The 130727-nt window shown below is 36.1% G+C and overlaps 16 protein-coding genes, 1 long non-coding RNA gene and 6 pseudogenes across 22 annotated transcripts; 9 read left to right on the top strand and 14 right to left on the bottom strand.

Annotated features, from left to right (window-relative positions):
* Positions 1–10521: 10521 nt before the first annotated feature.
* On the bottom strand, positions 10522–11054 carry LOC148927226 (agamous-like MADS-box protein AGL80 pseudogene; annotated as a pseudogene).
* Positions 11055–14633: 3579 nt separating this feature from the next.
* Positions 14634–18004, bottom strand: LOC125194638 (LOB domain-containing protein 18-like). Its single transcript, XM_048092885.2, has 2 exons — positions 17687–18004; positions 14634–15176 (listed from the first exon to the last, which is right to left on the bottom strand). The coding sequence occupies exons 1-2, from the start codon at positions 18002–18004 to the stop codon at positions 14805–14807; spliced, it is 690 nt and encodes a 229-aa protein (XP_047948842.1). The 3' UTR covers positions 14634–14804.
* Positions 18005–22220: 4216 nt separating this feature from the next.
* Positions 22221–27560, bottom strand: LOC125194636 (adenylate isopentenyltransferase 7, mitochondrial-like; annotated as a pseudogene).
* Positions 27561–29158: 1598 nt separating this feature from the next.
* LOC125196816 (putative protein S-acyltransferase 14) lies at positions 29159–32437 on the top strand. 2 transcript variants are annotated; one of them, XM_048095449.2, is made up of 7 exons: positions 29163–29576; positions 30330–30540; positions 30637–30728; positions 31041–31164; positions 31238–31323; positions 31637–31702; positions 31939–32437. In XM_048095449.2, the coding sequence occupies exons 1-7, from the start codon at positions 29367–29369 to the stop codon at positions 32062–32064; spliced, it is 915 nt and encodes a 304-aa protein (XP_047951406.1). In that variant the 5' UTR covers positions 29163–29366; the 3' UTR covers positions 32065–32437. The 2 variants fall into 2 exon arrangements, with proteins under 2 accessions (XP_088925917.1, XP_047951406.1); XM_089069791.1 differs by lacking the exons at positions 31637–31702; positions 31939–32437 and adding an exon at positions 31427–31630 and having other exon boundaries at positions 29159–29576.
* Positions 32438–32984: 547 nt separating this feature from the next.
* On the bottom strand, positions 32985–34821 carry LOC125196818 (small ribosomal subunit protein uS15). Its single transcript, XM_048095451.2, has 5 exons — positions 34680–34821; positions 34521–34593; positions 33611–33749; positions 33343–33529; positions 32985–33186 (listed from the first exon to the last, which is right to left on the bottom strand). Exons 1-5 carry the CDS (start codon positions 34700–34702, stop codon positions 33153–33155), a joined length of 456 nt encoding a protein of 151 aa, XP_047951408.1. The 5' UTR covers positions 34703–34821; the 3' UTR covers positions 32985–33152.
* A 93-nt stretch (positions 34822–34914) lies between these two features.
* Positions 34915–39426, top strand: LOC125196814 (uncharacterized). Of its 4 annotated transcripts, XM_089057091.1 has the most exons (9): positions 34915–35060; positions 35415–35580; positions 35658–35780; positions 36131–36342; positions 37310–37453; positions 38198–38415; positions 38572–38830; positions 38939–39074; positions 39167–39426. In XM_089057091.1, exons 2-8 carry the CDS (start codon positions 35493–35495, stop codon positions 39065–39067), a joined length of 1173 nt encoding a protein of 390 aa, XP_088913217.1. In that variant the 5' UTR covers positions 34915–35060; positions 35415–35492; the 3' UTR covers positions 39068–39074; positions 39167–39426. The 4 variants fall into 4 exon arrangements, with proteins under 4 accessions (XP_088913217.1, XP_088913214.1, XP_088913216.1 ...); XM_089057088.1 differs by having other exon boundaries at positions 38939–39426; XM_089057090.1 differs by having other exon boundaries at positions 34919–35060; positions 35429–35580; positions 38939–39426.
* A 227-nt stretch (positions 39427–39653) lies between these two features.
* Positions 39654–40532, bottom strand: LOC148927225 (UDP-glucuronate 4-epimerase 2 pseudogene; annotated as a pseudogene).
* A 3187-nt stretch (positions 40533–43719) lies between these two features.
* On the bottom strand, positions 43720–48691 carry LOC125196811 (3-phosphoshikimate 1-carboxyvinyltransferase 2-like). Its single transcript, XM_048095442.2, has 8 exons — positions 48205–48691; positions 46182–46426; positions 45805–45958; positions 45142–45356; positions 44946–45063; positions 44658–44868; positions 44267–44328; positions 43720–44168 (listed from the first exon to the last, which is right to left on the bottom strand). Exons 1-8 carry the CDS (start codon positions 48520–48522, stop codon positions 43950–43952), a joined length of 1542 nt encoding a protein of 513 aa, XP_047951399.2. The 5' UTR covers positions 48523–48691; the 3' UTR covers positions 43720–43949.
* A 2394-nt stretch (positions 48692–51085) lies between these two features.
* On the bottom strand, positions 51086–53412 carry LOC125194635 (serine carboxypeptidase-like 40; annotated as a pseudogene).
* Positions 53413–54290: 878 nt separating this feature from the next.
* On the bottom strand, positions 54291–58607 carry GCP1 (glycoprotease 1). The gene is made up of 13 exons (XM_048095443.2): positions 58285–58607; positions 58123–58167; positions 57405–57479; positions 56855–56951; positions 56475–56565; positions 55901–55950; positions 55577–55767; positions 55405–55490; positions 55257–55332; positions 55050–55133; positions 54858–54972; positions 54672–54760; positions 54291–54594 (listed from the first exon to the last, which is right to left on the bottom strand). Exons 1-13 carry the CDS (start codon positions 58549–58551, stop codon positions 54457–54459), a joined length of 1404 nt encoding a protein of 467 aa, XP_047951400.1. The 5' UTR covers positions 58552–58607; the 3' UTR covers positions 54291–54456.
* Positions 58608–60770: 2163 nt separating this feature from the next.
* Positions 60771–62153, bottom strand: LOC125196815 (arginase 1, mitochondrial-like). Its single transcript, XM_048095448.2, has 4 exons — positions 61827–62153; positions 61616–61749; positions 61217–61537; positions 60771–61110 (listed from the first exon to the last, which is right to left on the bottom strand). Exons 1-4 carry the CDS (start codon positions 62125–62127, stop codon positions 60850–60852), a joined length of 1017 nt encoding a protein of 338 aa, XP_047951405.1. The 5' UTR covers positions 62128–62153; the 3' UTR covers positions 60771–60849.
* Positions 62154–64062: 1909 nt separating this feature from the next.
* On the bottom strand, positions 64063–64779 carry LOC125194633 (agamous-like MADS-box protein AGL80). The gene has a single exon (XM_048092882.1). It carries the CDS (start codon positions 64777–64779, stop codon positions 64063–64065), a length of 717 nt encoding a protein of 238 aa, XP_047948839.1.
* A 3077-nt stretch (positions 64780–67856) lies between these two features.
* LOC148927224 (uncharacterized) lies at positions 67857–70680 on the top strand. The gene is made up of 6 exons (XM_089056527.1): positions 67857–68322; positions 68693–68923; positions 69116–69374; positions 69619–69709; positions 69809–70225; positions 70651–70680. Exons 1-6 carry the CDS (start codon positions 67857–67859, stop codon positions 70678–70680), a joined length of 1494 nt encoding a protein of 497 aa, XP_088912653.1.
* A 1669-nt stretch (positions 70681–72349) lies between these two features.
* LOC125194632 (agamous-like MADS-box protein AGL80) lies at positions 72350–73087 on the bottom strand. The gene has a single exon (XM_048092881.1). The coding sequence runs from the start codon at positions 73085–73087 to the stop codon at positions 72350–72352; it is 738 nt and encodes a 245-aa protein (XP_047948838.1).
* A 3104-nt stretch (positions 73088–76191) lies between these two features.
* LOC125196817 (pectinesterase inhibitor 9 pseudogene) lies at positions 76192–77006 on the top strand (annotated as a pseudogene).
* A 109-nt stretch (positions 77007–77115) lies between these two features.
* LOC125196813 (methionine aminopeptidase 1A-like) lies at positions 77116–81755 on the bottom strand. Its single transcript, XM_048095444.2, has 17 exons — positions 81611–81755; positions 81433–81517; positions 81110–81160; positions 80566–80748; positions 80383–80458; positions 80139–80186; positions 79987–80031; positions 79591–79690; positions 79419–79470; positions 79293–79334; positions 78694–78755; positions 78501–78599; positions 78188–78261; positions 78021–78090; positions 77720–77785; positions 77558–77646; positions 77116–77414 (listed from the first exon to the last, which is right to left on the bottom strand). The coding sequence occupies exons 2-17, from the start codon at positions 81504–81506 to the stop codon at positions 77337–77339; spliced, it is 1209 nt and encodes a 402-aa protein (XP_047951401.1). The 5' UTR covers positions 81507–81517; positions 81611–81755; the 3' UTR covers positions 77116–77336.
* A 10825-nt stretch (positions 81756–92580) lies between these two features.
* On the top strand, positions 92581–96477 carry CKI1 (Signal transduction histidine kinase). The gene is made up of 7 exons (XM_048095957.2): positions 92581–92634; positions 92824–93060; positions 93135–93809; positions 93887–94274; positions 94362–94900; positions 94967–95806; positions 95924–96477. Exons 1-7 carry the CDS (start codon positions 92581–92583, stop codon positions 96152–96154), a joined length of 2964 nt encoding a protein of 987 aa, XP_047951914.2. The 3' UTR covers positions 96155–96477.
* A 534-nt stretch (positions 96478–97011) lies between these two features.
* On the bottom strand, positions 97012–100881 carry LOC125192209 (methionine aminopeptidase 1A-like). 2 transcript variants are annotated; one of them, XM_089056131.1, is made up of 17 exons: positions 100777–100881; positions 100613–100685; positions 100444–100494; positions 100102–100257; positions 99940–100015; positions 99792–99839; positions 99649–99693; positions 99449–99548; positions 99289–99340; positions 99159–99200; positions 98542–98603; positions 98357–98455; positions 98020–98093; positions 97875–97944; positions 97566–97631; positions 97389–97477; positions 97012–97315 (listed from the first exon to the last, which is right to left on the bottom strand). In XM_089056131.1, the coding sequence occupies exons 2-17, from the start codon at positions 100681–100683 to the stop codon at positions 97238–97240; spliced, it is 1179 nt and encodes a 392-aa protein (XP_088912257.1). In that variant the 5' UTR covers positions 100684–100685; positions 100777–100881; the 3' UTR covers positions 97012–97237. The 2 variants fall into 2 exon arrangements, 1 of the variants encoding a protein (XP_088912257.1); XR_016128695.1 differs by lacking the exon at positions 97012–97315 and having other exon boundaries at positions 97395–97477; positions 97566–97648; positions 100777–100876.
* Positions 100882–102639: 1758 nt separating this feature from the next.
* Positions 102640–103062, top strand: LOC125194630 (uncharacterized). The gene has a single exon (XM_048092879.2). The coding sequence runs from the start codon at positions 102640–102642 to the stop codon at positions 103060–103062; it is 423 nt and encodes a 140-aa protein (XP_047948836.1).
* Positions 103063–105762: 2700 nt separating this feature from the next.
* LOC148927223 (uncharacterized) lies at positions 105763–107875 on the top strand. The gene is made up of 2 exons (XR_016128696.1): positions 105763–106280; positions 107495–107875. It is a non-coding gene; the product is annotated as an uncharacterized LOC148927223 (long non-coding RNA).
* A 2255-nt stretch (positions 107876–110130) lies between these two features.
* LOC148927222 (protein FAR1-RELATED SEQUENCE 5-like) lies at positions 110131–113208 on the top strand. The gene is made up of 4 exons (XM_089056526.1): positions 110131–110926; positions 111547–111859; positions 112451–112562; positions 112659–113208. The coding sequence occupies exons 1-4, from the start codon at positions 110166–110168 to the stop codon at positions 113045–113047; spliced, it is 1575 nt and encodes a 524-aa protein (XP_088912652.1). The 5' UTR covers positions 110131–110165; the 3' UTR covers positions 113048–113208.
* A 6707-nt stretch (positions 113209–119915) lies between these two features.
* Positions 119916–122471, top strand: LOC148927221 (pectinesterase 2-like). Its single transcript, XM_089056130.1, has 2 exons — positions 119916–120826; positions 121674–122471. The coding sequence occupies exons 1-2, from the start codon at positions 119962–119964 to the stop codon at positions 122360–122362; spliced, it is 1554 nt and encodes a 517-aa protein (XP_088912256.1). The 5' UTR covers positions 119916–119961; the 3' UTR covers positions 122363–122471.
* A 3151-nt stretch (positions 122472–125622) lies between these two features.
* LOC148927220 (pectinesterase 2-like) lies at positions 125623–127296 on the bottom strand (annotated as a pseudogene).
* Between the last annotated feature and the right edge of the window lie 3431 nt (positions 127297–130727).

The following is a 130727-nucleotide window of genomic DNA, read 5'->3' as shown; positions in this document are numbered from 1 at the left end:
TGAGCTCCTTAAAATTATACATACAGATATTTGCGGACCTTTTGATGTCTTGACTTTTGGTGGAGAAAAATATTTTATTACCTTTATTGACGATTTTTTCGCATTATGGATTTATTTATTGCAAATCTCAGGCACAATTGAACATTTTATTACTGAGGTTGAAAGACAATTAAATCGAAAAGTGAAAATTATTCGATCTGATAGAGGTGGCGAATTTTATGATCGTACCACTAATAAGTCAGTTACTTGGAACTTTTGTCAAATACTTAGAAAAGCATGACATTTATGATTAATATACTATGCCAAGTACGCCTCAGCAGAAAGATGTTGCTGAGAGACGAAACTGAATTCTCATGGAAATGGTTAGAAGTATGTTAATTCTACCTTACCTACATCGTTGTGAATTTATGCTCTTAAAACCGCTATTTATGTATTAAACCGGGTTTCTAGTAAGGTTGTACCAAAGACTCTCTTATGAACTTTGGACAGGTAGAAAACCCAGTTTGCAGCACCTTCATGTTAGGGGTTTTCCATCGGAAACTAGAGAATAATCTTCGCAGGAAAAGAAATTGGATTTTAGACAGTTAGTGGTTACTTTGTGGGTTACCAGAAAAATCCAAAGGGTATAGGTTTTATTGTCCTAATGATAGCATGAGAATTGTGGAAACTGGAAATATATGATTCTTTGAAAATGGTGAGATCAGTGGGAGTTCTAAGACTCGTAATGCGGTCATTAATGAGATAAGGGTATAATATTCTTCCCTAATTTCCTCAAGAATTAAGTGTACTAAATATTGTTGAACATCCTAACAATATTTGAATGACCAACCACTTAATGATGATGCCAAAGTCATTGAACATGGGTGTGGAAGAAGCATCTACATAAGTGTCATTAAGGCGTTCTCAACGAGAACGAAGGCCGGCCATTTTTTATGACCTCATGGTATATCTCTAAGAATCTGAATGTGGCATAGAAACACATAACAGACCAGATTCATATTCACTAGCCATTAAGCGTAATAATTCTAATAAATGGATTGATGCCATGATAGAAGAGTTAAAGTCTATGGATTAAAGTCTGGGACCTTGTCGAATTACCCGATAAACAAAAGTGTATTGAGTGTAATTGGGTCTTCAAGACCAAATTCGACATAAATGGTTTAATCTAACGATTTAAAGCCAGACTTGTTGCCAAAGGTTATACTCAGAAAAGATAGCATTGATTGTAAACAGACTTTCTCTCAAGTATCAAAGAAGGGCTCACTTAGAATCATTTTGACACTTGTAGCCCATTTTGACTTGGAACTACATTAAATGGATGTGAAAATTATTTTTCTAAATGATGATTTGGAAGAAGAAATCTACATGAAACAACTTGAAGACTTCATTAAGAAAGAAAATTTAGTCTGCAAACTTAAGACATCAATTTATGGACTGAAACATGCTTCTCGACAATGGTATTTTAAATACCATGACACTATTACTGCTTTTGGTTTTAAAGAGAACACCGTTGATCGGTGCACATACCTCAAGGTTAGTGGGAGCAAGTTCATATTTTTGATTTTGTATGTTGATGATATATTGCTTGCTAGTAGTGACATTGGATTACTACATGACACTAAAATTATCTCTCTAAAAATTTCATCATAAAAGATATGTGTGAGACATCCTACGTCATGGGGATAGAAATATCTCATGATCAATCATGTAGACTTTTGGATTGTCTCAGAAAAACTACATAGATCAAATTAAGAGAGATATAGGATGAGTGCATGTTCTCCAAATGTTGTTCCAATTCATAAAGGTGACAATTTCAGTTTTGAATCAATGTCCAAAAACTGAATTGGAACGTAAAGAGATGGAAAATATTCCTTATGCATCTATTGTGGGAAGTTTGATGTATGCTCAAGTCTGTACTAGACCAGACATAAACTTTGCAGTTGGAATGCTAGGCTGTTACCAAAGTAACCCTGGTGTTGAACATTGGAGAGCTGCAAAGATAATAATGAGATACTTAAAGGGAACAAAAGATTTTATGCTCATATTAAGGAAATCTGATCAACTAGAAATGATTGGATTTCCATTAAAGCTAAATTTATGGCTTGCTTTGAAACATTAATAATTGCAAAATTTTATTTCAGGCCTTGGTATTGTCTCCTTAATATCCAAGCCCTTGAAATGTATTGTGATAATAGTGCAATCGTATCTTTCTCTAAGAATGCCAAGTATTCAAAGGAGCTAAACACATGGAATTAAAGTTTCTTGTCATGAAAGATGAAGTTCGGGAACAAATAATATCTATAGAATGTATAAGCACACAGCTTATAGTTGCTGACCCATTGACTAAGGCGTTACTGCCTAAGACATTTATGGAATAGGTTAACATAATGGGTCTTGGGTATGGAAACGTCTAATCTTTATGTTTCCATGTTGGTTCAGACACTTAAGTTATGGATATTTTGAATTCAATAAATGTAACGACCCGCCCATCTAGGGTATAATAAATGCGGCGAGTCGTCAACTAGGCGGACTTAAATGCATCAAAGATCATAGGCTAAGGTTCCATTTAAAAAGGGATTTATCCAAAGCATTAAATGAACAATTAACTAGAAGAAGAAATAATGCCTTAGCAATGAAATCCAACAAAGGCTATCACTAAATATGCTCAAGAATAGCAAAAGTTCCAAAGTAATCTCATCTGTTTTGTATCTAATATAATCCCACGAAATAAAAGAATTCATCCCAACCAAAAGATCACAAGTTTTCATAATATAGCGGAAGTGATCAAGAGAGAAGTGTAGCTATGTATGGAGACACAACGACACTTAGAGTTTCAACAGATCATCTTATTATTCCTTACTCAACACCGCCGCCCGCTCGCCACCGCTCAACTTGCACATAGGGAAAACACATGCAGGGCTGAGTATTTATAATCATACTCAGTGGACTCATTGCCGAAAACAGTTTTATCAACAGTAGTAATTATCATGCCATTCTCAAGTGTCCATCGGGGTTTTAACTTTAGAAAGACCCGAGGCACCAAAATATTTTCTTTATCAAATATCACGGTCGCGCAACCATTTTTCTCATCGACGTTTACCATATCCTCATTCTACATGACAAGGAATGCGGCCGCAATCCAGGTCACTAGACCGGCCGACCCGTACGCCAGCACTCGGTCTAACATTGGTGTACACTAACCCAAGTAGAGTTTGCGGCTCTACAAGGATCCGAATTTGATTAAATCAATAGTGGCATAGCCACGAGGGATAGGCACGACAAAACAAATCAAGACATGATAACACATATCTCATTCTCATCAATATTAGTTTAGGACAATGTCCTTATTTTAAAAGAAAGCCCACCTCGTCGGCTTAGCTTGATAGTATTCTCTTCTCCTCGTTTATCACGCTGAGAGCGCAAAGTATCACCTTTAAATTAGGCGTATCACAAATCAGTTTCAATCATTGATTTCAAATCATGCATGTCTCCCATATTTTCCTTTTTCCCATCGATTATTTTCAAACTCATCAATCAAAATCAAGGTATGATTAGCATGTCATTCTTATTCAATGAACAACTCCAAATTCACCATTAAATCGTGTCACGCATGAGTGTTCCACACACACAACACACGTATACGATCACCACACATGTGCACGCACACCGAGGCGTGCGCACACACACACACACACGGTCACATACACACACACATCCATGCATCCCAAAATTCATCAATTTATTTCCCCTTCACTCAATCTAAATGCATGTGGACTCAAGAACACCGATTAATCGGTAGAAGAAGAGGAGATCAAAAATTAAAGTACCTTTTTCCAAAAGAACAATCGGTAGAAACAAATTATAGTCTTGATTCTTCAATAAACTCTTAGATTTCAACTTGAATTCTTCTCAATTGATGAAGAAATCTTGGAGAAAAGATGAAGAAAACTTGGAGAGAGTGGGGAGAAGTGGGGAACGGTTTTCAAGAGTGGGGGGCGATTTTTTTTGTAGCTAGTGTTTTGATTTTCTCTCCTCTTATTTATAGAGGTTATGATATACTCCAATAATTAAATAAATCAAGATTTGGAGAAGATTTGGTGGAATAATGGCGTTGAAACCGTTGAGAATTAGGAGGATTTCGAAAATTTAGGCTATTTTAATTAGCCTATACTTAAATTCAAATATTTTATGGAGTAGAATAATATATCACGGAGCAAGAATAAATAATTAAATCCTCTCCCAACAAAAGGAAATAGGCGTGTATTTCAAATCTTCCAAGGGATTTGAATTTCAAATCCTAATTTAATTAGGATATGCAATATCTTCTTAGATTTGGCAAGATATGGTAAGATATTCTAGCATATTTATTTTATTCATGGAAGAGAATAAATAAGGGATCAAATAAATAAATAATCCATTCTCCCACAATACATGAGATTTTCGAAAATCTCATAGAAGATCAAAGGTGGAGTTCGAAAATTCCATGTAGGAATTATAGAGTATTTGGACTTTGGATTTAATTTGGATAATTCTCCCAAACAAATAATTAAATCCAAGAAAAATAGGATTTCTTCTCCAAATAATAATAATGGCCGAAAATTCCACACATTTAAATAGTGCTCCTATTTAATCCTCACTCATCCCTTAGGAAAATAATCCACCACAATTATATTTCTCCGCATCAAATATTCACACCCAATCAATCATTTCTTCACTTTCTCTTCTTTTTCTCAACGCATTGACCTTTCAACGGCCACGTCATATTTTTTCCCATCTTTGACTATTCAATAGCCAAGTCAACATTTCAACAAGTTGACTATTCAACTCAATCTCAATTCTCATACGCAATTAGGTCTCAAAGACACTATGCAATTAATTACTCATCAAATAATCCACATATCATAGCATTTAAGGCATTTAATGCAAAAAATTTTATAACCCAAAAATTAGGGTTTGAAAAAGTGGGGCGTTACAATAAAATTGTTTCTACTTTTCCTGCATATACTTATTATTTGATATGCATATATACGTTTTTAGTATTAATGCAGGAGGTCTTGAAATAAGACAATTACGGATGCGGTGTCACTTATAGATTATATTAGAGTGGATATTGGTGATGTGGTACATGGAAGGAACTATGTCGACTGAATGATGTACGCCCCCCATGACCCGCATTAGTAGTCTCTCTAATATAATACTTATGTTTGCCAATGATGAAAGTATTTATAAAGTTCAATATTGTAACACCCCATACCCGATCGTCCGCCAGCCGAGTAGGTGATGTCACAATTCCGGTACCATAAAGTATGAAAATTTAAAATTTTCATTTTCTTAACTCAAAACTAAATATTTAAATCAATCAATTCACATATTCACCTTCTTATCACAAACAATATCACCTCTTTTTGACCAATTCTAACCTTGTTATTCTTAAAGCTTTTTAATTTTATTTTTTTTACCCAAAATGATGCTACCGAGATTTGAGCTATATGGGGTGGCCAGTCCCATATAACTAATTTCTCGGTCACACAGGAATTCATATCCTGTACTTTGGCAACCTTTGAACTACATAATATGTCAAATCCCCGTTAGACAAACTTCTTTATCAATACAGTAGCAACAACATCAAGTCACTGATATCGAAAAAAATAACTCGACATCCTATGTGGCATGTGTCTAAACCAACTTTAATCCAACCAGAAGTCTAATTTATAAACTATATTAATCATAACATAATTACTTGTATTCATTTTCATTCTTTATAATTCATGTACTATTTCAAAACCTTCTCTCATGACATTTTAATCATATTTTTAATTACCACTATTTTCAATATCGAATTATTCGACAAGGGTCCTGATTCTCCGGTTTTCTCATCGAAAAAATCAATTTCCCACTAAGGTCATTTCTTTGGGGTGTTACAAATATTATGCGCGCCTTATGTTTATTATATCTATTTTGTTGTGGCTCTGTCACGTGTGACAAGTGACAGAATTGGATTTTGATATAATACATTAACTTGATATAAGACACATTTTACCCTAATTAATTAGCTATCAATTAGCTATTAATATATAATTGGAATGTGATGTTTCCCTAAATTATCATAATTAAATTAGCCATAATATTATCTCTAAATTAGTCATAAAGATTGACTACATATATGTTCCTATACAAGTAAGGAAAAAGAGAATATATAATTATAAGTATATATGTGCGTCCTTGATTGTAGTCATTAAGTGGAAGGAATATTTCATTCCTTTGATTATTAAGGAAGGAAAATAGATGCATATATATATTTATGGCTTAATTGGTTTTGATATATTATTGACTAAGAAATCAAATTATTGTGATCAATTATTTCATTTGATTTTGGTATTACTTGGTAAAAAGAAACGTCCTAATTAAATAGTCACTTTGATGGAAAGTGCTTTAATGTTTTATAATTAGGGTTTGTCCTCTCTCTGCTTATAAATACAAGTGTGGTGATCCCATCAAATCACACACATTACAGAGAACACATAAACGAGGGAAAGAGAGAGAAACAAATCCTAGGAGTTGAGCTGCACTACTAAGCCAAAGAAAGTCCGAGGAAGTTCTCTTCGTCTTCCCCAATCGCTTCCGCTATGGATCATAAAGGTAAGTTTTCGATCCCTTATGTTTATGGTTTACGTGAAATACATGTTGTTCAAAGATCTTGCTTTATTTATATTCAATTATGTAATCTTGAATATATGATGATAAATAATTTCCAACATTTTTAACTATATGCTCGATCCCATGAATTTTGTTTTTAGATAAAGAGCACGTGCTTTTGGAGTTTTTCATGCTTATAAGGTCTGAAGGAAATTCTGTAGCTCTTTTGTTTAACATATTTTATCTGAAGGAAATTCTGTATAGCTCTAATTAGTTCAACAAATTTTATCTTTTTAATTATCTGAAGATGAACTATTTATTAATAAAATTTTCCAACATGAGTCCAGGATAACAAATAATATTATTGTATTCGATCGTCCCAAAAAGTTAGTCTATTTTTACTATTCCATTTATAAGCTATTATTTCTAAGGGTGGGTCAGTACATATAGTAATATGTTTGTGTAGGGATTTTAAAGCACATTTTAGAAGGTTAACTATATTATCCTCGCCCATATAAATATTTGAGTTAATTATAGTTTAAAATGTGAGCTTTCAAATTAACTATGTTAAGTGAAAAAAAAAATTTAAATATATCAATGTGATAAAGAAATTATGATTGAAATAATTAATACACCAAATTAAAGGTAGTAGAATGTATTAATAATAATCTACTATTTCCGAAAATGGAAATGTGACAATGGAGGGAGTATAAACTTTGAGATTTTGTTTAATTTAGTGTGTTGAGTGAAGAAAAAAAATATATTTGAATATATTAATGTGATAAAGAAAAGGTAATTGAAGTAATTAATATAACAAAAAATAGTTGAATATATTAATGATAATTTACTATTTCCGAAAATGGAAATGTGACAATCGAGTGAAAATGTGACAATGTATAGTCTTAAATTTAATTTGTAATCTGTATACCATCAAATTTCACATGTTTTCGCTTTATATTTTTGTTTCTGTTTTGTATAGCTTGAAGTTTTTGTATAGCTAAGAAGATAAATACAATGAGAAAGATTTTCAATTATTTTCATAAATAAAAATGAGGTTGTTTATGTTCAAAATATAAAATAAAAAGTATTGTTGATACATTGTATGATCGTTTGGACATTAATAAGAGTGGCACTTTTAGAATATTTCAATCCCTAATGGTTTTAGTAATTTTGATATTAAGAATGAATTACCCTCGTTTAGTTGAATGGATAGGAAACATTAACGGCATCATTTTTGTGAAAATGACAAAATAATATTTTTTACTTATTTTTATCATTAAAAAATCAAAATTGAAAATATAAACTAAAAAATAATTAAAATCAAGGCTAAAAACTACAGTTAACCCCTAATATATCTACTAATAACTCTTTCACAAACAATGGAACATTAAATCCGTTGGAATCATATGCCCGGTCAAAGGACTTTGACCAAGAATAATTTCAACGAGACATTTAATTTTGTAAATTTAAACGATATGGCGTCGATCACGTTTTGAGTAGATGACCGTGGTGTATTCATTTTCTCAAAACCGAATCCCGGTGAGTGAGAAATAATTGATTAAAGCTGTGCAAAATTGCGAGCTATTTAAATGAGTTACGAGAGAAGTCATGAGATTAATTAAGTGAGTTAATTATCCCACATTAAAAGTAACAACCACTTTTGCGCACTCATTTTATAAAAATGATAATAAATAGTTAAAGTGGAGCTCTTACATTACCATTTCTCCAGTTTAACTATTTCTTATCATTTTTATAAAACGAGTGCGCAAAAGTGAACGGGACTCCTAATGGTGGACGGATGGAGTACTATTTAATAAGAAGGATTATTGCATGTAATAATTATAGTGGACTAAGATGGGCTATAGAACCCACACGCGCGCACACGTGCGCGCCGCCGTGGCGAGCCGTGAGCTTCGAGCCTGAGCCCATGCTCGTGTCCTTGGACTTGGATCTTGGCAATTGGTCTTTGGGCCTAATCGTGGGGCTCGGTGCTTGGGTTCGACCCGAGGCTGGTCTAGTTCTTTTTAGACTACCACCGTTTCCACGTCAGCAAGCCAGGTGGAATGACACATCGTCAGTATGACGCGGTAAAGCCAACGTAGCTGACACGTGATGAAGTCCACATCGTGAAAGAACCTTGACGCACAGCGTGTCCCAATATGTCCGTCCAGGATCAGCCTCTCCAGCACTCGTAACGGCTTGTAACGCTCGACGGTTACAGCCTCGCAATGACGCCAGCCATCATGGTTGGTTGACCTCTGCAGTGGACTGAGCCTAAAAATAGGCTAGCCATTTCATGCATTCGAACACACGAATTCACAAGCATTCTGCATCATAAGTTCTCTCCCTCTCCTATATTGTCTTTCTATCGAAGCTCTGCCCTCTCCTTCATCCAGTTCGTCGGAGCTCTGCTGTTAGCGATGCTGCTTCATCAGAGACGTAGCCGTTTTTGTCTTGCGGAAAGAGGCCTCCTCGACTCGGCTTTTTCCTACTTTACGATTTACTGTTTCGAATCTGTCATTGTAATTTCGTTTATGTTTTTCTTTATATATTTCTTCTTTTGGTTTGTATTACACCCAGTTTTATCTCTCGTAATTCATAAACTAACAAAATCATGGTATTATAATGTTTCACAATTGTCCAATCTATGAAATTTTCGATGTTTACATGTATAATTTTAATGATTTAACACTTAGCGAATCTTATTAGGTTATGTATGTGACACGTACATGTATTTAATCATCTCTAGAGTGCCAAAATGGCGTCGTACGACAAACGACGACAAATGACACAATTGAAGGGCGATGTCAATTTGTATTCATAGAAGAATTTGAATTTCTCATTTTCATTGTTTCTGTTTCCTCTAACTTTACAATTCTCAAAAGCTCCCGATTCTCTCTCTAACCCTATTGTTTGTTGGAGAACATTCTATTTGATTTCTTTGCGTCTTGTTATTCAATAAGGCCATCTACTTATTATTTTATTAAGTATTAAAATATCATAGACTGTCACATTATAGTTACGCTTTATTCTTAATTTAAATGTCTGTTATAACTAACCATAATATACTTGCTAACTTGCATACTATTGTTCATTTCAAAACCATCAACCAAACACCTTGTTTTCCAGGGACAGAGGGTGGCAAAAATATATATAAAGAAGGGGCAAAATTAAGGATATTTAAAAAAAAAATTAAAATTAACTATAAAAATTAGTATACATGAATTTGTTTTAGGTAGGGCATTTGCCCTTTGTGGAGGCCATATAGATCCGTCCTTGTTGTTCCCTGAATATTCCCACACGAACATTTATGACAGTTACATTTGTAAAACTATTTTACTCCTAATATGTTGTGCGGATTGAGAGAAAATTATCTCATCTTAATTATACGAGAATCTATGCAAGTGCAACAATAAGTTTATTAATTTTTCATGTGCATTGAATATCTCTGGGTAAACAGTTGGACATGAGATAATATAATTAGGTTCATGAGCATTTTTCATGTGCATTGAATATCTGATCTGGATAAACATTTTTAATTTGTTATGGAGTTATTTAGATTTACGCTAAAAAATGTGAAGTTTTGGGTATGCTCGGAGGTGTACCATGGCACGTGCGTGACCGTAAACAGGATGCACGAGACTTGCACGTCTCCTACTTTACATGTAATAGATTTGCATTCATTCGCTATGTAAAATTTGTTATTATTATTATTATTATTATTATTATTATTATTATTATTATTATTTTTGTTTCTTACTATGTCTACAGAAGCTCATTACACACTTCGATCTCTTATGATTTACAATAAAGGATCTTGTGTAAAACTTATATTTATAAAATTCTATTTCTTTTTAACAATTAATATATGAAAATTTTCTTACGTCATTTTCCTATATCTATATGTGAAGTTAACGTAACATGCAAAAATTTTCTTACGTCGTGCTCCGCCGCCATGGCATCCATCCTGCCCTTGACCTCCCTGAGTGTCTGGTTGATGACCCATCCATCTCCGAGACGCCAGTGAGATTATATTGATGTCGTTGATGGAAGCCTCGCTGGTGATGTAGCGGAACATGAACGCCTTGAGCTCAAGACAGTTCTACTTCTGGAAGCGGCAGAGTTGCTCCACTTCCTTCTTGATCCGCTGCCGCGAGAAGCTCTTCTGGCTCACCATTTTTCTGCTCTGGTCCTTGTTGGAGAGTTTGTGGAAGAGGGCGAGGATGAACTGCGCCCCAAACGACGACAACCACACCTCCGGCACGGTGTCGTAAGGGTTGTATATGATGGCGCAGGATTCAGCAGTGCAGAGGGTGCTCAGCTCACCTTTTTAATCAAACCCTTCTTTCACTTCTTGTAAGAACCTTTCTCTCAAAGTCATTGGTAATGTAGACAAGTGTTACTTTCTTTCTCGTCATTGTTTTCAGGTTAACAATGATTTCTTGTTGAGTTTAGGGCTATGTTTGTGTGTGTATATGTATAGCTGTGGAAGACTTGAGATTGAATTGAATCTGAATTTTCATTGACTCCATTAGGTATCATGGATTGTGTTTGTAAAATTGGAGATGTAGCTTTAGATTCCAAAATCCAATGTTTGGTACCAAACATAAAATTTGAAATTAGAATTGGAATTTCAATTCCATATTTTCCCAATTCCAAAATTCTGAATTCCGCATCAAAAGGAGATAATTGGAATTCCAAATAATTAGTATAAAATTGAGCACATTCACACAAAAACATACACTACACACACTCTACACACAATGCACACACACACGTTGCACAAACTATACACACACAATGCACATACATTGCACACACATACATACACTACACACACTCTACACACACTACACATACATTTCGTACACACTATACACACACAATGCACATACACTACACACATGTACACACACTGCACACACACTTCATATTAATTCCTTCAAATTTAATTTCATAGAATTCTAATTCCAATTCTGTGTACCAAATGGGCTAATGGATCCTTAGCGTTGTCTTAGTTGTTCCAATTACTATTTTCTTAACAGTTTTTCTCGTGATGGTTATTTCCTAGTTATATTGTATCTCTATAGGCTATAGTCTTGATTTCTTGTGAAATTGCTGTCCGTATGAGGAAATAAGCATTTATTATGATTATATTGGCAAGATGCATTTATAAAATCTTGGGCCTTTATTTCATTTTCAGACAATTTGTACGTACAATTTTATAGTATACCCTTTTTATAAAGTGCTTTTGTCTTCACCAAGTGCCCCCCCTCCCCCCACTGTTTAAGACCTATTGAAAGTATGTTTTTTGCCTTGTCAATTTCGTATGTGGTTTGCATTTTTTTTGGCAGCCTTGTCGATTGTCGTATATAACTTATGCTTACTACTTTCGATAGTTTGATCCTTTTCTATACTTTAACAAAAAATAATGATAAAGTGGAACATCAATGTACATTTATATAGATACTAATTGATTAGTACTTATGAAGAGTATAAAATAAATACAGGTTGATGATACCTTAATTTCTTGTACGAAATCGAGAACACATCCTTTTTGAATATCAACTTTTTGAATTTTGCATTAAAAGATTATAACTTGCACCCATTATTTGAAAATTGGAAATATCAATTTTTCAAATTTTGTATTAAAATATTATTACTTACAATCACTATTTAAAAATTGGATCGGTAAGCTAAGTAAGCAAGTTAGCTAGCTTAAAAGCCCCCTCCCCCCAACACACACACACATAGGGGTGCGTTATAACGATAATTTTTCTTAAATTGCTATCTTGCTAACTCATCAACATAGTATATTGCTAGCTTGCTAACTTTAAAAATATTATTTATATTTTATAATTTAAAAAATATATTGAATATATTTTATTCATAATTATAGTTATATTTGAGAATCGACACAGTATTTTATGTAGTGTTGTTTTGTGTGTTAGTGAAGAGAGAGTAGAGATATATAATTATATTTATATTTTACGGTATATACCTTAATTTATAATATATATTGAATTTCGGTATGCAGTGGTATATAAAAACTCATACCGTTACCTTACCGAAATGTTTCGATATTTTCGGTAAGGTATCATACCGTACTAAAAATTCGATCTTTTCGGTATGATAAGGCTTGTATTTCGGTATTTTTCTCCAGCCCTAGCATTGATCACACCTCTCTCTATATATATATTTATATAGAGTCCGGTTTGTGTTAAAATGACAACATCTCTTTAAGTAACACCGTGACACCACACATCCAGCAATATTATAAACGCTACACAACAATCTATAAATTGCTGTATAGCGTGTTGGATATTTCTGGCCGAGATTTTTGCACTTGAGCTTTTTTTTTATTGCCACATGGTAGTTGATTATTCGTCCACATATACAAATGATTAGCTAGGAATGGTGGTATGGTGTTATTTTAAGAGGTGTTGTCATTTTAACGCACTCATATAGGGTCCGGTTAGGTTGTTAGCTATCTTAAATTGCTAACTGCTAACTATGTCAACAACCTATGTTATACTTTCTCTATATATCATTAGAAATGAAACGTTTTTTCTTTTTGGTTATCCCATTAAAAATGAAATGTTTCTTAAAATAAAAAAAAACAACATCTCTACTTTTTCATCTCTCTTACTTTATTATCTCTTTATTAACTCACAAAACAGAACTACAGAAAATCTCGTGCCGTAAAACAAATGTTTCATTTATAATGGGACGGGGGGAGTAGATGTCAACACGAAGACATTTGTAACACATACAAATGTCTTCGTGTTGACATCTATAACATAGTATGTTAACATACTTCGCAATTAGCAAAGTACTAACTCCGTCCCAACTAAGTTGAGTTGTGTTCCTTTGTGGGATGCCCAACTAAGTTGAGTCAAACAAAACATTTAATCACCCTTACTTTATTCTATCACATACTTTATTTTCTCCTTATCTTTCCTATTTTATTCACCTCTCCTACTTTTCAATATATTTTTTCTTAATATCGTGCCCAAAATTTGTTGGCTCAACTTAGTTGGGAAACATGAAGTAATAAGCAACTAATCACGTCCCTATATAATACTCCCTCTGTCGCATTGAAAATGAAACATTTTACTTTTTGGGTTGTCCTATTAAAAAAAGAAATGTTTCATAAAATGGAAATAAAATCGTCTCTAATTTTTCTTCTCTCTTACTTTATTCTCTCTTCTTTAACTTACAAAAAAAACACAATATAAAATCTCATGCCGAAAATCAAATATTTTATATTTAATGGGGCGAAGGAAAAGTATTATACATCTCCTTTAAAAAGCTAGTGCTCAGAAATATCAACATAACCAAATGAAACATAAATATACCATCTAGACAAGCAAAACAAATTGAAAAACCATTTTCAAAATTAGTACCCACAAATATTAACAAAATGAGATGGAACATAAATATATCATCTAGACAAGCAAAACACCATTTTAAAAACTAGTACTCACAAATATAAACAAAACGAAATGAAACATAAATATATCATCTAGACAAGCAAAACAAATTGAAAAATCATTTTAAAAACTAGTAATCACAAATATCAACAAAACGTATGTAACATAAACATATCACCTAAATAAGCAAAACAAATTGAAAACACCAATTTAAAACTAGTACTCACAAATATCAACGAAACGAAATGCAATATAAATATATCACCTAGACAAGCAAAACAAATTGAAAACCCATTTAAAAACTAGTACTCACAAATACCAACAAAATGAAATGCAACATAAATATATCACCTAGACAAGCAAAACATATTAAAAACAAGTATTTCAAAACTAGTACTCACAAATATCAACAAAATGAAATGCAACATTAATATATCACCTAGACAAGCAAAACATATTAGAAAACTATTTCAAAACTAGTAATCACAAGTATCAACAAAACGAAATGCAACATAAATATATCACCTAAATAAGCAAAACAAATTGAAAACACCATTTATAAAAGTTGTGGTCAATTAATTGAACATGAAGACTTACTTTCCCACTTGCAAGTACCCAACAGAAAAACAAAATAGAATGGGATGGAATAAATGCCATCGAGTTAGTTGAGATAAATCATGGCACTTTATTAGCTACGAATGAGTTTGAATTATTAGTTTTTGCCATTTTCCTTGTCTAACAAGATTTGGGCGGCAAAGACGAAGTCTGATTGCTGCATCCCACCATAGGTGGAGCATGCCGGTTCAGAAGCTCACGCGCCATTTCTTGGAGATCGCAGCCTCCTCCAACTCCAACGGCCGCCTGCGAGGCGGTGTTGGAAAACTGGCGCTGCGGCTCGATTTGTTGCCGCGGATAGAGGCTCCAAGAAGACTGAGGCGCCACCACTGTCGATAAGTCGTACGCCACCGGGATGGGAGAAAAATCCAGTATTGCCGGCGACACCGGAACCAGAAGCTGCTGTTGCTGCTGCAGCGGTGGCGGAGCTGGAAGATGCATAGCCGCGATGTGAGCTTGTAGGTAGGACAGTTCTTGCTGCAGATTCACCACCTATATATGTAACACACACAAGTTCAAAACTATGTCACATAACATTATTGTTTAATCATAAACCATATTGTTTCTTCTCCAAATAAGTTTGTCAATGCTGGAAAAATATTTTCAACACATAGGAAAAATAGGTAACAAACAAATAAGACCACTTCCCTTCTGCTAAAAGCAACTGGATAGAATAGAGAGATTCAAACATATGCAGATTACTTAGGTGGTGTTCGATTCAAGACAAGATAATAATGATAAACACTATGAGATAACACATAATGGGTTTCTTTAAAATTCTATTAATCCATACAATATAATCTTGGTATGGAGACAGACCGGTTCGAGCTTTCAAGAAAAAAAACAACTAAACAAGAGGTTAAATATGATCCTTAATCACAAATAATTATGAAAATCAAACAGTTCATAATACGAGATAATAGTTATATAAAAAATGAGATAAGTAATAATGGAGCTTGTCTAGGATTAAATTAATCATAGGAGTGAATATGAGAAGGATATACATGAAATATGGTTATGTGGAAAAGACCAAGATACATTATCACATTTCGAGCTTTTGAAAGAAAGGCAATCGAATAGATATGACCATTAATCAAAAGTAATTATGTCAATCGAACGATTCATTAGACAAGGTAATAGTGATATAAAATACTCTCATAGGGGTTAATGTGAGATAATTCAGCATGAAATACAATGTAATCTCCATTTTGCGGAGACAGACCAAGAAACAATGTCATAGGTCGAGCTTTTGATAAAAAGGCAACCAAACAAGGATACGACTAGATATGAACTCTAATCATAAGTAATCATAACAATCCCACGATTCATTAGACAAGATAATAGTACTCCCTTCGTCCTATAAAAGATGTCACACTTGTGGGATGACACGGAAATTTAAGAGCTTGTTTTGTTTTGTTTGATAAATATAATTTTTATATTAATATGAAAGAGTACTTTTTAAAAAAATGGAAATGACATCTTTAGTGGGACAAACTAAAAGAGAAATTGAGACATCTTTTATGAGACAGAGTTAGTAATATAAATATCAGATAAGTCCTAATAGGGTTTGTCTATAATTAAATCATAGAAGTGAATGTGAGATGGTTAAACATGAAATACAATGTAATCTTGATTCTTGATTTTGTGGAGACAGAACAAGATACATTGTCACGGGTCCAGGTTTTGAGAAAAAAAAAAAAAACAACCGGACAAGAGATAAGATTATAAATGACCTTTAATCACTAGTAATCATAATAATTGAGCAGCCCTTATAATACTATCTTTACGCATCTACTTCATACTCCCTCCGTCCACGAAAAATAGACCCATAGATAGACGACACATGTTTTAATGAGAAATTGGTAAAGTAAGGGAGAGCATGAGAAAAAATAGGTAGAGTGCGAGAGAGAAGAGAAAAAAATGGGTAAACTATGAGAGATAAACTTTCTATTTTTCGTGGGCATTCAAAAATGAAAAATGAGACTATTTTTCTTTAAAGGATGAGATATATGATGGTATAACCTTTAAAAATAGCCAAATTTTGGAAAACAACAAATAAACAAGACCATTTCTCTTCTGCTGAAAGCAACCGGATCGAGAGATTCAAACACATACACTCATATGATTGGTTGCTATGATTACTTGTGATTAAAGGTCATGTCTAATCTTATTTCTAGTTTGGTTGCCTTTTTATCAAAAAACTCAGCTCCATAATGTCATTATACATTGTATCTCATGATTGTCTATCTCTCATTTTACCCATATGACTAATTTAATCCTTGATAAACCCTGTTTTAATTTATCCCATATTTTTCTAGCTATTATCTTCTATAACGAACAATTCCATATTTTAATTTACACTTATCTTCATATATAATGCTACAACCTCTAAAAATGTACATACACAGAAAATAATAGCCAGCTTCCGGAAACAGCCCTAATTTGATGGGTACGATCCCAAATTAAGAGTGATGAAGATCGAACGTTAACAATTGGAGATGTTTATTAAGATGGAGTGTTGAAGTAATAAATCCATGCATTAGAAAACAAAGATGTGTGGATTGATATGGACATATGGTATACCCAAAACCGACCGACCAAAACCTTAATAACAGCAAAAAAAGAAGATAATTACTTTGCAAGAAAGGAATGCAGGCGTATGTTTACTAAATTTTATTTGGAGATGACTATGACTAAGACTATTACTGACTACATCATCATAAATCAGGTTTCTTGATTTCAGCGAATTAAACATGGTAACTGTTTCCCTCATTCAACACATCATGGTCCACAACACCTCATTCTTCCCCATTGCATTTGCTGTGTGTTAATTTCTAAATTAAAAATTACTATAATCTAGTTCAAGGAGCAAATGAATTAGTAGTATTTTTCGATTTTAGTCATGCATACTGATTTTGTCTAAATTAAAATAGGATATAAAAATGGAAGGTTTGTGAATGAGGGGAGTCAATAGTTGACCAAGTCAGATGAAATATTTTTACCTGTTGTTGAAGATTGAAGATGTGAGCGACGCAGCCGTGGATGGGATCCCGGAGGCGCGACTGAGCCTCGTAGCACACGGTGATGACGGTGTCGAGGCGCCTGCTCTCCGGAATGTGGAGGAGGAGCTTCGACACGTTGCTCGCCCCGAACACCTTGTGCACCGCCGCAAAGTGCGCCGCGCCCTGCTCCGAGTCGAAATACGGCGCGAATACGCACTCAGGTACGCACTTCCGCCGCAGGAACTTGCATGCCCCACACGGCCCCCCGCCCCCCGCCGCCGCCGCGCTGCCGCTCCCGGCCACGTTTCCACTACTCATCATACCTGTCAAAATTAAATCGACAATTAATTAATAGGGTTTTCATCTCTTTAGATTTAGGGTTTTTAAACACAAGAATGAAGCCACGCGATGAAGCAAACCCCCCATTAGCTGCTTGCGTGAAGCAAACATGCCTTTTTTATTTATCTCGTGAATTCGCCTTAATACAGTTCATTTGCATCTCTTTTATTCAACTAATAAATAAATCGATCTATCATCTAGATCTACACTACATACACTTATAAATCAAAATGCTACATCAAATTTCAGACATAACATTTTTAAAATCTGATTTGTGATGGATTGAATCGAGCAACCTAAAGGCTAAAAAACGGCGACTAATTAAAGTTTTGTATACCTTTTTTTGATGATGAAAAGGACCTTCTACACCTCTATGGCTCTATATCATCATTCCTTTCTTTATATACTGATACCACTCCCCTCTCTCTCTCTCATTACATTCTCATCTCCGAATTAATTTTTATTTTGTGAACAGTGATTATAGAATAGTTTAGCTTGTACGCTAGTGTGACTTAATTTCGATGTATAAAACTATTGGTGCCTCGTGTGAAATGATAAATCGAATGTGAGATACATAAGAACTCATTATTTACAGTATTAAAGACCACTGACCGGTATGTGCTCACTTGTGTCATAACCAAGATTCCTGCTTGAGGCGGCCTAATCATAAAGTAAATACAGTTGTAACTGAAAGACGAAGAAATAGACACTCGTTTTATGTCAATTATCTACAGTGCGAAAAATGTAGTATCGTTAATCATTACTCTCAATCTATTTTTATAATAAAATTATTTATTCTACAATAAATACTTCATCTCTCCGCCATTAATTATTATATTTGAGATAGACAAATATAAAAAATGTGAAGAAATATTAATGAAAAGTTATAGAAATGTGAGTTTCACTTTTATATACAACTATTAGTTTAATAATGAATAACTAATAATGAAATGAGACTTAAATAAGTGAATGAAATGTGATACATTCTTATTAAATACTATATTAAACATGTATGATGGATTTCAAAATGGTAAAATAAAATAATAAATGAAGGAGAGAGTATTAAAATAAAAAAATCAATGGAAACTTTACATGAACTGTATATTCTGATTATACCACGATTGATGCGGGCTAACAAGTTTTTATTCCATTTTCAAGTTCTGGCTTAACAAATCTATATAGCTAAAGATAGAAATTATTTATATAAAAGAATATATTTTTCAAATAATTCAACACTGCATAAAAATTGTAGACCCCGAAACGTCTAGAACTACTTTATTGTAAAAATAAAAAGGAAAAAATAACGCGTGACAGGTATGAAGGCATGAACAAATTAAAGGAAAACTTAGTATCAAACTCTTGTAACAAATATAAGAGATGGTTTTCTGTGCCAACCACCAACCATTCTGTCTTTAGATGAATTTTAGTGTAGAAAACAATAAATTTATAACTACTCAATACGTGTATTACCTGAATATATGTAGTGAAATGATGACAATTCTACAAATACAGAGTAATTTTATTAACAAAAAAGACTATATATATTCTTCTATATATTATAGTAGTACTATATATTTATATATATAAAAGAGAACGATAGGGCCGGGTTGGCAACCAAAGTCGTGAGGGAACCACTTATTAAATCTCTATATAAACTTTTTAAGGCTGGATTCGTGCATAAATTGAAAATGCAGATAAAACTATATGTTTTTAATAATTAATTAGATTTGTGGAATAGATGTAAATCCTTCAAATTTTTCCGTGTATATAAGAGTGTAATTTGCAGAATCTCATAGCCAGTCTCATGTATTAAGTATATATTTAATTCTTAGTGCTCACATTAATCTTCCTAATTGAAGACGACATGCCAGTATAATGCATTAAAAAAAAACAAAACAAAAATATTGTTTATTAATCTGTAAAACTCAAAGGTTCGAGTAGAAGCAAAAGACAAAAAAGTTGAGTGTGTCATTGTACTCAAGATATAATGTTTCTCTATTCGAGAATTTTATGATGCAGATACAACATTTTTAGTGCAAATTTCTTGCATATATAAACCACGTGAATTATATACATAAATGTATAAATAACGTGTTTTCCCATTAAATTTAAATGATTTCCAGTTGATCATGTAGTATTTAATTTATGCAACACCAGAGAATTTTAGAGTAATATCCGCCTCAAAAAATGTATTTCAAGAGTAATATATATGTATATTCGTGTAATACAAAAATAAATGCTATTAACACTTATATCGCATATGGAATCATACATATACCTTGTTACTTATTACTATTACTATTTTCTTATTTTACTCCTTCAGTGCACATTATTATTTTATTATGAATCATGCATACTATTTGCATTTTGAATCTTTTCCATTTATGACAAAAGTCAACACATTTAATTACCTACATTATACTATTTCTATATTGTCCAATTTTATTATCCCCTATTCATCTCTCTCTATTTGATTTATTTAAAATTCAATTTTCATCATTCTGTGTCTATAATAATTTCTGAAAGAAGATGGGACTAGAATTTTTAGTACTGCCGATTGTTCTTTCATTTCAGTGATTGAGTCAGTAGTAATATGGAATCCATGAAAGTCAATAAGTTAGTCTAAACCGAATGGGAACATTGTAGATATCAGCGTTTTGTGTTTTAGTACAGTTGTCTACAGTTATATGCATGTTTCTAATAATTTTACATTACAAATACAGTTACAAGATTTAGGATTTTTGAAACTTAGGAAGCAAGTTTCATCGTTGGCAAATAAATATATTGAGTGGAAAATCCTTCATGACATAGTATAATTTGTGAAGAGGAATAGGGAGTAGAGACAGACTTAACAAGGTGATTTTTTTAGTACAATATGTCAATATTACAATGGAGAAGTTTTCACTTCAAATTGAAGTATAACAAAAGAGCATCTACAACCATATCACTAAACTCATTCTTTCCCTCCAAGTTTCGCCTCACATTTTACTTCATTCATTACATAAGAAAAACAATCATAATCCATCATTCATGTTCTTAACTATTTATGGGTTCCATTTATTTTATATTTTCTATTTCTTTTATTTCTTATATTATTCCATTCAACTTAATTCAAATTCAAAATTCTTTAAACCCTAAAATTACATTATATTATAAATATGAAATACATAATTGAAATTCTAAAATTATATTTTATTATAAGCGATAAAATACATTATCTAAATTTGAATCACTAGTTGTCATGGCAAATTTTTCACCAAATACGTTCAATAAATCTCGCTGGAGTTGATCATGGGTGACAAAGTCACAAGACGACTCCGGACGATGTATGTATTTATGGAAAGTTGACAGGCGAACGTTGGTGTTGTGGGGTTGGTTGTATTGGCGAAGCTTTATGAACCGGGGGTATCTTCATATCACCGGATAAATTAATCGTGTTTGGCCATTCGTCTTCAATGATCATTTGTGCATTAAAATTTACAATGCACGCATACATAATGTTGACAAGCGTCTCCCAAAATCAGTTTCGACCAGACCTTTTGACGATGTGAAACAAGTAAAACTTTGAATGCTCTTTCGACATCTTTTCGACCAGCCTCTTGCTTCTGCACAAAAAGAGCACACTTAGGGTCTTGTGAGCAAGTAAGTGCCTTCACAAAGGTCAGCCACCTTGGATAGTTACCATCGAATATAGTAACCCATGTTGTAGCGTCGATTGTTGGCCTCAAATGTTATTGACGTCAATGCTCTATCGTTTAAAAATGTCGATGAAAACGCTGGAGTGGTTGAGCACGTTGCTATCATTGTTCGATCTGGGGACACCAAAAAATGGATGTCAAATCTAGAGAAGATAGTCTACAACTGCTTCTAGCACCATCGTCGGGCAGGTATACACCCCTCTCCATGTCGGACTAGAGACGATAGTGGATGTAAATAATGCATTTAAAAAATAAAAAACACAGCATCTATCATATGCTTTTATTCATTTATTTATGAGTATACTATAGTTTTTATTCTTGTATATCAAATTTTTTTTTTCTTTGCTTAGAAAAGTTGGAGACTGTAGGTTAATTTTGTACATCAAGAAGATTTTCAGCATATGATATTTTTCGAACGGAAACGACTTAAAGCCCTGGTGCAAGGCCCAAGCACCACTTTCTCCCATTCCCCTGCCGCCTCAAACACTGCGGTTGCATCATGACGGAGCAGCTCCACCCCCAACCCCCAAATCCTCCGGCAGCCTCACAATCTTCTCAATTTGACGACACGCCAACTTGTGAGTATTCGCTTTGATCTCATCAATCGCCACCTTAAGAACTTTCGCCCTCCTCTCGTGGACGAGCTCGAGCATTCCTTCCTCCCTAAAAACTCATGCATCTCCGGCACTCCCACCGCCCGTCTTATCCCGCGGCTGTAGTCACCGCTGGGATCGTAGAACCCACGCGCTTCCTCCACCATCTCGTCCACCCTCCACGTCAGCGCCGCGTGCAGAACACGCATCGCCACGTCGACCCAAACAAACCGTAAGTCGTACACGTCAGCACAGTCCGCGGCGAGAGCCTTGACGAACGAGACCGACCCGCCGGAGACGATCGGGAGGCGTGGCGGACGAAGTCAAGGAGGTGGTGTGGGACTCCGCGGCGGTCAACGATGGCGACTTTGTTGGTGGTGACGTGGAGGCCCTTGTACACCTGGATTTTGTCCGAGTTGATTACCTCGCCGCCGAAGTGGGTGGCTAGGTTGATGGAGAGCCGTGATTTTCCGGTGCCGGTGGCGCCAACCACCACCACCACATTTTTCTTGAGGTGACGTGGCAGCTTCACCGCCGCGCACAGGCGCATGATACTCATCTGCAAATTGCAACCATCGGAATTTACATGAATGCCTAGAGTAAATAAAACACTGCCTCCGTCCCCAATTGATTGTCACCCATTGACTGAGTACGTGTTTTAAGAAATATAAAGAAAAATTGGTTGAAAAAGTTAGTGGTCACGTGGGACTCACTTTTTTATAATGGTTTTATAATACAATGTGAGTGAAGTAAGTTAGTGGAATGTGAGACCTACTTACCATTTATTGTAAAAATGAAGTGTGACCATTATTAAGGGACGGATGGAGTATTTGCTTATTGGAGTACTACAATTTACACGTAATCGAGATATTCTTATTTTTCATGTCATTTAATTTCTTAATAAATGCGAACATATTTTAATGCAAAATTATTTAATTATTACCTTGTTTATTAATAAATTAATTAATACTATTTTTATCCAGTAATTTACATTTACAATGTACAGCAAATTATTAATTATGAGAAAAAACAAATATGAAGATATATAGAATAACAAGAAAAATAAATAAAGGAGAAAAAGAGAATTTTTAGAACATAGATAGGCGGTATTCGCTTTCCTAGATAAATATTATCAAGATATAATCTAGGATTGAATTGTGAGGAGGAAGAAGAAGAAGAAGAAGAAGAAGAAGAAGAAGAAGAAGAAGAAGAAGAAGAAGAAGAAGAAGAAGAAGAAGAAGAAGACTTAGGGTTAGTAATTTTTTTGTAAAAGACATAAATCTGGAGTGGAACGACGTCGTATAATAATTTATACCACATGATATATTCCCATCGTTCATGTCACGCTCAACTTTCCCCATATTCAAATTCATGAGATAATTTAGAAAATTGTCAAAATTATAATATAATCAGCCATTTTTATTCTAGTTATAAGTTAATTAAATAGAAGAGGTCATGTGATATTTTAATTGTCATTTAAATAAAATAATTTAGAAATTAGAATAAAATTTAGATGAAATAGTAAAATTTAAATATTAATTACTACTCCATTCGTCTCATCGCAATCAATTTTCCATTTTTGGGTTGTCCTATTGCAAGTGATTGATTTCCTTTGTTTAGCAAAAATCAAGTTGTTTTCTCTCTCTTACTTATTCTCTTCTCATTGTATTCTCTCTTTATTTCTCCGGCTTTGTTTCTATTAACTTAATTCAATAAATGTCATTTTCTTAAATTTCATACTCACTTCTAGTGGAACGAACAGAATATTCATTTTCTCTCTTATTCTTTCCATTGTAACTATTTTACACTCATTTCGCCCCACTTTAACTAGTCTGTTTAAACCAAACCTCTAACTTGGGATAAAACCGAGACAGTGGCTGATCTTCTTCATCTTCAGCTCGATCCTTTCTCTCTACATTCTTTTTTCTGACAAGACATGAATTAGTCACATTCGGGCATCAATATACACCCTTGTTGCATGCTTTAAGGTTAAGTCTATCTTTAAAATAAATAATTACCATTGCTTAATCAAAATTAAGCAAGAAAGTAACCCAGCATGTCTTTCAAGAATCAGTTACCTCAGTTAATTTCATATTTTGACACTTTGCATATCTCCTGTCAAGAAATATCATCAGAAATTTCAATATTATATATAAACTCATAAGAAAGGAGGAAATTACAACTGAGGTTAAGAGGGCTCGAACTCGGCACCTCATACATTGATGTCTAAGCTCCTTGCCGCTAGAACAAAGACTCTGGAAGAAATATACCTACTACTTTACGCTATTATGACTATATTTTTCCACATATCTCTATATTTTATTTTTATGCATAGCAAAAAAATTATTAAAAAAAGGGTTTATTTTATGTTGCTCTGTTATGCTAATCCAAAAAAATAGGGTTTATAGTATTTAATTTAATTTTGGTTTTATTGATTATTTCAGATAGACTGATCGGTTCGCGGTTATAACCGATAATCGAAAATATGTGAATTGGAGAACCAGAATTGGACTGTTTCTATATATTTTCAAAAAATCGGTTTGGTTAGTCAATTAACCGACGACAAACCGTTTGCCCAGCCCTAAATTCCTTTTCTCTAAACACAAAACTGAATTTTGATTTTTAATACCTAAAAATGGTTTTTGAGGATAATGACTTTTAAACTTGGAAAGGGAAAAATATTCACCCACAAGTTAAAAGAGCACGGCCACACGTTACCTCACTTATTTATTACAAATAGTTTTAAAATTTGAAACCTCAATTTACCTAATCTTTTGTATGTAATTGTTAGTAGTAAACATTAACAAAGTCAATATTATTTGAAAGAATTGTTTTGTTCCAAGTTTCCAATAAGTACGGTTATCTCATACTGGATTGAGAATCTTATGGTCTCGTTTAATGAATTATGATTTTCTGGTAATTTATTGGAAAACTAATATTTGAGATGGAGGGAGTATTTACTAATTTCCAACTCTTTTTTTGGTTCTCATTAAAAATCATGTATTTCACACTTGTTTTATAATTTGTATTTTTAACTATTCATTGAGTATAAATTAACTTTAACTCGGTAGGAAAATCTCATTCAAAAAGTTCAAAAAAAAAAATACGAAAATCACTGGACAGTTTGAAGATGCAAATGATTCTATATATATTTTTAAAAATATTTATTTTTGGTAAAAGATATTGTCAAAAAATATTTTGTTTGAAGCAACAAATGTTTATAGAAACGTTCTAGATGTTCATCGTCAAACCTTAACTGCCAACACAACGTTTTCAAAGTTGTTACAGTTTAAAAGTTTTCTAAATTTGACCAAGACTTATCAATTAAATTTAACGATTGAGAATGGAGAAACAAATCTAATGTTTATGGAAGTTTTCAACTTACCAAAGTTTAATGTATTCCATTGGATAAGATCTAGATCATTTAGGCCATCCACTATAATGCGGACTATACACCCGTTCTATCTTCATTTTTCGTCCGTCACGTCAGCATTTTATCATCCATTTCATACACTTGTAAAATAAAGTTGCAAAATAAAATAAAAATTTAAAACCACAATATGAAAATCATCATGATACTAAAAAGATGAAAATGTACAATGCTAAAATAACTGGAAAAAGCTACAAGCAAGTTTCTATGATTATTATGTGACCAATTTTCTTTAGTCATTTTACTAGAGTGAGAGAGAAGTGAAATAGGAAAAGAGATTGGAAGACGTGAGAAATAATGATGAAAATGGGAGTGACAATGGGAGAAAAATAATTCATAAAATCATCGTCTGGGCGATCTTCCGGCCTAGGGTTACGGACTATGTGAAGGGCGGGCGGCTGGGGCGAGGGCTTGGGGCAGGCATCCACTATAGTAGACAATGGCCCGGACGATGAATGCTATATTGTCCACTACAGTGAGTGCCGTAAAGCATTTTAATTAATTGGATTATCTACATTCGTATGCATCACGGATGTATTTCGACTTTTATACAAATTTTTAAAAAAGTGAAAAATATATGAATTTAATTATTAACAACTTTTCTATATATATTCACGTATCAGTCTAATTAAATACTCTACTTACTTACATGGCAAATATAAATATGAACTTCTAAATCCATCATCTTATTAAAACTTACACAAATGAAATCCTAAAGAATGAGTTCTTATTTTAATTTTTAAATTTGATATAAACAACACTTTCGATACGTATTAGATATATAGACGGAAATTTAACATGTAAAATGTCTTTGATGACAATTCTGCCCTCGAAGCAATGAAAGGTGTAGAAGGTCATTCACATACCTATTTCTTATTCATCTCTTAATTATCCCATCCCTTAATTATTCATGGGTTCCATTGCACTTTTCACTCCATCTCTTAACTAATAAAAACACCTACACCCCTCCATCTCTTAACCATCTCATCCCTTAACTATTCATCTCAATTTCATTTTTTATTTTTCTTTCCAAAACAAATTCAATTAATAAAAACACACTTCATTAAATAAAATAAAATTACAATTTAAAATCCTAAAAAATAAAAAAAAATACATAATTAAAATCCTAAAAAAATACATAATTTAAAATCCTAAAAAAATAAAAAATACATAATTTAAAATACTCTAAATTAAATTATAAAAACTACTCCGCCGGCGAATCATCCCCCGAAGTAGATGGCGATGCACCCAAGTTAGATCGAGACCGAATACCAAGTTGTTGCCTGAGATGCTCAATGTCGTCCAGATGGGCATCTATATCGGGGAGGCGTCATTTTTGAAGTGTCAACCATCGTGGCGAGTAGCTACATAGACATTAGGGTGTTTGAGCCCAAGCCCGAGCCCACCTGGCTTGATTCGCCTCGGCCCCTCCCCTTCCCCCTCCCTTTGGCCGCCTTCGCTGCCTTGGTCCCTTGCGGCTGACGTCGTGAACCGGAGGGGCCCTCTGCATCGGGAGTCCTGCCCTCAACCTCTTGTGAGGCGTTGCCTGACCCGCCCTCACTAGACGAGTATTGGCCACCCGCCGTGTGTTTCGTGCATTTCGAGTTCGACCCCGTGCAAGACGGGACACCACCAGCCCACCTTTCAAGGTGGTGGACTTGCGACCAAACATCGACATGTTTGAAATCTTTATAGGTGTCGTCTTTAAAGACCCGCAACGCCGCTCTCAGAATGTCCGCTCCACTAGCTCTGCTTTGGTAATTCGTCGCTTCTTCCCTGTATATCACGCAATTTTTTTTGACATCTTGTCGCATCGGTCCCAATGACCGCGTAACATCTTCACGTTGCGGCGGTGGTCCCCTTCGGCTTTTTTGAGTTGTAAAGTTCGGTGACTTTTTCCCAGAAACACAAGCGGGTTTGTTGATTCCCGACGACAGGATCGTACGAGACGGTGACCCAAGCGTCGTACAGAGCCAACGTCTCCTTGTGGCCGTATGGATGACGGCCTAGATGATCCCCCAGAACCTCGTCGTCGCCCTCTTCCTCCTCTTCACCTCCTCGGCATTGACGCCGAACCTGGCGGAGCCTCCATCCAGAAAATTCTCCGTAATTTGGGATAATCTCGGTGTTTGCCCATACCTCTGGGTGGAGGGACGATAGTATGCATCCACATCAAAATGTGGTGTTTGGTACGCGGCCGGCGTCGTCGAGCCTTGGGTGCCCGACGACGAACCGGAACTGGTAGCACCCAAAACATTGTACAATCCCCCCCAATCGATAGGATGACTGTTTGTGTGTAGAATGGAGAATGAAAGAGGACTAGAAGTAATAAGGGAGTATTCATAGAATAAAAAAAGAAAAAAAAAAGAGATATATTTTTTTTTACCGTTGGACGGTCATATTACCGTTTACAATTTTTTTTAAAATTTCGAAAAATCGAATTTAAAAAAAATAATTAATTATGACATCATAAAAACGACGCCCACTCGTGGGCCGACGAGTGGGCGTCACCCCTAGCACCAGCGCGCGCCATGTGGCGCTAGCGCGTGGCGAGATAGCTCGTCCCGATGCCCTTCCGCGCGCGACGCGCAACGAGCCACCTCGTCTCGACGGGATGAGATGCAGTTTGCAACGCGGTCTCATCGCTGTCTCATCTCGGCGGGACGAGATCGCGACGGCGACGAGCCGTGCTGTGGATGCTCTAAGTATTTTTTATTCTCCATCGTACTTAAGATGCAATTATTATTCTTATAAATAATAATATGGAGACATATTTCTTTACGATTGTTTTGATTTTTTTTTTTAAATATTTTCCTCTTAAAATACACTGTCACTTTAGTATCATAATAAATAAATTTCTTTTATAATATATTTTGAAAAAATAAATCATATTATTGCATAACACTATCCGCTTCATTAAATATAAAATATTTACTTTCCAGCATGATATTTTCCCTACTTCAAAACGGGATTAGATCCTTAAAACTACGACAAATTTTGTTATTTTCTGTGAAATTTAAAATTTGTGCAAAATATAACAAACTTTGTATTATGTTAGTTATTTCTGAATCTATTTTCAAATAAGATATCTTCGATAAAAAACTTATTCTACATAAATTTACCGTGAAATATTTATAATACTATACAGATTACTTTTTAATTCCGTAGCAAGTAGAATAAAAAATAACATAAATTATTACATTGATTTAGTAGTATCAAATAAGATAAAGAAAAAGACATCTAAATTGCCAGATACAATTATTGATCGGCTCTGAAAAATAATAAACAAAATGTAAAATTAATACTGATATTTTAGGCCAATTTTCAAATGCATGGAAAATATTAAAATTTAGCCAGTTTTTAAAATCAATATCCTTTTAACATTAGCTTTTATTTTTGAAATAGTCTTACTCTATATTTTTGGTATGCAAATGCAGTTGATATAACTTGTCTGATTGTCTCTATATTTCACGATTGGATTCCATGTCCACCGTACCTGGACTCATACTCGTCAGGCGGAATCGGAATCCATAAACCCTAACCACAATTCAAATCACCTAATTCTAATCCCGGCTTCTCTTTCCTGTAGCTAATTTTGATTGTGTAATCGAACAATTATCATGTATAGATCTGGTGCCGTTATGGCCTGGAACGTCTTCAAGTTCTGTACGGCGCTGCGGGGGCTCGGCTCGATCATGATCTTACTGGTTCTCGGCGTCGTCGGCGTCAGCTATTACGCGGTCGTCATCACCAATTACGGCCCTGGACTCGCTGCCGGCGGCCTCGATTCACTCATCGCTTTCTTCGTCCTCGCGCTATTCCATTCTCTGGTATTCAAATACGATTTTCATTTTTATTTGTTTCAAAAATATGATGCTATTCTGTTTGTGGAATTTTTAATTCAATGATTTGTGGAGTTTGATCCGTCCGTTTCTTCGATTTGACTCCATTGGGAAATTTAGGGGATTTTCTATGAATCTTTCTTTGGACTTGATAAGTGAAATAGAATGTTCGAGAATGACCATTTTGTTTTTGATTTAATGTGATCATCGTGGAAAAAATGATTTTTTATTTTTTTTTATTTCATGTGGTTAAGATCTTTTTAATCAGGAAGAACAGTGTGATGTGTGTTAAAACTTGTATTCTCGAAGCTTGATCAGCAAGTTTAGGAATACAGGAATGTCTACTACATTGATGATTATTGGATATTGAACTAGTCATTCTGTAAGTTGAAGTTAGTGTTCTGTCTGTCTCATCAAAAGCTATCGAGGTGTGTTCATATATATTTTCTTTTTTCTTCATTTGCATCGGGCATAGTAAAATGTGGGATCATTGTGAGATTGTTCATTCACTGTTTTGAATCAGGTGGTCTAGAATCATATGAACTAGAAAAAGGACTATGAATTATTTTGGTTTAGCTGTTTGCTGTCCAATTTGAAGTACCGATTTATATTTTGTAACTGTGGAATTACTGTCTTCTGTTTGGCTATCATCTTTGAGTTTTCTTATAGAATGGGAGAGTAACATGTTGCTGCGACACATGCTATGAAACAAAATTACTAATAAAATTACTTGTTCTGCAGTTGGTGATGCTATTATGGAGTTACTTTTCAGTTGTCTTTACAGACCCAGGCACTGTGCCTCCGAATTGGCGGCCAGCTGCAGATGAAGAAAGGGGAGATAATGACCCATTAACTGCTTCAGAATTTCCATCTGACACAGAGAATAGTAGAGTTCGCTTTTGTAGAAAGTGCAACCAGTTGAAGCCACCTCGCTGCCATCACTGCTCTGTTTGTTAGTGCTTCTTGCATAAATAGGGAGTAGGAGATTGTCAGATTTCAATATTGGTTTTTCTATGATTGATGAGTTTGTGTTGAATTACCATCTTAGGTGGGAGGTGTGTACTGAAGATGGACCATCATTGTGTTTGGGTTGTCAATTGTGTGGGGGCTTTAAACTACAAAAATTTCCTTCTCTTCCTGGTATGATATTTTAACTTGCTGAATGTGATACTGGCTGGCATTCACCAATCTAGATGATGATGTGAATCTTTAATTGATTATTATGGTTTACGAATGCTGTTTGCCATAAGATATATTTGGCACAGCAATTTTTGTTCATTGCATTTCTCTTATTATAATTAGTATTGTCTCCCAAGGATTTTTTTTCATTTCTGGCATGGAAATGAATTTGATCTGGCATTTAGTGGTTTTGTGAAGGCATTGATTAGTGATTGCATCTATACTTCATTAGATTAATGACATTGATTACATTATTTTCTTTTTTCGGTGCAGTTCTACACGTTCCTTGAGACCAGCGTTGTGACTTTATCATTACTGCCACACTTCATTCAATTCTTTAGTGATGGAGAGATCCCTGGAACTCCTGGAACTCTTGCAACCACTTTTCTTGCATTTGGTATGGTGACCTCTCCCTTTTTCCCCTTTCCTGAGTTTTATATATTATGCTGTGATATATGTAATGTTTGCAGTCCTGAATTTGGCATTTGCGCTGAGTGTGATGGGATTCCTGATTCTGCACATATCATTGGTGTGTGCCAACACAACAACTATTGAGGTATTTCACTTACACTTTGTTCTCATAATCAAGATTAAGAATGAGCAAGGTCTCAACCTTATGGGACAGCGCTGATAAACCAAGTTTTTTATATAACTTTCAGGATATGTTGAATGTCTATCTTTACTCCAGTGCTATATTTTCCAGAGCTACTTCCTAGAACTCCTTTTTTAGTCCTTCCATCTTGGCCCTTTGGTTATATTCCTCCGAAGCATGCAATTGTTACTGTCATCTGATAATATTTTTTTCTGAAATCACCTAACTTGAATTTTATTTTCTTTCTTTATTCATAATTGGGGTTTATGTATCCTAGGCTTATGAGAAAAAGTCTTCTCCAAAATGGCATTATGATCTTGGGAGAAAAAGGAACTTTGAGCAGGTAAGGCTCTAAAATTTCCAACTTCAGTGTCCTCTGGAGTAATAATTCCAACTGTATTTTGATGTCTCTTCGATACATGCAGACCACTAAAAGTAGTTGATTTCATTTCTTCAACATCCTTCATTTGTTTGTTTGGTATTAATCCAATAACATGTATCGATAGAGTATAATACACATCTTCTTAAACATTGCCTTTGGTTTGCACATGTCTTATAAGAGTGCATGTTCTACTATAGGTATTTGGGATGGATAGGAAGTTCTGGTTTATACCTGGCTATTCAGAAGAAGATCTGAGACGTATGCCTGCTCTCCACGGCTTTGAATATCCTACGAAACCCGACCTAGGTGCCCAAGAATTATGAGATTGATGATAGCGACAAACACTTGATAGATTATCACATCTTGTTTAAAAATGCTGGTGCTGTGAGCTAGGAATTCTGTTTTTTTTTCCATATAGAATTTTTGTGGCGGCTGCCTTGTTCAGAGATATCAGCTGAGAATGGTGCGGAAGGAAAGTTAATGGGTGGGAGCTGTGAAAATTATATGGTGCATGTGTGTTAGAGAAGAAAGAGCTGTCTATTCTATGATAGAAGATGCTGACTATTGTGATGTGGCAGGCCAACCCAAATTTGTTGTAACCCTTAAGCCTTGTTCTTTCCAAATGTAGATTAGTCTTACGATTATCTCTGTATTAACATCTAATCCCTGTATTATAGTGAAATTCCACTCTTTCAATCTTGCTCTTTTTTCTTATATTAAAATATATATTGAAATAAATAAATCTTATTTTCCTTTTCCCCTTTGAAAGTTGAGTTAAACAAACTTGTATATGTACAAAGAAAAAATGCTGATGCGACAGAAAAAATTAATTGTGATAAATCTTAGAGCTATTTTTTAGCCCTTATTGTGGATGCACCAATGGGTTGAGTGAATTAAGATGGGGCAGATCAGATTTTAGGATGTACCTAATGGATTTTTTAATTTTTTCATAACAGAATTTTATACGTACATTTTTAATGAAATGAGAAAGGTGTTGTATAATTCCTTATATATTAAATTCTGAATAGCACATGTGTTGGACACATAGATGGAGACGTGAAGAGTAACTGGCCCGCAGTATTTATCTTATCGTATACTCCGTTCGTCCAGCAAAAAGAGACTTATTTAGTTACGACATGTGTCCTTAAAAATATAAAGAAAAGTAAGTTGAAAAAATTAGTAAAATATGAATCCCACCTATATAAGACAAACGCCCAAAGATCAGTATGACACGAAGACCATATAAATTTAAGTCATCTTTCACAAATCAAAGAAAATGTCGTCCAATATCAAAATATGCCTCAACAACAAATAAGGAAAAGTGTCTTGGATACAGAGAATCTATTATAGGACTTCTATAATGAGATATGACTTGATTAACAAATCCTCAGTCCCCGTTAAATTCTTTCTTCTAGGCAACGAGAGTGCTGGCGGTGGTAGATTCACTGCAGAGAAACAGAGCCAAGTGACAAAATACCCCACTTAACATGGTAAGGACAAAATCATGAGCTTGTTTTTGAAGTCAGCAAACAAAGATGGCAGTTTATGAATACTACAGAAAGTCAGAAACGGCTTAGTTATCAAAGTCAATATGAACTTACTACTTCCAGACAGGTGGAAGCTTCTTGGTCTTTTTATAGTAGCGAGCAAGTCTGTGGATTCTGCTCTCAACAAGAATGAGCCTGAACTTGGAATCTTTGTCCTTCCTGTTCCTCTCTAGATGCTTTCTGATGGCAACAGCTTTCTTAATGAGGTGGTACAAATCCTCAGGAATCTCAGGAGCAAGCCCTGTGTACAGGTAAAATTTAGAAACTTGCAGCAGTCATGGATTATGATCAGAACAAAGGATGGCTAGCTGAACAGAAATACCATGTCCCTTGAGAATCCTCAAGATCTTGCTGCCAGTGACACTCTTCACCTGGGCAATGCCATGAGAATCACGAAGAATAACACCAATTTGAGATGGTGTCAAACCCTTTTTGGCAAACTTACAAATGTTTTCTTCAACCTAAATTAGGAGATGAACATTTATTGTTCATGAAATGTCAGAAATTTTATAACAAGAATAGCAAGTAAGCAAGTAAAGAGAGTTTATAACTGTAATTTTTAACTACACCAATGTATGGGGTATTCTAGAAACAAAGTTACTTCAGTGAGTTCTTTCTTAGTGGGCTGGAGGCTAACAAACAATAACATATGAAATGCCATGTATCCAAATTCCAAAGCATTACTCGAAGTGCGCATAAACCATGATTAAATAACAATCCTATGTAACTACCGACTACTCTAACAATCACTGGTGTATAAGAATTGTGAACTTTTATTGAAATGAGAATTATTACTTAGATATATACTTTAAATCCTATAAATTCATAACATAAAATTCTAGAACTGAAAATCAAGATAATTAAGTTTTTCAAGCCTCAATCTTATCTTCAGTTTTTCACTATGAGCACTAAACTGAATGTTTGAACATAAGACAAAACCAATCATGTATGAGTAGAGGAAACACATCCAAATAAAGGACATTAGTATACCAAAAAGCCCTGTATAAATCAACAAACGGTACAGAATGACCAGATTGTGCAGTTCACCCATTGAGAAAGCGAGGAAACCTCAGCGCCTATAGTGATTACTCAGAAAAAAAAAAACGATAACAAAGCACAAAACAATAAAGCATCACATTGCTCAACTAAACACAAGAGACACCATGAATAACTACTAACAAGAAAATCCGCCGAAGACAAAAAACAGGATAAAAGGAAGTGTAATCACGTACATCCTGGGAAGAGATTTTGAGCCAGCTCGGGGGCGTCCTCTTGTACGGAAGTGCCGACGCTGAAATACCCTTACTGTAATCATTGATAAAATGCAATTTCAATAATTAGAAATAGAGACATAGATAAACGAGCGAAAGCAAAGACCAAAGAAAGCTCACCCTCTGCTGTGCATACGTCCCATGGTGGCGGCTAGCTGATAAGCTGGTGTGCGGAGACGCTGTACTAAACCCTAGAGTGAAGATCGAAAAATCGGCAGTAAAAGGGTTTTTATATGTCACAAACATATTTGCAGTTCAGTCCTCCACATTTTCTTACTTTGCATTGTGCCCCTGGAATTGAATATTAGGCTTTCAGCCCAGATAGAAGGCCCGATCCTACTGAAATGGGCTAAATTATGAGAGACCCGACCCGAATGATGCGCGATTATCTCGTTAGAAGCAGCAGTAAGAAATTAGGAATAGAAGATATCTGATCAGAGAAGCGTTGCTGCTAATGAGATTTCTTTGATCCTCTGCTTCTGCTAAAAGCTGTTAACTAACGTAAGTTGATCTGATCTCATTATCTGGGCAAGTTTATAGAATCAAGGAAATCATCCTTTAATTCTTATTCCATGCTTAGAATTGTGTGTTTCACTAAGTCGCAAGTGTGGAACTGATTAATGCCTAATACTCAATGTTAAATATCCTCTGAAATATAGGGCTATGCTATGGGATAAGCTAATTTGTATTGTATGTCACTTTTCATGTGGAATGCGTGTGTGTGTGGAGGGCAAGTTCGTTTGCTGATTTGTGCGTACAACTAGAAAGCTGCATACATTTCTATTGTTATTGTTATTGTTATTGTTATTGTTATTGTTATTGTTATTGTTATTCCTGTTCTCATTGTTATTGCAGTTCAAATCGTGCAGAAAGAGCTGGAATTCAGAAACTGCAGTTGAATGTAGTGGTAAGCTGTTTGAGGGAGTATACAGTATGGTGCTGGGAAAGAGAATATGTGTTGGATGGAATCGGTTGCTTTTACTTCTTCCCGCTGTTATTTTAATCCCCCACTTTCTATCAGGTAGATCATTTCATCTTTCCTTTAGGATTTTATGCTGTTTTTATGTTTAAGAAATGGGATTAAGATGTTTCTTCCAGTCAAGGAGCTTCATCAACAAATGGATTCTCGGGATGTACCTAAGGAGAAGCCAAAGAAGCCCGATCATCTTATTCAAGGACCTGCAGCTGGGGAGGGACTTCACAATCGTTTGCAATGCCAAGGTTGGACAAATTCAGTCCCTCTGGGAAAAAATTTTAGCTTCTCTTTCACGGTTCCCCAATTTCTTTAGAGATAAATATTTGTCCACTGGTTTTATTGTCTCATCAATTTCTTAAAGATAAAAGGGTTTCCATTCTTGCTGGATCTAGAACTGCATATTACGTTCCTCGCTATCTAATTCAGGCTACAGGCATGAGCACTTTGATGATTCCATACCAGTTTTATCCATGCACAGTTTTAAACCTATATTTTCCTACTATTTGTTCTTGTATATTTAAATGTCCAGTAAGAATTCATGACTATAATAAGCATATCATTCATTATCTGAGTGCTGGACCTGCAATATTTTCAGGAACAAGGGCTCTTAATCGAACACAAATTCTGAAGTTTCGTAACAACTCTCTCCCAACGGACCATGTAGCTTTAGTCACTGTGTTCACTACTTACAACTCCACTGCTGACAGTGACAGTAGACGAAATGACTTGGTTAGTGTTGGGAACGTGTCATACAACAAGGTGGAGAGGTCGATGGCTATTTTGAATGTTTTCTTAAATTTTGTTCAGGTATTTCTTTATCACACTTTCAAAGCTACAATTATTGAAATGAGTTTGACTCACATGACCAGTCGTAAGCTGAAATATTAGTATGCATAGGATTTTTACAGGTATAAGTTTTATGAATAATCAGTTGTTGAAAATTATAATTCAAATTAATCTTATATACAAGTAATGATATCTGGAAATTCTATTCCTATCCACATGCGTAGTTATTTGTCATCTAACAAAGATAAATGGGAAGTAGCATTCTTGTCTCCTCCTTCCTCTTTATATGGTGAATATGAAAATGACTCTTCATGCATTTTCACATAACTTAAGAGCTGTTTAGATATCATGATTATCTTGGATATCTATGCTAATTTTTCTTCATGCTTCCATAAGATTAAGCTGAATTGCGTATTATAGCTTAAGCAACATGTTGACAATCTGGTTTGTGAAATAGATTTGCCTTGCTTTGCAGAAACTGTCTACTTTACAATATGAGCTACTGTTATCTCTGTTTAAAAATTGGATGTGGATCATCTGCGAATACTATTAGAAAAAATATCATGGAAAACATTTCTGAAGTCAGCGGGCCAGATATCCATAGTCAATAGTTTTAAGTCTGTCTTAATTTTTGATTCTTTACACCTTTCATTTATCATAAGGCTTAGTCCCTAGGAAGGGGGTTGGAATTCTTGTAGTCTCTGTGTATGAGCAACCATTGGTAGGCATTTGCTGTTTTCTAGAAGCTTCCTGAAAAACAATTTTAATACCATAACTGCCAGCAGTTTATGAAGAACTATACATCCATAATGAACTTTAGTAATATGGACTTGAATTATATATATGACACCATCTTTCCCATTATATTTCCACTTGTCCCGACTGGGTCATATTAATCACACTATCTGGATGCTGTATGTGCAATGTCTGAATGTCATTAAATTTTCTCAGTTGAGTCTACTAATTTGATGGTCTATTATGATTCTAGGTAACCATGCCTGAAAGTCATGTTATCATTCTTACTGATCCTGCCGTTGATCTCCCGCTGCATAGAGATATCGTCACCATTCAACCAATACAAGGTGAATATTCGAGAGACAAGTTGATGCTTCAAAGAATCAGGTCTTACATTGTAAGAGCGCAGGGCATTTTGGGAATTAGGACATTCTTTTTCCTAACTAAGTTTGATGACTCTTATATGTACTAGATACTTTATATGAAGGATATAAAGGTGATAATCAACTACCACATGTTACAAGAGCTGATTAAACTAGCCTTATTTCTGTCTTTACATGCTCATCTTATATTAAATGCAAGCATCTTGAGATGACTTTCTTAACGAACCTTTAAACTTTCTAGTTTGCCCATGGACTAGAATAGTGGTATTTTACCTATAGTTAGCATCTACTACCTCCGTCCACGAAAATTCGTCCCGGTTTGACCGGGCACGGGTTTTAAAAAATGTAATGGAAAGTGAGTTGAAAAAGTTAGTGGATTGTGGGTCCTACTTTTATATATTAGTTTTATAATAAAATGTGAGTAGGAATGAGTTAGTGGAATATGGGGTCCACTACCAAAAATGGTAAAAGTGAAATGGGACAAATTTTGGGGGACGGACGGAAATGGAAAAATGGGACAAATTTTCGTGGACGGAGGTAGTAATAAATATAAGCAAATTATGTATGTTAAATTTCTTCTGTGTAAATTCTCTTCATATTGCACTTCACTTCTACTAATGGACATCTTTATTTATTTAAGTTAGAGCTTATGTTTTATCATGTATGTAAGAACTTTTGGCAGATTTTCTTTATAAATTGATTTACAGTTCAGTAGCAAGACTTTCCCACACTCAATTGCAATACTGTTGTTTCTGCAGATGTTTCTGCAAACAAGACTTGAGAAGCTGAAACAAAAGCAGGAACAAGTGACTCATTTCATTTTCACGGATTCTGACATAGCAGTAATAGGGGACCTTGGAGAAATATTTTCCGACTATCCTAATTTTGATCTGGCTCTTACATTTCGGAACAACAAAGATCAACCTCTAAATTCAGGATTCATTGCTGTAAGGGGTACTGCTGATGGAATTCAGAGGTACATTTTTTCCCTCTTTGCTCTATATTTATGATTCGATTGCAAGTTGCAAGAAACTTTGAGTTTCTGAGCAAATTTTTCTAGTCCATATGATGAACTTTTGTGCTTGATATGAGTGAATAAAATGAATAAATAATACTCTCTTTTTGTCTACAGGGGTGTGGCATTCTTACAAGAAGTACTAGCAGTTTACAGTTCAAAATTTATGCAAGCTTCTCGAATGCTTGGAGACCAATTAGCTCTTGCATGGGTTGTTAAATCTAAACCTAACTTTAACATAAAAAGGTTCTCCAGAGGAGAAGCTTTCCAAGACATGATTGGCGGTGCTTCAGTGCTTTTCCTACCATGCTCTCTTTATAACTGGACACCACCCGAAGGTGCAGGCCAATTTCATGGAATGCCTTTGGATGTGAAGGTAAAATATATGCTTATGGACTGCTGAAAATTGATTTGTTATTCATTTTCTGGCTCAGGTTTTTGAACAACATTTTTCTTTCAAATTCTGCCTAATTTCTGGACATAGGTAGTTCATTTCAAAGGATCAAGAAAGCGACTGATGCTCGAGGCCTGGAACTTCCTGTCGTCTTCTTCAAACCTCCCTGATATGCTCTGCCTTATCTTGAGAAGTGGAAGAACAAAATATGACTTCTGATCTCGGTGTAGGCTTCTTTTGCCGTTGCAACCATCATCACCATCGTCAGGTTGCATGATTTGATTCTTCATTTTGAGCTGACATTGTTTCTACTTCCAGCCAAGACGCCAACAATCTTTCAGATGGATGTGTGTGTGTTTTGCCACCCAAGACCGCCACGTCTTGCACCAAGTGTAATCGTCTCTCTTTCTCAGTCTTCAGATGGGTGTGTGTGTTTTGGAGCCATGGGTCCGAAAATAGTTTGATCAGATGCAACAGATTACCTATAAACAAGTTTTCACTTTTCAGGTGACTAGGAATTCGTTATTGCTAGTATTTTTTTTTCTTGAAGAGGAAAAGAAATGGTCCGTTAGCTACTATATCCTCGACGCAGTGTTTGCAGTAATGTCATTGACTTAAAATAATATCACTTCCTTTAAACTGCTGAAACAAATTTGGTTTTCACCAAATTGAATTGCAACAGCTACCGCTGAAACCAATTAGAACTAGATTTTTATCAAAAGCCCTTTATTAACTACAGAGGATAAATACGAAGAACTGTTGAGTACTATACTACTAGTATCCAATGCAGCCAAACAACCCTTCACTATATCATCAATGTAGGTGAATCTCTAGCCACACTCCCATGATCAGCAGCCTCGAAGATGGGAATCGCCTTCCCTTTCAACACATCCCTAGTGAAGAAGAAATATGCCATGTCTGGCCTCCCCCATGCCCCATAAACCGTGAAGAATCTCAATCTGGTGAGGGAAAGCCCGTGGATGTGATTGTAAGTATGTGCAATCTCCTCACCAGCCTTCTTAGTTGCAACATACAAAGTAGCAGGCTGATCAGTTCTATCCCTCTCCGAAAACAGCACTTTGGTGTTCAATCCATACACCGAGCTACCCGAAGCCCACGCAATGGAAGGCTGAGGTTTGCAAGCAAACCTTCCAAACCTCAAGCAAGCTGACTAATCCAGCGATGTTGCTATGCACAAAGAGTCATTAGTAAATAGTAACAATATCTATGAGAGTTTAACTGCAATTAAGAGTTTATAGGGTTTATCTTCCAACAGTTTCTTTAGAGCATCCACAATAGAAATAGGTCAGCTATAGGTCATCGACTCTCTCTCCCTGCCACGTTATCAGCACTAAAAATCCACCTGCCACATCAGCATAGGCTAGCCATAGGCAGCCGAAATAAAAATAATTCAAAAACATTACGGAATAAAATTTACGATTAAATTATGGAATTAAATTTACGAGACATATACGGGAAAATTCATTCATTTCATTAAAAAAAAGGTACATAGATAAAAAAAATACATTATTTTTTTTCAAAAAAAAAGGGCTTCCACACACGAGCCCCGCCACTCTCTACTCCTCGTCGTCGCCGCCGCCGTCCTCGCCGGCGCCACCCGAGGTATTTGAGCCCGCGCTGAACCCCCCACCAGTGCGCTCGAGGCATCCAAATCCACCCGCATGTTCTCAAGCATCGAGTAGTGGGACCTCTTCTCCGTGGGGTCGGTTGCGGCCTTCCACTCTTGGAAGACCGCGAACATCCGTTCCTCCGTTTTTGCACGCGAGAATAAGGTGTACGCACGTGGGGAGGCAGGTGCCGAGATGACCTCCTGGGGCGATAGGGGGGATCCTCCCCTCGCTGCCCGTTGCGCCCGCTTTTGGCCAACCGGGCGAGGGCGACGAGAAGAGGATGGAGGGGACGGAAACTCCTCAGCATCTGGGGGGAGGTCGTGGGATCCGCCGCCGCTGCCGTTGTAGTCGCCGGAATAGTTCAACCTCTGCTTCTTCGGCCACCCAGCGTCGCACCCCGCCCGAAACTTCTCGGAGTCCTTCAGCAACACATAGCATTCTCAGAAGAGGAACTCCTTATACTTCCCCGACAAGGGGAACTGACTCTCCGCTATCCTCTGGGCGTCCTCCTCATTCTGCCCACTAGTCATCTGGCGGAGGGCATTGACGTACAACCCCGAAAATCGGCCGACCGCGGCCCTGATCCGTTCTCACCCCTTCCGGCACTCCTCCCCGCTGTAGTCCTTCCCATGCGGGCAGTTCCTCCTGTAGGCTGCTCTAATCTTCGCCCACATGTTGACGACCCGCTGGTTGTTCGCAACCAGCGGATTGTCGCAAACCGACAACCACCCCTTGGCCACGCCGGCGTACTCATCCTCCGTCCACTTCCTCCGCGTGGGGGTGTCGTCAACACCAGGCTGCGAGGACTCGCCGACCACCTTGCCCTCCTTGGCCTTCTTCTTCTTCGGCGCGGCCCGACCCGCTGGAACGGGAGTGTCCGGCTCCCCGAAATCAATCTCCATCTCATGCAATGACAAAATGTCATCGCCAGTAAACTGCGTCTCCACTGGGTTCGACGTGTGAGACGAAGCCGTAAAAAAATCAAGAGAGGGACGATAGACCGGGTTCCCCCCCCACTCCGGTGGCCCCTGCATCCCGGGATGCATACCGTGCTGCATCCGTCCCTGCCACATCATCCCCATCATCTGCTGCTGCATCTGGGGCATACCTCTCCACCCCGGCGCTGACTGTCCGCCGCTCGCCTGCACCCCGCCCGGCATCCCCCCAGGTTCCTCCCTGCATCCCCCCCTGCATCCCCCCTGGATCTCCAGCCATCATCCCCATCAACTGTTGCCAAGGGACGTTAAACCCTGGGCCCATCTACCCGCCCATCTGGTCCCATCTAGATCCCACGGGTACCATGGGAGTATGAGAGCCGCTCATCGTCGGACTGGACTCGTTGTTGTTGTCCATCGTTCGATGTTGCTCTTGTACAGAAATTTAGAGAGAGAGAAAACTCGTTAAAACAAGTGGTGCAAATGAATATGAAACTAAAATCGCGTATATATAGGTTTTCAAAAAATTTAAATAAAAAACGAAAATTGGCGCTGGCCGATCGGAACGCCACAATGGCGGCCAGCGCACCCGAATCGGCTAGCCCACGCCGATTTTCTCGTCGATTCTCGGCTAGCCGATTGCAATGGTTCGGCTAGCTGATCAGCTAGCGACGCGAATCGGCTAGCCGCTATTGTGGATGCTCTTACACTAGAAAGATTTTGTGACTTTTTCTATAATAAAAAAGGGACATTCCTAATTTATAAACATAGAGAGATACCAAGTTAATTACTACTCCCTCCGTCCTATAAAAAATGTCGCACTTTCATTTTTAGTTTGTCCCACAAAAGATGTCACATTTCCTTTTTTGGAAAAAGTTCCTTCTCACATCAATTATAAAATTATATTTTCTTTCACCACTTAACATACAAAATAACATCTCTTAAAATCACGTGTCATTTCCCAAATGTGACATCTTCTTTAGGACGGAGGGAGTACATAACAGTGGAATACCCATAAAATGCCTAATTCAAAATTCCAAAATGTTGGTATTATACATCAAACTCAACCATTTAAAATGTTATAAGGTGACACAGCTCTCTCTCTCTCTCCATGTTCAACTGCTTTTACAGTTATTGCAGTAAGAAATTATATAGACACACATGTATTTATAATAAGGGTTTTTGGCTTAAAAAACCATAAACTTTGCCCGAATTCTGGTTTTTCCCACCAACTTTAAAATTTGTTTATAAAACCACAAATTTTTGATTCGTTTGCTTCTTCCCACGGCGGGTCACCGGTGAAACCCGACTGGTCTATGTGTCATTTTTAATCCTATTTGGCGATAAAAGCACATGTGGGATCCTATTTGGCATGCCACTTGTCTTATTCAATTTTGCCATATTCACTTTTTCCACCCTTCATCTTTATTGAATTCTCATTTCTAACCCTTCATCTTTACCATATTCCCTCTTCACACCCTTGCCTCCCCAAATTTCAGCGCCGCCACCCCCTTCCTCCCCGCCTCAGCCGCTCGTCAGTAGCGCTGTCTACGAAACCAACAACCAGATGCAAGGCTGTGGAGACAGACGGAGATGGTTTCAAGAAGGAGAAGAGCGATGGAGATGGGAGATCGGCTCGCACGCTGGCGACAGGGTAGACCTCGGTGGAGGCGACAGAAGGGAAGCAACAGTAATGTCGGTAGCAGATCTTCGCGAAATGAAATTGAACAGGAGACAACGTGAATTGAACCGGAGCTAGACGAGAATTGAGGCTGGACGTAAGATCCCCGGTGAAGATGGGAACGAAGGTGGCTGCATCTGATCGCTCAAGCTACATTCAATTCGACGGAGGCAGCAAAGCTGCGCGCGGCTGTGAGAGAGAATTGAGGCAGAGCTGAGAAAGAGATTTGGCCGTATGAATTGCAGATTGAAGAGATATCGATGAAGGAGTATCTCGAGATTTGCAGATTGCATCTTGAGAAATTCATTGAAGATTATTTCTTAAATTTTTTGCAGATTGAAGAGCTTCAGAATTGCAGAGTGCATCTCCAGAAATTTTTGAAGATTACTTATTTAATTTTAAGTTTTAATTCAAAAAATAGCGTGATTTCACTGTCAAAAAATCAGTTTCCAAGTCATGTTTCCGATTATCCACGTTGGACAATTTTGCACCGGAGTTTTGGTATTCGGGTCGGGTTGGTAAATAGCAAACGAATCAAAAGTTCGTGGTTTTAAAAACAAATTTTAAAGTTGGTGAGAAAAACCGGAATTCGAGAAAAGTTTATGGTTTTTAAGGCAAAAACCCTTATAATAATCTAGGATATATTATTGCTCTTCACATGGCATTGCATGGCATGGCTGGCCAAGTTGACAAGAATACATCACACGAAACACTAATTATTTTTCAAGAAATGCTCACAACAATTCAATCTATGTCTACAACAAAAATTATTTCCAGCATTAAATATGTTTTTTCACTGTTAAAACAATTCTCACTGTAATCTGCGATTCATTGTTCATTCGCTTCCTCGTCTTTCAGTGCTTGGAAAACGTAGCAAGCACGTCAAAATAGTTGGGGAAGGTCTTACGGGTGCATCCGGGGTCCTTGATGGTCACTGGAACCTCAGCACATGCAGCGAGAGAGAAGGCCATCGCCATCCTATGATCATCATACGTGTCAATGGCCGTCACATTCAATTTCTCGGGTGGTGTGATCACACAATAATCTGCCCCTTCCTCAACCGTTGCTCCCAACTGAAACATAGATACGAGTAGAGCAATGATATAAGATCACAACAACACAATAGATATCCATCTATCTATCGAGGAGGCACGCCTAAAAAGCAACAAACCTTTCTAAGTTCTGTGCATATGGCAATCATCCTTTCGGTTTCTTTAACCCTCCAGCTAGCCACTGCAAACAAATGAGGGAAAAGAAGTCAGCTTAATTAGTATCGAAAGTAGAAGAATCTGAGGAAAAGGAAACAAAGTGAGCAAAAGTTAATCAAAGAAATTGAGAATAGATGTTCCTAGTTCAGGTCCATTGTTTCAAGATAGGATTAAGGATTAAAGGTAAGGTATCATTTATGTTGCTTTCGTTTTCATTTTTAACTATATCGAAACCCCTTGTGTCCAACTATTTCACCCATTACTATTCACTAATTAAACAAAATTACAGAAGACAAACATATGATAAGAGGTTGCCAAAAACTTGTTATACTACTTGAATTAAGGCGGTCATACCATCTCTTATAGCAGTGGGTCCATCTGCGAAAAGTGCCACAACAGCGAGAGTCATGGCCACATCGGGCATTTTGTTCATGTTTATGTCAACAGGTCGCAAATGTTTCCTCCCAAATGCATCACGAGGAGGTCCTTTAACAGTCACACTGTTCTCGGTCCAGGTAACTTCAGCACCCATTTTTTCAAGAACCTCGGCAAATTTAACATCACCCTTCAAAACACAGGAGAAGAAGATATTAGAAATTGAAAACCTCAGGAAGATCACAACATCGTATGGGGTCCAAATACCTGCAAACTGCTTGTTCCACACCCTTCAACAGTAACGGTTCCACCAGTAACAGCAGCGCCTGCCAAGAAGTAACTGGCGCTCGAGGCATCGCCTTCCACATAGGCTTTCCCAGGAGACCTGATGAATGCATCAAGTTAAAGCTTCGACAAAATCGAGTTACTCTTAGCTGCTTACAGATTAGTGGAGAGAACTTACTTGTACTTTTGACCTCCTCGGACCAAGAACCGGTCCCAGCTGTCACTGTGCTCTACTGAGACGCCAAAGCGTTCCATCAATTTAAGTGTCATCTCCACATAAGGCACAGAAATGAGTTTGTCAATGATTTCAATCTCAACATCTCCTAAAGCCAGGGGTGCGGCCATGAGCAGAGCAGTCAGGTATTGGCTGCTTATGGATCCAGATAGTTTCACCTGCAAACATAAGGAAAGAACATAGAGAAGATAAATCATAAATTCTCGGTCTTCTAACGGAAAGTGTTGTTTCCCTTCCCAAATGAGGAAGTAAAGCTCAGAGGGAGGGAGAAGTTCTTTCAGTACTCTTATCCAGATCAAGTACATTTCAAATATCTTTGGCACCGAAAACAACACTCACAATAGCACATTCGGTACTTTGAATGAATCAATCTATCCAGTTCCAATATGTAAGAAAAGTAATAAGGCAAAAAATTCAACATTTATTAGCTTCTCCCAAGTCTCATTTATAAGCAGAAAGTTGTATCGTTTCGTCTTAGAGAGAATTGACAAGATAGGTATCACTTTGAAGCTTGCATATGACATTACTGTACGTGACATAGTCATGCAAGCATGCCTGAATAATTACCACAAACGCAACTAAATTCCATATGAAACGAAGACCCACCTTCCCACCAGGAAGACCTCCTTTTCCAATAACACGAACAGGGGGACAATCAGTGCCCAGGAAACAATCAACTTCAGCACCAAGCTGCTGAAGTCCAGTGACTAAATCACCAATAGGTCTCTCTCTCATGCGAGGAACTCCATCCAGCACATAGCTGAAAGTAATAGCAGAGTGTATATGCCAGACAGTAAGAAACCCGATCACACTAAGGATTTAGTAGCAGCTTAGCATGCAAACAAATCAATTGAAATATTTTATTGTATTAAGTGCCCCTTGCAGATACAGCATTTGTCTAAAAACTCAAACAGAATCACAAGAAACGCTCTCAAGGATCAGGCATAAATATAATACAAGTGGAAAGTGTGTAAATAATATACCTTGCATTCCCGCCAGCAGCAACAACTGCAGCAGTCAATGGGCGCATTGCTGTTCCTGCATTTCCCAAGAAAAGTTGAATTTCTTCCTTAGCTTCTTTAGAAGCTGGAAATAAACCACCCGAGCCTCCCACAACCGCACGTTGATTAGCTTTGTCTTCTTCCACATCTAGCCCAAGAGTCCTTAAGGCACCAAGCATATAATGAATATCATCACTGCTTAGTAAGTTGTCCACAACAGTCGTTCCCTGGAAAACATGTAACGTTATTTCAGGAACATTCTTAAAAGAAGACATAAATTCAAAAATTAATAGATAACTGTGGAGCGCGTAGTTCAAGATCCACCAGAAGTTTGTTGCATCTTATGACTGACTAACTTATAAATTTACAGATAAAAAAATAAAATATACTTGAAATTGACCTGTGATAAGAGCCTAGGGACTCCTAAAGTATTGCTAACATTAATCAAATGAAAATTTGAGGTTGATGTGAAAGGTTCAAAATGTGATAATATATACTTCCTCCGTCCCAAGTTACTGGAGGCGTTTATTTTCGGCATGGGATTTAAGAAAGTTGTGTTTAGTGAGTTAGAGCATCCACAATAGCGGCTAGCCCACCGGCTAGCCGATTCGCGTCGCTAGTCGAACTATTGGAAACGACCAGCGCAAAATCGGCGAAGAAATCGGCGTGGGCTAGCCGATTTGAGGGCGCTGGCCGCCATTGTGGCGTACCGATCGGCCAGCGCTATTTTTTAATTTTTTTAAAAATAATTTTTGAAAAACTATATAAACGCGATTAAAGTTTCATTTTATCCGGTTGCATTTTTTTTAAATAGGCACACAGACGACGGGTTAGGCCCAATACAAAATTAAGACCTAAAATAGAAACATGTCTCAGCGAGACCCCCGTTCGGCTAGCGGCAAACTATAACGGATTCAAGGCATACTAACATTTTTTAATGAATTTTTTTAATAAATTAGTGAGGAGTAGAGTGGGGCGGTGGCTCGTGTGTGGAAGTCCGGATTTTTTTTATTATGTAATTTTTTTTATTTTTAGTTAATGTACTTTTTTATTTAAATAAAATTAACGAATTTTTCCCGTATATGTATCGTAAATTTAATTCCGTAATTTAATCGTAAATTTTTTTCCGTAAATGTAGTTGTTTTTGAATTATTTTTATTGCGCCTGGCCTATGGCTGGCCTAAATCTAATGTGGCAGGTGGATTTTTAGTGTTGCTGACGTGGCAGGGAGAGAAAGTGGCTGGCCTATGGCTGGCTTAGTTCTATTGTGGATGCTCTTAAATAAAGTAGAGGAGGGAATAAAGTAAGAGAAAGAAGAGAGAGTAAGTAAAAGAAAGAATAAAGTAGGTGTGATTACATGTTTTGTTTTTAGCCAAAAAGAGAAATGACTAACTTGAGACAACCCAAAAAGGTATACAACTCAAGTAACTTGGGACGGAGGGAGTATAAAAGAACAGAAAATTTATGTGATACTTTTCTTCTCACACTCTCATCTTCAGCTACAGACGAACAAGTGCTTCAAACAAGTAATCCTAAAGAAATATATTCCAGCATAAGTATTGGAGATAGATTCACCAATTACTAAACTATTTCTCCCTCCGTCCCATAGAAATTCATCATCTCTATGCCAACCACATAACCAAAGGGGGAGATTTCTTGGCAGCTCAATAATGGAAATATAACTACTAGTATGTGAGGCCTTAACATCCAGGTTGCATTGAAATAGATCTAGTCTTGTCTCAAACTCATCAAGAGTAACATAATGCTTACACAAATGATACTACGATTACTAAAATCAATTTTTTTATGATCTCACTCACATTCAGTATTAGAACAAGTGTGCAGAACACATAAATAAACATTGCGTTTATAACAATAGATAAAAAAAATGTGCCACCTTCAAGACCAATAGCCATAAAAATAAACCCTTTAATATAACATGCATTGTGGCAATTTAAGAAAAAGGATAAAAAAAAATGGACAATCAAGTGTGTAAGTAATATACCTCAGACAGAGCAGCAAGAAGCAAAATTCGGTTGGAGAGTGATTTCGAGCCCGGCAACTTAACAGTGCCGGAGATTTCTTTGATGGGTTGTAGCACGATCTCCGGCACCGTCGACGGCTTCTCCGCCGTTGCGACCGAAGCCACAACTCTCAATTGGTTTGTCCTTTTAACCGTCAAGACGGAACCTTTACCCGAACCCCACGATCCTTTCGACGAATTGTTGAGAGTCTTGGGGGCGAAAAACAAGGAAGAGGATGTTGAAACCGGAGATTTAGCATTAGGAATTGAGAATTTGGGCGGGGCGAGATTGTGCGCCATTAATTATGAAGAGGTGTTTTTGAGCAAGTGAGAGGAGAATGTGATGATTCTTGATCCCTTTCCCAGAATCTGAGATATGAATTGGTGTAGATGTGAAGATGTGAAGATGTGAGGGGTTAGGTTGAAGTTCAACTAGGCAGGGTCTGTGTCGCGAACGACTCTTGTGCCTTCACCAACCACTTTTGTCTGCTCAACTTTCGAAACGTGTTGAATATGTTGATAAATAAATTTGTTTGCTCTCTCTTCTTCCTCCGTGATAAAGTTATTTTGTTATTTTGGTATGTATTCCAGTAGAGTCATTTTCTAAGTACTTTCTCTGTCCCGCTTAAGATGACATATTTTCCTTTTTAGTTTGTCCCAACTAAGATGACACATTTCCTTTTTCAGAAATTTTCTCTCTCCAATTAATACACTCAACAACTTTTTCTCACTCCTATTAAAATATCCATCTTTCTTTATCTCTCTACTTTAATACTTACACCCACCGTTTCTCTCTCTAATTAAACACTTTAACCAATAATTCCTAAAACCCCGTGTCGGCTAAGCAATGTGTCATCTTAGCCGGGACGGAGGGAGTAACATATTTTTTCTCACTTACTTTATCCTCTCTTAATTTATTCTATCTCCATCTCTCTATCTTTTTCATTTTCTATTTACTCTTTCTTTACTTAATTCACTTAATAGTACAATTTTTCTTAATCTTTATACCGGAAAGAAATGCATCTACTACTATGGAACGGATGAAATACTTTTTAGCTAATATATTCATTTTTAAACCTTTCATAAAAATAAGTCACTTTTATTTTAGATATTTTTTTTACAATAAGATATATTTAATTTTTTACTAGTAATAATTTAATTATTTTTTTCTTTTTATCTCCATTTTACTTAAAATTTGTGCCGCGCTAAAAGTGTTAATCAGTGTGTATGAAACACTCCCTCCGTCCCAATAATTATGAAACATTTAGATTTCGGCATGAGATTTATGCAGTGTTGTTTTGTGAGTTAACGTAGAAATAGTAAAATAAAATAGATGAAAAAAAGTAGAGATGATGTTGTTTTTATTTTAGGAAACATTTGAATTTTAATGGAACAACCTAAAAAGTACAACGTTTCATTTTTAATTGGACAGATGGAGTATATATATAGAATGTGGATATTTAAAGGCCGTATGGTGGACGATCTTGAACATCTATGTTCTGAAGATTAACGTTTTTTTCTTACTGTTGAATATTATGTGGACCAATTTATGTGTTGGACCAGTATATTAATTATATTGGGCTTGCCTGATATAACTAATATGTGTGGCCCAATTTATTAATAAGTTTGGCCCGTTTGTGCAAACCTGTTACTTATTTGATGGTGCTGATGCTTGCCACGTAGCAGTTCCACAAGGATCATGCTTCTGGGCCGTTGGATTGATATGTGTGTTTGTTATGAGTCTCTAGACTCTTCGGCTACACTTATTCGAATCCAGACGCTCTCTCTCTCTCTTGCGTTTTGCTCCGCCTTCTCTCTAACCTCTCTCTAGATTCCGGCCTTGTTCGCCGGCGATCTTCTCCAATCTCTTGTTTCCACCGATGATTCTCGGTTCTATAGAGGTTCATATGTTTAGATCTTGAGTGAAGCGAGTCCTTGAGTGTTCCTTCTCAGATCTAGGGTTTAGTCCAACTTCCGTGTTGGACTTAGTTGTGATTGGAGGTTTCTTTGAGGGTTCTTGTGTTGCGAAGCAGTGTTCCAAGAGATTAGTGTTGATCCTTGTGTTGAGGAGGCTACGTTGGCTCATAATAGGTGAAACTGAGGTTTCTGGTCACTGTGTTCATTAGTACTCACCTTGTGACGGTTGGTTGAAGCTGTGGGGAGGTTCTTGGCCCAGTGTAGTCGCCTGTTGTGACCTGAGCCATATTCCAGTGCTTTGTGACCTTGTCTTGTTGAGTTCTAATATCTGGTTTAGATCATTAGGGATCTTGTCTCTATAACTAACACTTCTATTAAGTGTGCAGGTGCTTAATTGGATCAAGCTTGGGAGTTTAGTCTGGTAGAAGACTGACTTGTAGCTAGGGCATCTGATTTGTAACCATTTGTACTTAGAGTGTTTGTAATCTTGGTTATACCTTTGTAATTGGCTTGTACTTCTGAGATTAGCCATCTTAGACCACAATCAATAAAAAGAGGCCCCGGTAATTAGTGAATCCCGAGTGATCTGATACCTATACTTACGGTTGATCGAACCGGTTTGACTGATTAAACTATAAACCAATAATGTTGCCAATTCACTTGTTCGTCCAATTTTATTTTCTAAACATTGATGCAACAAGTCCGAATACATCCACTCACTTCTTCTTGTTTGATGTTTCTACTCCTTGCAATTTGCAATACAACTCAACATAAATGACAAAGGGTAAATTTTATTAAATTGCTTGTAGAATGCGAGACTAATTAAGTAGAAGAAGCTAATTAAATATCAAGTGTGTGCTCAATTGATATTTGATTTATTCATTTGCTTTGAGCCTGTGCAAAAGATACTTATTACAACCAATGAGTTGAAGAATAAAGACAAGAGCTAAAGTCTTGAAGAATTAGGGAGTTCTGTCCCATCAACAAAGTGCAGAACAAGGGAAAGAGCTCGAGCCGGTTGATAACTAGGCACTTGATGCCCTGCCCCTCTTACTGTAGCAAATGTTATATCTCCTTTATACACTTGTGTATACCCACCAACCTGCATTATTTAAAAAAATTGTAATTTATTTCATGCTTATCATAAAAAAATAGTAGATCAAAGTTGTTGAAATCAATTTTAAGATTTGCACATACCTCTCCTTCAAGGAACCAAGGGTGCCACAGAGTTTTCATAGGAAGTTTCAATTTGTTAAGGGAAATCTTTGTTGAAGTAACTGGAACTCTTCCATCTGTGTCTCCACTGCAATATACAACAAAAACTTGTTATGATTTCAAATAATATCAATCAATCATAAACTCAATAACATTGCCTGAATTAACACATAAATGTGAGGGAGAAGTTGTTAGATTTACCTAAATACCCAAACTCGAAGCCCGTTAGCCATAAACTCTTGCAGAAGTGGAAGACTACTCGGTGCACTATCCGTCCATTTTTCGAGCACATTGCTACAAATATTGAACAAAACTGGTCTCAGCATAAATTTAAACTATAAATAACAACCATTAAATGCATAAATTTTGATGGAAAATTAGATATTAGTACTACTATAATTCAATCAAATATATACATATTAGTAAAATTATGTAATGATAAAAAAATAATTACCTGCATGGTTCCCAGTCATAAGGGATTTTGGTAACATTGGCATGAAGTGCTTTCTGAACATCTTTTCTGTTCAAATATGCATACACATAATAATCACTGCAAGGATCCGTGTGCAACACCTGCATTATTCAATATATATGAGTATTATTATTATGATTGTATAAAATAAAATATAAATAAGTGATGAGAAAGGAGAAAGTATATGTTACCGAAGCCTTGGTTGGTTTTGGAGTGAGATCAGAGTTGTGGCAGAGGGGAGAGTAAATGCTGTAGATATCAATATTATTAGTGTTTTTATCAACTTGTTGCTGAGCTTCGTTGCATTTATCCGATTGCTCCGTCGCCTTAGGGGAGAAATCGCAATATCTCAATACTTGTTTCGTGATTTCATCTGATACGAGAGCATGGCTTGCATAGTACTCGTACATCCCTATTGCGTCCGTCTCGTCGTTTATCACAGCATTTCCGATCTGCATTCATAACCACGCCATATATATGCGTGTCATTTTTCAATTTCAGATTTTATTTTGTGAATAAATAGCCATACTAAGATAAATGTTACTAGGGTTTATAATTGTGGAATTGCTCATTAAATGGACATAACTAAATTATAGTATAGTTTCTCCATGCTCATCTAAAATTGAAAAGCACTCATAAACAATGCACAAATTAATTTTTTTTAAAAAAGACTTACAAGAATTCCCTTGAGATTTATAATTGTCTTGCCAGCCTTTTTATTATGATGAAGAATTGTGTGTGCCAACTGAGGCACATAATGGCCTGCATAACTCTCTCCAGAGATGAAAAATTCTCTCCCTTTGTACTCAGGAAACCTCTCCAACCAGTTCACCAAGAATGCATAGTTGTCGATGGCCGTCTTTGCGTCGCCTCCACGTTTGAAATCCGACGTCGTGTTTGAGTACGAGAAGCCGACCCCGGCAGGAGACTCCAAAAACAACAGATTTGCAGCTTAAAAAAAACAACAAATTATTTTCAAAAAGTAATTAAATATACATTCGAACGTATGGTTACATACCATGATGCCATGACCATGGATTTTTGTAGAGAGTTTTGCCATCGCTGTGGACACGGAACGGCCCAAGCTCTTGCATTGCTCCATAAGAAGAGATGAGCAGCCAGGCCCTGCTCAAATTTCAATAATATTTAAACTTCAAACTTCATATACCAAAGCAATGAGAAAGAAAGTAAAAGTGAAGAAATTGATGATCACCTCCATTGAGCCATAGAAGAAGAGGCATTTCTTTATGATGATCTCGTCGAGGTTGAGCCTCAACAAAGTAGTAGTAGAATGCTCGACCAGCGGCCTGGTTCACGGTCACGTACCCACCGTACTGTTTGACCGGGATATGGGGCTGGCCGGGTAGTTTCTCGATTAGGTCATTCTCTTTCAACCCTTTTTGAGAGAGAATTTCGACGTTGTGTGAGTGATGGCTTGCATTGAAATAGCTTCTATCAATGCTGTTTGTATGAAACTTCTCCTTGTAAAGGCGAGAGAGAAAATCGATTTGATTGGTAGCTTTGATTTGAGGCCATTGAAGTAGTGCAATGCCAAGAAGAAGGAGAAATGTTGTGAGAGAATACATTTTTCGGTGTATGAGTGATGATGAAATTGTTGGATTTAAATAGAGTCAAACATGAGGTTTGAGAAGGAAAGTAATCATTTCCATATTATTGTATTGATTTTGTATTTATCGTAATTGATCATTGTATTTATACCATTGTAATTTACCTTTGATAGAATCTGTGATTGTATAATTTGTATTTGTATAGCGTATCATGCATATATAGTGAGCTGACCAATATATTTAGTTCATATTTACATTAATAGTAAGTTATTGTATTGCACACATTTCCTTTCGTGTATTATTCAGTTTTGTTAATATATGCGCTTTAGTTTTTAGTTATGTGACTAACTTTTTTTAGTTTTTTAGTAAATTTGCGCTCCTGATTTGTTTTGCAGTTATTAGGTGATTTACTATTTCTTAATTATTTTGATTTTTAATATTATATTATTTTTGGTGGTTTACTGAATTTAATTGATTTTAATACTATGCTCTAAAATTTGATTGTTTTATGTGATATCCTCAATTAAAAAGTCCTTGCTATTTTGAATTGTTCTGATTTTAAATATTATTGTAATTTTAATTTATTGTTTTATGCAATTATTTGTTGTACAATTTGCACCTTCATATAAAAAATTATAAATACAGTGGTGGACATGAATAAGCTTCAGATCAGTGGTGGATACTGCAAAGAGTAGTGAAGGGTTTTTTCTAAAGATTTTCAAAATTTCTCTATCCCTTACCAAGATTTTGCTGTAGAAAAGTAAATCGTCGAGTGTTAGTGAAGATCAAAGTGAAATATATCTACAAAATTTTCTGTTTATTCAAACAAACATAACACCTTTAGTCCTTTTGGGGCAAGAATGCCAATTTCAATTTTTAGCCAGATACACCATGAGTTGCGAAGAATCAATCTCAAAACTCATGAAAACTACACTTTTAAGCAATTCACTTTTGCAACTTACACAAAAATCAAACTGCACTAGAATACAAGGGAATATACAAAAATAATTTAAGGTAATATACAAAAATATAAATATCCAACCCATACAAATATTCTTGAGCTCAAGGCTGCTGCTGCTGCATAGATGCTTTAATCAGAGAGGTGAGAGAGGGATGAATCCGAGCTGTTTTCATCGACCGTGCTTCACTTCTTCCCTGAGCCAATTCCTCGCCCAACGGCCACCTTGGCCGGAGATCAAGCTGATATACATACACACAAAGCAAGAAAATCAGTTTATGAAATAATACAAATTCTTAACAAAGTAAAGGAGACGAACCACAGCATCCTCCGGTTCACATGCAGGTGGCGGAGGATCGTATCTTCCCATGCGGAAATGCTCGATGCCGGCCCAAGCAATCATTGTGCCTATCACAAACAAAAGGGAACACAAACTGCGTGTCAGCTATTTTCAGATCTATGTAAGCCAAAAACGAGACGACATGGGGGAGAGTTAGACTACTACCATTGTCAGTACAAAGACTGGGAGGAGGGCATACAAGTTGCAGGCCTTTCTTCTCGACAATCTTATTGAGGCGAGACCTGACATATTGGTTGGATGCAACGCCTCCTGAGACCACCTGTACAAGGAACGATACAGCACACATGTCATGGGTGACAATATTCAGGATACAAGAAATTACTGTATTTTTCTAACCAGATGCTTCACAGAAGGCTCGATCTCCATTGCCCATTCAATCGCTCTTTCACATTTTTCTTCCAAATGCAGCACCGCAACCCGCTGCAATCACATGTATTTGTGAAGTTCAAGAGCAAAGATTAGATAGCATTGGTGCAGGTTTAACAGCAGAATACACCAGAAAGAAGGAAGGAAACGGAGGAGAGAAGTCTCAGAGTAGATCACCTGAAAAGAGGCTGCAATATCAGCCCGAGCCTTTCTGTCTTCCTCACTAGCTTCAGCAACATGTATTGCAGCATCACTGCACCAACAAATAAATGTTTAGCTATTGGGAAGACCAACGTAGAAGAAACTAATGGTTAAAAGAAATTACATATTTTTGGATTCAATTGCCAATCTGACTTGAGTCTTCAGACCTGCATATGAGAAATTGCAGTCTTTGTGCTGTTTCATGGGAACCTGCAGAAAATCAAAACATTAATATCGCAATCAGAAAGGTTTGAATCAGGGTAAGAATCTGGTTGAGGTTTTGGAGGACAGCTAGCCTTGAATATAATAGATTTTTCATCACCCTCTCGAGCCAGCTCCTCTACAGCAGGGCCTCCACTCTTCCTCATATCAAGACCAAGCCATTTGGCTGTCTTATCATATGCCTCTCCAATCGCATCATCTATCGTGGTCCCAAGTTGTATGTAATGGCCAAGATCACGCGCAAGAACAAGAAGATTATGACCGCCTAAGTGAACACATAGATCCCAGTAATGATCAGTTATCTTGTCGGAAATCATTGTATGTCTCTTACTTGAGATTATGCATGCTTAGTATATTGTGCAAAATTGAAGTGAAAAAGTACTTAGTTATGATCATACCTGAGATGAGGAAGGCAATGAAAGGGAACTGTAAATCCCTTTGAACTAACCTAGACGAAAACAAAATGTCATGTCTTCAATATGTCATAAGCATCAAGCACGTGACCTGTAAGGCTGTAACATGATATAACTTACAGATTTTACTAACCATTTCTAAATTCTCATTCCATATTGAGACGAACTACAATGTTTACTATATCCAAATAAAGATATAGGGTTATCATTTTCCAGCAAAGGAGATAGGTAATACTCCCTCCGTCCCCAAAGAGTATGAACATTTGGTTCGGCACAGGTTTTAATGCATAATTGGAATAGTAAGAGAGAGAGAAAGAAAAAGTTTTTAAAGTATTGTTAGTGGAAAATGGATCCCACCTCATTAGACATAAATGATTTTCCAAAATTAGAAAGTTCATACTTTTCAGGGACAGACTAAAAAGGAAATAGTTCATACTTTTTAGGGACGGAGGGAGTAATGAATTGTGACAAATGACATAAAAAGTTTATATCAAGAAATAGGTTATATATCCAGCATGTTTTTTTAAATGACAAATCTTTCGTAGAATCTCGTAATTACCTTGCAACCAAGGCATGGGCTTCCATGTGATGAACGCCAATAATGGGTAGAGTATATGCCCCAGCAAGTTTCCGAGCTTTCCTAACACCAACTGTCAAAATGTAATAACAGATTGTAAGAACCTCTCAACAAAAGTTCTTTATGTCTATCCAATTATACTACCAAAATCTTGTGATCTGAGATTCTGATTACCAAATCAAGATTAGAATTGAAACAAGAAATCACAAATGAAAATAATAAATTTTGTCTCCACTTCCAACTTGAAGGAAAAGGAAGAAAGAGACAATCCAGGAATCAGACTAAGTCTACTAAGATGAGAGAGAGTGGGACAGTATAAAAGAAGAAAGAAAGACAACAGTGACAGAAATGTAGCAAATTACCACGCAGGCAAAGGCTTAAACCAGGACCAATTGTGACAGCAACTGCAGAAAGGTCTTCCTCGGCTAATTTTGCTTTATCAAGAGCTTCCTGCACTACCTGCGCAGAAATAGCACCAAATATGTCAGAGAGGATGCTATATAACTACTATATAAACATATAGATTTGGAAGTTGGAACTAAGACAAGTAGGACTTCCTATCCCCACAAAGAAAGGGAGAGAGAGAGCATAGGAAGAAAAAGGAGAAGAGCCTCCTCCTCGAAATATCTTAAAGTGTGTACTTGATTTTTCCAAGTTATTAATATATGAATGCTCTGATGTCACTTTCACCTGAAGAAGGTTCATGACTAGACTCGCATAATCAGAAACTAACCATTAATTTTAAAATATACAAGCAAAAGTAATAGTAGTAGATTAATAACCATGACCAAATCATGAGAAAGGTGCATTTTATTAAAGAGACATCACATATTAAGAAGAGAAAGAAAACAATGCTGAAAATAATTTCAAATAGAACAGTTAATACTTAATACCAAGATAGCAGGACAGTACCTGATCAATAACCAATGAATGTGCTTCTTCTGCCATCTTAGGAGCAACTCCCCCATAACGAACAAGCAGATCAGCCTTGATGTAGGTGAAGAAAAATTAAGTAAATTACATGAAAAAAATTGTGTATTGTTCTATGTGTATAGTAAAAAACAAGAGAAAAAAAATTCAAAAGGAAGTATAACACAATTGTTGCATCAATCTCATAACTATGTCAATATGCTGCATATAATCCTTCCTTGATTTTCCCCCAACCTAACCATATGTCCCTCAAATTTTCCAAGCACTTCTTCTACTTTCAGGCCAATAGTGATGACATGAGTTCATTATTATGATAATGTTGGATAGCTGAGTAGCAACAAACATGTTACATCAGTAAATAGATGAACTGGACTGAGGAGCACTGAAGGACAAGGACTACATCTCCCAATACCAACATGACATGAATATGCTTGATCATATGTGCCACTTCAAAAAAAGCTTCACATCGAATATCATTATCAACAGAGTACTCAAGCTCCAAAATATCATGAATGAGAAAGAAAATCAGCAAATATTTCAGTGCCTCACACAAAAGACAGCCCAGACAAGAATGAAGGGATCATAATCATGGTCATCACGCACAAATCAAATAGCAACCCAAACAAAGTCAGGAAAAAGGAAAGAATTGGATTAAATAGCTCAAGGAACCACACAAGCAAAGACACTAATTTATACATACCTGTGAAGACACGACTTGGCTAAGGATTTCCCCATTGCTCCGAACCTACCATCACGCCGTCATATAAAAAGAAACGATTTTTATAATTCATTTTAAGAGATAACAAAAGTTTTTGTTGTTTACTTCACAAAAAAACAATTTCGAGATAGACGCAGCACTTACTACTGCAGCCGCAGTGTCGTCGCAACTAGTTTCAATACCAAGAACAACCAATTCCTCTTCTTGGCTTGACGCATGAATGGCTCGCGCCTTCCGGCAAGACGAATAATGGACCGAAACAAAATCAGTTGTCTGGTGAAGAAAAGGCGTTAGGGGTTTGCTCAATTTGGGTATGAATCGCAATTTTTGGAGAGCTTTAGTGGAAAAGCGGATTGAGGGCTTGCGGAGAAGGGTTAGGCGGGAAGTTAAGGGGGTTAAATTGGACGCCATTTGAGATGCACTCACTCACTGATTTCGATTTCTCTCTTTTTTGGTTGTGAACATAGCCAACGAATTTCGCGATTATTTTTATAAAAATTGGTTGCTAATAGATTTTTTACAAAATTAAATTTTAATCGTACAAAATAAAAATCATAAATTTGTCTTGGACTATATAATTAAGTAATGCATTGTGAATTAAAATACAATGAGATAGGGGGAGTATACATTAATAATAGTACTATTTTTTAGTTTGTTTATCGACTGTAGTCATGATGATCGCTATAATATTGAGACAGTTTTTTGGTCGACCGTAGTCATTAAGCAGCCATACACAATTCATAACATTGACATATGGTCTATGAAAAAAATATGGAAAATCGTTTAATTTGTTTGTGGTTGGATGAGGGTGAGATATAGGTATGGGAATTTTAATCCATTTCATTGTTTGGATTTATTACCATTTTAGAATTGATTTTACCCCCATTTCCTTTACATGCACTATGTCTGCCCTTATTTTTGCTCGACATTTTTAGTTACATACTTTATATCGAAGATCGCTTTTAGCTTAGTAAGTGGACGCAATTGTGTTGATAGGAATCACCTAATACAATTTCTAATACATTTAATTGCCTTCCTCAACAGAATTACAAGCAACTCACCCCTTCTAATGTAAAAGGATATCACATACACAGTAGATGGAGAACAAATATAAACACATTAATTTCAAATTTAGGGTGGGAAAACATAACATAATACTATAAGATTATATCTAAATCAATGATAGAAATTGGTAGGCCACACTCTTCCAAACTCATCACCCTGATTCCAGTCAGTGAAGGATCTTGCAACTTCAGTTGATCCTAGCTCTATTCCTCTTGACATGCCAAAACTGCTCTGGATGCCAGGGCCGAACCATTTGTCTTCTGTCGCCACAATCGAAGTAGTTGCAAAATCGCCACTTCTATGTTCTGCCGTTGCTGGTGTCGTCTGGCTATGGTGTAGGTTGTCAGTGCACATAAGCTGGCCTTGTACCCCTGCAAGTTCATTGTACCTGTTTTCGAGCTTCTTCAGCTTTTCTTCCACAAACTGATCCAAACCATTTAGCTGCCTCACATCAAGCTCAGTGAAGATTCCACCTTCAAAGAGCCGAGTCATGAGGAACCTCATCTCTGTTTCGTCGTTCTTCTTTTGAAGTTTGAGCAACCTATCGGTCATGCTTTTCAGTTTGTCACTCAAGAATTCATCATGCAGGACCATTTTCTTGGGTCCGGGCTCTTTCGAGCGAGCCATGAACTTCATGACTCCATTCATGACCTGATCATGAGAGGGCCACAGGGTCGAATGTGACTCTTTCGGATCATGAACGATGATAACTACCTCTACGCCACACAACACTGATAGCTCATGTGCTTTCTTGATCAAGCTATCAAGCCTTCTTTTGAAAGTGGATTTTCTGACTCTCTCACTTACAATTTGCGTATGCTTTGTTTTCTGGCGAGGCATGTTTAGTGATGGACTGATTTTTTTCTATGTTTTTAATTCTGTTGAAATATATATAGGTAAAAAGGGGGTTTAATTCTTCTACATAATGTTGTATTATGTATGAATAAGTTTGAATGGGCAGATATATATGGTATGTCTCTGAATTGGCTGTTGAATTATGGAATTGTATATGTAAAGCATATGTAATACGAGTCTTTATTATGTAATTTAGGATGATCCAGGAATAGTAAATCTGTAATATATTGAAAACGACATTGAATGCCAGGTAATAGGACTCACTAATAACAATAATTTCGTTATGGATTATATTAATTTGCTATGTTTAATTTACAGTTGATAAGAATCATTATTGGTAAATCTTTAACATATAGACGCCTTTATCAGTCGAATCCTTCATAGGAAATATTTAAATGTCACATGACCCTTTTTCATGTGGTATTTTATCATATTTCTTTATGTGAATTTCGACTAGCCTCATATAGTCTCTCTTGTTAAACAAATTGACCCCATTAAACCTCTAATTAATTGTGAGAAAGTTACCATAAATAGACAATGGACTAATTTTGGTAGACCAAACAAAATGAAAAAAATGAGAGTATCTGTCATGAAGTATGAGAATATGTGGTTGTGGTAGTATTGCAATTTGGTATTTATAGTTGTCTGCATTGAGATCCTTGAGTTCATCATGTTTTCTTTCTGACGAGATTTTCAGGTTGCAAAGCTCATTATTTTAGAGTAATCACTTTATTAAGTAGATAAGTCATTGCAAGACTTGGTACACCTTATTTAATAAGTACAATTGTATTATTTTGATATCCTTGCAGTGAGTTCTCTGACTAGCTTTGCAGCAACCATTGCCGTGACGGCATCGGCAGTGTCTCGCTGCGGATTGTACTCAACCACATCTGCAGCAACAATATCGCCTTTGAGGTTATGAAGAATGTTGAGAACATCGCGGAAGGAGAGGCCTCCCGGCTCAAAGTGAGACACTCCCGGCGCAAATGCTGGATCCAAGCAGTCCACATCTATTGAGATATACACCCCTTTCACACCTTCACCAAGTTTCTACAAAAATACAAGTAGTAGTATACTAGTATTAGTTAATAAGAGGACAAGGACAATATGTCAATACATTCATGCATAAATATTTTGTTTTGGGAGAAAGAGAGACCAGATTCTCGAGTTGGTTGCGATCCTTTGAAAACGTGCGCATTTCATATTGCTCCACGCCAAAACGCTTCCCTTGCTCCCGGCCTTCCCAGTTGATAGACCTTATTCCAACCTGCAGCAAACGACGAGCATAACCGCCCTCCATGATTCTAGCGAAAGAGGACGCGTGAGAGTATTTATTCCCCTCAAAGGCATCATAAATATCCGGATGAGCATCCAGGTGAAGAACATCAACAGGCCCTCCCAGCTTCTCCGACACGGCTCTCACAACTGGATACGAGATAGAGTGGTCGCCTCCTAGCACCACAGGCCTCAATGGCTCCTATAAAATGGACCACTACTATTAATAAATATTCACATCCCTAAATCAAAACAACATTTGAAAACAGAACCATCTTACTTCTTCCATCACTATCTTAACAGAATCACTAACGATATTCATCAATCTATCATCATCAATGCAAGAATCGCGCAAGTCCTGCACTGGAACGTCGCCTACATCTACCATCACCCTCGGATCACTAATATCTTTACCTGCATATATATATTAATGTTGAGTTAAATCAAGCACACACATAAGTTATAACAGTATTTATCAATTATCAACCTACCTTCTTCAGTGGTGGAGTTTGTACTACCACACCAAATGGCTTCTCTGATAAATGGAGGTGCAAAGGCAGGCCCCTGGAGATAGGAAGAGTTGTGTCCCAAGGGAACTCCAAGGAGAGCGGCTGATGCCCCCACGCCTCCCAGAGACCGTAGAAGCTCCCCCTTGAGCTTGGCTCGCTCGCGGATGAGTGTGAGGGATGCCTCGATAACACGATCCTGGCCTTTCTCTAACACGTGCTTGGGAATGTGTTCGGCATTCAGCTTATGCAGATAATGGATTCCTCTCCTTGCCACACTCTTCATCTTTTCCTCTACTGGATTATATTTCATAAGTAAAATCACATCTCTATTTATACACATCTAACATTTTACATTCTTATCTAAATAAAATTTTACCAACCAATAGGGTATAATCTCAAGATAAGACCGTGGTCCTTCTGCAGTACTAATACTTAAAACAATTAAAACATGCATGTTATATGCTGAGAAAGGAAAGAGAAATCTAGAATGTGTCCAAATATGGCAAGATCTATCTCTATTTATTGAAAAATATCTATGAATTTTATATTTTTAAAATATGTTAAATAGAAAATATGATAAATTTGAAATTGTATAAAGTAATAGATAAAGAATTAAAACATGTTATATGCAACGAAAAGAAAAGAAAAATCTAGGATGTGTCCAAATATAGCAAGATCTATCTCTATTCATAGAAAAATATCTATGAAATTTATATTTTTAAATATGTAAAACTAGAAAATATGATACTCCCTCCGTCCCAATTTAAGAGTAAGATTTAGTTATGACACGGATTTTAAGAAATTGGGAGTGTATAATAATTGAAGTGTGATAGTGGAAAGTGAGACCCTTTTGACTTTTTGTATGTTTAAGATTTTGTTTTGTTTTATTTTTATAAAAGTAATGGCATTTGAGTGTAAATTTGATGAATAATGAGGTTAAATTTTATGTCCAAATATGGTAGATTCTAAATGTGACTTTTAAACTGAGACGAACTTAAATGACAAAATGTGACTCTTATACTGGAACTGAGGGAGTTGTATTTATTATTGTATAAAGTTTAATTTAAATAACCAATAAGAATGATACACGTGTCTATATCCATTGGTCAAATCTAAAAGAGACCATCATTGGCATCAAGTTAGAGCATGAGCTGCATAGGCCAAGCCACTAGCCATGCCACATTGCCAAGGCATCGAGCCTGGCTTATGGACCTAGCTCACCTGCACCAGTTACACCACTCGCGCCTCTCGGTCAGTGAGAGGACAGGTGTGTGGAACGCGCTCATCATGCAACTTGGCAAAAGTTTCTGGGTAAAAATATTTACCATTATCATTTTAATTTGTTTGCGAAAATTAGCTCATTTGCTATTTTTCTGGCGCACTTTAAAATGACAAAACGAGACTAGTAGTATAATATAATGAAAAATCTTGGATGAATATTGTCATCAATTACTTTGCTACTCAAATCTCGAAATCTCCTAATGTATATTCTTCATGATTATATTTATTGGTTGATTCCTTGAACTAAGATTTCCTCATTCCAACAATCTCCATGATCTACGTGGTCACCCTGCATAGGAAATCTGCATCCAACCGAGGCTTACGTCATTCCTCCAGATGTAAACTTCCTCCTTCCTCGCCCAAGAACAAGAAGCACGCGCTCAGGAATTCTGGTTGTTGTTTTTTGGCGGGAAGGATGGCATTAAGAGATTGATGGTTTTCCCCAAATTCAGCTTTACAATCGAGTGTTGCTGGTTTTTCACAGTGATTTAGGAGAATTCGAGCTTGATTGCAGGAAGCTGAGATGGAAAGGGAAGCAGAGTGTGCTTAGTAATGAGCTCAAACTGTCTCAATGCGCCTTTGCTGCTATCAGCTATGCTTATTTAACATGCAGTATCAATTTGGCTTGGAATATTTACATACGTACTTGATATCGAAGATCACTTGTAGTTTAAAGATATTAATCTAAAAGACAATAATTGCGTCTACTTAGAAAGTAGACACAGTTGTATGTGTTTGCCTTCCTGAACAGAAATACAAGAAACTCATCCCTTGTTATGAATGCAACATGGTGTAGCATACAAAGAAAACATAGATGGAGTAACACATATAAACACATTAATTTTAAAATTTAAATCCTTTTAAGTTATTTCCAAGGCTTTCCTTGTATTGTGTGGGTGGGTGGTAAAACGTAACATAACATAACATTGTATCTCAATCAAGGGTAGAAATTGGCGAGCCACATTCTTCCAATCTCATCAGGAACTCCACTCGGATTCCCGTCCGCCAAGGATCTTGCAACTTCAGTTGATCCTAAGTTGATTCCTCTTGACATGCCAAAAGTGTTCTGGCTGAGCCATCTGTCTTCTTCTGTGATCCAAGTAGTTGCAAACTCGCCACTTCTATTTTCTGTCGTCATCTGGATATGGTGCGGATTGTTAGTCCACAAAAGCTGGCCCTGTGCCCCTGCAAGTTCGTTGTACCTGTTTTCGAGCTTCTTCAGCTTTTCTTCCACAAACTGATCCAAACCATTTAGCTGCCTCACATCAAGCTCATGGAAGATTCCACCTTCAAAGAGTCGAGTCATGAGGAACCCCATTTCTGTTTCGTCATTCTTCTTTTGAAGTTTGAGCAACCTATCGGTCATGCTTTTCAGTTTGTCACTCAAGAACTTATCATGCAGGACCATTTTCTTGGGTCCGGGCTCTTTGGAACGAGCCATGAACTTCATGAGTCCATTCATAACCTGATCATGAGAGGGCCACAGGGTTGAATGTGACTCTTTCGGATCATTAACGATGATAACTATCTCTACGCCACACAACACTGATAGCTCATGTGCTTTCTTGAATAAGCTATCAAGCCTTCTTTTGAAAGTAGATTTTCTGACTCTCTCACTCAAAATTTGTGTATGCTTTGTCTTCTGGCGAGGCATGTTTAGTGGATTGACTGATTTTTTTCCAGTATATTTCATTGGTATATATAGGTAAAAAAAAGGGTTCAATTCTACACTTGATATATAATTAATAGTACCTCGTATTATGTATAAATAAGTTTGAATATGCTGATATGGTATGTCTCTGAATTAGCCATTGAATTCTGAATTATATATATAAAGCATATGTAATACTATTGAAATTTGACTCTTTGTTATGTAAATTAGATGATCCAGGAATAGTATATCTGTAAATTATTGAAAACGACTTTGAATGTCAGGTACTAGTAACAAGAGTTTTGTTATGAAATGATATAAATTTGCTTTGTTTAATTACAGTTGATAAGAACCTATAATGGTAAATCTTTAACATATAATCTTACTTTGACAGTCAAATCCTCATATTGGAATTATTTCAATGTCACATGACCTTTTGCATACTAGTATTTTATCATTTTTCTTTATATGAATTACGACTAGCTTCATGTTACCACTCTGGTCAAACAAATCGACCCCATCAAACCTCTATTAATGCCCCATTAAACCTCTAATCAATGTCTAATTACTTGTTAGACCTTGGGATGGTAATTGTGATCAAGTATGACTCTGAGGCCATATCCTAAAACCACGGCTTCTACTTGATGTCGCCACATCAACAAACTCCTCATTAGCTAGTTTCACGGAGATTGGTGTGTTTTGTGATAGATAACGAACGAAAGCACTTGTGCCGAGAGAGGTTGCATTTGACTTGAGCATTTTAGAAAAAACAAGAGGACTAAAATGAAAAAGTAAAAGTGCCAGATCAAGATCCTGCTCCGATATCATAAAAAAGATTAACTTCTTCAATGAGATAGAGAGTTTAATATAATTTGGTATTAGGTCCTCAAATGGATAGAAAATGTAAAATCAGATGATCTTGATTATAGAAAGAAAGCATGTTTATATGCTACACCAAATAACAATCTTGAAGATAACTTTCAGTTAAACCTAAAGTAACCGACTACTAATAATATTGAGAAAAGAATATATGCTATAACAATAAGATCCTCTATCTAGATGCTCACATCACACCAGCTGAGTGTGTGGCCCTTCTCAGTGTTAGTTACTTTCTCCAAACTGTTGTCTACTTTTCTTTACATTAACTTGTCATTCATATCTATGACCATCCAACCATGTATAAATTATTTGTATGAAAACCAACCTATCATAATTGATATTTTCTTATTTGGACATTGGTGCTTAAGCCTTGGTATGGTGGCTCATCTTGAGCCAACTTTGCCGGTGAGCAGTGCATGGATGCATCCAGTCATCCACGCCTTTTTACGGAAACTGGAGTGCTTGGCCAAGTTTTCTATTCCGATTCAAGATCTCTGCTTCTGGAAGTAGTTGTTTTTTAGATGATCCTGGTACGCCACCATTCATTTCGTAATTTTATAATGATAGGGAAAATAGAGTTGACCATTTTGTGAAGAATGTATAGAAAAAGGGTCGAAAATGAGCTTAAATGGCGAAAGGTGGAAAAAGGACGAAATTGCAGCACGAGGCTGGCGAACCGCCAGCTTCGCATCAGTACCAACATGGCGACTCGCCAGGTCCTTTGCCCAGAATTGCCGAGAGCAGCTGGCGACTCGCCAGCTTCACCGTACAACGAACCTGGCGACCCGCCAGGTTCGGCCGACAGATCCAAACAAGGAAATTTCGAGCCCTATTTAACCTAATGTGCATGGGACGCCTCCTACAACATTCTACACGCCTTCAACCCCAAAAATACTACTTTTTCACCTAGGAAGAAGAGAAGAACGAGCAGAGGACGAGTATTCATCGCAAGATTGAAGACAAGACCTCCAATCCGCCCAATCCAATTCTAGGAGTTTCTACTTTTAGTTTTATTCTTGTTCAAACAATGTTTTTGAATATTTCTTTGAATATTTCTTTGACTTTTGTGTTGAACATGAGTAGCTAAATCCTTCGTAGAGCTCTACGGGAGAGATACAATGATTCTTATGTTTAATTGATTTCCTTTTTCTATGGATTGGCTCATGTGGTTATTTTGATTTCTTCTGTGCTTATACATTTATTTGACTGATCACCTTATAAATGCATGTGAATTTTACTACAAGAACTGAGAAGTGAGTAGTTTAATTTGAAAGAGAAGAAATTGACGTCTTTGCCAATATAATCGAGAGATTTGAGCCTTTGAATGAAGCTAAGTATCTTAGGAGCTATTAGGAGTTGTTTCCTTAGTTCTAGGAAGGAGACTTCGGTTCTAGGTAGCAATCTACAAATTATATGCTTTGAGAAAAGATATAGTTTTACCTTAGTGATAGCTTAATAACCCTTGAGACCCTTTGTTGGCATAATTAGGAAGTTAGTTGAGCATAGAATAGTTGTTATCGATCCCGTAGGATTATACCTTCTCATCCTTGATCTACATCCGTTTTCTTATTTGCTTTTAGTTCTTTAGTTGTTTTTAATTGTTTTTATCTTGTTTTTAAGTAGATTTAGAAAACCAAAATTCCGATTCATCTAGATAGTAGTTGAGGTTGGTTCGTGGTAATTAGGTTGACACTCATTGTCTCTGTGGATACGATACTCTTAGCTTACTATTTGCTACATTAGCCCCGTACACTTGCGGGTATACTTGTGTTAAAAATAAGTTGAGTCAAGTTTTTGGCGTCGTTGCCGGGGACAATATTGTGTTACTATAGCCTAATATCGTGATAAAAATTAAGATTACTAATTTTGATTTCACTTGCTTTATTTTTCTTTTCTTTTTGAGTTATTCTCACTTTCGTGTTTTTCTTTTCAGGTTGTATGCTCACTTGCTCTAAGGGGCAACCATTAGAGTTATTCGATCCTGAGATCGAAGCATCCAATCGAAGGAGAAACACTCAGAGAAGGCTCAACCAAAGGCGATCACTTTCACCTCATAAGAGAGAACCGCTTATTCTTGTTGCAATAACAATGGCGGACAATGGAGAGAACAATGCACCACATCCAGATCCGGTAGTCCAACAGCTCCAACTACAACTTGCAGATTTGGTGAAATAGGTTAAGAAAAAAATGAACAACAAGCCATGGTGCCAGTGCAAAACATGTACGCTTACAGAGGGGTAGAGGACCCACCAATTGGCAACGATGGGATCGATGCCAATCATTTTGAGCTCAAGCCAGGATTGCTAAATATGGCTGAGGCTAATGCTTTCGCGGGGAAGGCCAATGAAGATCCCAACAAGCATCTTACTAAGTTTATTCAGATCAGTAACACGGTGAAGCTTAATGGGGTGAGAGATGAACAAATCAGACTAAGGCTATTTCCATTTTCCTTGAGAGATGATGCTAGAGACTGGTACGACAGCATGGGGTCAGGATCTGTTAAAACGTGGGATGCCATGGTAGACTTATTTTTGGAGAAGTATTTCCCACCCAGTGAAGTTCTAAGGAGGCAAACAGAGATAATTCAGTTTCAAATGAAGCCTCATGAGACAATCCGAGAAGCATGGGCTAGATTCAAAACACTGCTGAAAAGATGCCCCAAACATGGTCTAAGTCCGGGACACCAAGTCATAACTTTTTATAGGGGGTGTACTCCAGATGCAATGCGTGAACTGAATTGGAGCGCCAGAGGAGCACTACTTCAATTAGGAGAGAATGATGCCATGCAAGTGATTGAGAGAGTAGCTTCCACTGATGAAGGATGAAATAATGAAAGAAACAAGTCATACAGGGTGGCCTCTGTTGTAGAAGATGATAGAATAGACAAGCTGTCTCAGCAGCTAGATCTTTTAACCACTCAACTGGGGATCATGGAGATGAGACAACCTGGACCAGAACTGCAAGGAAGATTGAAGATGTGAACTATGTGCACCAAGGAGGGAACAACATGAACTTCAACAACTATTGCTCAACCAAGGTGGTGGTAACTATAACAACTATGGTAACAAAGTGCATCCCAATCTCTCATATGGGAATCCAAACAATGCCCTGCAACCACCGCCAGGATTCACAGTGTCTAATGGGTTGGTAGAACAGCAGAAAAAGCCTACTACTGAAGATATTTTGGCAGCATTCATGAATCAGACTACCAAGTACATGGAGAAAACTGACAAGTACATGGAGAGCACCAGTCAAAGGTTGGGGGAAGGTTGAAAACGACGTGCAAAGCTTGAATGTGCATATGAAGAGCATTGATACTCAGATTAGTAAAATTTCTCAAGCTGTAGGTGTCCAACATCAGCCAGGGCAATTTCCAGCACAGACCATAAACAATCCCAAAGACTGCAAGGCCATACACATGAGATGTGGTAAAAGCTATGAAGGACCTTCATGCCTGTAGAGGAAAAGAAGAGTTTTCCAGAGGAAGATGTCAGAGCAGAAGAGAATTCCAAGGGAAAGAATAAGGTGAACATTCAGACCAAGAAAGACGCAGTGCCAGAAAAGCTGCCCCCTCCCTCCATTCCTACGACAGTTAGAGTGCCCTTTCCACTTGCGGTGAAAAAGAAGAAGTTGGATGAGCAATTCTCCAAATTTCTCGATATTTTTAGGAAGGTGCACATTAATATACCATTGGTGGAAGCTCTGCAAGAGATGCCCACGTATGCAAAGTTCCTAAAAGATGTGCTCTCCAAGAAGAAGAAGTGGATTGATTATGAGACGGTGAACATATCTGAAAACTGTAGTACGATAATTCAAAAGAAGCTACCTGCCAAGCTTAAAGATCCTGGGAGTTTCAATATCTCATGCGTCATTGGAAATGACAGACAGACAAAGGCACTGTGTGCTCTCCAAGAAGAAGAAGTGGATTGATTATGAGACGGTGAACATATCTGAAAACTGTAGTACGATAATTCAAAAGAAGCTACCTGCCAAGCTTAAAGATCCTGGGAGTTTCAATATCTCATGCGTCAATGGAAATGACAGACAGACAAAGGCACTGTGTGATCTGGGGGCGAGCATAAATTTGATGCCATTATCATTTTTCAGAAAGATGAAGATCGGCACTCTCAAGCCGACTACAATCACACTGCAGATGGCAGATAGATCAGTCACCTATCCTAAAGGAATTTTTGAGGATGTTCTAGTGAAGGTACACGACTTCATATTTCCCGTCGATTTTGGAGTGTTGGATATGGAGGAAGACATGAATGTGCCGCTTATCCTAGGGCGCCCATTCCTAGCAACGGGAAAAGCATTGATAGATATAGCAAACGGAGAGCTCACTCTTCGTATGGGCAACAAACGACACATTTTGTCTATCTATAATGCTATGAAGAGTCGTGAAGATGAGGAACTTGTTATGAAGATGGAGTGCAAAGCGGTGCATGTTGTAGAGGTCCAAAAGACACAAGCAATTGAGTCCACATTGGGGGATTTTCTATTGCCGCGGTGGATGTTTGGTTCATGTGGTGGATCACTTTCTAAAGAAGAGACTGCATCAAATTCTAAAGTGAAGGAGAAGAAAACAAAAACTACAAATTCGCCCAAAGTGGAAACCAAAATTTGTGATGGATCTTTGAAAACTACTTGGTGGAAGAAGAGATTGGCTAAATCATATGCTTCCAAGATTGATAGAAAATCCAACACCACCATTTATGGCGTGACATGATGCAGCTCATGGAGGACGTCGAGCCAACGACGATAACCAAAGGCACTAACCCCTAGTAGGTACTTTTAATTTTATCGTTTCATTTTGTTTTTGGTATGTTTTTTTATTGCTTGCTTACCATGTATGTCTCCCTTCTCCACCAACTTTTCAAACTTATTCTTTGCTTAGCTTTGAATAAGTTTGGGGGGTGATATGGTGGATAGGGACACTAACGAGGTACGTATCTTATTGCTTTTATTGCTTTTTGTTGTTTTATTTTGTTTTAGGATAGAATTATTTTTGTTAGAACTCCATGAATTTTTGCTTTGATTGGTTGGGATTTATTGAACAAATTTTTTGAAATTGAATTGAAAAATTTGGTAGTAATTTGGGTGAAGACTAGTCGTCTATGATAAAAGAACCTTCCACTTTATCACATGACCATTGACTTGAGAGTTTGAGTAATAGGATGCATAAGTAACGAATTGCTTGTTTGTCGTGATTCATGCTATTTGCCCAGTGAGACTTGAGCTTTAATTCTTTCATGTGTGATCTATCATCAATTGTGTATGTGTTTCTAGAACTTGCTCCTTGTCTTCTTGAGTCTACATAGTGACCTTAGAGATAGGGGAAGATGTTAGGCCATTGTTGTTAGCCTCATTTTTACCTAAACACTAACCTTATTATATAATAATACCCTTAAATAGCCAAGTTTGAGCCTATATTGTCTTTTCTTTGTCAAGCTAATCAAAGGGGTTGGGAATCCTAGACTCTAGAATTGTTGAGCTATGAAAAGAAGAGTTTGTTGTTGAAAGAAATTGGTCGTGTTTAGCTTATCAAGTTGAAAGTTGGTTGTACTTAGAAAAAAAAAAAGAAAGAGAGAAAGAAATAAAGAATGAAAGAAAGAAAGAAAGAAAGAAAAAGAAAAGAAAGAAAAAAAGAAAAAAAATAGTATATAGAGAATAATTCAAGATCTTTGGAAGTTTGGAAGAAATTAGACAAAGTCTAGTTATTGTTGAGAAGTGTTTTGGTGAATGGTTGAAGTTGAAAGTGGATTGTGTAATGTCTTGGAATTTCACATCTTTTTGGGAATTTAGTCACTTTAGCCAAATATTACCCTACCTTACCAAAGAGCCTACATTATAACCTAAACAAAAGACCTTTCGGACTCTAGATTTATGGTCACACGAAGTAGAGGAGAGGTTAGACATTGAGCAAGCCTATGTTAAACCATGCATTTTTGATTGATTTGAGTGTTACTTGATATCTTATACACTTTGAGTGAGGTGAATAAACACACATATATACATCTCGAGTGAAGCATGAATTCAAGGTGATATACGAGTTAGTAGTAAAAGTGCATTCGGCGGCTTAACTTGATGGAATTTGTATTGTGATATGCTCTTTTATTCCGTATTCTTTGAGACGATGATGATGTCTAAAATTCTTTTTGAATCCAAGTTTCTTCTAGTTATTTTTCTTCATTGCTCGAGGACTTGCAATTGTTTAAGTTTGGGGGAGTTGATTCACTTGGATTTTACATGATTTTAGAGGGTAGTTTTATTGTTGTATAACTGCAGCTTGATTAAGAATATAAAAACAGGTAGCATAGGAGTTATGCTGCCTTCTATAGGTCTGGTTTGTGGTTGAATGAGAAAGAGATATAGATATGGGAATTTGAATCCAGTTTATTGCTTGGACTTATAGCCGTCTTAGAATTAATTATATACCCCTTTTTCCCTTGCATGTATTAATTCTGCGGTTGTTTTTGCTTGATGTATATAATTACATTTACATGCATACTTGATATCCTTGTGGTTTAAAGATATTAATCTGCATGACAATAGCTGCATGTGCTTTGTAAATATAAATACAAGAAACTCATCCCTTATTATGAATTCAAAAAGATATATTGAGACCAAATATAAAAACATTCATTTCAAATTTAGGGTGGTAAAACATAACATAGCATAAGATGTATCTAAATCAAGGATAGAAATTGGTGGGCCACACACTTCCAAACTCATCAGGAACTCCACCCTGATTCCAGTTAGTAAAGGATCTTGCAACTTCAGTTGATCCTAACTCGATTCCTCTTGACATGCCAAAAGTGTTCTGGATGCCCGGGCCGAACCATCTGTCCTCTGTCGCCACAATTGAAGTAGTTGCAAAATCGCCACTTCTATGTTCTGCCATTGCTGTTATCATCTGGCTATGGTGTGGATTGTTAGTGCACATAAGCTGGCCTTGTGCCCCTGTAAGCTCATTGTATCTGTTTTCGAGCTTCTTCAGCTTTTCTTCCACAAACTGATCCAAACCATTTAGCTGCCTCACATCTAGCTCATTGAAGATTCCACCTTCAAAGAGTCGAGTCATGAGGAACCCCATTTCTGTTTCGTCATTCTTCTTTTGAAGTTTCAGCAATCTATCGGTCATGCTTTTCAATTTATCACTCAAGAATTTATCATGCAGAACCATTTTCTTGGGTCCGGGCTCTTTGGAACGAGCCATGAACTTCATGAGTCCATTCATAACCTGATCATGAGAGGGCCACAGGGTTGAATGTGACTCTTTCGGATCATTAACGATGATAACTATCTCTACGCCACACAACACTGATAGCTCATGTGCTTTCTTGAATAAGCTATCAAGTCTTCTTTTGAAAGTAGATTTTCTGACTCTCTCACTCAAAATTTGTGTATGCTTTGTTTTCTGGCGAGGCATGTTTAGTGGATTGACTGTTTTTTTCTGCAATGATTCCACTAGTATATATAGGAAAAAAAAATAGTTCAATTCTACACTTGATATAATATTGTAATAATTTCGATTTCCTTTCTTTACCCTTGTATTGTGTATAAATAAGTTTGAACGGTCTGATATGGTAAGTCTCTGAATTAGTCATTGAATTCAGAATTATACATATGAAGCATATGCAATATTTATGTCAGTTAGTATGATCCAAGAATAGTAGATATATAATTCATTGAAAACGACTTTGAATGCCGGAAGAATTTTGTTGTGAAATTATATTAATTTGTTTTGTTACAATAGATAGGAATCATAAATGGTAAATCTTTAACATATAATATGACTTTGACAGTCAAATACCCATTTTGGCATTCCTAGGAATTCTTTCATTGTAACATGTGACCTTTTTTCATAATTATGTGAATAACGAATAACTTCATATATCGACTATGATTAAACTTAAACCTCTAATTAATTTCTCTAACTTGTTAGATTATGGGATGGTAACTCTGATCAATTGCCAAACACACTATTCTGTATCATCTATTTGGTTCGGCCTTTATGATAAACAAGCTCTGTCACAGCCTTATTAGCTAGAACCAGTTTAGTTCATTTGAGGGTTTTAAACTTTGGTATTCATTTTGCTCAAACTAGATTCATGAAATTGCTTTTCTGTAGCTAATGAAAATTGTTCTTTATAAAGGTTACATTGCATATAGTAGTTGGTTGATCACAACATGTGTAAATGGCTGTATAGTGATGCAAAAGACTTTATGTTGAGACATCACGTTAAGTATTTATTTGTATCTTTGAATTATGCAAATTTTGTACTCCCTCCGTCCACCAGTAATCGTCCCGTTTGTTATTTTTGTCCGTCCACCAACAAATGACACCTTTGCTTTTTTAAAAAAAAACTTTTAATAATGGACTCCATATTCAACTAACTTTATCTCAATCACGTTTTATTATAAAACTACTACTCCACCAACTATTTCCACTCATTTTTCACTACATTTCTTAAAAGTCATGTCCGGTCAAACATGGTCTTGTATTCGTGGAGGGATGGAGGGAGTAATGTCTTGGCAGGAATCAAGATTTTATTTCTGAATTTTGACCGGCGAAGATGAGTTCAAATATGATCTTGTGTCGAATATATATCATGAATAATTGATGTACCAAATCAACTCGTTGTCAAGACTTTATTAGTATTATTTGAGGGCTTGTTTTTTTAAAATTAGTTAATTTAAGTTTAAATTCGAAGAAATTAGCTAGCAAAGCTTCTATTTCAACGGAGAACCAAGTTGATCATTAAAATGTGCATAATTTTAGAATGTACACTTGAATCATTTTGAATGAATAGGGAATTATAATCGATTGCTTTTTTTTATAAAATGAATCAAATCAAAGAAGAATAAAACACGCGTGAAATCTCAATAATATGACTAAAAATTTGCATGTTGTAGTTAATAAAAAGGGTTCAACAATATAAAAGAAGTAAATAGAATCCTTAAATCCGGATCGTAGTTATTTGAATTAGGTTATCGTTGAATGTCAAAATTTAATTAGCATGGAATGGGCCAACAAAATTGGTTAAACCCACGTGATTAATTTTAATTAATCCACCATTGTTGGTCGGTTTAAGTAAAGCCTTACCTGGCTGGATACACTTAAATCTGACGATAATATAAATATTTTAGCTTGTATACATAACATTACGATTCATTTTCTCTTTATATAGTAGCATTCAATTTATTATAAGGTGCGGGAATGGTGACTCTACACGTATGTTTTTATCACGGATTATGTAAATTAATAAGGAAAGAATGCACAAAATTATGATGATAACTAACGATATTATATTAAATTTGTTTAGTATTTGGAATACAAAAATTATGTACAACTTAGCAAAGCAAAGAAAATAAAACATAAAATTAATTTAAGCAATTACTTTCATATGGAAAAGTGTGTGGCTGAATTGTTTCTGTCATACTGTGCATCTGGTATCTCATTTTTAAGTTATTTGAATTATATTTTTATTAGTTGTTACAAGATCTGGGCGGCCAGCCAGTACATGATCATCGGTGAGAAGATCTAATTAATTACGAATTAATTAATCAATAACACACACACACACATTAACATAAGTCTGTTGATTGTTATTTGGTGCTCTCATTTTCCAAATTAAATAATTGCGTGTATTAATCACCTTTATTTTAGCATCATGCTGGTCAAATGGAAGCCTTGTTGAATATTTTTGTAGTGAAGAGATGGAGCAGAAGCCGACAGTATTGTAGTATAATCATTTTTCTAACCTTCTTACTATCAAATATTTTTCTTTCTAATACTTCTATGGTTTTCCGTCCGCCCACCAGATTATTTACGCAATATTATCCGTATTCACTTGATATGTACGATTTGTGACTCAATATATTGACAATTTATGATATATGAGTACAAATTTACAGATCAATATATAAAAAGTATTACGTATATTTATTTGTTAATTAATCAAATATGTGATCCATTACTACTCTAACATTTGGATCAAATTGAAAAAATAGTACTCCTAGTATAAGCTCTAGGATCGTCCATTGTTATGTTTACGTGTGATTAAAGGTTATGTCAAATGTCTAGTTTAATCTCTTGTTCGATTGTTTTTTCCTCAAAAGTCTAGCCTGTAATTTGAAAATAGATCATGCATCCCGGATCCAATCAAATTACATCTTAATTACACGCATGTTTTCTCACTAAAGTAGATTCACATCAAGGTTTTTGAGTGTTACTAAAGTAAGAATTCGATTAATTTTCAGACATTCTTCTTGAACTTCAAACTTTCTAAGACCAACTTTAGTCACTCAGTACTTTCCCACATGAATTGTGGTTTTTTACTTACTCCAAAATCAGGTCCAACCTGGTTCTAGGAAACTGCAAACACACATGGTCAATGCAATTAAAAAAACAATATTTATATTCTTGAATGCAATCTCATGCAAGCATGCTATATGGATTCAAATACTCTCTCTATATAAACCCCATAACAAGAATTTCATTATCACACAGATTAACACATTGCACATTCAAAGTCAAACTCCAAACCCAAAGTTTTCAATCTCCTCCCACTCACATCTACAATGGCAAAAACAATCACCTTCCTAGCACTCTCCCTTGTTGCCCTTACCCTAGTTCAAGCCCAGCACCCAGTCTCCCCACGTCGGGCTCGATCCAGGGCAAGGGCATTCATTGAGTCGCAATGTGAGACGACATTATATTCGAATTTATGTGTAAGGTGTTTATCACCTTATGTTTCTAGCTTCAGCAAAACATTGAGTCACCGGCAGCTAGCCCAGACAGCATTAAAAGTCACCCTGGCCAAAGCCGAGACAACACAAGCCTACATCACCCAAGTGGCCCAAAGGCTAAACCGGACCAAGGGCCCACAGATCCGATCCGTTAGGGAGTGTTTGGATCAGATAAATGATGGGGTGGATCAGCTCACAAGAAGCATCAAAGAGGCACAACACATAAAGGAAGGTGAGGAAAGCAGTGAGTTCACATGGCATGCAAGCAACGTCCAGACATGGATGAGCACTGCATTGACAGATGCAAGCATGTGCATCGATGGGATTTCAGGACGGACCATCGGGGGGAAGACAAAGGCCCTGATCAAAGCTAGAGTTCTTAATCTTCAACAGGTTACTAGCATTGCGCTGGCCTTGTTCAATAGATTTGCTGCAAGATTTAGGGTTGTAAATCCCTAGATTTATGACCCTTTCATGTTTCAAATTTTTGAGCATCTTAGATGCTTTCCAGTTGACTGAATTTGATTTGTTTGTTTTCTGATGGAAATTACAATTATGTGAAAAAGTAACATGTAAAGTATATATACATTGATTCAGGTTTCTAATATTTTTACATAAAAGGTGGTCACCACATATATAATTCTAAATAAAAATCCAACTATCAAATTCTAAATTGAGAAAAATTGTCAGCTTGGAAATGCCACATAAATTCAAGCTCTTTCGTTTGCTATCTTATTCTGTTTCTGAAAATTATACAAACATTTGGAAAATTTTAACTCAAAATTTGATAACCACCACACAAAGTACTATTACAACACCTTGCCACTCTCAACAAGTAAGCAACAAGAAAACTGCATTCCTCAAGCAGTTGCAAAATGTTGCTTGAATTATCTCACCAATAACCCCCTGAACCATAAATCCATCTATCATGGACTTGCCCAAGGAAATACTTTTGGAGACGATGGCAGGCGTGCCGTAAGAACTTCACATCCTGTATCTGTAACCTGCAAGATTCATGTAAAACAATTGTTCTAGTATCTGATATTGGTCAGGAAATTAGACATGGTGCAATACTGATCAATGAAGATTAAACATGTAAACTTCTATGGTGAATGTAGTGATATATAATGAGAACTTGAGCCTTTACCAGAAGTGTATGTTCAAATTGGGCACTGCATTTCCCATCTGCAGTTACAGAAGTCCATCCATCAGGCCACATCCGGTCGCGCCAAACACCTAACATGAAAGTGATTTAGATGAACACAGAAGATTCAAACACAGGGCAAAGGTTTAGCAACTAAATATCTACCAGAATTTATCATAGGTTCAATGGTAAATGTCTGTCCTGCTTTCATCACTCCAACAGCTTTATTTCCTGCTCGGGTTAAGGCCCCATGGGAAAGTGAAGTTACAAGATACTTAAAGATGATATGATACCTATACTCTCGGATCAAGAAAAAATCCTTATGCAAAAGACATCTCATGAGGTCATTTATCTCAGTCATTTGACTTTTTGAACGACAATTCATTAAAACAAACATGCCTTATTAGAAATATCCTCTTAACAAGCATGGTAAAAGTGTAACAGTACAATTCCATTTTTAGGATACTTGCATAATGGGGTATATTTGGAGCACAGTGGAAGAGCTCGCCAATTCCATGACCACAATAAGATTTCACCTGCAGAATGAGACAACATAGCATTTCTATATCAATAATGTCAAAAGTAAGTAAGAATGGAAGTTCATAGATTTACAAACAAGAGAAGCTCAATTACCACAGAGAAACCAGACATAGAAGCATGCCGGCTAATGATTTCCCCCATTTCCCGAAAACGCACCCCAGGTTTAACTATAGAGAGCATGAATAAGACACAATAAACAGTCAGCAGCATGATTCCGCAGATATTTAAAGCAGGGAAGCGAATGAACTTATGAAAGTAATAAACACTAGCAGCAACCATTAATTTAGAGATCACATGATCATTGAGTGAGAATTTGAGAAGTACACACGAAAATTGGGAAATCCAGAGAAAGAGAGCTAAATAATAAAAGAATGATGTACGAGACACAAAAGGGGCAAACACTTACCAGCTGCTATTGCTTTATCCAAGCATTCATATGTACACTGAACCAGCCGTTTAGATGCTTCATCAACATTACCCACAAAGAATGTTTCATTCAAGTCACCTGCATAAGCAGGCAAGCAAGAAAATATTTAGTCTGTACATAATGAACATATACATAATAACTATGATCTTGGGTTGGCTATGAATATCCTTACCATGTACCCCTTTATAATACACAGTCACATCTACATTTACAATATCACCATCCTCTAATATCCTGAACGACAGAAACAAATGCGAGTGAGAATGTACTTTCCCTGTATAGAATGATCACCCATGTTCATTACAAGTATTATACACAATGCCTGGGCCTATGGCGTTTTTACATACTCCATTCGTCCCTGAAGAGTATGCACTATTTCCTTTTTTGTCCGTCCCCAAAGAGTATGAACATTCCAATTTTGGAAACTCTCTTCTCTCTAATGAGATAGGACCCATTCTCCACTAGCAATATTTAAAAAACTTTCACTATCTCTCTTTCTTACTTTACCAGCCAATAATGCATTAAAACCCGTGCCGAACCCAAAGTTCATACTCTTTGGGGACGGAGGGAGTATATCTCAAAAGCAAAAGGTTGGCTTCATGGATGGTCCCAAGTGCTTGGGTCGAGGAGAAACAAGTTAAAGAGCAGCAGGAAAGTATTGAGGATTCATATGACCAAGTCACGAGAAGTGCATCAGATCAGACACCATATTTATGTGCTACACACTAGCACCTATCATACATATTTTTCTTGAATGAGTTCACAACATACCTTGCATCAGGAATCCCATGGCAGATAACTTCATTTACTGACCTGAGAGAGTTAAGAGTTCATATTGTGATGTATTTAGGGACTGCGAAGTGAATAATAGAAAAATTCAGAGTAAGGAATACCTACGTGCAGCAAGACTTTGGAAAGAAATGATAATTTAAAGGAGATGGATATCCTCCTGCACGAAAATTTAAAGTAAACACAGAAACACTATCTTCCAAAGAAACAACAAAATTCAGCAGGTAGAGATATACAGTGTGAAATGTGACTATGTGAGGGATGTAATTGTAAATCATACCAGCAGCAATAGTTGCTTCATGAACAACAGCATCAATCTCATCAGTAGTAATTCCAGGTCTTACTATCCGAGCAGCAGCATCCAAAACTTCCCTTGCAATCTGGAGGTAAGAATGCAAGGTTTAACAAGAAGTCAAAACTAGAATGCTGAATATATATTCTATACTGTATGCATAAAACAATAATAATGACTCTCGAGAAGACAAGTTGCAGTGAAATTTTGTTCCAGGCTTTCAGCTATACATTTACCAAGCGAGAGGTTTTTCTACTAACTTATTAGTGTTTAGTGTTTGGCTGCGTGCATGGTGTGTGTTTCTCCTCCAACTCCCATATTTTCAATTAGATGAACATGTATGCATAATTTTTTTATTGGGAACAGAACAATCAAGATGCTTACCCGGCAAGTTTCTCTCATTCTCTCAATTTGCTCTGGAGTCTTGATCTTCATAAATTATATCATGGAACGCAAATGGATTAGTCATATCCAGTTCACCAAAAATAACAAGTCAGACTGTCAAAAGTGCACATAACTCAGAGACTGCTGACTACCTCAACAACATGTTGCAGATCACTGTTGGGCTCAATTTTTGGAATTCCCTGAAAATGATTGAAAATGTAGATGTCAATGCACTTGATATAGGCAGGAGAATTAGCAGAATAGCAAGGATGTCCTTTAACTGGAGAAAGTCCTAGTGAACATCAATCAACCTAATACCTAAATAAGCCATTAATACTATATACAGTATAAAAATAAAAAATTCGAAGACACAGTTATATAAACTAAGAAACTTACATCAATAGCCCAGTCAGGTAGATCAATATGAGCAGGCACAAAACGTTTCTGCGATATTGGATATGGCCTTAATGGTCTGAAAAGGAAGAGTAAAAAACAGAGTAAAAGTTGAGCTAAATTTTTGTAGTTGGAGAAGAAGCATTCTTTTTAGAGGGGTGGGATAGGAGTTGAAGTAATTATTACCCTGTCCAGTCAAAATACGGCATTTTTGGTGTCCGAGATTGTCCTTTGCGCATGCAGTAAAGCCAGCCATCATTGGGCAGGCCCGAATTTCTTTCACTAGAATTTTCAGATGCAGGGGAAGAATTTGAATTTGAGTGAACAGATTTATGAGAACTCCAGGATGCCTTGAAACAGTCTTGGGAACTGGAAGGACAATGATTTCTATCAATAATAGGCATTAACATCAATATTGCAGCCAATTCCATACTGAATGGAAGCCCAATTAACATTAGTGTGTCATACATTCAATGTCAGACTGTCTTCTTAGAGGATAATACGTCTAAAACCAACTAGATACTCCATTCCAATAAATTAAACTCTCAATTATCATTTATCATCATCTGACCTACTTTATTTGTCTAATATACTAACTGTGAACAATTTCTAAGCTCAAAAAACATATATGATCCAATTTCAACGAACATACAACTAGCAGTTAGTGAAAATCTAGGTCCGGTTCATCCAAAAAAATACTTCTTTCCAAAAGTGGAGCCAAAGAACGAACCAGAAAGCGGCACCTTGACGAGGAAGCTTTAGTTGTACGCACTTGGGGCATCTGTAAGCAGCAAAAACCAACATGAATAGAGCACAGACCATAGCACGCCAACACACTGATCAAATTTCCAAAACATTGATAGTAATAAATCTATAACTAATAAAGAAAAAACCCACCGGCAGTCACCAGCAAAGCAAATTAACGAAACAATACATCATTTTCCATGCAAAATGAGATTATATTCAAGGGTTGCGATTAAGATTCAATCCACGCCGTAAATGATAAAATTAAAAATAGCAGAGAAAATGAAGAAAGAATTTCATAATTCATACTGCAGATGAGCTGGTTCGCCGCATCTAGCACAAGATAAGCCCGTGTTTTCTACAGCATCTGATCCACCTGCCATCTTTTTTCTAACTGCATCAACCACAAATTCATTAGAAAAATATTAACAGATACCTCCACTCATCCAATGCTTATCGAAATCAAACAGTATGCCGAGATTATTACCTTAGCAATTGTGCGTTTTAGAGAAAAATAAGACGACTAGGGTTTTTGGGCGAAATTCTCAAAACAGAGTGTTTCTTTTCACTCTGGACAAAGGGAAGGGAAAGATGCATATCATCATATTAAAACATATTTTGATTTGATAATGTATTTTCTTGTAAAATTATTGCAATCAACATTTATTTATTCATTCATAGTAAACCTTTTAGATAGCAGAACTATCATTTTTGTAATTTAGTTTTTCGTAAAAGAATTTACATTAGACACTTAAATTTTTATTTTTTATTGCATCTATTTAAGTACTTATTGTAAAATCTCCTTCCGTCCCCAAAGAATATGAACAATAGTAGAAATAATATTAGTGGAAAGTAAGGTCTATATTATTGTAATGGTATAGGTTGTTAATGGTGATGGTATAGTTGTAAATAAAATAATGTATAAGGGTAATATTTTGTTCGACTTTTTCAAAATAAAAAAGTTCATATTTTTCATGGATAGACAAAAAAGAAAATAGTTCATACTCTTTGGGAATGGAGGGAATACGAAAAAAAATCCATTACAAAAATAAAATATATTTTTAAGTATTTTTTAAATGAGGGCAAAATTGTCGATAAACTATATATCCACTAATATGCTTCATTCAAAGAATTTCAAGAATAATACTCCCTCCGTCCCATTAAAGATGACCCACTTTTTTTTTTCCCAACCAAGATGACTCATTACTTAAAATGGAAACATCTTTATCTCTACTTTATCCCCTCTCTCTTACTTTACTCTCTCCATTTAACACACAAAATAAAGTTGCATAAAATCTCGTACCGCCCAAGAAAGAGGTCATCTTCCTTGGAACGGATGGAGTATTAAATACTTCATCGAGTCACCTTCTTTGTGATTTTTGTTTCAGTCAATTTTCATTTTACTTTTTTTTCTTATTTTTTTCTTTTATCATTTTGTTATTCTTTTTTTCTTCTCATTATGTATTCTAAAACATTTAAAATCATATTGAATTTAATAACTTCTAAATATTGATTGTGGTAAATTAAAGATATGATTATGTTATTATTATTTTATATAACTATGAATCTAAGTTTTAAATACATGAGTGATTATTGGATTAAATCCTAAAATATTGGATTTGTACCAAAAAATTATCTTAAATTTTTTCAATATAGAGTGAACTATATAAATAGTATATGATATTTGTCTCACATAAAATGGTACATGATTTTTGTTTTATACCATTTTTGGTTCTTGTGACAAAAATAACCCTAAGTGCCAAGAATGTGATTTTTGAGCCATAGAGGGTATACATGGAAATTTCAATTAAATACAAAAAATGTGATTTTTTTCCCCTTTCTTCTTTCCTTTTTTTCTTAGTTTCTAGAGTAAAGGCTAAATGTGGTCCCTAACATATGGTCGTTTTATCAATTTGGTCATTAACATTATCTTTTTTATTATTTGATCCCTCACAAATAAACTCGGACCCGAATCGGTCCTCACTTAACAAAACCGTCAAAAAATAGACGGTGACCGCAATTTGACTATATTAAATTACTAATGGTAATTAATTATACGTAATTATAATTCTTTTCCTATTAGCAAAATTGGAAAAAAGATAGTATCAGTTGCAAAATGAAATGAATAATTTGTAATTTAATAGGAATTAAGAATTATAATTAGGTATAATTAATTACCATTAATAATTTAATATAGTCAAATTGCAATCACCGTCTATTTTTTGACGGTTCTGTTAAGTGAGGACCGATTTGGGTCCGAGTTTATTTATGAGTGACTAAATAATCAAAATGATAATGTTAAGGACCAAATTGATAAAACGACCATATGTTAGGGACCACATTTGGCCTTTACTCTAGTTTCTATTTCCTCTTCTTTCTTTTTTCTTTCTTTTCTTTAATTTTTTAGTATTTTATATATGCACCTAATTCACATTCACAATTTAAACTATAGAAAAACCACCTAATTAAATCAATAGTTTAAACTAATAAAATCAATTAAATATTTTTAATTTGTTTTATACCTATTTAAAAATATTCAATCATTTACATCATTATAAATATAATTCATAATTTTAGATTTTATTATGATTATATTGATTAGTTATTAATAAGATAAAATAATAATATTAATTATTATTCTTATTATAATTTAATATTATATAATTCATATTTAAATAAGTTATTATGAATATTTATTAATTACGAGTTATTATTATTATTATTATTATTATTATTATTATTATTACTCCATCTGTTCCATAGTAATAGAGACATTTTGCCATTTTGGTACGTTCCACAGAAATAGAGTCATTTCTCTTTTTAGTAAAAGTCAACACATTTTTCCACATACTTTACTCTCTCTTACTTTCTCTCTTCATCTCTCTACCTTTTTCATTTTCCACTTTATTCTTCCTTTACTTAACTCATCTAACAAAATTTTTCTTAATCTCCGTACCAAAAAGAAACGTCTCCATTACTATGGAACGGAGGGAGTATAATATAATAATAATTAAATACTCCATCCGTCCCAGATTTATAGTCACATTTTGCCATAAAAGTCCGTCCCACATTTATAGTCACATTTAGAATTTTCCATATTTGGACATAAAATTTTACCCCATTATTCACTAAAATTACACCCAAATGCCATTATCTACATTAAAATAAATCAAAACAAAAATAAAAAATCCAAAATTCAAAAAGGGACCCACCTTCAACCAACTCATTTCATTTATTACACACTCCATCATCCCACTTCATTTATTACACACTTCATCATCTCACTCCACCATCTCATTTCATTTATTACATACTCCACCTCTCACTTCATTAATTACACATTCCATCAATTCCTTAAAACTCGTGCCATAACTAAATGCGACTATAAATCTGGGACGGAGGGAGTATAATAAAACTATAACTATAATTAAGTATGAGTCATAAGTTGAGATACATTAAAAAAAATAAATTAAATATTAATTTAAAACCTCATAATAATGATGTTAATAATAATAAATAAAGTATAGAAGAAAAAAGATAGAGAAGATATATATATCATTTTTTAACTCCTCTTTTCGTGTATGCCCAAAAATGCCCTCCACGACTAAAATGTGAAAATGTGATTTTTAGGGGGTCTTTTAGAATGAAAATTAGTATTAGGTACTAAAAAAGTGACTTTTAGATAATAAAAACGATATAAAACAAAGATCAGGTATCATTTTTGTGCGAAAGTAAAAGATCATGTACTATTTATATAGTTCATTCTTCAATATATTAATAAAATTCCCAAAAATAAATATATCAGATTGACAATAATATTTTAATAAAAATAATACTCCCTCCGCCCAGAAAAAACAGATCACTTTTGCCATTTTGGGACGTCCACAAAAAATAGATCACTTTCTAAAAATGGAAAGTTTATCTGTCATACTTTTCCCACTTTTTCTTCCCTCTCTCATACTTTATTCACTTGTTCTCCCTATCTCTCTTACTTTACCTACTTTTTCTCTTCATCTATCTTACTTTACCAATTCTACATTAAAACCCGTGCCGAACAACAATAGATCTATTGTTTGTGGACGGAGGGAGTATGTAAAAGCATTTATCAACACAATTTAAAAAGGACATATTTAAATAATTTTGGATTTTGGATTTTTGTAATTAATTTAATTTAAATTTAAATTTTGAGAAAATTAAACCTTCATTAATAGAATTACTTCAATTATAGTTAGGACTTGTAAATATACCGAAAAAACGGCATATCAATCGTATGATACCGTATAAAAAATATTGAATTTCCGGTATACCAAAAATTCGGTACGATACAATACCGCATCGTAAGTTTTCGATACGATAACGATATGAATTTTCCTTTTACCGCGGTATATCGTTTTATATCGAATATACGATATATATCGATATTATCGGTATACCGAAATATTACAAAAATGAATACACATTGAATTATCGATACTATACCGTTTATACTGATAATAATAATAATACTATAATTTAGTTTTTTAAGATTAAAAGTTTAAATCATAAATAGATATTCATTTAATTTATTTATATATGCAAAAATATTTATTGGAAACCCTAAAATCATAAATAGATATCCATTTAATTTCGATATACCGTTCAGAACGGGGTACCGAAGTTCTGTACAATATACCGAATTTCGATACGGTAACTGTATAGATATTAAATTTAGGTATACCAAAATCCGATATGCCGAAACTTTCGATACGGTAATGATATAAAATTCTTTGATACTGATATTTTCGATACGATAACGATATAAAATTTTCGATACAATATACCGTATCGACCCAGCCCTAGACAATCCTATGCTATCAAGATTGTTCCCTTATGCAATCTCTGTGAAAAACATATCTTCCCGTGTGCATTTTATTCTTCTCATTTTTTATTTATTTTGTTGGTATTTATTTACATATGCAATCTTTATTTTGAGAAAAAAATGTCAGCAATATTTATTTTTTCTTGTTAGCAGACATTATTTCAAATTTATCCAATCATCTTAAGATTGCATATAATTTGTTTTTTTTTTTTTAACAATGAAACTAAGTCACTCTTTCATGTTTCATCCAAACATGTTATTTTCTTATTTTGTTTTTTTAGTTATCTGATATTATTTCAAATTCATTCTTCTCTTATTTTATTTCTTTTGTTGTTAACTATTGAACTACTCTTTCAAGTTCATCCAAATACGTTGTTATCTTATTCCGTCTTTTGTTTATTGTGAGATTAGGCTCTTTCAAGATCTTCCAAACATCTTAAGATGTTACAAGGCTTGGGTTGAGCAATCTGTACCTAGATTTTGCATGCACCGAACAGTTGAAACGTATTCATAAACAATACAACTTTGAATGTGGAAAGTCTCCCACACACTTCCTCTATCTAACTCATGGAGGAGTGTGAAGGGTGAGTGTTTAGTGGAGTAATTTTTATTGATATGAATTTGTCTACCCTGCTATCCTTGAAGAAACTTGATGTTGAAACTGTCTTCGTTGACTGCTTAAAAGGATTGGAGTATATTCACTCCAAAAATATCTCATACACGACGACATATCATCCCCCTAAGGGTTGGGAATTATACCAATATATCGGAATACCGGACTTACCGTACCAAAAAAATACTGAAAATACCGATTTTTCGGTGTACCATAGTTTTCGGTACGGTAACGGTATTAGATTTCCTATACTGCGGGTATACTGAATCTTTGGTATACCGGTATATACCGACATACCAAAACGTTGATATATACCGACTGTAACAATCCAACTTTTCTTATCATTTTAGTTGTTCTCGAAAGGACGTAAATTTTCAAGCCGAATTAAATCTTTGTTTGCTTTCAACTCTTAAATGATAAGAAAAGTTGGGAGATTTAATGGGATATTAAAGCAATATCCCATTAAATCTTTGTTTGCTTTGAAGCCGAATTAAATCTTTATTTTAATTCACCGATCAATATCCCATTAAATCTCCCAGCAAATATGCACGATTTATACATGTCTCCTTTCCATTTTCTCTTCCAAATTCACAAATAAAATTCAAGCAAAGAAATGAGGGAATGAGCAGAAAATTTCCAAGAGGGTTTATAAAGCTTTCCCATGAAGTTTCAATTTAGAATAGGCAATCTTCTGTCTCAACTTTTTATTTAATTTTATTTTCTATATCATTACATAAAGCATAACTTACATAAATTATAAAGAACAAATCATCAATTATCCCAAATCCACCACCACCAAAGCTACTGAACTTGACAACAATAAAGGCATAGCTTGTCAGCAAACTTGAAGTCCCATAACTTGAACATGATAATTTTCAAACCTTAGTTAAATGTAAAAGAAACAAAAAGAGCAAGAGTAAAGACGTAACTTCTGGTCAAGGGGTTGACCGACGACAGCGCAAATCCGAGCAGACAGCAACAAGCCGCGACAATGAGAGCTCGGCAGTGAGTTTCCACGGAAGGCGACGACGACGAGCTTGCTGGAAAAATGGGCGCTCATTGTGAGAGACGGCGTGGCCCTGTGCAGAGGAGATGTACATGGCGCTGTGAACGGCCGAGCAGCTGGAGGCGGGCCGGAGACTTTGCAAATCCAGAAACCAGCATTGGCGAGGTGGAATTGGCTGGAGACGGCACTGAGACGCCAAGCGTTGAGAATCACTAAGAGAGAGAAGTAGAGACTTGGTTCTCTATGAATTTCACACCTGAAAGAGATGAGAAACAGAGGTGCGCCAATGAGGAGTCACCAACGGCCTGATGGCATCGGCTGGAGCACTCGTCGGCGGCGGTGGTTGAGAGAAAGAGGAAGAGAAGCAGATATGCGATTCTGTGGTTTTCAAATTGTTGGAGAAGGGGAAGACGGACGTGTAAAATTTGATGAACTAATTTAGTTATGTTGGACTCCCTTTGGCAAATTAATTAAGTAATTGAAAGGGACTTGGGCCATGTACACATGTGACCGTGGAAGGTGGCCACCTTCTATGACACAAAGATGATGTAGGGGAAGTCGTTGGGATGTGGCCACCTCTCCAGCTGGAAAAAGATGTAGGTGACCGTGGAAGAGCACCATCTCCATGGCACTTGGTGTTTAGATATGACAGAAGTACATAAAGAACATAGATATGCGTTAAACCCTAAAGCAGAAATCATTGGAAAGATGTAAAGACAATAGCTTTCAAATTAAGATTAAATTTTTTTCTATAAGTACCAACTCAAAAAAACAAAATCAGAAAGCTTAAATCATAATGAACATGGAAAAGATGCTGTCGGACATCGCCACAGGCCGGCAGGGCTGGTGAAGGAGGGTGACCGGTGAGGCAACGCAGTGGATCGGCGAGGGAATGTGGTATGCCACATTAGGCAGAATGAAGGTAATCTTGCTACATAAATAACCATATCATGAGCCATTAAATAAAATGCAGAAACTATAGTATAAGAAACAAAGTATTTGAAACAAAACAAGATAATCTCATACATTGATGAGGTGAGCTGGAGTTGGGAGTTTGAAGAGGGGTTGTGGAAGTGGAGCTTAGGGCGGTCTCTCCATTACCTGTCTTGGTCTCAAACATGATTTGGGGCGTTGTGTTCCCAATGGCTGATTTCACCACAACACGGTGGAGGAGCGGCGAGGGAGGGCGGAAGGAGCGACGGCAAGAAAGGTTTGTCGAGCGACGGCGAGAAAGGTTTGTCGTAAGATCTAATTAATTTAGTACAAAAATCTATAATTGATATATTGGGTGTACAATTATTGCTTGCTAACTTCTAATTTTTGTATCGAATTCTAAACTAAAATTGGGTCTACTATATTATTATGTCTTAAAAGTTAAATTTTAATTTTGACACGTAATTTAATTTTTACTAATATACTACTATTAAATTAAATTCTTATTAAACTAAGTAATTAAATTATATACGTACTTACTTCCTTTTGTTTTGCCTTCTATTTGGGTCAATATTGAAATTATTCATTGTTGCAAGCTTCTTTTCCAGATAAATTCACAATCTAAAGTCACTATGTTTATAGTATAAATTATAGAATTAGAATATTTAAAATTAATCTTAACTTATAAAGTTTGTTATGACTTCTTATACCCATAGAAGTAATGTAAATTGTCAAATTATTCAAAACAAACAAAATGTATAATATGATATCGACATTTTAAGTGGCAATTTACTTTTATACATATATATATGGCAAAAATAAGAAATTTATCCTTTTTCAACATTAACAATGGATATCATGTTATGTTTTGGTCTAAAATTAAATATTAAAAAAAGTAATCAACTAAGATGTGTTTATTAGATGATTCAAATTTTTTAACTTGAGATCATCAGAACTATAGTTTATTAACATGAAATTTATTTTAAGTTTTATTATATTTGAAGTAAAAAAAGTAATAATAATAATAATAATAATATTTTTAAAGTAATAAATTGTATAATATGTGAAGAAAATGGATAAAAACATGATCAAAACAATAATAATATCTTGGTTAATTTTAGTATCACTGACAAATAACATACCTACAAAATAGGTTATCTTAATTTAAAAACAATAGTGAACCTATGCAATAACAATAATCAGCAATTACATCAAATTAATTTCTAATTTTTACAAGAAACAAGCAGGACAAGAATTTTCCACAATTAGTCGTGAAAGTGTATCAGCATAAAAACGCTCCTCATTTTAATTTTGAAGTGTAATCAAATTAATGACACGAACTCCGTGTTTAATTCAAATTGATTGACTTAATTTTGATTTATTTTTATTTATATTTTAGTTGATCGAGATGAAAGGATTCTCTCCAACTATTATTACAGAAAAATGTGTAAATTTGAAGATTATATATAATTCTAAGACTAAGAATAAAAAATATCTTAAATTTAAAATTATTTCATAGAGGAAAATTTTGATAGAAGATACTATTTTCAAGAGTTTTTAGACCGAATAGCCCGATGAGTTAGCTCGAAAACCGGCGGGTTAGGATTAGGGTTGAAAATTTATGACCCGAAAAAGTCATAACCCGCACCCAAATAGGTCGGTAACCCGAGTGGGTTGGCCTCAACCCAAGTGGATTAGCCCAATTGACATCTCTGTCAATGATGTTTTAAAAAACATTGTTTGAAATATGGTTTAGACTAATGGACATTAAGTTTTAGTGCTGATTCATTTATCTTCACAGAAGTACACATTTCTTTTTTGTGTTGTTTATAATGTTATGAATATTCTTTATAATTACTCCTATTTCGTATTCCTATCTGTAAATATATTTTTATATTTATTTATTTTAATATATTTAGTTGTTAATATATTTTCATTATTTGAAATCTTTTGTCCCGTGCATAGCACGAGTGATAACACTAGTTCAAGTAAAAAGAAGGGATTCACTATGCGTGAACTTTAGCTCACAAAGAATTTAGTAAGCTCGGGTCTTTTAAGAGAAAACTCTCGAGTGTTACTATGATGGCATGACAATATTTTCATTGTATGTATGTATATTTTGGCATTGTGTTCACTGAGAACCTTTGTACTCAGCTCTGCAGGTAATTTTAAATGTGCAGGTTGAGCAATGATGGAGGAAATGTTGAGCAGAGTTTGATGATTACTCTTTCACCCAAGTAAAGATTCTTGAGGTGTATGTCTTCATACATGTAACCGAATTAAATTCCAATGCGTACTAAGGTCTTGGACAACGTCACCTGTTCTTATATACTCTCTGATTAATCTCTATTGATAAGTAAGGTTTTTCATTTAAAGTCCTGGATACCAAGTGTTATATTGAATTTGTTTCCCTTGATTTCTAAGTGGAGATTTCAAAATTGTTTATCCCCCTTTCTGTTCCCATGCTCTAATTTCCCACCCCTAGTCACGATTTCCTTCTTTGCTATCCTTAGCAAAGTGTGGTCGTGACACCGACGCTTTGGTATATCATGGTATACCGATATACCGATTGATTATTATATATATAAACAAAGTTGATCCAAACAAGAATGCATCTATATCTAGAAATGCAGCTCAAATCTTGGCCCTATGATTAAGTGATCTAAAGATCAATAATTAACCAAAACATGGAAGGTCATTTTTATTTAGTTTTAAGTCATTTTACGAAATCCGAGTTTGATGTCATTTTTAGTTCATTTTAGGTCATTCATTATTAAAATGACCTAATTATACGCTAACAATGACCCAAACATGCCCTTCGTATAATTTTGTTATGTGTTTTTATAATAAGATCTAGTTTTGAAGTAGTTGGACACTAGAATTGTTTTTTTTTTTATTAATATTTTGGGTATAATAGATTTTTTTTCCGATATACTACCTCCGTCCCCCAAATTTTGCTACACTTTGACCCGACACGGGTTTTAAGAAATGTAATGGAAAGTGAGTTGAAAAGGTTGGTGGGATGTGAGTCCTACCTTTAAAGTATTAGTTTTATAATAAAATGTGAGTAGGAATGAGTCAGTGAAATATGCGGTCCACTACCAAAAATAGTAAAAGTGAAGTGTACCAAATTTTCAGGGATGGACCAAAATAGTAAACTGTATCAAATTTTCAGGGACGGAGGTAGTAACAATTATAATGGTATGGCATGCCGCACCGCAAAAGTACGGTGATGCGATATACTGAAAACACGGTAACGGTATCAAAAACTATCTTACGAATTTCCGATATACTAAAAAATTCGGTACGATATCAGTATGGTGTTTTGTCATACCATATACTATAACGAACCACACCGGTTAAATGCTGGTCAAAAAAATTACTTCATGCGATTATTATTAAAATGCACATTCACAATTCAAAAAATTAAATGAAATGCCAATTCTCGCATTGCTCTATAGTGCAGTTATGGCAAAAAGCGACCTCAACGAAATACAGAAGCTAACCGCGCAAACCAACCTATTCCAAAACTCAACGCGAATCAAGAGATACAGATCGAGACCACAACCGATCCGAACACAATGCTAAAAGCAAAGAGGAATTAAGAAGCAGGCACTAGCTAAAGGTCCGTGTATGCATCCCTTTTAATGTTTAATTTCCTTCCGCAAATTAGCACATTTAGCTTCCTTATGTTTCATCTCCTTCCCAAAATGATAAGATGCGCAATCATATTTTCCTGCACATATTTACATTATTAATATAATTAGACGATTTTCTGCATTTATGTAAGATTTACTCGTAAATGGAATGTCAAAAAAGTAAAGAACCCACACCAAAAATAAATGAATATCAAGATTCTACTCTGTGGATATATTTCTAGCAATTATACTTTCTATACTTATGTTTTAATTACTTGATTTGCTTTCTCTTTTAGCTTTTTTATTGAAATGCATTATTATACTTTCTATACTTATGTTTTAATTAGTTGATTTGGTTTCTCTTTTAGAATTTTATCGAAATGCATTTTAACTTGTTGCTTTCTAAGAGATGAAGCAAAATTCTTTGATAGTGTTGCGTCCTGTTTGTTTCTTCATTTTCCTGGTATGTATCTCAGTAATTCTTAAACAAAAACTATGTTTTTTATAAAAAGAAACCATTAGTTTGTTATTAAGTTGATGGAATAAGACTACTGACTTGTCAATTCAAACAAATATTCATTGGAATTTTTTTAGTATTTTGTAGCACAAATTTTTTGGGCTTTTTTGGATGAAACTATTAATCCCTGTGTAGATACTTGTGGTGTTATCTTTGGCTGCTGTGTTGGTCACATTATGGTTCAACAAGGTTGTACCAATCGAGAAGGAAGTGAAGTTGATAGCTCACAACATCAATCAAGATTTGATATCACAAATTCACAATGCAGCTGCATTCTTCTCTCCCAGCAATGCTTCAGCCGTCAACATTGCGCGGATTTTGAGTTTCTGTTTGGATAATAATGATCCCCAATTGACAAATATTGAATCAAAGGTTGCTGTTTTATATCTATAATGAGTTCAATATACAGTTTTTCTTAGTTTTCTTGTGTTCTTCAAATGATGCAGGTGGTTCCTGCACTATTTCAAGCCTTTTCAACAATTCCATACCTGTCTCAGATTTCTTACATTGGTTTGAATGGCTTATTCTTCGCGTATTGTAAAGAAGGGGACGAGCCTTTTGCATTGTACTCGAACTCAACCTTTCCTGCACGAAAAGATGCAGAAGAGAAGAAGTACACATGGTATTTGCAGCCTGCAAATCGTAATACGGGGAAGCTATATGGAGTGGCGACTAAGTTTCCCGCACCTGAACTGGTTAAAAGTAGCTGGTTACAAGGAGCCTTGAATAGCACAAATGGATATGCCTCAGTGGGGAGTGGGTGGAGAGATTCTCAAGATGTTCTGCTACTCAGCACTGTTCGGTTGGATGGAAACGGACTAATTTCTTTAGGCTTCCGTGTGAAGCCTATGGTTGATTTCTTGGTTGCTCAAATGACCTTTTATGATGGAAGCTTGTATCTGTTTACAAAGGATTGGAATGTGACCATTAAAGGCTTCCCAAGCAGTCGTGTCAGTGTCATCTTGGATGGAAATCAGGTTTTGTTTCAGGTGTCAAACCCCGATGATGGCCAGCTCCAGACAGTGGGAAACATCAGTTGCAACGACGAGCGTATTTTGAGCATTGGAGGGAACAAGTATGTGTTCAACTGCTCACCAGCTAAGATTGCTGGAGTTGAATTTGTAAGCATCATCTTTGAATTAATATTATTTCGTTTGAGAATTTTGAATGTATATATTTGTGGTTTTTGGTGTGTCAGGTGTTTGTGTTGGCTGTGGCACTTGATAAGTACTCGAGCCTAGTTCACAAGAACATAAGATTGTGCTTTGCTCTGATAGTTGTAATGGTTGGTGCTGTGGTGATCACGATATGCATTTTCGTGTCACTGATAGTGGAAGCTGCTAGAAGGGAGATGTCACTGTGTGGCGCATTGATAAAGCAGATGGAATCAACCCAGCAATCGGAGAGAAAGAGCATGAACAAGAGTCTCGCTTTTGCAAGTGCAAGCCATGACATTCGTGCTTCTCTAGCAGGCATAAGCGGCCTCGTAGAAGTGTGTCGCACTCAGCTTATTAAAAGGGACCCTTGCAGCTCACAAGTCCTGGAAAATCTGTTGCAGATGGAATCCTGCACGAGGGACCTTTTAGGTCAGTTTTTTTCTGAAGCCAACCATAACATGTGTGTGTGTTTTCTTTCATGTATCACATCCAATTGATTTTATTGATCTGTTCAAGGGATATTGAACTGCATCCTTGATACGAGCAAGATAGAAGCCGGGAAGATGCAACTTGAGGAGCAGGTGTTCGATGTGGAGCAGCTTCTGGAAGACGTGGTTGATCTTTATCATCCTGTGGGCATGAAGAAAGGGGTAGACGTAATCTTGGACCCATGCGATGGGTCCATCGCAAGATGTTGTTGGGCTAGAGGTGACAGGAGCAAGCTGAAGCAAATATTGAGCAACTTACTTAGCAATGCTGTCAAATTTACCACAGAGGGACATGTGAGTGTTGGAGCTTGGGCAAGAAAACCTTGCCTCGAAAATGAAATGCTTGGCTCCTCTCAAACCAACTGCTGCCTATTCAAGATTAACAGACCAAACAACCAATCAAACAGCGATCCCAACTGCATGGATTTCACATTCGAGGTGAACGACACGGGAAAAGGCATTCCAAGGGAGCAGAGAAAATCTGTTTTTGAGAACTATATCCAAGTGAGGGAAACCGCGGTGGGACAGCAAGGGACTGGTCTAGGCCTTGGGATTGTGCAGTCCCTGGTAAGAAAGATCAAAATGACTTTAGTTTATTCCATTCATCAATTGATTTGCTTATTTGAATTCTAGGTGCGCCTAATGGGGGGAGAGATAGGGATTGTGGACAAGGAAGTTGGCGAAAGAGGCACTTGCTTCAGTTTCAATGTGTTGATGACAGCACGCCCGAGCACAGTCGATTTCTGGGAGCCTAAACCGCCAAAATCGCGAGTGGTGCTGCTGCTGAAGAGCGATCAAAGGAGCAATGTGTTGCAAGCCTTCATGAAGAGGCTCGGGATCAAGGTGCACACGGTGAAGCAGCACCAGCAACTCGGTCCTACTTTGAAGAAAATCAAGCAGAAAATGATGAACCTATCAAACCATAGCTGTAACAGCTCTTCGAGCTCCAGATCAGTCCCTTTGAGCAGCCTCGATGGCGTTGATCAGTCTGGAATGGTGCTGATGGTGGTGGACACGCACGTGGGGGCTTTGTCGGATATTAAGAGAGAAATTGGGGATTTCAGAAAGGATATCAGGTGCTATACTAGGGTGGTTTGGTTGGATTCGCCGGATTTTGATCAGGACGAGCTGGCGCCACCGGATTTGGTCATCTCGAAGCCATTTCACGGATCGCGTTTGTATGAGACGGTTAGTCTATTACCAGAGTTCGGGGGCATGGCTACGAGGAGAGGGGGTGATATTTCACCTGCGGTTGGTAGTGCAGAGGAGGAGGTGGGGAAGCCATTGGCGGGTAAGAAGATACTGGTGGTGGACGATGATCCCGTGGGGCGGAAGATAGCTACATTTGTGGCTTGTAGTCTTGGTGCGGTTGCTACATGCTGCGAGACTGGGGCGGCGGCGTTGCAGCTTGTATGCGAGAGGCTCAAAGACGGGGTATCGGGTAGTTTCGATTTCATATTGATGGACTGCGAGGTACCATTATTTATGTCTAACTCTAAAAGAGAAATAGCTCAATTAACACTAGTAATGATAAAACAATTTCATCAATATGAGTTATGATGAGTGGTGAGTAATGTTGTCGTTTGGCAGATGCCGGTGATGGACGGAAGCGAGGCGACTGCAAGGATTAGAGAAGCCGAGGGCAGTTACAGCGTTCGAACAACGATCGTGGCGTTGAGCGCCGGAGACGAGATGGAGAGGAATAGGATGATGGAGGCAGGTGTGGATGCCTACATCACCAAACCACTCAATACCAATAATCTTCTCCAGGCTCTATCACCACTCATTACCACTTACAGAATGCCAGAATCACCAATCTAAGCTGAGTTTTTCACACTAAAATTACACATAATTGTGGATTTCAAATGTTTTATACATACTTGAATTAAGATCAAATGCTCCTATTTTTAGCCTTTCTTATTTTGAGATACGACTCTCACTCATCTAGACTAGATTACTTGAGAATTTTTGGTACGAGTGTTCTTTTGTTCATGTTTCACATCTGAATCACACATCATAAATGGGAGAAAAAAAAATTAATTTCCCCAACCAATATATTATCTTACTCTGGCCAATATTCCTCAACAGTAGAGGAAAAAAACGTACGAAGGTGTGATAGTCATGTTTTGTAGTATCAATGCTCACTTCCTGAAATTTTTTTGGGATCTATGATATTTGTTCTAGGTACTGATCACATATTTCTCTAATATTTTTTGCTATGAAAATATTTGGTTGATGGCTTGATGCATATTACAGTTTGTATCTCGAATACCTACACATTTTAAGTTTGTGAATTACGTTATTAACATACTGAAAACTACATAATTTAAATATTTTAAGTAGAAGCAAAATGACCATCATCTTCAAGTTCTAGTGGAAGATTCGGGTTGCCTCCTGTGCCCCCTATTTCTTAAGGTAAGGTGATCACCCCTCCCGTGAAATTACAGTATTAAATATAAAATAAACTCCATTATTTGAATTGTGATTGTTTGGTGTTGTCTTTATAGAACGAAAATTGAATAAATAAATAAATAAATACGGAGTATAAAATGTTTCACGCCCTGCGATGGAGCCACTGCCGAAGTGTGAATTTTTGTTAAAAGTGAATGTTATCAATCATATCGCCATTTATCCTTTATTTCTGTACCTTTTTCCTAGTATCTCAAAATTATAAAATGTGTTCATAAATCAAATTAGTACTAACAATTTTCTAGATAAAGTACATCATATATTTCGAGGAGAGTTCAATTATGGTTCCTCGAAAGTCAATAATATCTGCAGCTAGCTACATCTCTTTCCTCTGTATAAACTGCACAATACCAACTTCATTCCAGCACATCAAACGCAAAAAAAATCAACCCAAAGAAAATACAGTTACAAATACAACAAAGTGTAAAGCCACATTCATGGACTTAGCCAGGGAAACACTTTGGGGGACGAGGGTAGCCGCGCCGTTAGAACCTCAACTCCTGTATCTGTAACCTGCTCGTTTGTGTAAAATCAGACATGAACAGAAAAAATTAATGTAAACCAAGTTTTCTGAAAAGAATATTACCAGAAGCGTATGTTCAAATTGGGCACTACGTTTCCCATCTGCAGTTACATTGGCCCATCCATCAGGCCACATTCGATCACGCCAAACACCTACGAGGGAAGTGATTTAGGATGCAAAGAGAAAAGATATTAAATACAGAACTTCAACCATGGCATAGGTTTACAACTAGACAACTACCTGAGTTTATCATAGGTTCAATCGTAAATGTCTGGCCCGCCTTCATAACTCCAACAGCCTTATTTCCTGCTCCAGTTAAGGCTCTATGGGAGAGTGAAGTCACAAGATGATACAGAATGATGATGTATAATATTATTACCTAAACACTCATATCAAGAGTCGTATTGCAAAGATATATCAAGAATTCATTCATCTCATGTCAATCCATTTTTCGAAAGCAACTCTGTGAGACATATACATGCCTTATCAAATACCCTCACAGAGAAATATGTTAAAAAGAGTAACAATCCAACTCAATTTTGAGGATACTTGCATAATGGGGTATATTTGGTGCACAGTGGAAGAGCTCACCAATACCATGACCACAATAAGATCTCGCCTGTAGCACATATCAGGATTTTCAAAACATAAACCAAAAATTAATAAATAGAGAAATAAGAAAATGCTCATTTACCACAGATAATCCAGACATAGATGCATGACGGCTAATAATTTCTCCAATTTCCCGAAAACGTACACCAGGTTTAACTACAGAGATTGTGCACAGCACACAATAAACAGCCAGGAACATGATTCCAGATAAATGAATGAACTTATCAAACCCACAAAGTAACTAAAAGCGAACAAAATTTGAGTATGCACATATTGTTTGAGTGACAGTGGGAAAGTACATATGAAGATGGAGAAAGTCAGAAGAGAAGTAAGTAGATAAATGATGAAGGTGATTATTTGCTCATACAGCAAAAACCTTTTAAGTTCATCTACAATAATAAAACAATGATAACACTTACCAGCTGCTATTGCAATACCCAAGCATTCGTATGTATGCTGAACCAGCCGTTTACATGCTTCATCAACATTACCCACAAAGAAGGTTTCATTCAAGTCAGCTACAAAAGCAAGAAAAAGTTTCAGTGTCTTATGTTACAACAACAAATTATAGCTATCACCTAGAGTTGGCTATGAGTTTCCTTACCATGTACCCCTTTATAATACACACTCACATCAACGTTTACAATATCACCATCCTGTAGTTTCCTGAAAAGTATACTTGGAAGTGAGTAAGAAGGTATTTCCTTACAAAGATAATTACCTAGATCTGTCACTATCATCATGCATGATAAACACTATGTCGTCTAAACTTCCCACATTGAATTTAGAAGAAACGAGTTGAGTTCCTGGGCAAATTACTTTTCCTGAGGCCATGAATCTAAGTTCTTCAGCCAAGAACAAACAAGTTAAAAAGTAGAAGAAAATAATGTGCTGAAGGTTCATAGGACCCAAACCCCGAGATATACATCAGACACTAGCTATAGCGCAAGTAGGATAATCAAATACTACATCTGTCACATTCTAAGTGAAGCATTTCCTGTTCGGCATGACTTTTATGCAGTGTTGTTTTGTGAGTTAAGTAGAGAGAGAATAAAATAGAGGGATTGATGTTTCCATTTTAGAAAACGTGCAATTAGAATGGGACATTCCAAAAAGGAAAACATGTTACTTTGAATGCGACGGAGAGAGCATAATGAGAAATGGATTTAAAGGATCAGCTATCATGGCATGTGATAGTTCTTGTTTGGGTTTATGACATACCTTGCATCAGGAATCCCATGGCAGATAATTTCATTCACTGATCTAAGACAAGTAAGAGTTTGATTCATGATGATTTAGGACTAAAAAGTGGTAAGCATATGAAAGAAAATTCAATGTAAGAAGTACATACGTGCAGCAAGACTTCGGAAAGAAATTATAATTCAATGGAGATGGATATCCTCCTGGAGGAAAAAAAACGACCATAGGAAAATCATATCTACCATTTAAAACAATAAAATTATTCACAGGACTACGAAATATAGTATAAATGTGAGGTGTGGCAATCATACCAGCAGCAATTGTTGCTTCGTGAACCACAACATCAATTTCATCTGTAGTAATTCCAGGTTGTATAATCCGAGCAGCAGCATCCAAAACTTCCCTAGCAATCTGGAGATAATAATGAAAGGTTTAGCAAGGATCCATATATTGTTTATTGGATGTATAACAAGACAAAAATTGATGTAATATGTTTCAGTTGCACATTTACCAGGCAAGTTTCTCTCATTCTCTCAATTTGATCTGGAGTCTTGATCTTGATAAATTATATCATGAAAAGCAATTGCATTCAGTCATACTAGTATAAGTTAAGATTGTAAGTAGAGCACATAAGTAGAGACTAGTCATGACTACCTCCACAACATATTGTAGATCACTATTGGGCTCAATTTTAGGAATTCCCTGAAAAGATGGAAAACAGATAAGTGAATGCAGCTGAACAGGTAGCATAAAGAAATCATAACGCAGTAAGCATTTGAAGTATATCAATAAAGAAACTTACATCAATTGCCCAGTCAGGTTGCTGAATATGAGTTGGTACCGTACGTTTCTGTGATATTGGATATGGTCTTAATGGCCTGAAAATGACAGAAAAGTATAGCATATAAGAAATAAAGCATAAATTTTGGTAGATGGAATAGGGGTTAAAATCAATAAATATTACCCAGTCCAGTCAAAATGTGGAAGTGTTGGTGTCCGAGCTCGTCCTTCCCTTAAGCAGTAGAGCCAGCCCGAATCTTGTTGAGTAGAATTTCCAGATATAGGATTGGAGTGAAGAGATTTATGGGAGGTCCAGGATGCCTTGAAACAGTCTTGGGAACTGGAAAGAGGATTTCCATCAACAATAGGCATTAACAACAGGAATGAAAGCCTAATCAGTTGTTTCTAATTCACTAGCTTTGATGATTATCAATTGCCTTGCCTACTATTTCTAACTCCAATACAAATCGAATCCAGCTTCAAATAAAATAGATTCCAATTGCAGAAACGTAATCAAATTACGAACCAGAAAGAAGCAGCTTCACGGGGAAGCTTGAGTTGTACGCATTTGGGGCACCTGTAAGCAGAGCACCAAAACCCACCAACATTAACAGTGCACAGTCATAGCAAATCCAGCAAATTAACCATAAATTAAATATATAAATAAATAATGGAAGAAGAAATATAGATCATACTGGAGATGAGCAGGTTTGGCGCATCTGGCACAAGACAAGCCCACCGCATCTGATTCTGATCCACCTGCCATCTCTTATCCAACCACGGTTTATACACAAAATACTTACAAACAAAAACCGTTAATCAACCATCGCGTTTCAGAATTAACACGCTGCGATCATACCTTGCTGTGCTGTATGATTGCCGAGGTCAATTCCAAGTCTATGATTTTTGCAGATGAGAGTGTGGAGATGGAGATTGGAGGGAGGGTTTAGTAACTAATCAGAAAACGGTTCCTTTGGTCAAAGTCAATTTGTTTCCAATTTTATACTCTTCCGTCCCAAGATAAACGACTCATATTCCTTTTTGGGACGTCTCAAGATAAGTGACTCATTTCCTTTTTTGGTATTCTCTCTCTTACATTTTCTCTCTACTTTATTCACTTTCTACTCTATTAACAAAACCCCATTTCCTTAAATCCCGTGTCAAAAAGTTTGTGGTTACTTATCTTGGGACGGAGGGAGTATGATCTATCCATTATTTTTAGACCAAAATTTCGGTTTTTGCCATGAACGTCTTTAAATATAGCGCACAAAGTTATCAACTAATTTGGATTGTAGACATATCTCATTCAACTCGACCCTGATATTTTTCAGTAAAATTATACAGACGTGGCTAGTCTAAAAAAAACTATTCTTAGAAAGTCTGAAATTTATAGCCGGAAAGTACACGTGGCTTTGATTGATTTAGGAAAAACTGTCTTTAAAAGTCATGATTTTTTTAATTTTTTTGATATTTCCCGTGAACTACAAATGTAATATACATTTGTGACCTATCATTCCAACTTGGTTATCAACCGATGTGGTTGGTAAGAGCATCCACAATGGATGTCCGATCGCGCGCCCGATCGGCCGAGATCGGGCTCGGGCGTGGTCGGGCATCCATTGCAGTCCTCGGACACGCCCGAGTGCGACCGAACTATCGGTCGCGACCGATCCCGAGCCCGATCGATCGGGCGTTAGATCGGGCGCCCATTGCAGAGGCGCGCCCGATCACGCGTTGGCCCGATCACGCGTTTTTTATTTATTTATTTATTTTTCCTTTTCAATTCTATAAATATACCTTAATTTCACTCATTTTTCACACAACTCTCTCACATTTCTCTCAACTCTCTCTCCATTGCAATATCTCTTTCACTCACTTTTCCAAAATGGTTCCCGGGGAAGATATTGGTCGGTCTATGGAACGCGCAATGTTTGCTTTCGGGAACCAGATTCTCACCGGTATTCGTGCAATACATGAGCAAGAGCAAGCCGAACAGCAGGTCCCGAGGCCCATCCACCGACGGACATCCGTCCGTCGAGAGCATGTCCTAGCTCATCAACGTCTGTTCAAGGACTACTTCACCGAACATCCCCGGTGGGGCGCGCCGGTTTTTCGCCGACGGTTTAGGATGCAGCGAGAGTTGTTTCTCCAGATTGTTCACGCGTTGGAGGCGCGCGACGAGTACTTCCAGTGGCGGGAAGATGCGACCCATAGAAAGGGTCCATCCCCGCTGACGAAGTGCACTGTTGCGCTTCGTCAGTTGGCATACGGCACTACGGCGGACATGTTCGACGAGTATCTTCACGTCGGGGATACAACTGGCTAGGAGTGTCTGGTAAATTTTTGTGCGGGCGTTATTAACGCCTTCGGCGCCACATATTTGCGCAAGCCGAATGCCCAAGACTGCCAGGACCTGCTGCGGATGCACGATACGGTGTACGGCTTTCCTGGAATGTTAGGGAGTATTGATTGTATGCACTGGGAGTGGAAGAATTGTCCTGCAGCGTCGAGAGGCCAATTCACCAGTGGGTATAAGGGTACCCACCCGACGATGATCCTTGAAGCAATCGTTGACCACGGTCTTTGGATTTGACATGCTCACTTTGGCGTGGCGGGGTCCAACAACGACATCAATGTGCTGAACTCGTCCAGTCTCTTCACCGAGCAATGCAATGGCAACGGTCCAGTTATCAGCTTCACTGCCAACGGACGACAACATCATATGGGGTACTACTTAGCCGACGGCATTTACCCGAGATGGCCAGTTTTCTTGAAGACGATCTCCTGTCCAACGGGTGCGAGGAGAGAGTTTTTTGCGGCAAAGCAGGAGGCTGCACGGAAGGACGTGGAGCGAGGATTCGGTGTGCTTCAAGCGCGTTGGGGAATAGTGAAAGGCCCGGCTCGTTCCTGGTACAGGCATCATATCGCCAATGTCATGTACGCGTGCATCATCTTGCACAACATGATTATTCACGACGATGAAGCCGCTCCGAGCGCAGGTCATGCAGCCCCGCCGGTCGTTCGAGGTTTACCCTATGGACTCAGCGAGAGATTACAAGCTCAAGAGAGCATGCGCAACCAACAAGCTCATATTGATCTCATAAACAACATGATTGAAGAAGTTTGGACACGTAGTGGTCGTTGAAATTGTACCTCTTTATTGTAACTTTAAAATAAAATAAAATTAAGTAATGTATGTTTTTTGCTAGTTCTTTAATTTAGAAGTCTAATTTTGCTATTTATAATTGGTAAACATAAAAAAATTAAAATTAAAATTGAAATGAGAAATGGATAATAGATAGGGCATGCACTAAGGCTCCACCATTGCAGAAAGATGAGGCATGCTGACGTGGCAACCACTAGGGCTCTCACTGGACTATGCACTAGGGCATCCATTGTGGATGCTCTAACGGTCATTTTGGTTGCAATTAGTTTGTCTCCTAGATCACCACTCTGAAATGCCTCCTAAACCTCATCATTGGTCATCCTTGGCTCATTTTACAAGCTACTCCATCCATTCACAATTTAAAATTACACTTTGCTTTGTCGAAAGTTTTAAGAAAAATGTAAAAGTAAGAAGATAGAAAAAAGACGATGTAATGTCATGTGAATCCCATTTTTATATTAGTAAGTTTATAAGAAAATGTGAGTACAATGAGCTAGTGGAAAAGTGAGATTCACTTACCAAAAAAGAAAAAATAAAAATAAATTTAGATATTATTTCATGGACATGCCGAAATAACAAATATAGACATTATTTCGTGGACATATAGAGTCTATGTAGTGGGCCACCACTCGATTGCACTCAATGAAAGTATAATATTACAAACTAAATAAGAGAATTCGTTTCGACTAGCCTAACAATAGAGATAACTCTATTGTTCGGTAAACTTCACATTTCCAATATGAACAACACTAAAATATGTAACATTATATTAAGGCTTAAACTTCCATCCTTCAAAAATAGTCTTATTTGTGCGTGGACGATATGAATTTTACTACTATTTCCTATGTCCCATTAAAAATGAAACATTTTTCTTTTTGGATTGTCCCGTTTAAAATATTTATTAACATGGAGATAACATCATCTCTACTTTTTCATCTTGCTTACTTTATTCTCTTCTCATTAACTCATAAAATAACACTAAATCCCGTGTCCAAAAGTAAATACTATTTTATTTCTAGTGGGACAGAGAAGAAAAAACAAAAAAATATGGATAATTAGGAGGAAAAAACAGAAAAAATGGTAACAGAATTTCCATAAAGAATAAGATCAATTTTGATGGATGGATTAAAATAAAGAAATAAGGCGTTTTTTTTGAACGAAAAGAGGTAGTATTAAATACTCGGATAAAGATATAAAAAAAAAACTTACTTATTTATAGTGCAAAAAGGATGGGACTGGCGTCATGCTTTTCTAGATTAATTCCCATTAATGTCAACAAATGAGAAATTTATGAAGCCTAAGGTGCCGTGCGAATGCGAAATAAGTGTTCAGATTTTTCTTCGAATTGCCTAAACTAATTTAATTTTCAGGTCTATAAGGAGAATATTTTGTTGCTCTACACATTGAATTAATTCAGCTACCAAACTGAAAGTCTCGATGGACGTCATTGACTCACTGGTTAGCAACCAATACTGTATTAGTAGTATAATTTTTTCATTAAACAATAGTCTATGAGTTAAGTAATGAAGATAAACAACATTGAATTGGTGTGAAACGAACATAACGAAATTTTAGTAAAAGAATTACCTTTACTGAGAAACTTGTTATGTCTTTTTTTATTATACTTACATTACATGATTTCTTTTTTCGTAATTATGTCTTCTAGTAATGAGCGGTTGATCTTTTTTTATTTCCTTTATAAAAACTATAAAAATCTTTGTCGTTTGATATTATTTCCATTTTTTAATAACAATAATAATATTTTCTTTAGTTAAAACTTAAAAGGATGAAAGATGTACTAGTATTAACTAATCTTATTTTGTGTGGTTTAACTATGTAGAAAGACACCTCACTATTTTATCTTATACTATACCACTACTAAACACTGAAAAAATAAAAAAATCTTTACCAAGGATGAAGGATACCAACAGTTTAAACTCCAAAGTCCTCGATATTTTTTTAAGTAATCAGTCAAAAAGTAGTTTGAAACATCGATAAATGGTTGAAATAATAACATATATTAATACATTACAATCGCAATATAGAGACATATTATATATCTCCACTAACTAAGTCTATTAAGCATACTATTACAGTATTGCTTTCCTAGATTTAAATATCACTCACACTATCCAACATTATACTGTATATAATTTAACCTTTTAAGTAATATATATACTAGTTAACATTGCCTAGTCTCTTATCTATGATTAATTAATTTCGCACGAATAGTATTTAAATTCATGTATATATATATAGAGGGATGTATTCAGGTCAGAACCCCTAGTATAAGTAAAACTCAAAACACTTGCAGTCCATTGGATCTTATGATCTAACGGTTAGATTAATGTCACGTGTCATCTAATGATGTAGAATTTTAGACTAATAATGTAGCTCGGATAATAATGTAGCATTTTAGTTTAATAATGTACAGTTTTAGTCTTACAATGTACATTTCCATTATAATAATGTACCTCGGCGAATAATGTACATTTTTAGTATGATAATGTAGCTTATCACAGCCATCCAATCTAAGGATCTAAGGGCTGTGATTAGTGCTGTGTTTTACACTAAGATGCTGTAAGGACCCTAACACACCCCTATAGATATATATATATATATATATATATATATATATAAGATTGTGATCAATTGAGATTATTTAGGCTAATTGAGAAATGAGATGCAATATTAGCCACTCATTTTAAATAAATGAGTGGTCTAGATTTTGCCACATGAAAAATATTTTATGATTAATTAATTGTAAAAGGGCAGAATGGTAATTTAGTTAAAAAATCTATCGCTGATTCAGTCCCTTCTCCGGCCCCAATTCCTAGGGTTTTTGCTAAGGGAAGATGGCATAGAGCTCTTTCTCCAGATCCAATTCATAGGATTTTCGGTAAGGGCAGATCTCACAGAGTTCCTTATCCGGCACCGTCACCGGTGCACAAGGAGAAATCCGAGAGTCCGACACCAGCTCCGGAGGCCTTCGACGGTGCAGCTTATTCATATTCGGACTGGATGGATCCGTCTCCTGCGGCGGAGCTCAACGGAAATGAAAGATTTTCTGAGCAGAAGTCCGTCGCCGGTTCCTGAGACTGAGGGTGTGGAAAATCTTGTAGCATCACCGGTGTAGTCTCCGGAAACGCATGGCGTCAAATTGGTGCTGCTAATTCTCACTAATTGGGACAATAAAGGTCACTCGATCAGCTCAATTACTTTTGAGTTTTTATTTTTATTTTTATAAAGTATGTTGGATTAATTAATTCCTTTATGTAGAGTCAGTAAGCTATTTTTCTGCTGCAAGCTTTAGATAATTTGGATAATATCTTGTGTTTTGATTCACATAATTTCGATTATATTCTCGTCAGATAACCATGGTAGGATGAAGAGCCCCTGCTTGGTGGTGTTTGTAGATTTAACTTTGCGTGTGTTTAATTGTACGATGAAATTTGTGAAATATATGGATGCAGATTTTAATTCGATTATGTTGCTGAAATTTTTGAGTTGTGTAGATAAGGTGTTTGTGATATTGCCTAAAATAGTATTATTGACATAAATTATATAAGTTGTTGACATGAAAATATTTATTTTTTACATGAATTATGAATTATATAGCTCGTTGACATAATAACGTTTGTTGTTGACATGAATTATATAGATCGTTGGTATAAATTTTATGAAAAATGTTGTTGACATAAATTATATATAAAACATTGTTGTTGACATGAATTATAAGTAAAACATTGTTGTTGACATAAATAATATACATCGTTGACATGAAAATATTTGTTGTTGACATAATAGTTGACATAAATAAAGTTGTTGTTGACATCGTAGTTGACATAAATAAAGTTTGTTGTTGACATCGTAGTTGACATATATAACGTTTGTTATTGACATTTGTCGTTGACATTAATTATAAGTGTTATTTTTTAGTTGTTGACATTTTAATATGAGTTGTTGACATTCGATAATCTCGGTATTGATATGTGAATTGTAAGTGTTATTTTTTAGTTGTTGACATTTTAATACGAGTTGTTGACATTCGATATTCTCGGTATTGATATGTAAATTATAAGTGTTATTTGTTCGTTGTTGACATTCGATATTCTCGATATTGATATGTGAATTATAAGTGTTATTTGTTAGTTGTTGACATTTTAATACGAGTTGTTGACATTCGATGTTCTCGGTATTGATATGTAAATTATAAGTGTTATTTGTTAGTTGTTGACATTTTCATACGAGTTGTTGACATTCGATATTCTCGATATTGATATGTGAATTATAAGTGTTATTTTTTAGTTGTTGACATTTTAATACGAGTTGTTGACATTCGATATTCTCGGTATTGATGATATGTAAATTATAAGTGTTATTTTATTGAATGTTGAATATTTGAATGTAGAAGATTTGAATATTTGAAGATTTGAATGTTGAAGATTTGAAGATTTGAATGTTGAAGATTTGAAGAATGTTGAAGATTTGAAGATATGAATGTTGAAGATTTGAAGAATGTTGAAGATTTGAAGATTTGAAGATATGAATGTTGAAGAGATTTGAAGAATGTTGAAGATTTGAAGATTTGAAGATTTGAATGTTGAAAATTTGAAAATTTGAAGATATGAATGTTGAAGATTTGAAGATATGAATGTTGAAGATTTGAAGATTTGAAGATTTGAATGTTGAAGATTTGAAGACTTTGCAGCTAGAGTTTTAGAGAGAATTTTAGAAAATGATTTCAAACACAATTTAATAAAAAGACAATTATACCCCCTTGTTGACATAATATGGTATTTGTTGACATTTTGTAAATCTTGTGGATTAGTGGCCAATATTGCATCTCATTTCTCAATTTAGCTAAATAATCTCAACCTAACAAGACCATATATATATATATATATATATGGAGATGATCAAAATAAGAATGCATTTAAATCCAGAAATGCAGCCCAAATCTTGACCCTAGGATTAGATGATCTAATGGTCAATAATTAACCCAAAATACGGAAGGTCATAATTAAGTCGTTTCAGATCATATTATAAGATTTGGGTTCATGTCATGTTAAGATCATTTTAGGTCATGCTTTGTTAGCATGACCTAAAAATAAACTAACTATGACCTAAAAATGCCCTACGTATGACTTTGTTTTGCGTTTCTATATTTAAATCTGGTCTTCATAGATCAAAACCCTATATATATATATATATATATATAGGGATGTGATCATATCATAACCCATATTTATGGTGATAACCTAATAACCCTCATTTTATGGACGAAAAATATCATTTTACGGAACAGAATATCATTTTATGGAATAAAAGTATCATTATGCATGCTGAAAAAATATCATTTTATCGCGTATAAATATCATTTTTAGTAAAAATGATACTTTTGACCCATAAAATAATAGAGTTATTAGGTTATCACATAAATATGAGTTATGATATGATCACACCCCTATCTATAGAGTCCCATTATCCACAAATCCACTCTTAAAGACCGAACCACCGAACCCTATCAAATTAGGGCTTTTAGATCTAGTTTTTTATGGATAAATTATTTTCGCCTTCATCACGAGCCTATTTTAATTCATCTGAAGGTAAATAAGTCATACTAACATGTTACGAAGATTTAACTTCGTTCCAGAATATATTACTTCATTCTAGTAGGTTTTTACTTCATTCTAGTAGGTTTTTACTTCATTCCAGTACGTAAATGTGGTTTCGCCGTCGCGTGCCGTTCTTTCACTCTACAATATCTATCACCAACGCCATGACGCTAATATGGTTTAATAAACACATGGAATAATGTAATAAATTATTGGAATAAAGTATGTGTAGAAGCATTTGAAGTACAGAATGAAGTAATAAACCTATATAATGAAGTAAAATGGGCTTGTAATGAAGCCGAAATTTTTTTCACAGCAGCTCATCTCATCAAAAAAACTAGATCTAATGGCCCAGATTTGGTCTCTAGTTCGGTCTTTAAAATTGGTTCGACATTGATCACAACTCTATATATATATATATAGAGAGAGAGAGAGAGGAGAGATGCGATCATATCATAACTCTCAAATCACATGATAACTCTATAACTAAATCTTGACCACACATATTTTATAATCTTGTGGTTGAGATTCAAACTTAGATTTACTTAATAAAAATAGGCGCAGAGGGTAAATATGTCATTTCGCTAATTTAATTTTTGAATTTCGCTCCAGATTCACTCCAGATTTCACGCTCTTCTCATCGGTTTCTTTTCAGCGATTTTCGATTCTCTCATCTTCTCTGTGATTTTGTTTCCATTTTGATCCAGATCACTCAATTTGATTCTCTCCTCTTCTCTGCGATTTTGTTTCCATACTTCTCGCTTATTTTGTTTCCATAGGCTCCAGATTTGATTCATTTTCCATAGTCTTCAGATTTTGTTTCCATAATTGTGATCGGGAAGATGTTTTCAATTTTGCGTTCTTATTTTCATTGATTACCTCTTCAATTGCTGTGAAAATTTGCTTCGATGGAATCTGTAGCAAATAACGAAGGTAACAATCATTATCTATTATTTAGCTTATTGATTGTGTTCATATTCATGTATTGAATTTGATTTTAGATTAATATTAGTTGTTGATTGGTTTATGTTTCTGATGTACTGAAATTCTTATTTGATTATATTATGTATTGTCGATTATGTGTTAAAATGATACTTTTGGCTTATATATGTTAGGTTTACTGCATAACATGATAGTTTTGTCGGATAAAATGATATTATGATAAAATGATACTATGATAAAATGATACTATTACTGATTTGTAGGTATGTACATTCCTGTTTGTGATGATAGGTTTACTGCATAACATGATAGTTTTGTCGGATAAAATGATACTATGATAAAATGATACTATGATAAAATGATTCTATTACTGATTTGTAGGCATTTACATTCCTGTTTGTGATGATAGGTTTATTGCATAACATGATATTTTTACTGCATAAAATGATACTTTTAGTGCATAAAATGATATTATGATAAAATGATACTATGATAAAATGACACTTTTACTGATTTGTAGGTATGTACATTCCTGTTTGTGATGATGCTTTGAAGCCAATGATTGGTATGAAATTCAATACATTAGTAGAAGCAGTTGGTTTCTATGAACATTATGCTCGTTCAGTTGGTTTTGGCATTCGTAAAATGGGTAACAAATCAGTTCAAGGTATTACTAAGTGGCAGTATTTGGCTTGCAACAGACAAGGCTCTAAGAATTTTATACCTGGTCATGCATCCCAATCAACTGAAGTGTCTTTTAAGAAGCGTAGGTGTCGGTCATTTAGGTGTGAATGTCTTGCTAAGCTCAATTTGAGATATTATTCAGATGGCAAGAGCAGAGGATATGAGGTTTATCAGTTTGTTGAGTATCATAATCACTTAATGGTTGCGGATGAGCATAGGCATTTTATGATGGCCAATCGCAATCTGGATCCTATTCATCGGAGGTTTATGGAGGATTGTGGCAGGTGTAATATTGGTCCCACTCTCACATTCAAACTTTTGAAGGAGATAATGGGTGGACCTGAAAATGTTGGATGTGATATTATTGATATTAGAAATGGTTATCGTGATATTATGTCCAATATTGATGGTTCAGATGCTCAAATGATTTTTGATTATATGCGTTCTCAAAAGGAATCATCTGATGCCTTCTATTATGAAATTGAGATAGGATCTCATGGAAAGTTAACTAGACTCTTTTGGGCTGATGCTATTTCAAGACGAAATTATCATATGTTTGGAGATGTAATTTCATTTGATTCAACATACAACACTAACAGGTATATTACTTTTGTTGCTAATAGACATAAAATGATACTTTTTGCTGATAAAATGATACTCATATCTGATAAAATGATACTCATATCTGATAATATGATACTCATTGCTGATAAAATGATACTTGCAGTAGATAAAATGATAGTTCTTACTAATAAAATGATACTTTTGCATGATAAAATGATAGAAATTGTGCTTTTGCATAATAAAATGATAAAATGATACTTTTGCATCATAAAATAGTATCCCTTCTGTCAATAGCTGATAAAATGATACTCATTGCTGATAAAATGATACTTTTGGCTGATAAAATGATACTCATTGCAGATAAAATGATACTTTTGGCTGATAAAATGATACTCATTGCTGATAAAATGATACTTCTTACTAATAAAATGATACTTTTGGCTGATAAAATGATACTTCTTACTAATAAAATGATACTTTTGCATGATAAAATGATAAAATGATACTCATTGCTGATAAAATGATACTTTTGGCTGATAAAATGATACTCATTGCTGATAAAATGATACTTCTGGCTGATAAAATGATACTCATAGCTGATAAAATGATACTCATAGCTGATAAATATAATTCATTTTTATGTTATATTCTGAAGGTATTGCATGATTTTTGCTCCATTCACTGGAAAAGATAACCATTCTAGACCAGTTACATTTGGAGCTGGCTTGTTATCAAGTGAAGGTAGAGAATCCTATTCTTGGTTGTTTGGCTGTTTTGTTCGATGCATGGGGGTAGCACCCAAATTGATTATCACTGATCAAGATTGGGGGATCAAACTTGCTGTTCAACAAGTACTTTTACAAACAAGGCACCGATGGTGTATGTGGCATATCATGGTTAAGGTGTCAGATAAGTTGCCTAAATCTTTACTTGGTAATGAAGATTTCAAAAAAGAGTTGAATGCATGTGTTTGGTCTGATTTGTTAGAGCCTAATGAGTTTGATATAATATGGAATGATATAATGGAACGGTATGGATTAGAAGACGTGCACTGGTTTGGATCAATGTTTGAAGATAGAGAATTCTGGGTTCCTGCTTATTTTCGAGATTTTCCCATGGGGTCGCTTCTTAGGACTACATCGATGTCTGAATCGGAGAATAGCTTTTTTAAAAACTACACAAAGCCACGTGCAAATCTTGTACAGTTCATCAATTTCTTTAATTATGCTGTGGGAGATCAAAGGAATGCCAATTCACGATTGAACTACTTGGATTACTCAACTATTCCTGATTTGTCAACCCAATTGCCTATTGAGAAGCATGCATCTACAATCTACACTGATTCTATTTTCAAACATGTACAACAGGAAATAAGTATTGTGTGTGAGATTGTTTCTATAACTACTGTTGAGGATAACATCAAGAAGCATCAGGTCAAGGACCAATATGGTAGAACATTGGATGTTATGTATGATTGTAAGCAAGACACATTCGACTGTAGTTGCAAGAAGTTTTCCAGAATTGGTTTGTTATGTTGTCATATATTTTGTTTGTTGAAGAATAAGTCTGCTAATCTCATTCCTGAGAAATATTCTGGTCGAAGGTGGTTGAAGAGCTCTTTACTAAAGGCAGCACATGGTCTACCATCTGAGGAACAACAACCATTTGAACGTGTGTTCCATTTTTAACCTTTATTTGTAAAAATTCTATTTTTCAGTCAGAGAAATGATAGTACTTATTGTAATAATGTTATCTTTTATCTTGCAGATTTGGATGAAAAGCAGGAAGTTAAGAAAAAGTTGTTCTCCAACTTTTATCGATTAGTCCAAAAGTCTGAAGGAAGTATGGATCATTTGTCTTTGTTAAGTGCTGGTCTTGATGATTTGGAACAGCATATGTTTGGAAATTGTGCAGCACCTTCAGTCATTGAAAAGAAGAAGATGGTTGAGGATTTTTATGGAATGGCAGTACCTGATGTAATTGATGTACATCCTCCAGACGTTGTTAGTACTAAAGGATCAGCTAGTGGCAAAGTAGCAAAGAGGCAGAGTGCAATAAGGAAAGCAAATAAGCCTCTACGACGGTGTGGTAAATGTCATGAGATGGGTCGTCATGATTCAAAAAATTGTGGTAGAGTCAATGAGAAGTCAGATTGAAGCCATTTGATATAGTTTAGGTATTTTAGGTGTATAAAATGACATTTTGGCTGATAAACTCATTCTTTTGTTTATAAACTGATAAAATGATACTTTAACCTGAAAAAATGACATCAAAAATGATATATAAGCTGATAAAATGATACTCGCAGTTGATAAAATGATACTTCTGACTGATAAAATGATACTTTAGCTGATAACATCATTCTTTTGTTTATAAACTGATAAAATGATTATAACATCATTCTTTTGTTTATAAACTGATAAAATGATACTTTAACCTGAAAAAATGACATAAAAAATGATATATAAGCTGATAAAATGATACTTTTGGCTTATAAAATTATAAAATGATACTCGCAGTTGATAAAATGATACTTTCAGCAGATAAAATGATAAAATGATACTTCTGACTGATAAAATGATACTTTGGCTGATAACATCATTCTTTTGTTTATAAACTGATAAAATGATACTTTAACCTGAAAAAATGATACTCGCAGCAAATAAAATGACAATAACCTTATAAAATGATGTATAAGCTGGAAAAAATGACATATAAGCTGATAAAATGATACTATCAACGGATAAAATGATGTTTTAATCTCACAAAATGATATATAAGCTGATAAAATGATACTTCTGACTTATAAAATTATAAAATGATACTCGCAGTTGATAAAATGATACTTTCAGCAGATAAAATGATAAAATGATACTTCTGACTGATAAAACGATATAATGACAAAATCATAGTTGTAGCAGATAAAATGATAATTTGGGTGATTATATTCGAAACCACTATTACAAAACGCTATTATCAAGTCATAGAAGTTAGTATACAGGGGGTTTAAATTCTCTAATCATCTTTTCAACATCAATATCTTCTTTTTTGCTGTCATTCTCAAACTTCTTCTTTATCATTGTAAGTGTCTCAAAAGCCTTATTGTTAGTATCTCCAATAAGCAATGCTTCAGTATATCTGGCACGGAGTTTTATGAAAGACTCTGTTCCCTTCTTCGTTAAACCCGAATTCCAGTTACGAACAGGACCACCCATGTAAGTCTCCAAATGGCGCATCACATAAATTCCACAGTCAACTTTATTTGTATCGTTCTGCCATGGCATATTCATGTATCTGGTTTTTGACAGTTTGACAGTTCTTCCCATTGATGGATTGAGTCATTTCCAAGATAAGTTCGGAAGAAATTTCTCTATTCAAATAACACAAAACATACATGAGGTTGATTAAAAATTATATTATGTTCCATACTGAATTATAGTCAATGCATTTTAACTAATAAATACTGAATGCATTTAACTAAACATACCAGAGTACTTGGTGCATCTTCATATTTCTTCTCAAGTAAATCTTGACTAACCAGAGAATTGTCAATCACATCATCATTTGCATTTTGAGATTGAAGCAGATGATATAATAATGTTCGTACGCCCAGATTGGAAAGAATATCTAATTTTCAAAACATTATATATAAATGTCATTTTCAAAAATATAGATATGTTGTTCTGTAAGGGATGTGATCATATCATAACCCATATTTATTGTGATAACCTAATAACCCTCATTTTATGGATGAAAAGTATCATTTTGTAGAACAGAATATCATTTTATGGACGAAAAATATCATTTTTAGTAAAAATGATACTTTTGACCCATAAAATGATAGGGTTATTAGCTTATCACATAAATATGGGTTACCATTATAACGCACCCTTGTTCTGTAATGTATATCTAATTATGACTTACCAGGTCATAATTTTCCCATTTGAAATTTTCAATCTGTGACACAAATTCATTCAAGTTTGAGCAAAATCTTTCTCGACTCTCTGCTTCAGTCCAACCAGATCTCCTTGCAGTAATGTTGTAAATCTGTCATGTTTACATTTTTGTAAATATATTTTAACTTTTAATGTAATACTATTATTTATTTACTCGTTTACTGTACCGTAGGTGTGGTGTTGATGAAAAGACGACTCGGTGATGCCTTTGATTTGAATTTTTCATTGTAGTTGAGGAACACAACCCATGCATCTATGATGTTGATCCTGACGTATGAATGTGGAGCAAGGCTGTGGAAGTCAATCTTGAACAATGTGATCTTGTCGTTCTCATAAACTACCTCATAACTGATTTCAAATTCATATTTAATGTTAGTTAAAAGAACTGAATAAGAATATAATTATGTAATTCAAAACTTACCGTTCACTTTCTTCATCTTTCATCAACCAGTACATTATTTCTCTCTCTTCTTTATTCAGCTTTCCTTTCAGATTTACTGCTCTGACATTGTAGGGAGAGCACATTGCTTCAACAATTTTCTTTGTTGTTCTGACCACTTTCTCCTTCTCCTTTTCGACTGGAGGATCTTGATCTTGAGAAACCATCTTCTTCCCTTTGTCCTTATTCAAATTTTCTTCTCTCTGTTTTAAAACTTCATCATCTCCTTTTTCAACATTTATATCCTTGATGACAGTGGATATTATGTTATCAACTCTGTCATGCTTTCATTTTAAAAAAATATAAATTGTTATTGACAGAAGGGATACTATTTTATGATGCAAAAGTATCATTTTATGATGCAAAAGTATCATTTTATCATTTTATTATGCAAAAGCACAATTTCTATTATTTTTTTCAGGCAAAAGTATCATTTTATCATTTTATCATGCAAAAGCACAATTTCTATCATTTTATCATGCAAAAGTATCATTTTATCATTTTATCAGGCAAAAGTATCATTTTATCCGCTTAAACTATCATTTTATGATTCAAAAGTATCAGTTTTCAAATAAAACAGAACTACCAAAAAACATCATCAAACATATATCATTTTAAACATATAAACAATCATTTTATGTACTTAAACTATCATTTTTAAAAGTTACCTCATATTCTTCATTCTGAACTTCTTTCTCTGAAACTTTTTCCTTTTCTTTTACAGCTGCTTTATTAGCCTTTTCCTTTTCGCTTTCATTCTGTTTCTCTTGCTCGTTTTCCACCTCATCATCTTTTTCCTTCTCCACATCCTTTTCCCGATTAAATTCTTGATTCTCATTAGGACTGTCATCACATTCAGGTATCAGAGTGAAGGTAGGGAACTCATTCTTATTTTTTAATATATATGTCCTCTCAGCAGCTTTAGTTAACTCAATCATGATATCAATCCATTCAGGATCATCAGTTTCATCATTGTTTATAGCCTGTGTCATTGTATCCTGACTTTCTATAACATGCTTCACACCTTCCTCTCTCAATCCCATTGCATTTCTCGTTGTATCACAGATTATCTTAAAGCTATTGAGATTCCTGAGTTTATCCGGCGCTGCTTCAAGGACATCAACCATCTTCAACATTGAGGCTTTAACATCCTTTGCAGCTCCCTTCCATTCATTTATGAAATTCTCCCATTCATTGGTTGTCCCCACTTCATCATGATCATGATGATCATTTGTCTTCAAAACTTCTACATCTTGAGATTCATCTTCTTCGTCATCTTTATCATTTTCTTCATGTGGCTGCTTTTTATATCGGTCATACATATGACCCAGACCAAATGTTGAATTCTCCATTTCTGCTCTTTGTCTATCTTTCAACAGTTCTGCAGTCCATCCTTTCACTGTTGGGTAACATCTTGGCACCAATTTTTTTTCAAAGAGAATCCTGTCCACGTAACAAGCCTACATTAAACAAAAACTAAATATTAGTTTTTCTGTAAATAGATTCATAGACAATGGAAAACAAATATATTCTTACCACTACAAAGATAACTGGCCCGGTAAATATCTTTGCTGTGTCTTTTTTCCACCTCTTTTGTGTTTCATGCAATCTGGATATGACATAGCCACACCAATTGTATTCTTTGATCTTCTCAACATCAGCTATGTAATCTAAAATTTTTGGCCTCAAATTTCCATCAGCAGGAGTGTTAATCAAGGCATACTCCATGAGAACCATAAAAGTCCATTTAAAGAACTCACCACCTTCTTTGTCTCTCTCCATCTGCTCTACAACATACTTTGGCACCATTTTTTTCTCTCCACCTTTACAGAATTTAGCAATTTCAGTTTTGATGTGGGTATTTTTCTGAAATTTGCTTTTATTGATAGGTAAAGATCCAATCGGGAACCCAAGAGTTATGTGAACATCTTCATCATCTAAAAACAGTGATTCCCCACTGTTCAACTCAATTGATGAAGTTTTACTGTTAAAGTTGTTGATTAGATAATACGCTAATGCTCTTGGGAAACTTCTTATATTGAAGTTTAGGAGTGCGCCAAACCCAATCTCTCTAACAGCTCTTCTTTGATTCTCGTTTAGAGATTCAAGCATGTCAACGAAGAAGTCAGTATTCCTTCTTCCTGCCAAAGTTGCTATCCTAATGACTGCAATATCTTGAACAACTTTTTTCTTGCTCTTCTTTGATGCTGTCTTACCATCAGTTGTATCGTCATTCTTTCTTTTCTTCATATTTCTTATATGTTCTACTTCTTCTGCTAATGTTCTACGTTGATCATCATCATCATCACGAATGTTCTTTCCTAATAAACAAAAGATTTCAGTGTGTTAAACAGTTTATGTCATTATATAAAGTCAAAGTATCATTTTATAATCTGAAACTATCATTTTATCAAGGGCAATTATCATTTTTTCTTCTGAAACTATCATTTTCTATATTTCAATGAGTTTAAAAAAGCAGAGAGGGAATAACTTGTCACTTAAGTAGAACAAAACACTACTTACAAAGTATCATTTTATCATTTTCAGAAACTATCATTTTATGCACCCAAAGTATCATTTTATCAAGCAAAGGCACAATTTCTACATACAAAAACACAGAGATACACACAACAACACACACAAAAACACAGCAGCAGTAGCATCAGGACACACACACAAACAAACATAAAGTATCATTTTATCCCATGAAACTATCATTTTTTCATTCAGAAACTATCATTTTATCCCATGAAACTATCATTTTATTCCATATCCCATGAAACTATCATTTTATAATCTGAAACTATCATTTTATCAAGGGCAATTATCATTTTTTCTTCTGAAACTATCATTTTCTATATTTCAATGAGTTTAAAAAAGCAGAGAGGGAATAACTTGTCACTTAAGTAGAACAAAACACTATTTACAAAGTATCATTTTATCATTTTCAGAAACTATCATTTTATGCACCCAAAGTATCATTTTATCAAGCAAAGGCACAATTTCTACATACAAAAACACAGAGACACACACAACAACACACACAAAAACACAGCAGCAGTAGCATCAGGACACACACACAAACAAACATAAAGTATCATTTTATCCCATGAAACTATCATTTTTTCATTCAGAAACTATCATTTTATTCCATATATCCCATGAAACTATCATTTTATAATCTGAAACTATCATTTTATCAGAAAGTATCATTTTATCTACATTTAAACAGATCATGCAAACACATAGCAACACACAAAGCAAAACACACATAAACAAAGCAAAACACACACCAGCAGCATATATTGTTATGCATGAACGATATTGTATAAATATAAGAAATATCTACACTAAAAAACTACAGAATCTAAAAATAATCGAGAAAATCATCAGCAAAATGATAAATCGATCAAAATCAAAAGTGAAATAAGTAATAAACTTCATCCAACCTTTCTTCGATGAAAAAACTATGATTTCCTTCGACATATTCCAGAATTGTGATGATTTTTCCTTCGATTCGTAGGGTTTCAAATGCGATTCAGAGTGTTTGAGTGTTTCCTTCGATTCGTAGGGTTTGAAATTCGATTCAGAGTGTTGAGTCTGAGATGAATTCAGATCGTTTTCTTTTTTCCCACCAATTTTAAAATTGAAATGACAATTTTGCCCTTAATATATTCGAAAATGATAGTTTTATTTGATAAAATGATAGTTTTGTTAGATTAAATCTAGACCACATATTTTAAAAATGTATGGTGGAGATTTAGTTATAGGGTTATCACACAAATTGGGGTTATCATTATAATGCACCCATATATATATATATATATATATATATATATATATATATATATATATATAAGTGGGAGATGAGCATCATAGAATATCTTTTTTTTTCCTCGTGAAATTAAATTAGATCACTAATCTATAATTGTTATAAAAAAAAATTCTGAAAATATATAAAAACTATTAGGATCCTCATTTTAGAATTCAATTCGACTAGTACATGCATGCCTCAGCCTATTCCTATTGTATAGCAGTAGCAACGTCCATGCTTCAACACACAATAATTACACTTTTAGTTTTAGTATATACTCCATCCACATCAAACTTAACTCATAATACATGCACCATAATAATCTAATTAAAATCTTCTATAGCCACTTAGAGATATTCGTGTACGTGTTACATGCCTCACCCAATTTTTCCAAAGTCAACTATCAAGTAAATACTACTCCTACTATATACTCCCTCCACCTGCAATTACATAGCTCACATTTTTTTTTTCGTTCCGTCCATCAATACCTGACCTATTTATCTTTTAAAATTTTTAATAAATGAACCTTAATTTCATTAATTTATTATCCTCACAATTAACTATAAAATAAAGTCAGATCCCTAGTAATTTTTTCATCTACTTAATTTTATATTTTTTCGAATGTCAAAGTGAGACGGATAATCACGGAGGGATGAATTGATATGAATATGATAATACTCCATAAACATGATCCATGACTATTCTATATATTCCCATAAACACAAAAAAGACATCCATATTCTACCCATCAACCTCATATTTACGCACATACATGATCAAACCCCCTCTATTTAAAACGCCCCCCAAATCAAGACAACAACCCCCCACACACGAAACTTAAAAACAAAAAAAAACCCATCAATGGAGACGATAATACTACTCCTATTTCTAATACCATTTCTTTCCATCTCCGGCTACTCCCACCCCTCATGGTGCAGCCAAACCCCAAACCCTAAACCCTGCGAGTATTTCCTCACACAAAACCCTAAATACGACGTCTCCTCCATACATGGAAAGCCCGATTTCCTCAAGCTGTCGTCGCAGCTCGCCCTCGACCGCTGCATGCACGCGCATAGTGGCCTCCACCGCCTTGGCCCCAAGTCCCGCTCCGCCCAGGAGAGGGCCGCATGGGCCGACTGCGTTGGCCTCTACGAGAAAACCATCCGTTTCCTCAACAAGACCGTGGACACCAACACCAAGTGCAGCGCCGCCGACATGCAGACGTGGCTGAGCGCGGCGCTCACCAATATGGAGACGTGCATCGCCGGCTTCGCTGACTTCGGCATCCAAGATTATTACAGTGTGTTTCCCATAATGTCTAATAACGTGAGTTTGTTGTTGAGCAATACCCTAGCTTTGAACAGTGGTGGTTCTGATGATAGTACTATGTCGCCGGCGAGTGATGAAGGAGGGTTTCCGAGGTGGGTTCTCCCTGGAGACCGGAGGCTGCTGCAGTCGTCCAGCACGAGGGCGGATGTGGTTGTGGCGCAGGACGGGTCGGGGAATTTTAAGACGGTGGGGGCGGCGGTGGCGGCTGTAGCAGGGAAGCGGTCGGGGAGCGGGAGGTATGTGATCTATGTGAAGGCGGGAACGTATAAGGAGAATGTTGAAATTGGGGAGGATTTGGTGAATGTTATGTTGTTGGGAGACGGAATTGGGAGGACTATTATCACCGGAAGTAGAAGCGTCGACGGCGGCTCAACTACTTTCAACTCGGCCACTGTTGGTGAGTCATTTAATTGGCAAATGCGACTTTGTGCATGCATATCATGAACTTTTGACTAAAACTATCACAACTTATATTTATATACAGTATATATTTTGAGTTGCTAATAGAAGAGGATATCAAATATTAATACTACCCCCAACCCATAGACTTAATAAGTAGGTTAATTAACAAAGCATTATCAAATTTGGTCAAATTCTCTGATTAATTCCACAAAATTTTAGAATTGATCAATTATATTATATAACTTTGACGATTATCAAATGTCTAATAATCTTATTCAATTATTTAAATGACGTCGTTTAATACAATTAGTCAATCATGTCTTTAAATTTAGACAAATAACATGCTGAAATTTTCCCATGAAACAATTATGACAAATTTCAAAGTTATAATATAATTGGTCATTTTTTAAAGTGAAGGAATTAACCACAATTTGACTTCGCTTAGACGTTTTATTTACAACTTACCCTAATTAATAACCAGAGGATAAAAAAGTACTATCTAGCATTAATTCAATAAGTTCATCACAACATGACCACCAAGTTAATTTATTCTAATTATCCTTCACTTTTCTTCGAAGGAAAAAACTAGTCATGCTTATGAAAGATGACGAAGATAAAATCATAATAATAACAACAATAATAATAATTCATTGGTGCATATTTTTGGATTTACTATTGGAACCTTGAATTTGTACTTCAACATCACTTATCGGCTTCTAGAAGAACATAAAAAATGATGCAAAATTCTAACACGAATAAATCAATTTAGACTTTGTTTACACATTAATTGCAAAACAGTAATGCAAACTAATTTGAAATATAAAAAACTAACTAAATCGTAGCTGTTGAGGGAGACGGGTTCATCGGGCGCGGCATCACATTCCGGAACACAGCGGGGCCCGGGAACCACCAGGCCGTGGCTCTGCGTTCGGGTTCGGACCTATCTGTGTTCTACCAGTGCAGCTTCGAAGGCTACCAAGACACCCTCTACGTCCACTCCCAGCGCCAGTTCTACCGCAACTGCGACATCTACGGCACTGTCGACTTCATCTTCGGCAACGCCGCCGTCGTCTTGCAAAACTGCAACATCTACCCGCGTGACCCGCCCAACAAGACCAACACTATCACCGCGCAGGGCCGGACCGACCCGAACCAGAACACAGGCATCATCATCCACAACTCCCGGGTCACTGCCGCCCCGGACCTCCGACCCGTTCAGGGATCCGTCCGGACCTATCTGGGCCGCCCCTGGAAGGAGTACTCGCGGACGGTGTTCATGAAGACCGAGCTCGATAGCTTGATCGACCCGGCGGGTTGGATGCCGTGGAGCGGGAACTTCGCTTTGAATACCTTGTATTATGCGGAGTATGCCAATACGGGTCCCGGGTCATCCACCACGAATCGGGTCAATTGGGCGGGTTATCACGTCATCACCAGCACATCCGTCGCCGGACAGTTCGCGCCGGGGAATTTCATTGCCGCCAATACTTGGCTGCCGACGACAAATGTACCGTATACTTCTGGGCTTTGATTATTCAGCTTCATTTGTACTCCCTCTGTTTCACAATAGTGGAGTCATTTTACCATTTTAGTATATTCCATAGTAATGGAGTCATTTACCTTTTTACTCTCTCTTACTTTATTCACCCTTCATCTTTCTACCTTTTTAATTTCGTACTTATTCTTCCTTTACTTAATCCAATTAACACAAGTTTTTCTGAATCTCCGTGCCAGAAAAAAATGTCTTCACTACTATTAGTTGTCAAAACATCAACGGTTCCAACACATGTATGTCCAACAAATTACAATTACATAAGCCACTTCTTTCCTTTTTTCTCTATTTCTCCTATTCTAAATGATTGGACTCACCACGTGACTATATATCAAAATCACTATTCACTAAATATTTACTAAACAATTTATAGGTTTTTCCAAAGGAATATAAGATTAAAGGAAAAATAAGAGTTTCAACATGTCAGTTGTTTAAATTAGGAGCAACTACAACTTATCTAAGCCTCATTATCATTTATCAATATTATTCCAGTTGAATATATCATTTATCAACATGTCAGTTGTTTAAGTTAGGAGCAACTACATCTGATGCAGCCAATGCACAAAATTTGATCAGCTTGCATTCATTTTAGTTAAATGACACAGCTTGTATTCTTGGAGTTTGTTGAAGGCAGATACGTCTTAGCTAGACAGATACGTCGACATAGATTATATTGATATATAAATAGATTTTAATCATTTCATAATTTATGGTATAAGTAGGACTCACATTTCACTGACTTTTTTCTATCAATTTTTCAATACAATACATTAAAACATGGGCCGAGTTAACTCATATTATTAGTTAATCATGGACGGATGGAGATTAATATTAGTAAATTTAATTATTTAAAGTTCTTTAGCCCTATAAATATACATAAGTAATTATGTATATAAGAGCACTCCCAATGGAGTTCCCTAAAAACTCCCTTATTTCTCCCTAACTCCTGCCACATCAGCGCCACATCAGCACCAAAATTTATCCCCAGTTTTTAGCCAAGTGCTACATTGGTTTCTCCCTTATTTCTCCCTTATTTCTCCCTAACTCAACATTTCATTTTTACATCATTATTTTTTATATTATTTAATTTTCCCTACAAATGTATTTAATAAATAGACTAATAATGAACAATTCATCGTTGTATTAATCATTGGAAAATATAATACAACGAGAAAAAAAAAACTACAAATAAAAAACGCAAATAAACAAAGATTTAAAAAAAAAAAATCTAAGACGGAGGGGCCGGAGGGGCGTCGGGATCGAGCCCCAGCGTACTCTGCAGGTGTTGGATGCATTTCCAGAGGGCCGCCTTTTCTTCAGGGGTCCCGCCGCCGGTGAAGTACAGCGTGTACATCTGGGTCAGATTGGCGACATTGCTCGAATAAGTGGCTTTTTCTAAGTCGATGACGGATTCCGACGCGACTTCCGACGTTGCGCCCTTCCCCTTCCGCCTCCCCTTCGCCTTCTTCACTCCCTCCGGGCGCTCGTGCGGACCATCCCCACTCAAGTCGATGTGGGCCGCGCTCCCCTCGCTCTCCGAAACGCTAAGTCGCGAGCGCACCGATTTCCCGTGCAGCGCGTCGTGCATTCCCGTCCGGAATTTGGGGAGATCCTTCAGCTTATCGTAGATGTTCCAATACTTGAAGCCCTTCGTCGACAAGTACTGGCTACTATACATCCGGATGGCCTCATCTCGGACCATGTGCTCGTTCTGGCCACTCGTCATGTGAGTCATCAAGTTAGAATAAATACCGTTGAAGTGCCCGCAGTCCCTCATGAGGCGCTCCCAATGCCGACGGATCGCCTCGCTGCCATGGTCCTTCATTGAGGCAGTCTTGTGGCTCCTGTACTTCGCGGCAATCCGCTCCCAGAATATGATCTCAGTCTGGTAGTTGCTGCGCTCCGCGTCCTGTGACGTGTCCGCCCAGCAGTCGGCTATCAGCTCGGACTCTTGCAGAGTGTAAGTAGTCCTTACCCGCTTCGGCCTCTCATCGGAACCCGTATCAGTCGCAGCCGACGACGCCGGCGCCTTCCCCCTCCCGCTCCTAGAAGGCGGCTCGGTGGGCGTTTCTTCCACCTCGAAGTCCTCCGCGCTCAGTGTCGCGGCCTGAGATTCTTGGTCGCCTGGGGTTGATCCGGGGGTGTCGAACTGGGGCCGATACACATCGTCGGCTGGAAAGGGCATTCTGCCGGCAGAGTTGAAGTACGGAGAAAGTCTCCGCGCCGGAGGAGTCTGCAAAGGAGACGGACCCCCGTATGGAAGTTGGCCGGGAGGAGAACCCATCGCCAACAACGACTGCATCCACTGCTCGTTTGCTTCATCCGTGTTGGGAATTTGTGAACTCGACTCTTTCCCCTTACCCTTATCCTTACCCGATCGGGAACTTTTCTTCCAAAAGCTCATAATTTTGATGAAAATTGAAGATTGGGAGAAGAGATTGAAAATGGAGAGAATGAAGATTGTGGGTGATGAATGGAGGAAGTGGAGGAAATATTTATAGGGGTGGAATGTAAAATAGCCGTTGGGTTCAAAAAAAAAAAAAAAAAATTTTAATTATCGCCGATTATCGCCGAGCGTCGCCACAGTGGCCGGCGATCGCTCGGCGATAATCCGGCGTTAGAACGCCACTCGGCGAAGCAACGGCAACATTATCGCCGAATTATCGCCGACTTCGCCACAATGGCCGGCGATAATTCGGCGATAACCGGCGATTTATCGCCGAGAATTCGCCACCTCCATTGGGAATGCTCTAATACTGATAAATTTAATTTTAATGGAGTATTAAGTTATTTATATATTAAAAAATTTATTTTTCAATTATTTTGAAGTGGACACGGTCATTTAACTGAAATACTAACAAACTCTTAATTCCCCAACGGCTAATAATCGGAAATATGAATATGTTTACATTGATGAATGCAAGTTGATCCTAATGAACTTTGTGCATCGGCTGAATTAAAAAGAATAATGATAATGAGGTTAATTAGGCGTAGTTGTTTAATTGAAAGGCGTACTTTTTTGTTGCATTAATTTTAATGATAGGAGTATTAATTTGGTAAATTAAAGCTATAAGCTTGGATTTATGAGAATAGAAAACATGGTTAAACGTAACGCGCGGTTTGAATATTGATTAAGCATGATGAAACTAATTAAGTACTACTGTACAAGCAAGTGGTGTAATTGAAATAGTAGTAGCTAGAAATGGAGTACTAATTAATGAAAGGGAAGTAATTAATAATCAAAGGCCAGGGGTAAATGGCACATTGGTGGCAGGCAACCAAGAATGGGCGTCAATGAAATTCCCCGGCGCAAACTGTGCGGCGACGGATGGGCTGGTGATGACGTGGTAACCGGTCCAATTGACCCGATTGGCGGTGGAGGAGCCGGGACCCGTATTGGCATACTCGGCATAATACAAGGTATTCAAACCGAGGTCCCCGTCCCACGGAAGCCAACCAGCTGGGTCGATCAAGCTATCGAGCTCGGTCTTCATGAACACCGTCCGTGAGTACACCTTCCACGGGCGGCCCAGATAGGACTTGACGGATCCCTGAACGGGTCAGAGGTCCGGGGCGGCGGTGACATTGCAGTTGTGGATGATGATGCCTGTTTTTTGGGTCGATTCTTTCCGGCCGTGCGCGGTGATGGTGTTGATCTTGTTGGGCGGGTTACGCAGGTAGATGTTGCAGTTTTGCAAGACAACCGCGGCGTCGCCGAAGATGAAGTCGACTGTGCCGTAGATGTCACAGTTGCGGTAGAACTGGCGTTGGTGATTGACGAAGAGGGTGTCTTGGTACCCTTCGAAGCTGCACTGGTAGAACACGGAATCGGTCGGCTTCCGAACGCAGAGCCACGGCCTGCTGGTTCTTGGGTCCCGCCGTGTTCTGGAATGTGATGCCGCGCCCGATGAACCCTTCTCCCGCAACCCCTGCGTCAAATTAATTTACATGAATTAATATAATTGTGTACGTATTTCGATATTTTATAAATCCAAAATACTAGTAGTAATTAACCAAAAAAAGTACTACTGCTAGTTACTAATACAGTACAATTAATCAAGTGACATACCAACAGTGGCCGATTTGGTGGTGGTGTAGCCTGTGCCGTTGCTTCTGTTTCCGGTGATAATAGTCCTCCCAATTCCGTCACCCAACAACATAACATTAATCAAATTCTCCCCAATTTCAACATTCTCTATATACGTTCCTGCCTTCACATAGATCACATACCTCCTGCTCCCCGATGGTGCGGCTGCCACCGCATCCCCCAATTTTGTAAAATTCCCTGACCCGTCCTGCGCCACAACCACATCCACCATCGGGCTGGATGACTGCAGTAGCTCCAGATCACCCGAAGGAACCCACCCTGGAAACCCTTCTCCATCACTCACGGGTGACATAGACATACTATCGTCAGAAGTAGAACCCTCATTGTTCAAAGCTAGGGTATTGCTCACCAACAAACTCACGTTGTTAGACAGTATGGGAAAAACAGTGTAATAATCTTGGATGCCCATGTCACCGAAGCCGTCTTTGCACGTCTCCATATTGGTGAGTGCCGCGCTCAGCCACGTCTGCTTGTCATCCGCGGTGCATTTGTTGTTGGCGTCAATGGTCTTGTTAAGGAAATGGATGGCTTTCCCATAGAGTTCGACACAGTCGGCCCAGGCTGCCCTCTCCCGAGCAGAGCGACACTTGGGGCCGAGTTGCTGGAGACCACTCTGCACGTGTATGCAGCGGTCGAGGGCCATCTGCAACGACACCTTCAGGAAGTCGGGCTTTTCATGTATGGAGGAGACGTCATATTTAGGGTTTTGTGTGAGGAAATACTCACAAGGTTCAGGGTTTGGGGTTTGGCTGCACCATGAGATGGTAGCAGAGGCAGAGGCTGAGGCACGCATAAATGTTATCATCGCAAACTGGAACATGACTAGTAGTATTATTTTCGCCATCACAAAGGAAACAAGTGACAAATTTTTAGGGACGGATGGAGTGTTTTTTTATGCTTTCTTGTCTTCATCTAGGGGTGTATAAATAGGGAGGGGGCCGGGGTTAATTTCAGCATGTATACACGTAGATTAATATGATCAGCTTGATGACAAATTAATTTGACCATGATATGATCAGCTTGATGACTAGAATTAATACTATACTCCATATGGATATCTTTTTTTGTGTTTATGGAAATTTATATATGTACAATAGTCATGGATCATGTAATTTTATTATCGATCGAGTTCTTATAAAATTTTAATTAGAAGATTATTTGTGGTGCATATATTATGAGTTACGTTTGACGTGGATTCTCTATATACTAAGATAAAACTAATCCAAGCTAGCTTGGAATATTCTATGTGATCGCTATATATTTATTTGTGGACTAATATACGTTCGCAATGTATTATCATACCATAAATAAGACCGACTACGCTTAGTCACCAATATGAGAAGTTAATAAAAGGAAATGATTTAGTAGTACATTATAATTGTAAGTAGTGTGAGTGATATTGATAGCCAGGAAAACAATATAATAGTATGCTTAGGTGTTCGTTCGGTTATCATGACTAATTATTACTTTTTCCGTCCTATAGTAGATGTCACACTTGGGAGATGACACAAGATTTTAGGTGATGTTATTTTGTGTGTTAAGTGGTGAGAGAAAATATAATTTTATAATTCATATGAGAAAGAACTTTTTTCAAAAGATGAAATGTGACATCTTTTATGGGACAAACTAAAAAGAAAAGTGTGACATCTATTATGAGACAGAAGGAGTATATGATAATCTATCTAAGATTAAATGGTGAAATTATTTTAATTATAGGTATATGACGATGATTATTATCACATAATTATTCATCTAGGATTAAGTTGTGAGATCCAATCACATAATCAATCATGAGATATTAAATATTTCATAATGCTTTTTTTTTTTTTTTTTTTTTTTTTCATATTTCAAACTATCGCTCGGAAAATGCTTTAGTCTTATTTTTTGTTTATTACTCAGAAAATAAAATATAGAGGACTCTAGTGTTTGTTGATGTATGTTCGTAGGGATAAGGTTTTATATATATATATTTTATTTTATATTTTTTAATCAAAAGCACCCATGCATAGTGGGTGAGGATTTAGGCAGACTCCCAATCCGTGAATAAAATTAAAATATAAAATTCCAAACCATAATACTAGCCCAAAAGTGACTAGAATTCAAAACAAGAACATGAAGAGAAAATAAGTTAAAGTTCCCACAAGTCGGGATAATCCAAACTATTAAAACTAAACTAGGAACCCAATGAACAAAAGGAAGAACAAGAATAAAGAGAACAACCATAAAGTCACAGTCAATCCACATCTCTGCGTCGGAAACGAAAGTTAGGATATCCCAACTGATCCATCCTAACAAGCGCCTTCAGATATCGAGGCGTAGAGATTGAATCGTAGGGATAAGTTGAAATAGTGATGTTTGTTTCTACATTAATAAACTACGCAAAACAATACTCCCTCCGTCAGTGGTGGAGGAAGTAAGGAGCAAAGGGGTACGAGTGTACCGAAAAAAAATTCTAAAAAAATTCTAGTATATTATACTTCCTCCGTCCATGAAAAATAAGACACTTTGTGAATGACACGAGTTTTAATGTAGAATTGGTAAAGTAAGAGAGAAGGGAAAAAAATAACTTCCTCCATCCCAACTTAATTGTCACTCTTTTCCATTTCGGTCTGTTCCAACTTAATTGTCACACATCATTTTTACGATAAATAAATGGTAAGTATGTCACACATTCCACTAACTCACTTCACTCACATTTTATTGTAAAATCAATATAAAAAAATGGGTCTCACATTCTACTAACTTTTCCAACCAACTTTTCGTTGTATTTCTTAAAACCCGTGCCCACTCCAAGAGTGACAATTAAGTTGAATGTGGGGTCCATATTATTAGTTTAGAGCATCCACAATAGCGGACGTCCTGGCGGACAACCGACCTGCAAGCGGGTCGTCCGTCCGGGACGTCCACTATTGCGATGGACGAGCCGATGATGGACGAAAACGAAGGACGAGAGGTCATTCGCAGGTGTGAGCAGACGTCCGTCGTCTCATCCTCTATTGTGATGACTCGACGGATGTCCCGACAGACATCCCAATTTTTGATTTTTTTCCCCAAAACTCTATACATACGGCTCGTTCCACTTCATTTCATTTGTACCACGGACGAGCGACCGCCCCCCTTGACCCCCTGACTCGCTGACCGGGCAGCGAGATCCCGTTCGGCTAGCGGCAAACATACAGATTCAAGGCATACTAACATGTACTTTGTTTGAATCGTTTTTTTAATTGTATTATGTTGATTTTTTTTAATTTAATAAAATTATTATTGCACTTTCTCCGTCCGTATTCGTGTCGAAATTTTAATTCCGTAAATTGCGTATTTGTGAATTTGTGAATTTTGTTTATTGTGATTGTCCGTCGAGATGTCCTAGGGAATGTCCTTATGACATGGCATGATGTGTTTTCGGGATGTCTGTGGGCTTGTCCGCTGGGATGTCCGTCCCTATTGTGGATGCTCTAAGAGAGAAGGGAAAAAACTAAGAGAAAAGTTGTTGAAAATTTTCTCTTTTTTAATGTGCCCTATTTTTCATGGACAACAAAAAATGACAAATGTGCCCTATTTTTCATTGACGGATAAAGTATGTTTATCTATAAATTCTCATTTTATATTAATAATATATAAAATGTCCCCATATTCGACATCCCTCCAATAAATATTGGGAAAGAAACAAACTACATTAATAAGTAAAAGAGTGTAAAAACTCAATTTTAGTTCAAAGGATCTTTACATAATGGTAAAAGTAAAAAATCTACTGCCCAATCCCAATTGAAAACGGGTCTGCCACCGCCGACTGCTTCTGTTTCTTGCCTGCTTCTGCTTACTACCGCCCTCCACCTCCGGTTTCTTGCCTTCTTCCGTTGACTGCCGAGTGACGGACATGCATAGTGAGTCGCCGCCTCAATTTTCCTCTTAAACTTTGTTCTTTGTTGAGAAGGTGAGTAAATTAATATGAGCGTGAACGGTTAAAGCATCTCCAACCATTCCACTAAACTCAAACTCATTTTAGTGAAAATCTCACACTAAATATTGATTTTACTCCGATTATTTACACTAAATTCAAACTTAAAAGAATATTCTCTATATTATGCTTTTTTTACTCACAAAATTTGAGATTTTTTAGGTTTTGGTTTAGTGTAAATCTAAAGATAGGTATTTTTTTCTCAAAAACCAAAAATAGGATTGGTTTTTGAGTACTATTGGAGCTAAATACTTATCCTATTTTAGGTTTTAGTATAT

This window comes from Salvia hispanica, chromosome 4 (assembly GCF_029641045.1).
Source record: "Salvia hispanica isolate PSC_SH4W2 chromosome 4, Shi_PSC_v1, whole genome shotgun sequence".
In the NCBI taxonomy this organism is placed as follows: Eukaryota; Viridiplantae; Streptophyta; class Magnoliopsida; order Lamiales; family Lamiaceae; genus Salvia; species Salvia hispanica.
Note: the sequence above shows the minus strand (reverse complement) of the source record. Positions and strands in the feature narration are given on the sequence as shown.

Excerpts from the sequence above, each read along its gene's own strand:
- LOC125194632 (XM_048092881.1), bottom strand. The coding sequence starts at position 73,087 with ATGCCTCGCCAGAAAACAAAGCATACACAAATTTTGAGTGAGAGAGTC.
- LOC148927222 (XM_089056526.1), top strand. The coding sequence starts at position 110,166 with ATGTACATTCCTGTTTGTGATGATGCTTTGAAGCCAATGATTGGTATG. Across the intron at positions 110,927-111,546 it reads TCAACATACAACACTAACAG|GTATTGCATGATTTTTGCTC; the intron begins GTATATTACTTT and ends TATATTCTGAAG. Across the intron at positions 112,563-112,658 it reads GGAACAACAACCATTTGAAC|ATTTGGATGAAAAGCAGGAA; the intron begins GTGTGTTCCATT and ends TTTATCTTGCAG.
- LOC125196818 (XM_048095451.2), bottom strand. The coding sequence starts at position 34,702 with ATGGGACGTATGCACAGCAGAGG. Across the intron at positions 33,750-34,520 it reads TCAAAATCTCTTCCCAGGAT|GTTGAAGAAAACATTTGTAA; the intron begins GTACGTGATTAC and ends CTCCTAATTTAG. Across the intron at positions 33,187-33,342 it reads CTTCCACCTGTCTGGAAGTA|TGAATCTACCACCGCCAGCA; the intron begins GTAAGTTCATAT and ends GTTTCTCTGCAG.
- LOC125196814 (XM_089057091.1), top strand. The coding sequence starts at position 35,493 with ATGGTGCTGGGAAAGAGAATATGTGTTGGATGGAATCGGTTGCTTTTA. Across the intron at positions 35,781-36,130 it reads CAATCGTTTGCAATGCCAAG|GAACAAGGGCTCTTAATCGA; the intron begins GTTGGACAAATT and ends CAATATTTTCAG. Across the intron at positions 37,454-38,197 it reads AAAGAATCAGGTCTTACATT|ATGTTTCTGCAAACAAGACT; the intron begins GTAAGAGCGCAG and ends TTGTTTCTGCAG.
- LOC125194633 (XM_048092882.1), bottom strand. The coding sequence starts at position 64,779 with ATGCCTCGCCAGAAGACAAAGCATACACAAATTTTGAGTGAGAGAGTC.
- LOC148927221 (XM_089056130.1), top strand. The coding sequence starts at position 119,962 with ATGGAGACGATAATACTACTCCTATTTCTAATACCATTTCTTTCCATC. Across the intron at positions 120,827-121,673 it reads TTTCAACTCGGCCACTGTTG|CTGTTGAGGGAGACGGGTTC; the intron begins GTGAGTCATTTA and ends ACTAAATCGTAG.
- LOC148927224 (XM_089056527.1), top strand. The coding sequence starts at position 67,857 with ATGGTGCCAGTGCAAAACATGTACGCTTACAGAGGGGTAGAGGACCCA. Across the intron at positions 68,323-68,692 it reads GAAAAGATGCCCCAAACATG|GTGGTGGTAACTATAACAAC; the intron begins GTCTAAGTCCGG and ends TGCTCAACCAAG. Across the intron at positions 69,710-69,808 it reads GAAATGACAGACAGACAAAG|ATGGCAGATAGATCAGTCAC; the intron begins GCACTGTGTGAT and ends ATCACACTGCAG.
- LOC125196813 (XM_048095444.2), bottom strand. The coding sequence starts at position 81,506 with ATGGCAGGTGGATCAGATGCTGTAGAAAACACGGGCTTATCTTGTGCT. Across the intron at positions 78,091-78,187 it reads CTATGTCTGGTTTCTCTGTG|GTGAAATCTTATTGTGGTCA; the intron begins GTAATTGAGCTT and ends CTCATTCTGCAG. Across the intron at positions 77,786-78,020 it reads AAATATACCCCATTATGCAA|GAAATAAAGCTGTTGGAGTG; the intron begins GTATCCTAAAAA and ends TAACCCGAGCAG.
- LOC125196816 (XM_048095449.2), top strand. The coding sequence starts at position 29,367 with ATGTATAGATCTGGTGCCGTTATGGCCTGGAACGTCTTCAAGTTCTGT. Across the intron at positions 30,729-31,040 it reads AAAATTTCCTTCTCTTCCTG|TTCTACACGTTCCTTGAGAC; the intron begins GTATGATATTTT and ends TTTTCGGTGCAG. Across the intron at positions 31,703-31,938 it reads GAAAAAGGAACTTTGAGCAG|GTATTTGGGATGGATAGGAA; the intron begins GTAAGGCTCTAA and ends GTTCTACTATAG.
- GCP1 (XM_048095443.2), bottom strand. The coding sequence starts at position 58,551 with ATGGCGTCCAATTTAACCCCCTTAACTTCCCGCCTAACCCTTCTCCGC. Across the intron at positions 54,761-54,857 it reads CAGTCTTTGTACTGACAATG|GCACAATGATTGCTTGGGCC; the intron begins GTAGTAGTCTAA and ends TGTTTGTGATAG. Across the intron at positions 54,595-54,671 it reads GTGAACCGGAGGATGCTGTG|CTTGATCTCCGGCCAAGGTG; the intron begins GTTCGTCTCCTT and ends TATGTATATCAG.
- LOC125194630 (XM_048092879.2), top strand. The coding sequence starts at position 102,640 with ATGGGGTACTACTTAGCCGACGGCATTTACCCGAGATGGCCAGTTTTC.
- LOC125196811 (XM_048095442.2), bottom strand. The coding sequence starts at position 48,522 with ATGGCGCACAATCTCGCCCCGCCCAAATTCTCAATTCCTAATGCTAAA. Across the intron at positions 45,959-46,181 it reads GCTGCTGGCGGGAATGCAAG|CTATGTGCTGGATGGAGTTC; the intron begins GTATATTATTTA and ends TATTACTTTCAG. Across the intron at positions 44,169-44,266 it reads TATGCACAGAACTTAGAAAG|TTGGGAGCAACGGTTGAGGA; the intron begins GTTTGTTGCTTT and ends TCTATGTTTCAG.
- CKI1 (XM_048095957.2), top strand. The coding sequence starts at position 92,581 with ATGAAGCAAAATTCTTTGATAGTGTTGCGTCCTGTTTGTTTCTTCATT. Across the intron at positions 93,810-93,886 it reads AGATTGCTGGAGTTGAATTT|GTGTTTGTGTTGGCTGTGGC; the intron begins GTAAGCATCATC and ends TTGGTGTGTCAG. Across the intron at positions 94,901-94,966 it reads TTGGGATTGTGCAGTCCCTG|GTGCGCCTAATGGGGGGAGA; the intron begins GTAAGAAAGATC and ends TTTGAATTCTAG.
- LOC125192209 (XM_089056131.1), bottom strand. The coding sequence starts at position 100,683 with ATGGCAGGTGGATCAGAATCAGATGCGGTGGGCTTGTCTTGTGCCAGA. Across the intron at positions 99,549-99,648 it reads GAATGAGAGAAACTTGCCTG|ATTGCTAGGGAAGTTTTGGA; the intron begins GTAAATGTGCAA and ends TATTATCTCCAG. Across the intron at positions 97,316-97,388 it reads AATTTGAACATACGCTTCTG|GTTACAGATACAGGAGTTGA; the intron begins GTAATATTCTTT and ends ACAAACGAGCAG.
- LOC125194638 (XM_048092885.2), bottom strand. The coding sequence starts at position 18,004 with ATGAGTAGTGGAAACGTGGCCGGGAGCGGCAGCGCGGCGGCGGCGGGG. Across the intron at positions 15,177-17,686 it reads TCTTCAATCTTCAACAACAG|GTGGTGAATCTGCAGCAAGA; the intron begins GTAAAAATATTT and ends TTACATATATAG.
- LOC125196815 (XM_048095448.2), bottom strand. The coding sequence starts at position 62,127 with ATGAAGAGTGTGGCAAGGAGAGGAATCCATTATCTGCATAAGCTGAAT. Across the intron at positions 61,750-61,826 it reads AAACTCCACCACTGAAGAAG|GTAAAGATATTAGTGATCCG; the intron begins GTAGGTTGATAA and ends ATATATATGCAG. Across the intron at positions 61,538-61,615 it reads TTAAGATAGTGATGGAAGAA|GAGCCATTGAGGCCTGTGGT; the intron begins GTAAGATGGTTC and ends TCCATTTTATAG.